This window comes from Carettochelys insculpta, chromosome 21 (assembly GCF_033958435.1).
Source record: "Carettochelys insculpta isolate YL-2023 chromosome 21, ASM3395843v1, whole genome shotgun sequence".
In the NCBI taxonomy this organism is placed as follows: Eukaryota; Metazoa; Chordata; order Testudines; family Carettochelyidae; genus Carettochelys; species Carettochelys insculpta.
The window spans coordinates 11,032,203-11,160,854 of NC_134157.1; the positions used below are offsets into that span (position 1 = coordinate 11,032,203).

General features: G+C 55.0%; 3 protein-coding genes across 3 annotated transcripts; 1 reads left to right on the top strand and 2 right to left on the bottom strand.

The window, feature by feature from the left end:
- Positions 1-9,733: 9,733 nt before the first annotated feature.
- Positions 9,734-82,879, top strand: ENG (endoglin). Its single transcript, XM_075015809.1, has 15 exons — positions 9,734-10,122; positions 31,259-31,413; positions 50,000-50,131; positions 55,695-55,866; positions 56,647-56,812; positions 58,297-58,435; positions 59,589-59,763; positions 64,307-64,443; positions 65,159-65,302; positions 66,669-66,707; positions 68,514-68,627; positions 75,856-76,110; positions 76,848-76,911; positions 80,297-80,398; positions 81,130-82,879. Exons 1-15 carry the CDS (start codon positions 10,065-10,067, stop codon positions 81,246-81,248), a joined length of 1,971 nt encoding a protein of 656 aa, XP_074871910.1. The 5' UTR covers positions 9,734-10,064; the 3' UTR covers positions 81,249-82,879.
- Positions 82,880-87,255: 4,376 nt separating this feature from the next.
- FPGS (folylpolyglutamate synthase) lies at positions 87,256-98,849 on the bottom strand. Its single transcript, XM_075015808.1, has 15 exons — positions 98,707-98,849; positions 95,505-95,633; positions 95,248-95,301; positions 94,966-95,030; positions 94,777-94,891; positions 94,313-94,390; positions 93,658-93,719; positions 93,254-93,356; positions 92,888-92,965; positions 92,318-92,465; positions 90,469-90,570; positions 89,768-89,918; positions 89,315-89,390; positions 88,613-88,679; positions 87,256-88,024 (listed from the first exon to the last, which is right to left on the bottom strand). Exons 1-15 carry the CDS (start codon positions 98,818-98,820, stop codon positions 87,588-87,590), a joined length of 1,779 nt encoding a protein of 592 aa, XP_074871909.1. The 5' UTR covers positions 98,821-98,849; the 3' UTR covers positions 87,256-87,587.
- A 2,491-nt stretch (positions 98,850-101,340) lies between these two features.
- CDK9 (cyclin dependent kinase 9) lies at positions 101,341-108,690 on the bottom strand. The gene is made up of 7 exons (XM_075015250.1): positions 108,545-108,690; positions 107,602-107,683; positions 106,762-106,852; positions 105,289-105,455; positions 104,334-104,505; positions 104,011-104,159; positions 101,341-102,565 (listed from the first exon to the last, which is right to left on the bottom strand). Exons 1-7 carry the CDS (start codon positions 108,634-108,636, stop codon positions 102,200-102,202), a joined length of 1,119 nt encoding a protein of 372 aa, XP_074871351.1. The 5' UTR covers positions 108,637-108,690; the 3' UTR covers positions 101,341-102,199.
- Positions 108,691-128,652: the final 19,962 nt, after the last annotated feature.

The window sequence follows — 128,652 nt, forward strand, 5'->3', positions numbered from 1 at the left end:
ATCTGGAGTTTATGAACTGGCTGTATCCTTAAGCCTCCTGGTTGTGTTGTCTGCTCACCCTCCTCACGCTATGCGGAGGCGGGAGCTGGGTGTCAGTCCTCAATGGCCAACTAGTTCATAGACAACCAGCATCTAGCTAGATCTGCCCCCAGGCTGAGCAAAGGAGTCACTGACTCCTGGAGGAGCCCGGTTCTCTCCCCTGGTCAGCAGAGGCTGCGGGCTGAAGGAATGGAGCGGCCCCAGGACGGGGCAGGGGTGTGAAACACAGGGCCTAGGTAGGGCCGGGCTGCGGGGGCACAGGCCGGTAGCTGGTCCTGTCTCCTTTAGAAGCCCAGGGCCTGGGTGGGTCAGTGTCTGAGGCACAGGTCGCTTGGGGCAGGAGAGAGGAACAAAAGTATCAGGCTTGTGGAGGGAGAAGGGACTTTTTGACTGCGGGACTGGCCAAGGAAGCTGGCTGCAAGAGGCCATGGCTTGGAGGAGCAGCCAGGAGGTGGAGGGCTGTGGCCCAGCAGAGATGATGCAGAAGCTGAAGGCTGTGTAAGCGGTGAGGACCTGGGGCAGGCTGCTGCCAGCAGGTGCTTTGTATTTTGCTTGGATTTGTGTCTCTCTCCTGCTGGCTGGTTGGCGCCGGAATTGTCCCTCTCTCAGAGCCAGGGCATGAGGTGCTGCACCTGGTCCCTGGAGCAGTAGAGTGTTTGCCTGAGTGCCCCCAGGTAAGAGCTCTGGGGCGGGGCTCTTGTCCAGCTGGGGGCTGGGGAGCCGCCCTCCTCTGAGGGCCCAGGCAGGTGCACAGTGGGATCTGCGCAGTCAGAAGGGCCTGGGAGAGCAGAATCCGAACTCCGAGCTTGGCTTGGAGGCCCCCACCCAGCCACCTGGTGAGTGAGCAGGGCTGTGGCCCCGCACGCGGCTAGCAGTGAGAAGGGGCTAGCGTCGGGGGAGGACGCCGCTGACAGGCTGGCTCCCCGAGGCTCACCTCAGACTGGGGTGCAGCTCTGCTTGGCTTTTGGAAGGAGGGTGCGTGACAGCCTGGTACCAATGGGATGGGAGCCCTGAGGGCCCAGCACTTTATAGGCGTAGATCTAGCTGGACAAGGAGCCTGCTCCTCCCTCCTTCCCATGGCCTAGTGCTTTGCAGGTGTTCGTTTGGCCGGAACCAGGCCCAAGAGGTTTGTGCTGCTTGTCACAGCCCTCCTAAGAGATCCTGAGCTCTGCCCTGGTCATGTCATGGCAGCACGGCCTCGCCACCTGGGGAGTCCTGAATTCCAGTCCTGGCTCAGGTGCTGCTGCCTTTTGTGGCCTTGGCCTGCTTCACTGCCTCAGTTTCCCCAGTGTGTAAAATGGGGTCATGCTGCACTTCCTCCTGGAGAGCTGGGGACAGTGCGCTGTTCCTGTAGGTGGGACAGGTGCCAGGTTAGGGGAAGGACAAACAACCCCTACCCAGGTTGCATTGGAAGAGGTAAAACCAGCACTAGTGCTTGCAGCATTGCAGGGGATGGCCTTGGAGCCAGCATGCTGGGGAAGGAGGAATGGCCTCTCTTCCTTAGGGCTGGGCTAAGCTAGGAGCCAGAGGCTGCCCAGGCAAGGAGCCGCCCTTTGATTTCTTTCAATGAACTCTCCATCCGTCTCTGGCTAGGGCTTGTTTGTCCTTCTCCTAACCTGGCAGCAAAGCGAACAGGAAGGAGAAGCCTCTGCAAAGCCCAAACAATGGGGCCGTCTTGGAGCCTGCGGAAATTGGAGTGCCTAGAGAGTTGCTGGAAAACAAAAGCAAAATGTATCCAGGAAATTGTTGATATGGGGCCGCTGCAGAGTGGGAGATCAGAGAGCGCTGGAGCGGAGACAGGGCCAGGGCCAGGGCTGTGGATGCTGGACGCAGAGGCGAGGCGTAACTATTGCCAGCCCCGGTGGTGAGCCTGGCTCTCCCTGGCTTCACCTGTTGCTGGGCAGCTCAGAGACCCTGCCCTGGGAAGCATGGCTGGGGACTCAGAATTCCCTGGTCAGACAAGCCCTGGCCTCCCCCCACCATAGCACAGTGCCCAGGGCTGAGTGCTCGTGTCCCCGCGGTCCCTGTACTCAGCTGAGAGGTGGCCTGTGCTCTTCAGGTCAGGCCTTTAAGGCCCTTAGGCACCTAAACTTGCAGACCGGGAGCTCGTGGGATTTCCAAACCCTCCTCGGAACTCACTCACTCTCTGACCCCACCCCCAGTTCCTTCCCCCGGGCTCAACCCTCCCCCTCCTTTCAGCACCAGCACCATGGACCTTCCCAGGATCTGCTCTCGCCTCCTGCACTGCCCACCATGGTGAATGTCCCCATTGCCCCTTCTGCAGTTGCCCAGCTGCGGTGTCTCCCTGTCCACAGACGCCTCCGCTTGTCTGCAAATCAGCCCTGGTGCCGGGAGCCGGGGTAGGTGCACTGCCGTTTCCAGCCCCCAGCGAGGGTCCCTGAGTAGGGGGAGAAGCTGTGCGTGAGGGAGGTGGGGAATCTCCTGCTGGGGGTTACAGGCATCACTTCCTCCCCGCAGCAGAGCTCCGCGCTTCCTCGCAGCCTGGCTCTGCGGCACCCTGGGAAGCGTGGAAGCGTATCGCTGAGTTGCTCCATCGATTCAGAGAGCTCCAGACCCCACGTGAGGCACAGCTGGGGAAACTGAGGCACAGCGACGCGCAGACTAGGCGTTCCCCCAGGGTGTGCAGCGAGGTGTACCCCCGGGCTGGGTGAAACGCCACCCGCTCTCTGCTGCTGTATCTGGCGTGAAAAGAGGGTTATACCGTACCGGCTTTGTAGTGGCACCTGTTGCTGTTGTGGGCCTGTCCAGGAGATGGCAGTGCGCCGTCACAGGCACGACAGCCCTCTCTGGCGTCTCTCTAGATGGAAGGATAGTTCCAGGTTGAAAACAATGGACGATGGCTTGGGGGAAGGTGCCCACCTGTGTTACTGTACAGCTCTCCAGCAGGCAGGTAACCCCCTGGAGCAGCCATGGAGGGGACTGGCTGACACACAATGCTGGGCGTACCTGTCTCCTGCAAGCACAGCCTGGATCAAGAATACAGGGTCACCAGACTGGGTCCATCCTGCAGCCTGTCTCTGGCAGTGCCCAGCGCAGGTGTATCAGAGGACAATGCAGGAAACCATACAGCAGGCAGGTGTGGGCTAAGCTGAACGCAGGAAGGTCTCCTGATCCCTATGAGTTGGCATTTGGTGTGAGCCCTGAAGCAGTAACATCTAAAGTTCCCTGTGCGAGTGGAGAAAAGCAAAGAGTTTGGCCTTGTTATTGGGCATGATCTCTACCAACGGAAGTGCCGTGGGGAGTACATGGAACTGAGCAGATTTAGAAGAACTGGTTAAAATGTAGAAACCTGGAGAAATTCAGAGATTCACCAGGGCCCAACCGGTGAGCCCGCTCTGCGACCAGGGCGCAAGTGACAGAATTAGGCCATCTGGCTGCCCTTGTAAATCAGGCACTGCCATATTGGAGGGGCTGATTCCCTTGAGCATTGACAAAGCAGTGTTTTCTCCAGGCTTTCTGCCGCTGCCAGTGGCCATGCAAAGCTCAAGGCCAAGGAGAGTCAGTCCTCGACCTGCAGGCACCGAGCGCAGGTTCAGCCTCCTTTAACTGGCCTGCTAGCCTTGCAAGCCCGAGGCGCTCTTGTGCGTTGGAATGCTGTTTGCGTGTGCCTGAGGAGGCAGCACACAGATGTGTGTCTGTGTGTGATGAATCATTCTCTAGATGCTTGTGTGCGGTGTCGCACACAGTGTGTCCCCCCCAGGTGTGACACAATGACTTTTTGGTATCACTTGTATGCTGAATAGTGAAAACTGGGAGCACTTTTCCCTTTGCCAACCCTTCACACCACAGAGCCCCAGTCGTTCACACAAAGGCACAATTGAACCTGGAGGAGACTGACAGCTGCCGCCCACGCAGCCCATTGAGAACTTCATTAAAAATTAGTTCGCTTCTACAGTTGTCATTGACACAATATTGAGCAGAGCTCGACTGCCCGGAACGACTTTCACGTCAAACAATCTATTCCCACTGGAAGTCTTGTGCAGCGAAGACAAGGAGAAGGCAGGTGCTGTTAATTCGTTCACAGCAACATCCTGGATTCTGTCTTTAGTGTGTTGGAGTGAGGGCTGGCTCTGTACAGGAGTAACGGGGTAGGATCAGGCCCACTGACAGAGGAGGGCAAAGGGAGTAATTCCATCGGGGCCTGGAGGATTTAAGGGGGCCCGATGCTGCCACTGCCTGGGTCCTTTTAAACAGCGCAGCTGTAGCAGTGTGATAGTGACCAAGGGGAGCCTGGGATCTGCACAGCTGCAGAGCAGGAGGGGGACCAGAGGTTATAACCATGTAAGCAGGGAGGAGAGAATGGGGCTGGGAACAGAGTGCAGAGCCAGGCTGGGAAGAGAAAGAGGAACCGAGCTGTAAGGCAGTACTGGCGCTGGGACGGCCGGGGGGGCGGACTGAGCAGGGCAGAGGGACCAGGCTGCAAAGGGAAAAGAGCAGAGGGGTGGGGACAGAGGTAGGCAGGCATGGCTGGGAGAAAGGAGCCACGGGGGGCACAGGACCACTGGGGGGCAAAGGTGGGCAGGGAGGCAGAGCGGGGAAGGAGCTGGGCACAGGACCCCTAAGGGGAGAGCTGGCCAAGGGTGACTGGGGTGGCTGAGCTCCATGCAAGTGGGGATGGGGTTGTGGTGGCCCAGGGGGTCCTCTGTCGGAAGGGTGGTACGCAGAGTTTCTCTGGGCTTGTGACGCTGTCCCAGGGAGGGGACAGGGGACCCACAGCCTGGGCTGTCCTAGGGCCTGGAATTCCTGTCCTAGGGCCTGGGTAGGATTCTCTGGCCCGCCGTGTGCAGGAGCTCAGAAAAGAGGGTCATAATGGATTCTTCTCACTTAAAAATGTGCAGAGCCTGCTGAAGTCAGAGGCAAAGCGAGCTGCAGACAGCAAGGCCAGCCACGCAGCAAAGACGCCCTCAGCAGCTCCCTGGGGTAGGAACAGCCTCTTCCACACAGCTCAGGCATTTTTGCCACCCTTTCAGGCAGCACCATTGACTGCCCATCAGGAAGCCCCGGTGGGCTGGCATAGCCCAGTAGGTCACCGGCGCAGCTAAGGTTAGACTGCAGGGTAACCCTGAGGCCCAGTGTCTCCAGACCACCCTGCCATCGTGCCTGGGAAATTCAGCAAAAGTTCAGGCGCAGGAACAAACATCATGAGGCAGCAGTGGAGCTGGGGCTGGGATGGGCCAGCCCTTCTTGTGCAAAAATGAATGCGCTCGGCTGTCGGTGTAATTACATCAGTCAGTGAGATGGGGATGCGAGCGGAGCTGGGCAGGTTTACACCTGCAGGTTCTGGGCACACTTCTCCTCTCTCGCACTCTGGCATTTCTCCTGAAGTCCAATACAATTGCCATTTAGGAGTAACTCTGGCGCAGATGGGGGAGACTGGAGTAAAAGTGGTGAGATAGGAGAGTTGATTCTTCTTCCTCCTGGGGGGCAAAGCTTCATCAGAGAAGAAGGAGGCTGGCTCAGCTGTTTGGGAGCTAGCCTGGGACTCAGGATGTGATAAATTCTTTGTTCTCCTACCAACTTCTTGTGTGACATTGGGCAAGACTTAGATGCTCTGTGCCTCAGTTTCCCCATCTGTAAAGTGGGGATAACAGTGTTGCCCTGCCTGATGTAGGTGTGAGGATAACGACCTTAAAGCTTGTGGGGTGTTCTGTTGTGATCGTAGCGGGGCCATAGAAGTGCAATCAATGACTAGAGTCTCAAGCGACTGGCCGATGGTAGCATGAGGCAGGCGTGCTGGGAAGAGGCTGATCTTTGTTGCTGCGCTCAGACACAGGGCAGAGGGCTGTGGCTGGGGCCCAGAGGGGAGGCGAGAGAGATGGTGGCAAAGGGCCATGGGAGCGAAGAGGCACACGGCCAGGTCCAGGAGAGGGAGCGTCTCCCAGACAGCCGGGACCTGCCCTGCCCTCCCAAGGAACATAAATAGGGCAGCGAAGGACGCAGGAGTTTCCTCACTCCAGCATAAGTGTCACCACAGCCACAGGCGCCAGTGCAGTGCTGGGGGTGGGCGCTCTAGCAATCAAAGTGGCTGCGCCGAATCAGGAACAAACCCCAATTTATTTGGGGGCACAAGCCGCCAGGCCCAGCCCCCAACCTCTCTCTGCTCCCTGCCCTCTCCAGGGGAGGAACCGCCCATGGGACAAGCCAGCGCTGAGTCCAAGCCTATAAAGAAGGTGTCAGTGATGGACATGTAGAGCAGAGACCTCATCTGGGGCAAGTGAAGTCTCTGCTGTACAGCCCCAGCTGGAATCCAGCTGGCCTTTAGCTCCTGTGGTAGAACGCAGGGCTTCAGACCCTGTGCTTGCAGGTTCTGTCCCTGGTGCTGGCATCCCAGGTCTGTCGGCGTTACAGACAAATGGTGCAGGGTGGCATTTCCATCCACCAGGCCTGCGTCCCCCACCCTGACTGCAGCTCTGGGCTTTTTGCCTGTCCTACAGTTGAGGTCCAGCCCAACCTGTAATCAGGGTAAGGTGAGCGGGGCACTCTCCAGGGGACAAAGGGATGGTGACGAATTCGTGAGTGCAGACGCAAATGGCTCTCGGGGTCTCAGCTAGATAAGGCCAAAGCCAGCAGAGATTGGGTAATGCCTGGGGCCGGCTGTGACTTCCACCGCCTGCAGAAGAAGAGGGCTGTTCCAAGTGCGTCTCTGCTAAGCCTTTGATCCTCCCGAGGTGAAAGATCACTGGGAAGGCATCTCTTCAGAACGCTGTCAGCTCGCCCCCGCCCAGGGCTGTGCAGCCTGGAGAGAGACACACTCTGAGTCCAAACCAGACACGTAACACACCGGATGAGGGGGCCAGACTGGAAGCTGAGCAGGCGTCTGCTGGAGGAAGCCTCATGGATGGGCGTCGCAGAAGGCCTGTGTTGCAAGGGAGGGATGGGACGGAAGAGGACGGTGGTCCATGCAGAGGCGATGGGCATCCACATTTGCAGTTAGGTGAGGAATCAGAAGCCCAGGGACTCTCCCGATCCCAGCGTGTGTTTTGCTGGCTGACTCGTTGGCTGTGTTCATTCTGTGTTGACTTACTCCAGCTGGACGCATTCTGCTGCTAGCGCGACTCGCTCTCTGGCTGTCTCCCCGCTCTGGCTGCGTCCGTGCCAGCTGCTCTGTCTTCTGAGGTCTCGAGACGCCACTTCCCAGCCCAGAACTTACACAAATACTTGCGCCATTGAGCAGCGGCTGATGCACGGAAGCGTAGAGGTGAACTTCTGCGCTGGCTCTCAACCCCCTGCCAGCTGCTTAGCCCAAAGCATTGCAGGGCACCGTCCGAGCCTGGGATGTCAGCTCCTATCTTCAGCTGACAGCTGGGGGAGGGAAATTAGAAATGAACCCACCCGAACATCCCAGCCGACGTTCCCAACAGTGGAGGGTGACTACTGGGGGCACAGGACGACGCACCTCAACAGGCCCTGAGGGGCTGAAAGTACTGAGGATTGGGCCCCTTTTGCATTGGGCACCCAAAGTTACAAATTCCTTTTGGGAGCCGGGGGCCCCCCTTCCCAGAGCCACCCCCCCACTCCCTGGCTTTCCTTGGGGTGTGTGAAAGCCACATCCCAGATCTACAGCTCTCCTCTCGGCTGGAGGGGCCAGGGCAGGCCTCCGAGCTGGTGTGAGGGCCCAAATGTGGGCACTGGATGTCTGCTTGAGAAAGGGGCCCCTGGTAACTGCCCACTCTGAGGTGGGTGGCCAGTGAGTGGGCGAGGCAGCAGGGAACGCCTCAGGAAAGCAGCCTACCGGCGTCTGTGGGCCATAGGGGAAGAGGGCAGAGGAGCAAGGTAGGACATGGCACCTCCTGACAGGGGCAAGATGGCAGCGGGAAGGGCAGAGGAGTGGCTGAGGGGCTGCCGGAGGGACTCTGGAGCATGGCGCAGCTGAGGGTGCCCAGGCACTGCCAGAGCAGCCTGGCACTAGCTGAGCTTGGCAGCACGCTCACCTGGCCCCAATAGAGCCCCAACCCAGCACAGCCTCCTCCTCCTCATCCAAACCAGGGGATTCCTGTGGACTCCGTGGTAAGCCCTTCCATGGCACTAGCCACACTTCCTGTAGGTGGGATTCTTATGCTGGCTTCGGCTGGGACTTACTGAAGCTGGGGGACTAGGATCAAGTGGGGTGGGGTGGGCTGGGGTGGGGTTGGCTCTCCCTGCTCCTGGTGGGCTCCCAGCCAGGGGTGCCTAGCCCAGGGGCACATACAGAGCCTGCCAATGAGCAATTACAGAAATACTTCTCTGTGTAAGGGCTGGAACAACACTCTGCTGGGATGGGCCTGGCCGGGGAGTGAACCTCAGTCAGAAATAGGGAGACCTCCCCCAGCTGCTACGGGACGTTGGCATCTGAGGTCATGAAGACCTATTGTAGGTAGGTCCTTAGTGACCCTTTCACTATAGAACAAGCCACTCTCTTGCTCTCCTGAATGGCCAAGGGACTAAGGCCTCGCCTGGGCTTGGGCCTGTCCCCCAGGCTGGGTGCATCCCCATTGTATGATGCTGTAGTCTAGCTGGGACCTGAGTGGCATTCCCTAGGCAGGTGAAGGCCTTGGCTGTGTCCAGGCACAGACCACCACATGGAGCCTGTTGGCACTAGGGCTGAAGCCTGGTTGTAACTGGGACCCCTGCCTTGGCCAGCAAGTGTAGCATGGACACATGGAGCGGGTCCATCAGCCACACACCAGGGCAAACACAGAGGCCTGTCAGGCTGGGCTGAGGGGGCTGGAGGAGCTGTGGCTACCCCAGAGGAAAATCCCTTCTCAGTTGTTACTGCTTTACCTGGGAAGCTTCCTCCCCTCTCCGGGGTTCCTGGGCTAGCCTGACATGGAGGCGGCCATTGGCGAAGCTGCAATGTCTGTGTCTCCTGACCCAACAACGCAGTGCCCCATGTTCTTGAGTTTGGGCCTGCCCTCCCCATTTGGCTCTTAGCTGGCTCATCAAACTCCTACTGGCACCCCTGAAATGACCCTGGAAGCCCCTGCAAAATGCTCGCTTGTCCACCTCCATCCCGCCCTCTCAAAGCACTCTAGGTTCACCAGGGCAGCCACTCAGCACCCCGAGATTAGCAGCCCCATTTGAGAGGGAAACCCAGGCACAGAGCAGGGAATTGACTTGCCCCCAGCAGGGCTGTGGCAGAGCTGGGCATAGACTCCAAGACCAGTGTGTTAACTGGTAGACCACACTGCCTCCTGGGAACCCTAAAGGGAGGACTCTGTACATGGGACTCGCGAGCAGGGCGGTGGCCACACAAACGCTGCAGCTGCACTGAGACAGTGACACCAACGCACCTCTGTCTCTGTGCAGCATGTGGCCGGGAAGCCAGAAGTCACTCCCTGGCGTGGCCCATGCAGATGTTCCTCGGGATGCAGCTGTGCCGGGGGATAGTGTCGGTTGTGGGCTTGGCTGAGGGCAGACAAACCGGAAATGCAGACCCCCACAGCCACCTCCAGATGTGCTGGGAGCACCGGCCCGGCTGTGCTGCTCCCTGCAGAGAGAAGCAAAACCTCCCTTGCGCTCCCTCTGTCTTGAGCCACAGCTCCCTTGGTGCTGTCAGAGCACGACCTCCAGCCGAGGCTCCAGGCCTCTGAATGCGGCATTTCCTCTTTCCATTTGGCAGGCGATCGCTTGGCAGACCCTCCTCCGAAGGGAGTTAATTTCCTGCCGCACCAGGTCATCAGGGCTGGGTTGAGTCAGTGCTGCACATTCAGGCATTGCGAGCCCTGTGCAGCACACCCACTCGGCAGAGTAGCCTGGGTTCAGCAAGCTGCAGCCACCTCACCGGCTCACGACGACCTGGTCTGTACGGCTGCTGCCTCCCCTTCTTGTTCGCCGCGAGCGCTGAATCTTCCCGAGGCTGGAGTGGAGACGTTTCCTCTTCCAACGTCGTTTTCTCCTCAGTCCCACAGCGAAGCCGTGCAGCCCGTCGGGTGTCCCTGGGGCCAGGCCCTGGCCTCTGGACACGGGCTAAGAAGAGCCAGGCGGCTGAGGAGAGAGGCCGGTCAGGGACTCAGCATTCCCCCGCCATGGAAGCTGGGCTGTTCCTAGCAGTGCTGCTGCTCTCGTGCACACCATCACACACAAGTGAGTGACTTCCCCTTGCTTGTGCTCTGGCTGCGGGGTGGCTGGCGGATGAGGTTGATTTAATCTGCATTCTCCTGCTCTGCCTTAACTCCTTCTCCCGCTAGACCCGAAGCCAGCGCAGCCAAGTTCCCTGTTTTTCTGTGCTACCCTCAGCCCAGGGCACTTCCATGTGCACTGGTGAGTTAGACCCAGGGCTTGTGCCGCTCTGCCCCCAGCGACCACAGCCAGCGTCTGGTCTTGCGCCCAGTGGGAACTCATTGCCTGTCACAGGCTCATCTTGCTGTCTGTGAAAAGCCAGTGGTGAAAGTGAGCCCCTGCTTTGCTTTCACTTTTCCCTGCACCCAGGAACATCCCAACACTCTGGTTAGCTCCGTCACAGCCTGTCATTCCCTTGGTCAGCCCAGGAACACTCACCCGGCATCCTCTGCTGTCAGCTGTCAATCAGCTGAATTCCCGCGGCTCGGGATGTGCGGGGGCTGCTGGATCCTAGGGGCCTGGGACTGGGGCAGCTGGTTTCTCAGGGGGGCTGTGACCTACTGGGCAGGTGGGCGGGCACACACTGGGACCAAGACTGTAGCGCGAGGTCTCTCGCCTGTTGCTGTTTGAGCCAGGTCCTGCAAAGTGCTGAGCTTTTCTTGTCGTGCCCTCAGCTCCATTAGCTCCAGCGGGAGTCAAGGCAATCTGCAACCCATGGGATCAGGCTTCCTGGGTCTCATGCAGACCCATGGAACTCAACCAGAGCCTGTCTGTTGGCATCAGTGGAGGTTGGATTGGGTCCATAGTTAGCAAGTAAGAAAGCAGATGGCAGGAGAAGAGCAAAGGGAAGGAAACACTGTCCCTCGGGCCTAGGGTGGGGAGTGTTTTGTAGCTTCCCAGTGACCCACCCAGTAAATCTCAGCTCTAGGAAGCCTCATAGGACTGGACAATACCAACGTTGTGCAAGGCCAGTTGAACAGCTGTTTGGATCTTCCGTGGCTATGCCAGGCATCAGACTGCTGTTTGGGGGCTCCTACCTCATTCCAGTGTTGAGCTGGGGATAACAGACATGATGCTTGGTGCTGCGAGATGCAGAGTGGGTAGATCCTCAGCTGATGAGCTTTAATGCACTGTGTGGACGGGAGGCCAATCTGGTCCCTTAGGTTTGGTGTAAAACAGCTTTTGATTCCGCATTCAAATCGAACTGGTGTGGCTGCAGCCAAAATGCTGAGAGCTGGAGTTTCACAGCGGCAGTAGCTTGAGACGTGGCTGGGATTTAGAAAGAAAAAGCCCCGTGCAGACTTGACATTAGAAGAGAGCAGAACCAGATGTGTTTGTTTCGCTTTGGACTGCGGAGGTCCCAGGCAGAGCAGGGAAAAGGGGAAATGAAAATAACATACGAGCCTTTGAAAAGTGGGAATGATAGAAATAGGAAATTTGGCCCAATACCATGGACTGGGCTAAACCCTCTCTCTGCAATAATGTCCTCTGGAGAAGGGAATTGCTTGGGAAATTCCCCAGTTGCATTTATTTTATTCACCCTCCTGCAAGAATTGAGGCCAAAGAGTAAAGCAACATGAGGAGGGAAAAGTTGGATTCCAGATGAGCAAGCGAGAAAGGATGTGAGCAAATGAGCAGAACTGCAAGACCAAGAACGAAAGAGAAAAGAAGGGCAGAGAGCGGGAGCCGGTAGCGGTTAGCAGAGATGGAATGTAACTCTTGCCTGGGAAGGGAAGGATGGGCCTGTGTGCATATCTAATAGGCAGGGTGGCTTTGGAGTAGGGACATGCGGTGAAAAGCCTCACTGAGTGCACACTGGCTCACAATGCTCTCCGTTCTCATGCACGTAGCCAGGCCAGCATTAGGCCATATCCCTGTTCCATGTGTTAGGCTTGGCCACAGGGATCTGCTGGGGAGATCATGGGTGTGGGAGTCACCTGGTTAGGATATCCCGGGGCACAAGCCAAACCGGTGAGGAGCTGCCCCCACCCGACTTGCAACCTGGGGTGCCTCTCAGTGCTTTGCTGCTGCAGCCCCCAAAGGGCATGAGGAGCAGCCCCAAAGTGTCTGCATATAGCCACAGGCCTGGTCCAGCAGCTGAGACCCCAACACTGGTTTGGATTGTGCCATGGGACTCCAGCAGCCTGTCAGCAGTGCACCAGCCATGCTCTGGCTCCCTCCAGCCTTGGTTACTAAAGGCAGGGAGACCCCAGTACATGCCCAGGCCCGACTCTTCTCCAAAGAGTTTGTACTCTGCACTGTCCAGCCCCCTGCCAGACAGTCCAGATGTGTTAGGTCCCTTGGCCCTCCAAGGGAGCAGCGCACACTGGCTTGCTGCTTGAAATGGAGTTACACCCCAGGCCCGAGTGCTGCATTAGGTTTGAATAGAGAATAACGAAAGTTTAGTGAAGTACAAGGACTTAGTATTTAAGTGGGAACAAGTCAGAAACAGATACAACAGAAATAAAGGTAAAGACACTTCCTAAAACTAAATGTAACAAACAGATGTGGTTCCAGGTGAAATTCTTACCCGCGCTTTCCAGTAGCATTGTTGACTGAATTCTCAGCTCAGGATCTGCTCCCAAACGACTCTTGTCTTCTTAGACTAGACAGGTGGGTATGGAGGGAGACTCTGGAGTGTTTGGCCCCTGGTCTTTTATAGTTCCATCACTTTTTGCAAAGAATTTTCCTGAGCTTTTCCCCTAGTTAAAGTTGTTTCCAGCTGGGAGCAAGGGCATCTGGTGGTAGAGAGAGGCTCCCTGCTGTCTCCAGACTGCCTGTGCCTACGAGATTAGAAAAGATTTGAGATTCCCCCTCTACTCAGCACTTGTGAGGCCACATCTGGAGTATTGCATCCAGTTCTGGGCCCCCCAGTATAGAAAGGATGTGGATGCATTGGAGAGGGTCTGGCAGAGGGCAACGAAAATGATTAAGGGGCTGGAACACATGATCTGTGAGGAGAGGCTGAGGGATTGGGGGTTATTTAGTTTGCAGAAGAGAAGAGCGAGGGGCGATTTGGTAGCAGCCTTCAACTTCCTGAAGGGGGGCTCTAAAGAGGATGGAGAGAGGCTGTTCTCAGTATGAGAGATGGCAGAACAAGGAGCAACGGCCTCAAGTTGCAGAGGGAGAGGTGTAGGTTGGATATTAGGAAAAACTATTTCACCAGGAGGGTGGTGAAGGACTGGAATGTGTTACCAAGAGAGGTGGTAGAATCTCCATCCCTCGTGGTTTTTAAGTTCTGGCTTGACAAAGGCCTGGCTGGGATGATCTAGGTGGGGTTGATCCTGCTTTAGGCAGGAGGCTGGACTAGATGACCTCCCGAGGTCTGCCAGCCCTAGAATTCTATGATTCCTTTAACTGGTGGATTCTGAAATGCATTTTCTGTCATCCTCCCCACTTCCCACACTTGCTGTCTGAAGATTCTGTACAGCTTAGATGCAAACTGAGGTGAACACACATCTCTTTGTGGAAGCCAGGCCTGCACAACCAGTTCTCCTCAGGGCTGTGCAGGTCTGAACATATGCCTTCAGCATCACACAGGGCCGGTCAGAACTTTACACCTAAGGTTTCTATGGGCACTGTAGGTGTTACTGGCCAGCGAGTTACTAGTTTTTAATGTTACCTTCCAAAATGTATTTTGTACAAAAGCTGTTCCAGTTGCGGCAGGGTGTGAGTGCTGGCGTGTGTTGGCTCCCTGTCGATATGGATGGTTTTTAAACACTGGCACCCCAAGGCCTTGGCCCATAAAACCAGGGAGGCTGGTAGGCATGGAATCATCTTCCGGGGTATCTCCTGCAGTTTTCTCAGGAGCTAACTGTAAGATTCCCACTCAGCAGGGGCCTGGGACAAGGATGGAATTCCCCAGGTCATCTTAATGTATTTTTGCCAAGTGCAAGCATTCAGAAATCACACTTCAAACCCCACCAAGCATCAGAGCAGCTTACAAGTCACAAGCTATTAGAAAATGTGTAAATATTTGGCGGGGGGAGGCCATTGCCTTTTTGTGTCTGAGCTTTCTGGCTACAGCTTCAAGCCACATTTTCAAACTTTTCTGTGCAACCAGCCCTTTAATAAATTGTAGCTCAGATATTCACCTAATCACATGATTCCAGAAGCTGGGTCTTTAAGATACCCCCCTCCAGATATCCCAGGACTTGTGCTAAAGCCACAAGCTTTGACTGCACTGTAATGAACAGGGCTGGAAGAGCAGTGTGGAATCTCGGGAGCTGGGAAGCACACTCCTCTGCAGAACAGCAGTGGTGGATGTATGGAGACACAGGGCAACTTCCAGAGGATGGGAGAGGCTGCATCCTGAGATCGTGCATCACTAAGGGAAGGTACATCCCTTGTGCTTGTGTGGTGCCTAGAGGTGGGGAACGACTGAGCTGTTGTGGGCACTGAGCTCAACACAGTGAGGAGATCTAGTTTAAAAGATGTTTCATGGAGGATGCCCGTGTGGCTGGATAATCTGGTTCAAATGGGACTGGACTGTGGGCAGACAGCCGTACTGAGCCAAGTCCATCCCTGGTGGAACCCTATGACTTACACATGGGGTTAATTTGGCTCAGTGTCCTTAGTAAAACCCCTGAGGGGTCTTGTCCTCTTGACTAGCCCCCTGAGGCTCATCCCTTTCATCCCTCCATTGATGTTCCACACAGCAGCCACCAGGACCTCCCTTTGAGCCCTTCAGCATTCGTGAGGGGGAATCTGTGCTGCATGACAGGCAGAGAAGAGCACACTGGCTCGGTGACTGGTGGCTCTGAGCTGCTGCTATTGAATTGGCCCCAGAACAGGGTGTGTTTCTCATTGTCCCCATCATGGCTGGCACTTTGAATGGCGGTAATGGGGCCAGCGAGCCAAGTAAAACACTGCTAGACCCTATCTCTGCAATTCAGAGAGACAGAAAAATTTTCCTGATTCCAGTTTCCGTGGAGTCAGTCGGTAGCTGGCACCACCTAAGTGCGCAAGCCCCCCCATCCAGAAAAGAAATCACTTGAGAATCTCTTTTTTGAGGGTGCTCCAAACTCCTTCCCCCAAGGAGCCAGTAAACAGAGAAGGAATGAGAGCATCCCCCAGCGAACCATGCAGGTACCTGTGAGCTCTCTGGTAATGTGTCTGTAGCCAGGCATGTAGTTTTAAGCCCCTGTAGAAAACAAAGGCTTAACCAGTATTTGTTAACAAAATTTAAAAAAAAAAAACACTTTTATTATTAAAACGAGGTTATTTTTGCAAGCATGGTAAATGGCTTGGTGTTAAAAATCCACGAATTAAATCAAAACACAGGGATTCTTCCCTTGATCAGATTCTTGGTTACAGAAGATAACAAAAAGAACAATTAACCAGCTCAGACATAATTTCCAAAACCTCAATAACTAAAACAATAAACCTTACACAACTACCTAAGCTTTTTCCTACTCACACATTCTGACAAGCCCAGTGGCTCTGTTTTGCAAGAGCTCATTTCTCCCCTCTGCTCCTGGAGAAGATCCCCATTTTTCTGTCTTTAACAAAGGAGCTGCTGCTGTGATTCAGTTTCAGGTTAGGATTTTTCTGTTACCTCCTGTTGGCTCTTGGCCACATTTCCCCAACCGCTCTCCAGAAGAGGCAGGTTAGCTTAGAGGCAGGTAGCTTAACCCTTTCCTACCTCTCCTGGTGAGTTTAGGGTTCCCCTTGCAGTTTCCATTCATAACACCTCTGGAAAGCATGAGGAATTTGACACCAACCCTTCTGAGTGATCAAATCAGCCCAGGAGGAGGAACTATTTCACTGTATACAGGTAGAGGGGAGCCAGGCCTGGCACTACACACTGGGTGATCCAATGGCCTCTTCTGCCCTTATAAGCTATGACCCAGCTAGTAACAGCCACACAATGTGTGGCAGATGGTGCAGTCTTGTGCAATGTCCTTGGGACCCATATTATATCACATTTGTATGCCACTGGGGGGTGGGCTACACTGGCTTCTCCAAGAACCACAAATAGAGGGAGCTGCAGGTTGTAACATCTGCAGAGAGCATAGATTGACTCCAGTGGGATTGTCCAGATGCCCTCTGACAAAGCCAGGCCATTTGGCTAAAGAACTGGGTTTGCACAGGTTCAGGCCTTCTTTTTGATCTGGCAATTGGACAGGACCATGCGTCCAAGGCCCCAGCCCTGGCAGAAGAGTTGGAAAGATTTTGGCTTGCTAGGGTCTGTAATAAGGAGGTTTCTGGGGAGGACTGCTGCGAGTGTCAATTCAAAGCAAATTGCTTTGAGACAGTGTCAGTGATACTCATTTATTTTCCTTTAGCCAGCGCACCGACATTCAGAATGGGCAAGCAAATGGGAATTTCCTGTCCCATGTTGCAGCCCACAGGGCTGTTCCCAGACACCTGCCTGGCAACTAGGGTAGGTCCCTCCATGGCCGAATCATTACCTGTAATGGACACAGGAACATGTTCTTCATTGTCACAGTTCTCCACGCGGGTAGCAGGTATGGTATAGGTTGCTGACTCATGCTCCACTAACCTTCCCTTCCAAACTGTTAATCAGACAAAGCCATCAGCCCACAAGGCTGCTGGGCACCTCTAAACTTTCTTTGCCTTCCTCTCCCTCATCCCAGCACCCAGGGCTGTTTACAGACAAATACAGGAGAGTGGAGTGCCTTCCTTCACAGACAGACTGCCACTCCCCGCTGTCCTCCACACGCTGTGCCTGATCACACTGAACTACTTTCAACATGCCCCTACCAGCTTCATGAGCCAACAATCCATCATTCACAAAATCTTTACCCTTTTCCTCAGTTAGGGCTTCAACTGCTCCTTAATCTGCTCCTTACACGCTTTTTCCTGGCCCATGAGTTCTCCCTGGCCGTGTCTACACTATCCAAAAACTTCGAAATGGCCAGGCAAATGACCGTTTCGAAGTTTACTAATGAAGCGCTGAAATACATATTCAGCGCCTCATTAGCATGTGGGCGGCTGCGGCACTTCAAAATTGACGCGGCTCGCCACCACGCGGGTCGTCCAGATGGGGCTCCTTTTCGAAAGGACCCCGGCTACTTCGAAATCCTCTTATTCCTATGAGCAGATGGGAATAAAGGGACATTGAAGTAGCCAGGGTCCTTTCGAAAAGGAGCCCCGTCTGGATAAGCCGCGCGGCGGCGAGCCGCATCAATTTCGAAGTGCCGTGGCCGCCTGCATGCTAATGAGGTGCTGAATATGTATTTCAGCACTTCATTAGTAAACTTCGAAATGGCCGTTTGCATGGCCATTTTGAAGTTTTTGGCTAGTGTAGACGTAGCCGCTGTGTTTGATCTGATTCCAGATTCGCTTTTGAGATGTTGGACAGACATTCAGAACCCTCATTTACAGGTACACTGGCCGCACAGACAGCTGTCCTCAGACAGCTGTTTGGAGAAACCCTCCCCTCAGTCATTGCAGAAGTGGTTTATACAAACAGCTGCTCAGAGCCATACATTGCTCCTCACTCCTCCACACACATATACGTCCCCGTTATTTACAGAGAACACGGAAGAATTACGTTCATATCCGTTTAGGGGCTGTGTTATGACATTAACCCAATTAAACATATCTGCCCTGTTCCAAATTGAAGTAACTGTTGTAATTGAAGTCCAAACTGTTGTAAATTGGACTTCTGTAGTTTTCAGTTTCTGCTGTTTTTCCCTTGCTTTTGCGATGTGGAGCTGAAATTTGGCCACTTTCTGCAGCAGCCAGTCGTTCCATTCCTCTTGCCTGGGTTTCTTTCTCTCTTTTAGCAGCCTCTTACTGTCTTTTGGCAGCTTCTTTCTTCAATTCAGTTGTGCTTTGCTTTTCCATTAAGCAAATGTCTGCAATGTTCTGTTCATACTCAACAAAGCAACAGAAGCAGTCCTGTAGAATCTTAAAGACTAACAATGTTATTTATTAGGTGACAAGCTTTTGTGGGGCAGACCCACGTCTTCAGCGCTGGAGAATCCTGATAACTGAGAGGACGGTTGCGTCAACACTTGCACTCCTCTTTCGAAAGAGAAATGCAAATGAGGGAAAACGAAATGTAAATGAGGCACTGATTTACATGTCTTATGCTTCATTTGCATAATCTCTTTTTGGAAGAGATTCTTCTGAAAGAAAAAAGCAGTGTAAACAGGGCTCGTTCGAAAATAAACCCCATCTTCAAAAGAACCGGTCTTCCTGAAACAAAATAGGAAGAAGGGTTCTTTTGAAGAAGGGGTTTACTTTCGAATGAGCCCCATCTACACTACTTTTTTTTCTTTTCAAAAGCATGTCTTCTGAAAAGAGATTATGCAAATGAAGTGTGAGATGTGTAAATCAGTGCCTCATTTGCATTTCCTATTTCCCTTATTTGCATTCCTCTTTCGAAAGAGCAGTGCAAGTGTAGACACGGTCGAAGAGAATTTAAAAGAAAGATCGAAAAATAAAAGAAAGAAAAACTGATGTATCAGCTAGATAGGGCAGAAGGAGGGTGGGGTAGGGTGAAGGAAAAAGCCTCTGCAAGTGTCTGTAGGTTAAGTTGGATGCTTAATAGACACTTGCAGAGACTTTGTTTAGTTCCCCTTTCTTCCCCGGCCTCCTTCTGCTTCTATCTCGCTGATTCATCCATTTTTATTTCTTTTTTTTTTTTTCTCCTATCTTTCTTTTAAATTCTCTTCTCTGGACATGAGCAACGAGCTCCGTTCCGGATTAGTTGCTTTCTTTGGGAAGCTGATTCCTTGTGTTGACCACAAAGTTTTCAGGGACTTTTTGCCATACTCTTCCTATTATTGCTGACTCATTGTAACTGCTCTTTACCCAACAAAACTCTCAGTTCCAAAACTCCAATTTTGAATAGCGTGGGGTTCTGAGGGAAAGCTCAATGGAGCTGCTTCTGTGGCCCTAGCTGGACAATGTCACTGCAAGAACAGGTTTCTGGGGAACACTGCTGAGTGTCAGTTGAAGGGGAATTAGAGACAGAGCAACTTACAGCCCGAGCCTGGGGTCCTTCACTATAAGGCACAAAACCAGTCACTTCCGCTCACCACACTAGCTAACAAGTCACATAAGCAAGTCCCTCAGCCACCCCAGTTCTCCTGTGTTGCCACCAGGGCCACCTATCTCCAGAGGAGAGGTTATGAAAACCAGTCTCACCCCCTAAAAAAGGTTCTTCTGATCCCAAAGGCCCAGCCACATTCCTAGGTCAATTTATAACTCAGCGCTTACCACAAAAGCCATTGCCTATATTGTAGAATCTAAAATCTAAAGGATTATTCATAAAAGCAAAGGAAGAAACAGGCCTGGCTTTAGGCCAAGGTGAACAAGGCAGTAATCTTGGGCCCTGTGCCTTCATGGGCCTGCACTCCAACTGAGAGTAGCCTCCACCAGCTTGGCCCTCCTTTCAGCTTTGGGCCCTTCCTACAAGAAAGAAAGCAAGAAAGAAAAGTGTTAAAATGGTTAAAAGAATCACACATATAGCCCTCGTTGCAAAGTTACCGGTTCAGGCTTACAGCACAGATGGAATAAACTCCTGGCTTAAATCAGGTCTCAGACATACATCTGCAGCTGGGATGGGTCCTAAGAGGGAAGACTGAACAAAAAGGGGGTCGTTTAACCTGGAAAAGAGAAGATTGAGAGGGGACAGGATAACAGCTTTCAAATACCTAAAAGGGTTCTCCATCACTGGAGAGGGGAAAGTGCAGGTTACGGAAACACCTGCCGGTGGTGGTCTAGAAGGTACTCAGTCCTGCCATGAGTGCAGGTTGCTGGACTCAGTGACTCCTCGAGATTCCTTCCAGTTGTAGTATTTTATGATTCCTAACAATCCAGCCACATTTTCCATTGGGAAGGGTATTTGTCACTGCCTTACGGACTGACTAAGCATTGTTGCCTGCTGTGAAGCTGCTGTTGTGTCCACCGCAGAGGTGGCTGTGTTTCAGTGACTGCGGAGGTGAGCCCCGTGTATCCTTTATGCACAAGCTATGGGGAAAGGCATTGTGTGAATGGATAATTGGGATCCAATGCCTGAGTCCCCTCAGCGGAGCCCCGCCTTCCCCTGTCTTCAGCCATCCTGTGTGCGCGTCCCACCCAGCCCCCTTGCCTCCCCTCTGCTAGGAGCTGGCACCCCTCTGCATCGCTGGCCATTTACTGGCATCGTGCGCCAGCTCACAGAAGGGATTGAATGGGATGGCTGTGTCCCGGTGTGCTGATCTCACCCAGCCATTGCTGCACCCAGACGCACGAAGGGCATCAAAGCGGGAGGAGCTGTGTGATGACTGTGCTGCCATTTGTGAAATTCGGTTGTCCAAGGAGTCCTCTCATGCCTGGATTTACCTGGTTCTGCCGGGAATGGCAGCTGGGTACCTCCCACTGCCCTTGTGTCCTCATGCGAGCAGTGGAGAAGAGCTCAGGAAATGGCTCCGCTCTTTTGACAAGGGCTAGGAGCCTGGCCAGCATGAGCCACAGTGAATCACCAGATTCCCGCTCCCTGCAACAGGACAAAGGTTTGGCGCCAGTTCCTGTCTCCCGCATCTCACTTCCCTCCGCATGTGGGGGCAGGAGCAAGGCAGCTGTAAGACGCTGACCGTCCCTGTGATAGTTCTGAGCCAGCTGCAAAAGTCCCCATTGTCTCCCTTAAACCGCCAGGCCTGTCAGGAGGCTCTGGAGCCCCCAGGCAGATGGGTGATCTCACTTGTTGCGTGGAGGACAGAACAGGCAAGTAAATGTCGCGAGACGTAAAAAGAAGAAGGGCTTATTCCCTTTGTTTAGTCCTGGACACAGGCTGGTGCTCTCCTCACGTGTGGGGAACAGTTTCTCTAGCCAAGGCCGGGAGAAGGAAAGGGTCTGAGACAACTCTAACCGACCTGAGGAGTGAATTTCCATCCCTGCAGCAGGCAGAGGCTGTGCTTAGTTAACCTGGTAAAATGCCTTTCTGGGCTGATGTGTTGCCATGCCGCCTGAGAGGCAGATTTCTATGAGGGTCCATTGTGGGGCTGGCTAGCCTGCCTTGGTGCTGAGCAGCAGCGCTGTGAAGCTTGCAGCTGCCTTGTACCTAGTGAAATGTCCTCCCAGTAGAAATGCCGGGTAGGGCTGCGTGCTCCACTGGTCACAGCAGAGAGCCCTGGAGTCTCATTCTAGTCTCACAGAGCCACTGCATGACCTGAACGTGTTCATTTCACCCCCTGTGAGCTGGGCACGATCAGCTCTGAGAAGCACAGGGACCCGACCTCTCTTTGCCATCTCTGCAGACACAGCCGCCCAGGGGCCAGTTAGGCCAGCGGTGGTGTTGGGTTTTGTGAGGTGGGTTCTTGGGCCCTGGCTCCTGACTGGGAGCCACCACCTCAATGCACGTGTGCCAAGCCAAGATGCTTCTCTGGACACCACTTGACACAAGAAGTGACAGGCTCCACATCCTGTTGTCAACCCCTTACTCCATTCAGTGCTCCCTGGACTGTGGGTCTTACTATGGCTGTATGGGAGTTCTCCCCCCGCCCAGCTCCCATGCATAGGGCTTCCTCCAGGCACCCTATCATGGCACCCCAGGCAGGGGCTGTGCCATTGTTCTGCACTTGTTTGGTTAGCGTCTGCTTGATCTGCTTACGGAAAACAGGGCCCCACTCCCCACACCCCTCCCTAGCTCCCTGGTCTCCTCTAAGCTGGGGTGTGGGGAGGGGTGAGAGGGAAGGAGTTTGAACAGGTTTTTTTTTTCCCCCGGAGCACAAAAATAAACTCTCTTATCTGATGGCCCCGGGGCCCTGCAGGCTGGGCCCAGCTGAGCTTTGTTATCTGATCATTACATAATGGTGGAGCCAGGCTGCCGTCCCCCCCCTCGCAGAATACCAGCGGGCTGGGCAGGGAGGTGAGGAGCCAGCCGTGTTTACGCGACGGGCATGGGGCGTAGCTAAGCCTGAGTGCAACGCTGCCAGCCCCGAGCCGTCCACAGGGAGAGGCACTCACGCCACTCTTGGCACAGGATGAAGCCTGTTCGGGCAGTGCCTGCAAACGATGCCGAGGTTTTTCCCTTCTCAGCCCAGCACCTGCACCGCAGGGGAGGCAGGGACAGTGGAGAGACAGGCTGATTTGGGGTCCCCTCTGAGCTGGGGCCAGGGATAGGCCGACCATCCGTCCCCTATTGGGCAGGACGGTCCCGTATGTGGGATGCCAAAAAGGCGTCCCAACTTTTTTTTTAAAAGGGATGAATTGTGCCATATTTACCCCATTCCCCCCCGCCCCCGATCCTTGGGGGTGCCACCGGCAGCTGCCCCTTCCCTAGGGAGCTCCGGCAGCTGCCTTCTCCTTCCCGGCTCCCTGGGGGCTTGAAGGAGCTGCCCCTCCCCCCATATCTCCCTGTCCCGTATTTGGGACAGGGAGATATGGTCGCCCTGGCCAGGGGAGAAGCCAGGAGTCAGTTGAGGGCCCTTGATAAAGAGGGTGGCGTGTAGCAAAGTGAGGGTGTTGGCCAGGGAAGAGGCAGGGCCACGGAGGGTGACTAACAGGAGCTATGAAGGCATAGGCTGCCTGCAGGGGCAGCAGGCGGGCGGGGTGAGATGGGGCCATTAGACGCCTGAGGCATCAGACAATGGGGCCTCCGGAGTGCGGGTGGGTTGGGTGCTCTCTGGAGCGGAGTGGGGCAGTCGTGGGGGGCTGTCCTGCTGGAGCGGGAGGGAGAGGTGAGTGAGGATTGCAGGGGCAGGTGTTTGGCTGTCTGCGCTGAGGAGCGGGTGGGAGCAGGAGAGCGGCGGAGGTGGCAGTGGGGGCGCTGAGTGACATGAATGGAGGGAGTTGTGTGCTGGGCAAAGGGGACCTGTGGTGGGCAGGAGGCTATGACCTGGTGGGGCAGAGGCGGCCTCGGCCTCTTTTCCTGCCTGGACAAATGAAACGCGCGTGCCAGCCCCAGTGGCCGGCTCCTCCCAGCCAGCGCGCCCCTGCGGTCCCTCTGTGCGGGGAAGGCTTTGCAGCCAGGCCAGACGGCTGGGTGCTCTCCATAAGCCGCCGGTGCCGCTCATGGAAACAGTCTCCCAGCAGCGCCCCGTCGCCGCGCAGATCTAATCTCGCCCTTTTGTGTTCTGCTGCCAGAAACCTCTCGGCGTGAGGCGGAATCGGGGCCGGAACAGTCTGAACAGATCCGGGCTGTCTGCAGCGTTCCGAGCAGCCGCAGGAGCCTGTGTCTGGTCCCGGCTGAATTGCCCCAGCCTGGCTGCTGGGGGTAGGGCAGGAGGGGAAGAATGACGCTGCCTGTGGAGTCTAGATAAGCCTCTGTTTATCTTCCTCCTGATGCTGCTGACTGCGTGGCTGGTCTAGGGTGGCGTGTAGAGGAAGTGCAGGACAATAGGTGGATAGTGGACGCCACGTCATGGACACGGCCTGAGCCGTGACCTTAGAGCAAGGGTTGCTGTGGAATCTGCCCTTGGTTGACTTCTCTTCTCCCCCCCCCACTCACTCCCCCACCCGCCGCCTCGTCTCTCCCCGCCTCCTCCCCAGCAAATTCATCTTTTCAGCCGTCGCCCGGCAAAAGTGAGAGCCGCGGCCTCATCTTCTGCAGACTGGGAGCCGGAAAGGGCTTTGATGCTGACAGAACCCAGTGGCAGGGCTTGAAAAGTTGCTACCCGATGAAGATTTCCTTGACATGGGTGTGGTGTTGTGGGCCGGAGTGGCGGGAGCTGAGCCATCACTTTTGCGGAGCGTGTAGTTGTGATTTAAAAGTGTGTGCCGGTGCTCATTGTGGATTTGCACAGGATGTTTCCTGGCTCCTGAAGAAAGCCGTCCGTAGGCGAACAGAGTACAAAGGGGCACAGGGCTACAGACAGCTCAGCTCCTCTGCCAGCTCTTCCAACAGCTGAGGGAAACTGCCAAGAAGCCCATCTATTTTCACTGCAGCTATTCAAACCCTGTGAGCAAGCAAGAAAATGGGGCTGGGGGTGGCATGGGAAGCCTAAGGCCAGAAGGGACCTTTGTGATTATCTCACCTGAGCTCTTGCCCACAGCGCAAGCCAGAGAGCAGCTACACTCACACTGTAGCCCACAAGCCACAACGGGGTCTCAAACACGTCTCCGTGCGGCACATGACATAAGCACACCGGCCGATTTCATTGTGCTCCAGCCCCAGTCATTCACCAGTCAGGATCCTGGTACTGTTCTTAACTGATGAAGTAATTAACTTGCCCTAAGTTATTAACTTATTGGCTGTGCGAATTAGATAGATAGACAGACAGACAGACAGGGTGTATGGGGATAGACAGACAGCTAAGAATGTATGTAGCTAGCTAGAGGATAAACATTTCCCGTCATACTATTTAGCCGTGAGTGGCACTGCAGCAAATGAAGCAGTGCATTCACACTACTGGGTTGTTGTTTTGGGTAATGTTGGATGCGCATTTGGCCCTTGATGCCTTGGAGGTCTGAGTGTTCCCCAGGAAATCCCATTGGTGCTGCGTATCTGATGATCTGGGGGAGCTCTGGGCAGAAGCTGCAGCCAGTGCCAGGGCTGAGGACCACTCAACAAAGCAGAGACTGGGGGAAGGGCTGGGCAGCGGGGAGCCACCTGGAAGGACAAAGTGTGGCCCGTGTTGGTAACCGGGAAGCTGTGCGGTGCTGCCCCGGGGCTCATGCCTGTCCTGAACGTGGTGAGGGAACAGGCAGCCTGAGCAGGGACCTCCAGCCCTGAGTGCTGCTTGTTGAGTGCATTGCATTGGGCATGTTCCCCTCAGCCTGACTGTCTGACATGGGCTGAGCCTGGGGGATAGGGCTGAGGCAGCGACCGGCTCTCGTGGGCACTGAGTGTGCCAGTCCTTCAGTGCCTTTGCAGAGCTCAGCCTTGGGCTTCCCGGTACGTTTTCCTCCTGTTACAGCCAGTCCGGGATCCCCATGGCTGGGTCTAGCAGCTCCCCACCCTGCTCCAGGGTAGGTGCTTCAGTCCTCTGAGGCTCCTGTATGTGGGATCTCTATGGTTAGAGCCAAGGACTCTATGAGCGGCCCCGAGATGGGGGGAAGCAGGCCAGGCCCAGAGCCCCCCTCTTCCCAGGAGTTGGGCCAAGGTTCCTCTCCCAAGTCCAGCCCAGCCCAGCCCAGCCAGGTTGCTGCCTAGTGCCCTCTGTTTGCAAGCCAGGGAATGTCAGCCAGGGTCAAAGGCCTTCTGTGCATCCACCCGTGCCCCAGCAGCAGCGTTCCCTGGCGCCCAGCAGGAAGTTAGGGGCCGGGAGCAACCCCAGCACCGCGGCCAGAAGAGCTGAGGTGGGAGCTGAGGGCAGGGAGCTGCCAGGGCAAGCAGCAGGGGTCAGCACCCTAACCTTTGTCCCCACCCAGCCTGGAACAGAGACCAACCAGGGGCAAGTCCTGGACCACGGCCAGCCCTGAGTCCCTGCAGCTCCTTCCGTGCTGCAGGTCCAATTCTGGGGCTCTGAGCACTGCTGTGCCTTATGAAAATGGGCCTGTGTGTTCCTCCGATATGCAACTGTAGGGACTGCATGTGCACAGCCTGCACCCTGACCCTGCAGCGTCCCTGCGCCTTCTCCTCGTATGTAATTTCCTCCTCTCCCTCCCCCCTCGCCGTCCTCTAATGTGGCGCTGCTGCCGCTTGCCTGTAAATTCCCATTCCCGTTTCTCTGCCCTTCCATTTCCCGTCGCTCACTGGAGCTGTAGATAGCGTCGTCCAGTCATCCACCCGTCTCCCTCTCCAACGTCAGGGCGTCTGGACAACCCAGGCCGAGCATCCGGCCCAGCCCCGCTGCCTCCAGACACCTCAGCTTGCAGGCACTTGTCTGGAGCCACTGGTAAGCGGCAGTCCCCAGAGGGAAGTGATGAAAATCCTTTCAGTGGCCCAGCCATCTCCAACAAAAACATTACCCGGAGGGGGCAGCCAGGCCAAGGTGCGGGACCCTGATTCACACCCTTGGCTTCACACACATTCTCCCTTGCTCTGTGTATTGGACTCAGGAGGTTTGTTGAAGGAGGGACCATCTGATAATACAGCTTCCTTTAGGGACGTTCGCTACTGGCACCTTAATGAAATCTGTGTTACATTAAGATGCTGTTTTAAAACATCTGTAGCCACTTAAGGCTTCACAACTTTTGCAGTGCTGACTGCCGGGGACACTAGGAACCTAACAGAAGCAGTGGGAAAATCAGATCTTGCTCGAATAGTCTAGAACTATTTGCCAAAGGAGAATCACCACCAGCTGTTATCAGTATAAGGCCTCTGACACAGAGTTGAGAACAGCTGAGTGATTCCTCTTCTATCTGTTGAAAGCTGTCCTAGTGTGTCAAAAGCCCTATGCTGCTGGCAGCTAATGGAGAGTCTACTTTGGCACAGAGGCCAAGATTATCGGAGCACGATCTGATGTCCTGGGTGCTTCTATTGAGTGTGTGAGATGAGGTGCCTCACCATGTCCCCACGCGCTTCTCAGGTCTAGCAGGAGGAAATTTTTCCAAGGTTAATGCAAAATAGCCTCAAGCCCCCATATTTATGTCTTTTTTGTTTTCAGCCACATTGTTACGTTTTCATTTTCTTGAGGTTTGGCCAGGTCTAGTGTTTGCTTCTGCCAAAGAGAGCCAGGGGTCCATATTCTGATAGCCTTATTCACACCGTGCCGCATCTTATTAACACTGTGAGGAAGGATAAAAGTACCATGCAGCAGATATTGGCACTAAGACTGATAGCAGAGAAAGCTCGATGAAAGAACAAGAACATCCACAGTTGCTTTGTTGATTTTCAGAAGGCATTTGACAGTATAGGTCAGAAAGTGGCTTGGGCAGTATTGGAGTCATACGGAGTGGATAGGAGACTGTTATGGTTGTTGAAGGATATCAGCGAGAATGTGGAGGCAGCGGCAAGAAAGTACAGAGAATTGGGAAGTTAATTTAGAACGAGTAGAGATATGAGACAAGGAGAGCTGATGTCACCAAGTGTCTTCATTGTGCATCTAGAGATAGCGATGGACAAGATCATGGAAGAGGTAGAAGTGATATCGGTACGCAGGATGAGAATTAACAACTTGACGTTCATGGATGATATAGTTATCATTGAAGAAGAAGGGAAGCTAGCGAGAACGGTGCAGGTGCTGAGGAAGTGAAGCCATACGTTCTGATTATGAACATTGATAAAATGAAGACGGGTATCTGGAGATAAGGAAATAGGAAGGAAGATCAGTATAGACGGGATCGAACTAGGGAACGTAGAGAAGTTCATGTATCTGGGGAGCAACATGACATATGATCTAGACTGTAAGAAGGAAATAGTGACTAGAATAGTGAAAGCAAGAGTGAGTTTGAAGGTGATGGATAAGAGCTGGAAAAGCAAAGTGATTAACTTAGGAATGACACTGAGTGTCTTGAAAACGTGTGTATTCAGCAGCATGTTGTACGGATGTGAGACAAGGTGATAATGAGAGAGTCAAAGAGAACGACATTGGCCTTTGAGAAGAGTTGTTATAGAAAGATCCTGAGAGTAGGATGGATGCAGAAGGTCACCAGTGAAGAATTATATAGGAAGATACAGCCGAAAGAGAACCTATTGCGGAAGGTTCTACAGCGCAAGTTACAGCTATTTGGACAGATCTGCAGAATGAACAACGAGGGAAAAGTCAAGACCCTGGTATTCGGCAGAATGAACGGGTCAAATAGGAGAGGCAGACCCCACAGAGAATGGGAGATGATGTAGACTGGTGCGGAGCTGGTCTACAGAAACTAAACCACTCCGCACCGGGCAGGGAAAGGTGGAAGGAAATAGCGAAGGATGCATTGGACGCCAGCGGGCGCTGAGCCCACAGTTGATGATGATGATGATGATGATGATAAGCATCTTACTCCTTTAAAAGTACCATTGCCTTCAAGGGGACAATTCCCCAGATAGCTGCATTGCAGTCAGTGGGAGTCAGATCCGCTTGCATTCCAGTATTTGCTGTTTAGGAGGTAGTTGTTTTTTCGCATTGCATGTTGTTATTGTCCCCTCAGTGCAATGTTGCATGTCCTAGTCTTCAGATGACTTAAATAACAGCTTCTGATCTTTCCGATTTCCTCTTGCCGTGCTGCGGCCTGGTGGGGGGGTTGTACGTGGCCAGGGGAGGAGGGTAACTTCTTGTGTTCAATTGTTTGTGAAAGGTAGAACGTGATTTTGTCAAGGACTGGTAGCTGCAGGGACATAGCATTTTCCATACCGGATCAGAGCTTTATTAAGTTCAATCTCCTGCCTTGGGCAGTGGCCAATATATGACACTTCAGAGGAAGTTTTAAAAAGACCCAACAGAGAGCACTTGGCGTGTTGCGAAATGCTGTGTGTTTAGGTGGGAGGGCACCGGGCTGGGATTCCTGACCTCGGTGATAATTGACTGCTCGTGTCCTGACGCATGGCAGTGTGTGAGTTACATGTGTTTCCCTGTGCTCTGGCAGGCTGAGATCTCATGGTCAGTTTGGTAGGGCTGGGCCTGAGCTGCAATATTTCACTTTGAATAAGGTGTGGGATTTCAACCCCCAGTGCACGGGAGCGTTTAATGGTGGAAGATTTGGGGCTGAGTAGGCATGTGGGATGCTGTGTGTGGGTCTGGGAGCAGTGGGTCAAAGCCCACACAAAATGAAAGCCCCCTCATAGCTAAGGGGGACGAACAACTAATCACAGACCACAAGTGAGTATGTGGGGCAACAAATTTAAAAACAGGAGCAGGCATGAGGTCAGAGATTAAAAACCAGGGAGCCAAATGTGGATGTCAAGTGAAAAGTCCAGGACAGAGCCTGCTGTCCTTCCAAGGTGCTTGCTGCTGGCTTGCTTCAGGTTCTGTGGCACAATGGGGAGTGGGTGGAACTGCTAGTGAAAGAACGAGAGTACATTATCCAAAGGGTGAGCATTCAAGTCCCCCCAGAGTCATATTTTAGGAGTTAGACTAGGTGAGTGTTGTGCTCCATTCTAACACAGTGATTGTAGGACAAGGCATTGGGCTGGGATTCAGGAGACCTGGGCTTTGTTCCTGACTCCACCACACACCTACGGGGTGACCTTGGGCAAGTCACTTCATCTTTGTTTCCCCCTTACACTTGTCTACTTGGATTGCAAACTCTTCAGGGCCAGGCTCGTCTCGGGTTACGTGCTTGCGCAGTTTCTTGCACAACATTTTCCATCTTGGCTTGGGACCTCTCGGTGCTACATTTATATAAAGTGCAGCATCACATACATCAGGAGATCATTTGCGCAATTATGCTGGTGGAACCCACTCTTCAATGTATTGTCCAGTCCTGCCCTGGGGCTGGGATATGACGGTAAAACTGCTAAAGGAGTTTCTCCTTCAGCTCAGGTGGTAGCAGTTTGCACCATTCGTGGTGGGAATCCAAGGTCTTGTCTGTGCCTAGGATGACCTGGGATGGCTGTTGTTACACATGCATCGGGCAAAAAGAGCATAATCTTAGCACGGACTTCCCTGTCTGTCAGAGCAGTGCTTTTGTTTTGCTTCTGCTTTTCCTGAGAGCAAGGCTCAGAGTTGGCCTTCATAGACCCTAGTCAAAGTCTGTGGAGCTCCACAGTGGATGGAGAGTGGCCTGCAAATATGTAGTATAGGCCATAGTTAAAGATTAAAAAACCCTCCATGAGCAAGTTGATCCAGCTGCAAAGACAGCAGGACTCCATCTCCGGAGAGAGGATGTGTTCATGATGAGCTGGTGCTTCCTTGTCTCTTAGCCGGAACGCTGGAAGAATCCCCTTTGGTTAGTTTTTTAAAGTGCCGTGACAGCTGATTGAGGAAATGTCCTTTTCACGAACCTACCAACGATTCAAGTGATTTTCTCCATCTCTCTGTCTTCGCTTCCTTAATTCTTCCCATATTTGTGGCCTCTACAACAAACCCTTGGCGCTAAGAGATCTGCCAAAGCAAACTTTGAACCTTATAGAATCATAGACTCCTAGGGCTCGAAGGTACCTTAGGAGGCCAGCTAGTCCAGCCCCCTGCTTAAAGCAGGATCAACCCCCACTAAATCATCCCAGCCAGGACTTTGTTAACCTGGGGAACTTCAAAACTTCTAGGGATGGAGATTCCACCACCTCTCTTGGTAACACATTCCAGTGCTTCGCCACTCTCCTGGTGAAATAGTTTTTCCTAGTATCTAACCTACACCCTCCCCTCTGTAACTTCAGACCATTGCTTTTTGTCCTGCCATCCGTCACTACTAAGAACAACTTCTCTCCATCCTCTGTAGAGCTCCCATTCAGGAAATTGAAGGCTGCTATAAAACCGCCCCTCACTCTTCTCTTTTGCAAACTCAATAAGCCCAAATCCCTCAGCCTCTCCTCATGGGTCAGGTGCTCCAGCCCCCTAATAATTTTCTTTGCCCTCTGCTGAACCCGATCCAATGCGTCCACATCCTTTCTGTACTCGAGGACGCAGAACTGGACGCAATACTCCAGATGGGAATGAGAGGAGAATAATAACTTCTCTAGATCTGCTGGCAATGCTTCTCCCAATGCACCCCAATATGTCATTAGCCTTTTTGGCTACAAGGGCACACTGCTGACTCATAGCCAGCCTGTCATCCACTGTAATCCCCAGGTCCTTTTCTGCTGCTCTGCTACTTAGCCAGTCAGTTCCCAGCCTGTAACAACGTTTGAGATTCTTCCATCCCAACTGCAGGACTCTGCACTTCTCCTTTGTTGAACTTCACCAGATTTCTTTTGGCCCAATCCTCCTGTTTATCTAGGTCACTTTGGACCCCATCCCTACCTTCCAACCTGTCCCCCTAACTTAGTGTCATCCGCAAATGATTCCCTGACTCCTTCTCTTCTCTGGCCACTCTGTGCTCCTGCTTCCCTCCTGATAGCCCACACTCCTTTCTATTCTCTCACCCTCCTCTGCTCCTTGCCCCCCGGAGCTCCCCTCCTCCCTGGGTGTGTCTACACGACTCAGCATTTAGCAGCCTGGCTCTGTGGTGCCGGCCTTGTTGCTAAAAGTCAGCTTGTGTGAATGCTGTGGGGGAGCACTTTTTCGGACAAAATCCTTCCATCCCCTGGGGGGGGTTGTTTTCTCAGGAGGAGGGTGCCCCTGTGACAAAGCCACATTCACACTTCCACTTGCTGCGGCAAACCTTTATCCTTCTGTTATTTTTGTACCGTGTCCGTCAAAGACCAAAGCATTGTCGCTCCGGTGCCAGGGCCAAGGTACTGGTGTCTCTTCTGCAGGTCTGGAGCGACATGACTGACGCTGAGTTGCTTCCCCTCTAGGTCCCATGATGAGTGCTGGTGATTGCACCCATCTGCCGTCCTCGCGGGACATGGTGTCTTACCTGACAGGCAAAGCCCTGAGCGGCTGCGTGAGCCGCAGCAGCATGGCAGGACAGCGAGAAATCCATGTTCTCCAGCTGAAAATGAAGGAGCAGGTTAGTCACTGTGGGGCAGGGAGGGTGGAGGAGAGGGGCTTTCACTGCCTGTGGCATATGGCTCCATAGGCGGAGGCTTGGGGGTCAGGGAGAACATTGTTCCCACAAATGCAAATCTTGCACAGACAGGCAGCCGGAGAGCGCAGTGTAAGTAGTTCTGCTTTCTGCAGAGGAGGCTGGAGAGATGCTGCTTAGCCCCGGGGCAGGGAGTCAGGATTTTGTTTATAAACAGTGAACAGGCAGTCCTGTAGAACCAAAGGGCGTTTCTGCATGGCAAGGTTATTGCGAAATAATGTTGTGAGCGTCGACACAGCGCAGCTGCTATTTCAGAATCATTTCTCCAAAGTTCGAATTTGGTCCACCTCACTGCACAAGGAATAGCGCCTGTTTTGAAACAGGTATTTCAGATAGGGGCTGTGTGGACAGGGAATAGGGGTTATTCCATAGACTCATAGAATCATAAAATTCTATAGCTGGAAGGGACCCCAGGAGGTCATCTAGTCCAGCCCCCTGCTTCAAGCAGGATCAACCCCCACTACGTCATCCCAGCCAGGACCTTGTCCAGCCAGGACTTAAAAACTTCGAATTAAATTTCAAAACAAGCAATTCTGGAAGAGCTTGTGTAGACGTAGGATTTCAGATTAGAGCCCATAGAAGAAGTGCTTCCAGAATAGTCTCCGTTGTGTGTGGATACACTGTTTTGGAATACGTTTTGCTTATTTTAGGGCTTCCCTGTAGTTTAGATGTGTTATTCAGGAACAGCCTATTTCAGAATAATAACCCTGGAATAAGCTCTCCCAGAATAACTCTGTTGTGTCGACATGCCTGTAACAAATGTATTAGCTTTCATGGGTAAAACTCACTTCTACAGATGAAAATTTTCACCCACAAATGCTGATTGCTCACTAAATGTGTGTGTCTTTGAGGTGCCACAGACTTCTTGTTGTTTTTGAAGATACAGACTAACACAGCTACCTCTCTGCTACTAAATTTGTGTGTCTTTAAGGTGCTACAGGGCAGCTTGTTCTTTGTGAAGTGCTATCCCTCTGAGACTGTTTATCAACAGTGATTAACAGGTGATTGAGATAAGAAAGGGCTGTTAAGATGTTTCCTAATCTTAAGCATCTCTTCCAACCAAGCAGGCCCACCAAGGAGGGCAGGGGTAGGAGGGGCAAAGGGGGCAGTTACACAGGGTTGTGACGTTTCAAAGGGGCCCAGAGCTCCAGCCACCACTACTGCTACTTCAGCAGAGGTGGCGGCTGGAGCTCTGGTCCCCTTTGAAGCCCCTCGGCCGTGCAGCTCTGCGTGGCTCTGAAGGGGGAGTAGGCCCAGCATCCATGCAGGTCTGTGTAGCGCTACATCTGACTGCCCTAGGGCCTGCCCCTTCTTCCCTCAGCCCCGCCCCTCTCAAGGTCATGGGGCTGGGACCCCCTCCCACCTTGCTCCGAAGCCTGCAGAGACTCTCAGCTCTGCTGGCAACATGTGAGTAGCCAACAGGATTGATTTTTCGACAGTTGTTTCAACTGTTGTGTTAAAGTTAGGGTATGTCTGCCACGGCACAGCTTGTAATGACAGGGCTGTGTCGAAACCGCCTTGTCGCTCGGGTGACCGTCCGTCCCACATTCGGTGAGACAGTCCCATAGTTGGGATGCCAAAAAGGCATCCTGCCTTGACTCGTGGTCCCGTATTTGCCACTGCCCTCCTGCCTTGGGGAAGCAGGGGGAGCGTGGGCAGCTGCTGCTTCCCCACGGCTCCCCAGGAGGCTGGCAGCTGTGGCTTTCCCAGGGCTCCAAATGATCACCAGCAGCTGCCACCTCCTTCCTGGCTCCCTGAGGCTTAGCCGAGCCGCCCCTCCCCACATACCTCCCTGTCCCACGTTCGGGACAGGGAGATATGGGCGCCCTGCTTATCACTAAAAGTCAGGGGGTTTCGCTCAGTGGGCCGCGAGCGCTCCTGTAGACAAACCTGTGTTCGCACTTGCCACCACCAAACAGAACAACAAATGCTTTGTCACTCAGTTGCCAGTGGAGATAAAGCCTTACTCAGATCTAATATCTTACTCGGATCTTGCGTTGAGCCAGGAACTGATTTTTTAGACAAAGGAAAGGCAGTTGATCTAATCTGCCTGGATCTCAGAACAGCACTGGATATAGAGCCACGTGGGAAATTATTAGCTAAACTGGAGATGAGGGGGATTAATACGAGAACGTAAAGTGTGGCTCTGGAACCAGTTAAAGGAAACAACACTACAGCAGGTCATACCAGAGGAGTAGACTGTCAGGCTAGAGCAGGGATTCCCAACCTGTGGGTTGGGACCCAAACGTGGGTCCCCATTAGATTTTCTAAGGGTCGCCGGCTGGGCTGCTTCGAGCCACATGTGGCTCTTTAAAGAGCCATTTGCAGCTCCCGCCACTGCCACCATTCCCTGCCCTGCGGTGCTGAAATGGACCTCAGTCTCATTGGTTTAACAACTGGCAGGGGGGGATCCAGCCATTAAACCAATTAAACTAAGTCCAATTTCAGTGCCACAGGGCACATGGAAGAAGGGAGTAGGAGGGCTGGGACGGAGCTGTGCAAAGGAGGAGGCGGCGGCCCGGTGAAGGAGCAGCCACAGCAGTGCGTGGAGCCCGTGTGAGGTAGGTGTGGTGGGCGTTTTGGGGCTGAGAGGGATTTAAGCTACGGGGCAAGGGTGGCATTTTTCCCTTGGGAGAACCTCCCCCTCCCCCTCCCCCGTTTTGAATTGCCTTGGGTCACAAAGCCTTACTGAATTGTCAAAAGGGGTCCCTGCCTTGGAAAGTCTGGGAACTGCTGGGCTAGAGGGAGCTTACGAGTGAAGTTCCTCGGGGAGCCCTCTTGGGACTAGTCTGATTTCACAGTTAGATTTATGACTTTGGCACAAAGAGGGGGTGTGCACTAATAATATTAACTGATGACACAAAATTGGAACTTCCCCCACACCCACTGGAAGCGGCTAGCAGGGGCAGAATGGGCCAGGGGCGGGGCATGGGCAGGGAAGCAAGGAAGGGGCGGGGCTTGGGCAGGTAGCTGGTGGGGCAGGAGCATGTGGCCGCTGCCCCTCTGGAATCCCTGCACCAGTTGCCTCTGCAGGTATCTGCTGGGTGGATCTTGCTCATGTGCTCAGGGGCTAACTGATCATCAGGGTCAGGAAGGAATTGGGGTTTTTTTGCCTTCCTCTGCAGTGTGGAGCGCAGGTCACTTGCTGGTTGAAATGAGCATCAAAGGTGAATTCTCTATAACTTGACGGCTTTAAATCATGATTTGAGGACTCCAGTAACTCAGCCTGAAGTGAGGGCTCTGTTACAGGAGCGTTACAGGTTCTGTGTCCTGCCATGGACAGGAAGTCAGGCTAGAGGATTGCGCTTTTCCCTTCTGACTCCAAGTAGCTGAGTAAGAATCTGCGAGACGATGTGGGACCCAAACAGAGCCCCTTAATGAAGTGACTTCCCACAGGATGTCAGAACACGTTCATATTCCAGCTGAGTGGGTCTGATAGTTATTTAATTTTCTTCTTGGCAGAGGAATTAGGTCCAGTGCTCCTGCCAGGTAGTTCTGAATTATTGTCTGCAAAGCCATTAGAGTTTTCAAGTGCCAGAGCAGCTCTGGAATCGCAGTTACTGTTGCTCCCTCCTCCTGAATCTGAAATGGTGCCACTGTGTGCAGGCAAGAAATCCGCCCCCCGCAGCCCCCTTGGTCTGATTGGAGCCCCCCCACTCCAATATAGAAATCAAACTACGCCTATGCAAATGGCTTCTGGACCCGGGGAAAATCTGCCCCAGCGCAGAGGTGTGGTATGGCCATTTGGAAAAGGATCCTTTATATATAGTGGCCAATAGGGTGGGAAATTCATGCTTTGGGCTACCAGGCGGTCGCCTGAACTTGGTTGCCTGGTTGATAGGGGGAGCAACGCTGGGAAGGTAATTGTGTGTGGTTACGCCACCACCAGAGAGGTAGTGAAGGGGCTGTGTGGTGGTGTATGAGGTACAGGGTGTGACAGCTGTACGGGGCAAGAGGCAATCTAAAGAAGGACATCTGTGTCACTGCTGCGGCATTGGCGGTAGAGAGCTGTGACTTAAGCTCAAGGAAGTCCCTCAGTGAACTCTCAAAAAACAAGCCCCTTAAAGGCTACTAATAAACTAAAAACTTCAAATAGGCGTCACAAAACATCTGGTTTGCTGTTATTTATTGAGGACCGGATCCTCTTCACATGCATTGCGGCTCTGGAACTGCTGCGATTTTTACGGAATTTGGAAAAAATGGCGTTTCTTGCTCTTTTGGTTGCCAGCCCCAGCTCTAAGCCACCCGGCTGCAGGTCAGCTGGGTCTCCTTCCCCAGCTGTAACTTGTTTGACTGAGCCGCTTTCCCCCTGGCTCTCTGTAGGGTGGGATCTCCTGTGTGCACGCTGCTCATGCTTTGTGCACCTCCGTGGCATGCTTCCCTAGCTGGGGCCCTTTGCCTGCACTGGACATCAGGACCGGGAAAACACATAAACCTCTAGGGCAGCACTTTAACCTCCCTGGGCATCCAATAAGGCATTTCAATGTAGCCGTTCTTCTACAAAAAAGTGTTACCACAAAATTACAGAGGGAGACATCTGAACTGGAATGTGTTTGCAAACTGGGTGCATTTAACCTGGGTCTGAAAGAGATCTTAACTGTCTTAGAACTTACAAGGGCGATTTCCCCAACTTTGATAGTCACAGGAATTCGACAAATCCTACTTAATTTGTTTCATCTACTGGTCCCACTAGGCAGGGGTCAGCAATCCCGGGCAGAGGTGTCAGGAGTGGCACGCGAGCCGATTTTCATTGACACATGAGGCAGGAGCTCAACCCCACCTCTCCTCTCCCAGGCCGCCTGTGGATTAACACAACACCAGCTAATGCTACCAACTTCCATCTAAACGGGCAAAGCTCGGCATCCTCACTTATTTATTAACGCAGCTGTTGTAAGTGGGACTGTTCGTGACTTTAAAAAGTGTCACAGGCACTCAGACTGCACATAGAGGACAAAAAGTCAAATTTCGGCACTCCGCCTTGGAAAGGTTGCTGACCTCTGTACTAGGGACAGGAAACCTCTTTTTATTCCTTCCTCCTCCCCCTCAGCCCCCCATATACATCCTGGATTCTATTTTTCTACTCCTTTCATCTGAGGAAGTGGGGTTTGACCCAGGGTTCAGCAACCAAAATAGCAAGAAGAGCAATTTTTTCCAGTTCGGTAAAAAGCTGAATAAGTCAAGAGCCTCAATGCATCCGAATATGAAATGGTCCTTAACAACTAACGTCAAACCATACCTTTTTGTAACCCCTATTTTAATACCAGCACTCACACCATGATCTGTAATGTGATACATGTTTACTACAGGACGTTCACAAACTTTTTACATATTCTATTTCCTCACACTTTACGTGTGCGTTTGTACCACTGTCCCTCTGACTTACACTCCCGAACCTTCTCTCTCTCTGGAGGATGCTAGGGGAGTTATCCAATGTTTTGAGATCATATGTTGTTTGCTATTTAGATATGAGTTGTTCATTTTTGGGCTTTTAGACATTCACCATTTAGCGGAAATAATCAGGAGGGTTTTGGTTTGGTTTTGGGTATTTTTTTTTGTTTGTCTGTTTGGGTTTTTTGTTTTTGTTTTGCTTTGCAACTATAGCATTGAGAGCCCCATAGAAGTCCTTAAAGAGCCGCGTGTTGTTCCAGTCACAGGTTGCAGACCCCTAGTCTGACCCATGAAAGCTCATGACCTAATAAGTTTGTTACTCTCTAAGGTGCTACAGGATTGCTTGTTATCATCAAAATTAGTCAGATCTAATACACCAGGACCCAGCTAAATTACGAGTTGAGGAAGGGTGTCAGAGAGGAGCCCTGGGAGCTGAAGTTGACTCTGCTGACTGGTACAGCAGCAGTATTGCAAGTTTTCATCACAAGCTGCCCTGTGAATACACCTCAGCTGGCACGGTGCCATCTGGGAGCAAAAGGGAGTTCATGCCTCAATCTGTCCCTGCCTTCTTTGCTGCACACAGCTGCCTAGAGAGGACGAAAGGGTGCAAATTCTGATAGTGGATTCTGAGCTCAAGGCTGAAATGCTCCGCATGTAGCACTCCATAGCTGGAAATCCACATGTACGTTCTCAAGGACATAGTCCTCTCTGTTTTCTGTAGTGTATGCAGGCAGCTGACATGAAATTGACAAGCGCATCAAAGAGCATGAATCTTGTGAATTCCACTTTACTTCCTGCACATGAACGCAGAGCCAGGTGCACAGCTGAAAAGGAGAGGAAAGGGTTATGTATAAGGGCTCTCCGGTCCCCCATGTCTATATAGAAAACACAAGCTGGACATACTTTTAGCTTGTCAACCTCAACTATTTCCCTGTACACGAAGGAGGACAATGGGTGGTGGAGTTTCATTTGGGAGCTAGAACTTTTTTTGAATTGTTCTGAAACTTATACTAAGTTGTTCTGAGTGTCTGAAATCTTTCTCCCATTTAACTGAAGGCGCTGTTTATTCCCCCCGAGGGGGGTTTCATTTTTAAAAAGATGATTTTCTAGCTAACTGGAACCTTGAGCTATATAAAGGTTATGAATAGTGACAGAGAGATAGCTGTGCTAGTCTATATACTATCAAAACAAAAAAGCAGTGCAGTAACTTTAAAGTGCTATTGGACCGGTTTTTTGTTTTGATTAAGATTACGGTTTGAAATTAATGACAAGGGAACAACATTTACAAAACAAATGTCAGGCAGCAGCTCAGATTCTGAGGTGTGGCAAAGCCAATTGGAGCTGGAATTGCTCTGTTCTAAATTTAGAAATCATGTGCCTAAATTTGCCAGAGTGCTTCCTCATTTTGGATGACGCCACTTTTGCGTGCCCAACCGGAGATACCTTCCAGGGGCCTGATTTTCAGAAGTGCAAAGCCCAGACCCTCTAAAAAGCAGGACCCTGGAAGATTTTGTAAATGGAGCACTTAAAATCACAAGTAACTTTTAGAAATGTGGGCCTGATTTTTTGTTTTTTTGAGCGAGTTCTACGTATGACATCTATTTCCTATATTCGCTTTAAATCCACGACTAAAGGCCTGCGATTTCAGCTGTGGGATCCTGAATTTAGTTATCTAAATCCTGTAATGGCCTCTTTCCAATGCTGGTTAGCACCTACGACAGCTACTGAAGTCCAGGGAGATTCAATGGGTGTAAAACCAGTGTGAGAGAGGAAAGAGGTCGGCTGTCAGGGTTATGCAGAATATTCACTGCCTGATGATGAAATATTTGTTGCTTATCTTCAACACTTTCGCTACTAAAAAACCAAACAAGCTGTCCTGTAGCACTTTAAAGACTAACAAAATAATGTATTAGGTGATGAGCTTTCGTGGGACAGACCCACTTCTTCAGATCTAATAAATCTAACACCTAATACATTATTTTGTTAGTCTTTAAAGTGCTACTTAACTGCTTTTTTGTTTTGTGAAGATACAGACTAACACGGCCACCCCTCTGTGACTTTCACTACTGTGGGTCTGAAGCAATGTTTGCACCACATCCATGCAATAAGGACCTTTAACTGGAGTGAAAAGGCAGTTGTTGATCCTACAGTGTCAGGGGAATTTTATAGCAAGTCACTATCATGCTGTGCAACCCTAGGTGTCAGGATTTTATTCATGCCAGTAATGTTCCCCGAGAGAGACTGGAGCACAAAGCCAATGAGAGAAAGAGCAACGGACCTGTGTGAACCATTTGAATTTTGGCTTAAAATTCACCACTGCCTGGCAGTACTCTCACTCCAGCTGCTCTCCAAGATCATATCCACAGGCATTGGATTTGAAAGTTAGACAAGGGGAGAAACTTGCCCTTTCAGATGCTTGCAAAATGCATCCCCTCACCTGCTCCAGCCATGGGACAATGTTCACTCACAAAGAGCAGGGATGAGTTTTCCTACTATTCTGTAGACCAGTGGTTCCGAAACTTTTCAGCATCACGGCCCCCCTTTTGATTTTTGAGAAACCCTCATGCCCCCCACACCACTTCTTTACCATCATCCAACCCCCCTTCTCAAAAAAAATCAATTCATAATTTAAAATAAACACAAGATCTTGAGCTAAAAACGTCACTTAAAGTAGATATAAGCACAAATAGTTTTTCTGGGCCCCTTGCGGTTGCCTGGTACAGCCCCAGCTGGCCAGATGCCTGAGCCCTGTGCCAGCTACCGGAGCTGCCCGTGCCAGCTGCCCACCTGCCCGCGCCCTGCACTTCCAGAACTGACCATCTGAGCCACACACTGTGGGGGCCAACTGCCCACCCACCTGCCAGCCACCCAAGCCCCACACTGCTGGAGACAACCACCTGCCCTCCCGCCAGCTACCCCAGCTGCCTGCCCGAACCCCACACTGCCAGGATGAGCCGCCCACCCACCAGCCACTCAAGTCTTGCGCTGCCAGAGCCAGCTGCCAGCCAGAGTCCCACAAGCCCTGCGAGCCACCTGACCGAGCTCCGCGAGCACCTGCTAAAGGCCTTCCCCTTCCCCAAAGCGAGAAGCCACCAGCCCCCTGCTCCTACCCCATCTCCATCCCCTTCCCCTGAGCCAGGCATCCCTAGCCCCCCATCTAACCCCACCCCCCTCCTGTCCCCCTCTTCCGCCTCCCACACTCATCTTTGCAGGAGGCAGCTAGCTCCATGTGGGTCTTCACTGGCTGTCTGTTGTTTATAGTGGCTGCACCAGGTCGCCAATGTAAAATAACAGGGGCTGAGAGCCGGAAACAAAGTCCAGATCTTTCTCGGGGTGCAGGGAGCCTTGGCCCCCTCCCCCGGAATTTCTCCATGCTCCTCCCCAGTTTGGGAAACCATGCTATATAGACCATTGATTCTCCCCGGGGGGTCCGTGTGGGTATTGCAGGGGATCTGCAAAAAAAATAAAACATAAATCAAAATGACCACAGAATATAAATTTTAATTAAGTTGCAAAGTTGCAATCTATTATTATTTTTAAATTAAAGATCTTCCAATAATGTCGTTAGTCGCTGTCCGAAAATCTATGACGCAATTTCCTTTTTCATTGAATGAAGTGGCTAAAATTGGCTTTGATGGGGGTCTGCGAATGGCTTGGGGGAAGGGTTGGGAGTCTGCGCTAGTGAACCACTGCATGTGTGAAGAAACCATTGGTCCCAAATTGCAGGTGACAGGGTGCCGGGCAGTCTGTTCCTGATCCACTGGCTCTCCCTGACAAAAGAGATGGAAGCAGTGGCAGACCCGCAAAACAGGTGATGTCTTCCCCCATGTAGCTGGGAACTCGTAAGTCCTGGCTGGCTCTGTTGACGATTGCCTACTTCTGCTTTGTCAGGGCAGGGCTGGAAGACAGAGTCTGTCGCTTGTAGACCTGGAAGAGTTTCTAGAATTGTGGTGGCAGCGAAATCTCTCAGGATCTATAGTACAAGATCACTGGAGGTTTAAGAGACTTGGAGTTGCCACAAACTTTTCAGAGCCTTCTTTCTGACCCGTTTTTCTCTCCTAATTTTCTACCCAGAACAGATTCTTTCTAGCAGCGTCACCTCATCTGTTCCCACTTCTGCACCTGTTCATGTATCATGTGCATGGACTTTGTCTGAGTTAGGCGGTAATTTCCCTTTTCATGGTGTGTTGAGAAGGGCTCTTTGTGCTACCAGTGCTCGCTAAATAATCTGTTTATTTTTCCTAAACAGTTTCACTTAAATACTGTTAAAATATGACTGTTCTAGCTGCACAACAGTTAGAGTGCATGGCTGTGTTAGATTAGGAAACCGTAGCCAGGGAGCCCAAAAGTGAAGTCTGTCAGAGAGAGAGCATGGTGTGTGACTCCTTCCTCACTGGAGAACACAACAGTGTTTTGATCTGTATGTTTATACAGCAGCTGCCTCCGTGGCGGTCTGATCCGTGCTGGACTGCTGGTTGCTACAGTAATCCAAACAATAAACAGTAACAATAACAACGGCGGCTGTCTCCACATACCGACAGAGCTTGAAAATTCCAGAGAACAAAGAGCATCCCAGCTTCACAGCTCTGTGTAAACAATGCAAAGCGCCAAGAGAAGGCGAGGGCCCAGGATTTTTCTGTTTCCTCTTTACCTCTGTGTCCAAGGACTGGGCACGATATGTACATTTTTTATTGTATCCAGAGCTGAGCTTTGCTCTTCCACTCTTGCTGTGGGACTGCATCACCCAGTTGTGGCTGCTGAACCAGGTCTTCTGATCAAGCCAATGCAGCCATGTCATTTGATACTCGCTGAGGCGCTTGCCTACTGATTTTAATTATTATTTTGGGGTGCGGCGCAGCGTTCCCTTTAATTGCTTCCATCCACAAGTGGCAGAAATTTTGTTATGTGCACCAAGACATGTGGATGTGTGTCACCAGTAGAAACACATGCTGTGGGTGCTCAGCCAATCAGCTGGGCGGCATTTGAAGCTCTCCTGGATGGCTGGCTACGCGTGCGGCTTACAGCGAGCGCTGGGCCAGAGGCTGTTTGGGCTCTGGGCCCTGAGAAGAATCAAACAGTGCAGCCGGGAAACTGGTGTGAACATAATGGGCTGGCCAAGGCAGTTTTATTTTCATCAGCTTTCACCATAGTGGAAAGGCTGAACCCAGCAGTGCCCAAGCTATAGAGAACTCTGCATTGAGGCTGTGGCACTTTCTGGGACGCAAGCGGTTGTCTGATCGCCTGCCCTGCAACCTTGGGTGCCTTTGCTGTTGATGTCGCATCTGGGGCCATCAACAGGGGGAGGCAATGGGGGGGCTGCCCCGGGGCCTGGCAGTTTGAAAGGTCTCGGGTCTGCTGTCACTGCTATCTCGGCAGTGGCAGCAGCCAGAGCCTCTGGCCCTTTAAATTGCTATCAGACCCCCTGGCAACATGTGCCTGTGGCCCTGAAGGGCTGGCTAGACCCCAGTCCTGCCTCTTCTGCTCCCAGCTTTGGCTGCTCACAACCTGCTTGCAGGACAGATCCAGAACTGTCTGTACTGGACAGGACGGGTTCACCACTCTGACCCCAGCAGTCCATCTACAGCCCTACTCTGGCATCCACCAGCCTTGGTTACTACCTGCAAGGTGGCTCCAACACACTCCCAGTCCTGGATTTCCCCCAAAATGTCTGTGCTACGATGTTCCACTCTCTGCCCAGTTAAGAACATCCACACTGGGTCAGACCAAAGGTCCATCCAGCCCAGCAGCCTGTCTGCCGACAGTGGCCCATGCGGGGTGCCCCAGAGGGGGTGGACTGAAGACAACGATCAAGTGATTTGTCTCCTGCCCGCCATCGCCAGCCTCTGACAATCAGAGGCCAGGGACACCATCCCTACCCTTGGCTAATAGCCTTTTATGGACCTAACCTCCATGAATTTATCTAGCTCTTCCTTAAATTCTGTTACAGACCTAACCTTCACAGTCTCCTCTGGCAAGGAGTTCCACAGGTTAACCATGCGCTGAGTGAAGAACTTCCTTTTATGAGTTTTAAACCTGCTACCCATTAATTTCATTTGGTGTCCTCTAGTTCTTGTATTATGGGCACAAATAAATAACTTCTCTTTATTCACCCTCTCCACACCTGTCATAATTGTATATACGTCTATCATGTCCCCCCTCAGCCTCCTCTTTTCTAAACTGAAAAGTCCCAATCTTTTTAGCCTCTCCTCATACGGGACCTGTTCCAAGTCCCTACTCATTTTAGTTGCCCTTTGCAGAACCTTTTCCAGTGGCAGGATATCTCTTTTTAGGTGAGGAGACCACATCTGTACACAGTATTCAAGAGGTGGGTGTTCCATAGATTTATATAAGGGCAGTAAGATACTCCTTGTTTATTTTCTACCCCTTTTTTAATAATACCCACCATCCTATTTGCCTTTTTGACCACTTCTGCACACTGCATGGATGTTTTCAAGGAACTATTCATGTTAACTCCAAGATCTCTTTCCTGATTAGTTATAGCTAAATTAGCCCCCATCATATTCTAAGTATAGTTGGGGTCATTTTCTCCAATGTGCATGACCTTACACTTATCCACATTAAATTTCATTTGCCATTTTGTTGCCCAATCACTCAGTTTAGTGAGATCTTTTTGAACTTCTTCACAGCCTGCCTTTATCTTGACTATCTCAAACAGTTTAGTGTCATCTGCAAAAAGATATTCTTCCGCTGCCCCTTAAAGGAGTCAAGATTCAACAGTTGGTTCTTTTCTGTGGAGCTACAAACCAGCTCAGTTTAAACACTAGAGGGATCAGAGATTAAAAATAAAACATGTTTATTAACAGCAGCAGGTCAGCTTTTAAGTGAGTTCAAGAGAGCAAATCAGAGACAGCTACCAGCAAACAAAGACTGAAGACACATCTAAAACTCTTAAACTCATTCCAGCAAGTCTGGGTGCCAGGCTTTGTTCAGGATGTTCTGTCTCTCGCCCACAGGCTTTCAGCGAGCCGGTGACTGACCCTCCCTGTGGTCAGGATCTCTTCCCGAGGCCCAGGGGGTATGGGTGCCTTTGTATTCCTGGGTGCAAGAGAGCCATTGGCATTCTCTGATGCTGTCCGGACTAGCCCAGTGAACTTGTGCAATGGATTAATCTGCAGCATGGATTCCTCAGAGGAACGGGGCTGCAGTGAGGGGGGGTGACGTTGAGTCTGGTGGAGAAGGAGGCTCCATGCCCTTCTGTCCCCCACTTGCGCTTTTCAAATCAGAAAGGGTTTTGTTGCCTACCTGCTCCTCCCCCTACTGACTTGAGGACCTTGGTTACTACTTATATGTAAAGTGACAGAAACACACATTTTTGTCACGTAGGATGGGCAGTTCAACAGCTGTTGTCTACAGTTTATCTACAGGGGCTCTTGAGTGACAAAGATTTTGTCCTTCACAGGTGCTTAAACCCCAAAGAACAAAAGCTTTGCATAGCGCGTACTAGGTAATGTCTACACTAGAGCATGAAGTCGATTTTAAGGGCGTGAGGTTGATTTTATAATGTACCTGTCTTTACTGCAAATATCAGTAGGTCGATTTCAAGGGGTCCTAAAGTCAACTTTTCTACTCCAGCTTTTTCATGAGAAGTAATGTCAAATTTGAATGTACAAGATCGACGTAATGCTAGTAAAGACACAGTGTGATTTAACTCGATTTTATTGGCCTCCAGAAATATCCCACAATGCCCCCAATCTGCCCATCGCTTTCACCTTTACTGCTCTCCAGGCAAGCAGGAAACAGGAAGCAGAAATCAGCCTGGGCTCTCCAGCTGCCCTCTATACCAAGCAGCTGCTGGACTCTCTGGCTTGACACCCCACCTCCCGCACCATGTGGCTGCCAGGCTCTCCAGCTGCCCTCTGCACCAGGCAGGTGCTGGGCTCTCTGGCTCCCCACCACATGGCTACCAGGCTGTCCAGCTCAACCCCTGCCACCACCACGTGGTTGCAGGGTCAAAATTAAATGTGTCAAAATACCACTATCACAATGAAGCATTTCACGAGTACCAAAAACAACTTTTCAATAGCTCCAGATTGCAACTTTTCAGATTTTTATTTCTGCATTTTGCATTTCTCAGGACTGGCTGCTAGCCTTGCAACGGCGCGTGCCAGAGACAAGCTATGGGAAAGGGGCGTGAAAATGCATGTGGCAGTTTGTTTTCAATGGGAGCGAGGGCAGTGCATGCTGGAGTGATGACGTCTGACATCCACAACCACGTGTGATGCATTGTTTTCCCATAACACACTGGCACAGACACCCAGAAAGCAATGGGGGTGCAGGAACTGTGGGATAGGCACCCATAATGCACTGCTGGCACAGTTGAACTTAACAAAGGTATTGTGGGCCCCCTATGTCGACTTTCTAAATGTGTGCGGGCACTCGCCATGGACTTAGGAAAATCTAGTGGTATAAAGTCAACTTTAATAAAGTTGACATTACTTCCCAGTGTGGACACAGCCCTAGTGTAAACAGTGATCTTCCCCAAGAGTGCGCTTCTGCTGACAAAGCACATGCTGTTCCTAGGGATGGAAGAACAGTGTTTAATACTGCCTGGGGTTTAGTCACGCAGCTGTGTAGTGCAGACATACCCTGAGGCAGGGCTGTCTGCTTTTAAACAGGTGCTTATAACAGGGTAAGTCATAACAGTGCATGGTAACTGGTAACTGCTGCTTCCTGTGTTGTGTCACCGCTCAGAAAGCGATGCCGGAGTGTCCTCTCCGGGGCGCAGGCCTGGGCAGGTAAGTTTGAAGAACCAGCTGATGCCCAGCAGCAGGTTCCCCCTCTCCATGCCACTGATATAATCCAAAGGAAAGGCGAAAGCCACTACAGCTTGGCACCAATGTTGTCGCAGGAGCTGCCAGAGTGAGATTGAGCACAACCTCAAACTGCCTTTGGGGCTCCATCTCTGGAGTTTTCCTCGGGGTTTACTCCTGAAGCCTTTCCCATGACTAGGTATCGCCACAAGGCAGCGGAGGTTTTAAATCAGAGTTTCCTTCTCCTAGGTGGGTGGCCTTCCCCATCTAACAAGCCCCATCTGCCTGAAGCAGCTGGTTTTAAGGCGCCAGTGACCTGCCTTCGCCCCTTCTCCTGTCAGTGCAAACAGTTTCACCGGACCTAGAAAATAAGCCACCCGTGAAAGCCAGGAGCTGGACTTTGGTTGTCAGAGGCTATTAGAGATGCATGCTATGGGAGCATTTTATAGATAGTGGGAGCTTATCCCTGCTACCACCCCTGGCTATGACAGCCCTTGAAACCAGAAAATACACCCCACACAGGCATGAACTCATGATCCCTGGTTTACAGGGTCAGTGTGCTAACTGCTGAGCTATGGAGCCACATGGTGCAGGTGGTGTTGCTATATACATCTCACTGTCATATTATGGACTAGCACAGGGTTCATTTTTAGATGATACCACAGAAGCATATTTTGTACAAATATCAGAGGTGCAGTCGCGTTAGTCTGTATCTTCAAAAACAACAAGAAGTCCTGTGTCACTGTATGAACTAACAGGCATTTTGGAGCATAAGCTTTCGTGGGCAAAGACCTGCTTCGTCAGATGCATGAATGGGTGTTCCGGAGGAGAGTCTAAAGTTATAGGCTTATGAAAAGGAGAGAGTCCCAGTCAAGAGGAGGGCCAGAGCTGACAAGGTCAGTTCAGTCCTGGAGGATGTGGCCTATTACAAACAGCTAATGTGGAGGTGTGAATATCAAAAGAGGAGAAACTGCTTTCGTAATTGGCCAGCCACTCCCAGTCTCTGTTCAGTCCTTGGTTGATGGTGTCAAATTTGCAAATGAATTGCAGCTCTGCAGTTCTCTTTGGAGTCTGTGGTTGAAGTTTTTTTGTTGCTGGACGGCTACTTTTAAATCTGTTACTGAGTGTCCAGGCAGACCGAAGTTTCTTTTACAGGTTTTTGTATGTTCCCTTTCCTGGTATCTGATTTATGTCTGTTTATTCTTTTTTGTAGAGACTGTCCAGTTTGGTCAATGTATATTGCCGTGGGGCTTTGCATATATTATATATGCCATCATGTGCCAGCAATGCCCCACAGCAATATACATTGGCCTAACTAGACAGTCTACATAAAAGAAGAAATGGACACATATCAGACAGCAGGAATGGTAACATACAAGAACCTGTAGGAGATCACCTCAGTCTCTCTGAACACTCAGTAATGGATGCTACTGCCACGGGACATTTTTTACAAAGATTATCATGTGCATATGGGCACAGATACAGGGACGCTTTCCAGCACAGGCCGCTGGATGTAGGCAGCACTTAGATCCTATAACCTTCAGTTTATGCATTCCCACCTCATCTTACGGATGGGACAACCGTCTTAGACTAGCACAGAACCATCAAACTTTCCATCTATTCCAAGAGAGCAGCCTGAACCAACAGCTGGCCCTTGTGCTGCCCCAAGTGGTGTGGTTGGGCTTCTCTCCACAGGAACAGCTGTGACTCAGGGACAGCATTTGGGTGCACTCAGACAATGTCTCCTTGGCCTGTTGGAGGCCACGTCCGTCGCCTGGCTGCGAAGGTGGGGACGAGATGGCGGGAGACCTGGTTGTGAGTCTGTGTTGTATTGTGTAAATAAATGGCATGGATTTCCCCCCCCTTCACACACACACTGTTTCTCTGAAAAGGAGATGGGGGGAGCCAGCCATTGATGTCACATCTGTGGCATTCACGGTAGCTGGCTCCAAGCCCTAACAGAGTGGAGGGGGCCCAGGCGTTGAGACTAGGCTCCACTTATAGAAGAATTACTGGAAGCCAGTTTCTATAAGCAGAGCTCCTTGGAAAAGGCAGCAGTTGGGTCAAATAAAACCTCCTGCCACTCTGGAGGAGAGAAACAATGGCCCCTGGAAAAAAACAGGTGGTAAAAATAGAAGCAAGGCCCTCCCCATCACAGGGCCAAGGGGGACCAACCAGCTGGGTCCTGTGGCCACCCACCCCAAAATATTTACTGAACACCTCGTGCCGTCGCCTCAGGCCTGGACTTGTAATAGATGTGAGTTTTCTTGAGAAGCTGGTGTAGACTTTTTGGCCGTTTATTTCCAGTAGCTCCTGATAAGAACATCTGGGTGTGTATGAATGCGGGAACCGAGCTGCCAACAATCCTGTATGACAAGAGACGTCTCGTATCTAAACAGAAAATTGCCTGATTTTGAATGGTACGCCTGGTATCCTGTCTTTCAACCGAGTACAGATATTCTCATTATGCACCACCCGGTGTATTATTCGCTTGCCATCCAGTGATGCAGTGTTTGTCACAGCCGCCAATGCCGTAGCGCAGAACCAGTACCAGGATTTACTGAGCCAGTGTGTCTGCTGCACAGAGGTTCCCCAGCTCTGGGGTGAGCTCTCCCTGGAGCAGCGGGATAAGGTTATCAGGGAGCAAGACGACCTGAGTGGCCCACGCTGAAAGGCAGGTGTCAGGAGGGGCTTTGTCTGGCAGAGGTAGCGGACAGGGCTCTGTGCAGGTGCTCACAGCTGCCGGGACCTGACTCCCTGCGTGTCTCCCTCACCCACTGCTGCAGCCGCCACCAGCCAGCCGCTATGCTCCTTTGCTGGGCATGTTGGCTGAGACTCTTTGAGAGGGAGGCTGTGCCTTGGAGTACTGACCTGCCCCCACCTCCCCTCTCCCCCGCATTGCTAGGCAGAGCTCGTTCCTGGGCCTGGCCTGTCAGTGCAGATCCAGGACACAGTCCCATCCAGTCGCCTTGCCGCACACAGCCAGCGTGGGGGAAGCAGGTGGAGTCAGCGGAAGGCCCTGGCTGGCGAGGGCTGGTACTCACGGGTGCGCCTCTCCACTCCCCTCCCGAATCTGGCCCTTCAGTGCTGCCCTGTTTAATTCCAGAGCTGGTTCCAGCATCCCCGGCTGCCTGGTGCCTGCAGGGTGCAGAAGGTTTCCTACCCTGCCATCTGGTTAGTAATCGCCACCCGCTGTGGAAGTGGGCACCCCACCGCTGGCCCCATGCTGACTGGGTTCTCACGCCCCTGGGGGTGCTAAGAAAACAGGCCCCTACTTTTGAAAGACATTGCTGGCCACTCTAGGTGGGGCGTTCTGCCCTAGATCACAAAGCCGGCAGCCCAGCCTTGCCAGAGCAGGGGCAGTGTGAGGGGAAAGGAGAGTTGTGGGGGTGGGGTGGGGGTTGCAATGTCATGCAGATGCCCCTGAGGCTGGGAGAAGGGCAGAGAATCTGTGACCCTGGGAAGCTTTTACGTAGAAGCCTATGGCGCCTATGGAGGCAAGGTATTGTTAAGGTCCCCTGCGGGCCCCCACCTTCTGCACTCAGAGTGGCGATCAGCTCATGCCACTCCACAGCTGCCTCTCAGCTACCTTCTAGCTGTGGTGGGGAAGAGGCCAGGCCTGCACAGCTCTTTCCACTCTCTCCTGCTCTTAACAAGCCCTGCTGAGGTCGCATCTTCTCCGTTGCTTCACACATGCAGGGGCGCTCTAAGTCCCAACAGGGTTCTGCTGACGCTATTAATAGAAGGAGGCTGGGCTCTTTGCAGGGCAGGGTAAAGGGACAGGTGGGGGGGCGTTGCACGGAACCACATCTGCTCTGAGGGCTGAGGGGGAAGGGCATAAACCAGATGTGAGCATCCTCAGCAGCCCTCAGCCGAGTCCAGTTCAAAACAGCACATTGCAGCACAGGGAGTGGGTCGTACATGCATCAGCTGAGCATAGGCAGGCAGGGTCTCTTTCTCCCCTCTGACAATCCCAGAGGGCAGAGGTGGTTCCTTCCCTCCCCGTCGATGGAGCGGCCCCTCCCTGCCTGAACCAGCACAACTGCCGGGGGGGGGCCCAACCCTCAGGCAGAACCGCACAGAGCTGGTCACTCTTGCGCATGGAGACTTTTGATTTTTTTCTTGTTGCGTTGAGCTTTGGAGCAGAACAGCAGCAGCAGCATCCAATGCTGGAGAGCCCCGGTGTGCCCGGTCCATGTGCTCTCGGGGATGTGGCCCACCGAGATGTGGCTGTGAGGTTTTTCTCCTCTACTCCCTCCCATCACATCAGGCCCAGCTCAGTTCCTGCCAGGGGACCACCTGGCTACAGTGAGCACGAGTGACACTTTCTCTATTCTTTTCCCCCCATGAAGACCCTCCAGCTGAGCGTCTCCTCATCGGAAAGGACCACCCCCCAGAAGCGGCCGGTGCTGTTTGTGCTGTTCTGCGACAAGCCCTGTATAGTGAAAGTTCATTCGGAGGAGCTCACGGTGGACTTTGCCTTGGTGAGTATCGCAGCTGGAAACACCGCAGCAGTGTTGAGCAGAACTCTGAAATGCTCCTGGCAGTCAGAGGTGAGGTGGACGCGTCCCAGCTCCCGTGTGCTTGTTCAGGACTTTTACAAACCACTCCCTGGGGTGGGGGGGGGTCCAAGGTTCTCCGGGCTCGGCTGGGCCACACAGAGAATTTTCGGACACTGAGTAAAATCTGATTGAGGCTTTGGTGGCTGTGCTGAAGCAAAGCGGGAGGAGACAGCGTGGAACCATAGGGGGAGGAGGCAGCATGGTTTCCACACTCAGCTCCTGAGGGTGAGTTCAGGGTTTCCCCACAAAATTACATCAGGCGCAGCATCAAGATACCACTGTGTATGGCTGGGTGGGTGGGAGGCTCCTCCTTAGATTTTGCCCAGTGATCCCTCCCTGTAAGCGGAGCGCTTGGGCAATCGTCCAGGAGAGATTCAGGAGCCACTCAGTTGATTAGCAGAGCGCCCGCAGCCACCCACAGGGGGCAGTGTGTGTGTCTGTTGGTGGTGCACAGCCTTGTATGCCTCGGTGCACATAATAAAATTTATTCTTCCCATGGATGGAAAAAAATCAAAGGGAACAATGTTCTTTTCGCTGGGTCAGGGTGGAGTTGGAGGAAATGCAGACCATGATGGGGGACGTGGAGGTCCTGAAGTCTATAAGGTCTGGCACACCATGATTAGAGAGCAGCTCTGTCCATCTTTATTATTGTTTTCTATGAGCGTCGTCTAGTAGCCCCAGCTGAGCTCAGGGCCCCATGGTACTAGGTGCTGTACACGCACGGAGCAAGAGACCACCTTGCCCTGCAGAACAGGCAGTTGGAATATGCAGGACAGGATGAGAGGAAAGTGACTTGCCCAACCTTATGCACAATCAAAGTGTCAGGACCAGATTGAAGAGTCAGGTCTCCTTGTTCCCAGTTCAGTGCCCTGCACGGTGGAATGTGCTGCCTTCCGGCCTCCTCCAGGGATAGGGCTGTAAAGCTGTGAAAAAATGGGGACCTTTTGGGCTCCCTACAGGAGAGTGACAGCTGCCCCACCTGAGAAGAGAAGCAGACTTGACTGTCACCTATTCAGCCAGCTCGGTGGAGGACAGTGCATTCAAAGCAAGAAAGCTCCAACCTTCTCCTTCGTGTCTGACTAGAAGCAGGCTGGAGGAGCAGCTTTAAGTGCAGCACTGATTTCCCAAATGAGATCCGGGTGCATGGGGGGAATGTGTAGCTGGGATCTTGGCACTGCTGTGTCCCTGGAATAGATACATCCTCCGCAGTCCCCCACAACATGGCCAGGAGGCTGGCTGGTGCTGTTCTCCTGAGTTTTACACATAGGGAACTGAGGCACTGAGAGACTAAGTGACTTTCCCAAGGCCACACAGGAAGTCTGTGGCAGAGCTGGGACCTGACATCTGATCTGCTGAGTCCCAGGCTGGCATTCTAACAGCTATTCTTCCAAATGTCTGTCCCTACCAGGCCAGTCATGCACACAGACAGCGTCTGAGTGTTTTGCTGTTTTAGGGCAGCTGGCAGAACCAGCCCCCACCTCAGCCTTGCCCAGGGATCACTGACCAGCTCTGTGTCACAATGCCCCCACCTTGAAAATGGGGGACTGGTACTCTTTGCCCTGTCTCACAGGGGCCACATGCCTCATTATTCATCCATTTCCGTAACGCATGTTGTTCCCATCAGGTGCCTGAGGCAGCGGAGTGTCATTAGAAGAGCAGGCAGCAGAGCAGAGGATGTATCTATTCCAGGGACACAGCAGTGCCAAGACCTATGAGGACAGGCTGAGGGATTTGGGCTTGTTTAGTTTACAGAAGAGACAACTTAGGGGTGATTTAATAGCAGCCTTCAACTTCCAGAAGGGGAGCTCTAAAAAGGAGGGTGAGAAACTGTTCTCAGTGGTGTCAGATGGCAGAACAAGGAGTAATGGTCAGAAGTTGAAGAGGGAGAGGTGTAGGTTAGATATTAGGAAAAACTACTTCACTAGGCAGGTTGTGAAGCACTGGAATGCGTTGCCTAGAGAGGTGGTGGGTTCTCCATCCCTCAAGGTGTTTAAGTCCCGGCTGGACAAGGTTCTGGCTGGGATGATTTTGTGGAGGTTGATCCTGCTTGAAGCAGGGGGCTGGACTAGCTGACCTCCTGGCATCCCTTCCAGCCCTATGATTCTGTAATACTCTAGAGTTGCCAAACCTCCAGGATTGGCCTGGAGTCTTCCAGAATGAGCAGATAACAGCCAGTGATTATCATTATTAAGCTATTCTAAGAAACCGCCCTTCTGGCATGTGGGGTGGGGGGAAATCCCCCAGAATAGCTCAGTCAGAGTTGGCAACCCTAATCTACTCACCAAACAATACTACCCCATGGCACGGTAAGAGTCAATAGCACGTTGTTGCCATTAATACAGGCTGGTGCCAGGACTCCCCAGACCACTCCCCACAACTATCTGGCTTTGCTTTCCCTGGGTCCCTGAGTAAATCTCCACCAACTCCCCTTGCTCAGGGAGAAACGACAGCTGGGGACAATGAGTCCCTTCTAGGGAGGGACGTGTTATTGAAACAACAGGGCTGTGTGCGGGTAGAAGAGGGAGGGGAGGAGAGTTTAAAAGAAGGGGAGAGGGAAACGGCTCTGTCTAGTCTGGGCTCTCGTGCAGTCTTTCTGGCTCCCATGTCCTGTTGTTTGCCTGGGTCTGTCTGTCATTTTTTTCTTGTGCGAATGAGAAGCCAACAGCTGGCAGCATCTGGGAGAGCAGCTCAGCCCCTCTGGTGAGGCTGAGCAATGGGCCCCACGGAAGGGGGAGTTCTTGGCCACTTAGCAGCTGCCGCATCTGGAAGAAATCCTCCAAATTCCACAGCAAGCCCCCCCAGGACCCATTAGTACTGATAACAAACAGCAAGGGCTGGAGATGGCGTGTCAGCCCCCTTGGAAACATGTGCGCCGCCTCCCAGTGACTGAGGAAACAGCCCAGCGGAGAAGCCAGTCCTGCACCCCTGCTCCCCCACATGCAGAGGTGCTATGAAGGCCCTGGGAGCACGTGGGCCTGGGACCGCGGACTGGAAGGAACACTGAGCTTGGGGGGGGGGGGGGGTCAAGACAGGGCTTTCACGGGTCAGAGCTGGCAGCTAGGTGGGGAGAGGCCATGAGGGGGGTGCCACAGGCAGTGGGGACAGTCTGAGGTGACGGGTGTGCTGCAGGGAGCAGCGGGATGCCAGGCTCACCTGGGGCCAGGAAAGGAAGGGGGAAAGCAGTGTTCTCCCATGGGCCGTATTTCTGCCAACACAGCCCCTGGGATTAGGCCCTCAGCAGGGTCAGAGGCAAAAATGTCAGCTGCATCTCTGCCACGGGGACAAAGGGCCAGCCCGGCTCCCCAGCGTCAGGCAGGCACACGGAGCGGCTGCAGCCGGGGCCTTGGGGAGGTGATGGAGCAGCCCACTCCGATGGGAAACCCCCGGGTGCCACCAGCTCCTCTGCAACAGCCCGAGCTCACTCCAGGGCTCAGCCCCACGCGTTAGAGGGGCCTCGTCTCGCCGTGGAGTGGCCCACGCTGCCCCAGGCTGGTGCCTGGGCCGTTGACAGGCAGGGCTGTCAGGCGCTCTGCCCTGAGAGGATGAGCTCTGGGTGGCTGCTCAGTGCTCGTGTGGGGAAGGGTAGCACCTCCCAGCCCATCCCTGCTGCTCCTCTCTGCCCCACTTCAGCCCTTGCGGGTGGGCTCTTTGCAGGCACACAGAGGGAGGGACCCTATGGGGGCACAGTGGCCAGGCACCTTGCAAGCAGCAGGCTCTGGCTTAGGCTGGAGAGAGGAGAAACCCAGCTGGTCCTGCCCCTCTGCTAGTCCTCCGGCAGCCCTGAGCGTTCACACACATCATGGCTTCTGCGCCACTGCCTGTCTGTGCCATGCTGGCCACCTCCCAGGACGAGGGCAAGGACCCAAGCACCCCCCACCCCAGGGGGGAATGCATCTCCCCCCAGACTGCCCCACCGCAGCCTTTATCCCACTGCCTCCTGCAGCACGCCCCTGCCACAGACTGCACACCCCCCCCAGCCTGTATCTTATAGTGTGCCCCTCCCCCCCAGACAGCCCCCCCCACCTGTCTCCTGCAGCACCCAGCCCCTAGTCTGTATCCCACAGTGCCCCTCCCCCAGACTGCCCCCAGTCTGTATCCCACAGCGCCCCTCCCCCAAACTGCCCCCCCCCGGCCTGTATCCAATAGTGTACCCCTCCCCCAGACTGCCCCCCTGGCCTGTATCCCACAGCGCCCCCCTCCCCCAGACTGCCCCCAGTCTGTATCCCACAGTGCCCCTCCCCCAGACTGCCCCCAGTCTGTATCACACAGCACCCCTCCCCCAAACTGTCCCCTGGCCTGTATCCAATAGTGCGCCCCTCCCCCAGACTGCCTCCAGTCTGTATCCCACAGCACCCCCTCCCCCAGACTGCCCCCCCCAGCCTGTATCCCACAGCACCCCTCCCCCAGCCCGCCCCCCCCCAGCCTGTATCCCATGGCGCCCTTCCCCCAGACTTCCCTCCCACCTGTATCCCACTGCATGCCCCTCCCCTGACTGCCCCCCACCCCCGGCCTGTATCCCACTATCTCCCATTGCGCACCTCCTCCCTTCAGTTTTAGGCCCTGTACCCCATGCCCGGGTCCTGCTGCCTCCAGCATCGGGCCCCCCCCCGCCTCCCCGGGGCTCAGGCACCGGCTTTGCCCTGGCTGACTTTCCCTTCTGGCCACGGATCTGAGCAGAGCGACAGTCTGCGCAGCGAGTGACGCAGCAAACTTGACAAAGCTCCCATTTCCTCTGCCGGCTTGGAGGAAGGTCAGGGATGGGCTTTGGCTCCAGCGAGCTCTGCCGAGGCTGGGAGCTTTGTTTGCAAAATACACCCTCCTTCCTATTTGTGGCTAATAATAACCCAGCCTGACAATGGCAGAGGCAGGGGCAGGGGCCAAAGTCCTAGCAGATCGAAGGGGGCACCGCTCCTGCCAGCAGCCCCTCCACGCTCCCCCTCGCACTGCCCTGGGGGAAGTGAGGGGTCAGCCCAGCTCTGGCTCACACTTCCTGGCCCCTTCCCCGGCATTCACTCACCGGGGCTGGTGCTGGCCCCGCTGCACATTCCTGGAAAATCCCCAATCCTGTGCCAGCTGATTCAGCTGCCGCGTGGGGCCAGCAGAGCCCGAGAACAGCCAGGCTGCCTGTGCAGTACCGGCCGAGATTCGGTGTCCAAGGAGAGACCCCACGGGGCTCTAATCACCCTTGTGAGATCTGGGCTTCCAGAGCAGTGATACCAGGGCCTTCCCTAGCTGTGTGCCGGCCCTTTGCTAAAGCAGCCAAGGAAGTGGCAGAGTCTAAGTTTCCAGTTGCCTGGTCACCCTTGTGCCTGATTTCCAGAGATGGGAGCGTTCCCAGGTGCCCTGGGACCAATAGGATGTTTGGAGCTCTCCTGATACTTGCTGGGTTATGGGACTCTGGTGTGGCCCTCAATGGGGAGCCCCGTCCGCAGACCTGGGGGGCAGAGGGAGCGTTTCCAGTCTCTTGCTGATTTGTTTGTTCCAGAACAACAACAGCCAGATCTACAGACTCACAGGCAACGGGTCAGCCTTCAACGAAGGGGCTAACTATGCAGGTGACAAGCCACTCGTGCAAGAGGTGAAAGACCGTTATAGGAGCATCACTTCCTTCACGGAGCTGGAAAACCCCCATCACATCCGCTTCCAAGTGGGCGAAGGTGAGTCCTGGGAGCACGCGAGGCCGGGAGCAAGCATCCACAGAGAGGCGATGCGCTATCGGCACTCAGAGGTTCACCGGTGCCCACATTCACTCTCACACGAGCAGAGTCTGTGGCCTCTTTCAGGGAGCTCCTGACTCCCACCCTCCTTGGCGGGCCGGCCCTCGAGTTTGGGTGTAAAAAGAAACCGGTTTTAGAGTGAAAATCTGCATTGTCCGAAGACAGGTCTCAACTCAGGATTGAAGGGTTAATCAAGACGTGGCAAGTGGTGGAGGGTTGTTAATGCTGCGGACTTCCACACAGCAGTGGCCTGTCGATATCAGCTGGCATCTCAGCCGTGTCAACGCCCTTGTGGGCGGGCGTTGGTGCTGATCACCAGGAGCAGGAGCTGGTTTGGAGCGAGTCAAGCAGAGGCTGAGGGGAAAGGGGAGGAAGGAGATTCTCTAGCTGACACACCTCCCTACTAAACTGCTGCTAAACATCTCAGTGTCATGTGTCAAACCAACTTCTTTGACTCTTGTGGAAGGCAACGGGCCAAATTCAGCCCTGATTGAAGAGGTTGCACCTCCCCCAGGAATCAGCAGGAGCTGTATCCGTTTCTTCCAGGGCTCTGTGTGTTGCAGCTTGGGGGCCCTACATCAAAAGTCCCCAGTGTTGTTCTGTCTACCCATACCCTGGTCTGGAGAGCAGGCCTCTGCGAGGTGGGGAAGGGAAGTTGCTGCTGCTCAGCAGAGCGTCCCACCCTACAGAAGGCAGCTGATTTTTTCTGCTCTCTCCCAGATGCCAGCAGCCCAGAGGACTGCATCGTCCAGCCTGGCTTCAACGCCCAGCGGTACCTGCAGACCGAGTTCTTAGTCCAAAAGGCTAAACACTGCAGGAGACCTCGTGCACAGATGTTGAAGGAGGCTCACATCTTACGTGTGCAGCAGGGCCCAGAGGAGACCAGGTAACTGGCGTCCTTCCAGCCCTGATGTCCTGTGAGGAGAGCGGGGCAGGCAGGCCTGTTGATGCGGGGGGAAAGGGGCCATTGCTCCATGGCCTCGTATTTCAAAGGGGCCCAGAGCTCCAGCTGCCACCACTGCGAGTTTGACTCTGGGCCCCTTTGAAGTGCCCTGCAGCTCTTCTGCACATGGTTCGGGGGGGGCCAGTGCCACAGCCCAGGTAGCAGGAAGGGCTGACTGCCCTAAGCCCCACCCCTTCTGGGGGAGCAGAGCCAGGCCCCCTCTACCTTGCCCCAAGACTGTGGTGGGTGTTAGTCTCGCTGGGGGCTGGTCCTTTTCTGTCCCGGGCCGTCCCGTCAGCATACCCCTGAGTCTGGCTGCAAGCACTTGGCTCTTGCCTAGTTTGGGGGGATGCCTCTTAAAGAAGCAGCCCCTGGAGTTGGGCCAACAACCGCAGTGCAGGTTAGCTAAGATCACTGCACTGCTGGGGGTGCATACAGTGGGTCTTCCTTTAGGAAGGGAGCCCCCCCACAAGTGCTGGCGGGGCCCAGCAGTGTGGCCGAGAGTGCACCCCCCATGCTCTGTCTGGGGAGGAAGTTGTGCTGGTGGCAGGGTGGGTGGTGCAGCTCAAGGCAGGATTGGGGTCTGTGAGTTATAATACTGGATGGAGATATACACCTCATAGAGCTGGAAGGGACCTTGGAAGGTCATTGTGTCCAGTTTGGGGGGATGTCCCTTAGAAAAGCAGCCCCTGGAGTTGAGTCCAGTCCCCTGCCCTCTTGGCAAGGCCAAGCATTGCCCCGACAGGCTTTTTTTGCTTCTGTTTGCCCTAGACCCCTAAATGACCTCCTTGAGGCATGAACTCTCAACCCTGGTTTTAACAGGCCAATGACGAAAGCACTGAGCTAGTCCCCCCCCCCCACGGGGAGTGCTGGGGAGGGACCTGTGGGTGTTGTGTCAGAGGAAGCAGGAGGGTGATTTGGAGGAGGGTTGTGGTTCCCTTTGCCTGTTGGCAAGAGCCCAGCAGTAGTAAGAATAATTACAAGGGTCTCTCCTTGGCATGGGTGGCTGGGCAGAGTTGTTGATGGAGGGGGACAGCCCCCATTTAAATGGGGACTTGCCTAGGAAGACGGTGGAGTGAGAGGTCTATGGGGCTGGGAAAGGTGTGCAGGGTCTTGAAACCCACCCCGTCCATCCAGTCTCCAGTGAGAGCGTGTTCCTCTCTGGCTGGGCCCAGGGGTGTGTGACGAACAGAAAAAGAGAACCCCACGTGCGTTTTTTAGCGGGGGCAAGATCTGGGGACTGGCCTCTTGGGGTGTGAGAAGCGCTGAAGCTGGTGGAGGCTTCATTAGCAGAAGAGGCCTGGCTTTGGAGGCCTTGTCCAGGCTGGGATGGCTGGCTTCATGCAGCTGAGAAAGTGGGTTCACTGTGGCCAGAGGGAGGCCCTTGGCTCATGAGCTCATTGGTTATTCTGGGGTTTACATTGTAGCTCTCAGTCCGTGGAGGTGAAGGTGAATGTGGTCTGTTCTGAAGCAAAGCCACTGCAGGACCTGCAATTACTGCTGATCCTCCCAAGTAAAGACAACATGACCTGGGACATCGATGTGCGAGGCATTATGAGCATCTTGGTAAGGCTGGAGAGAAATCCTGGTAGAGAGGTCAGATTTCTGTGATGCCCCTTAGCTCGAAATGTTTACAGAGCGGCCACCGAGAGCTGCCAACTTTCCCAACCAGGTGGGCCAAGTGCCTTTTGTGGCAGCGATGTCTGGAAAACGTGAATCACCTCATCTGAAAATCAGCCACTTTGAGGGTGGAACACCAGCAATACTGCAGAACAAGACCGAATGGGTAGCAAAGAGTTCTGTGTCCCACTCCAACAGCTGGAGGAGATACACATCACATGGAACTGGAAGGCACCTGGGGAGGTCATGGAGTCCAGTCCCCTGCTCTCTTGGCAGGACCAAGCACCATCCCTCTTTTTTTAATCTATTGGCTCCAGATCCCTACATGGCCTTCTCCAGGATTGAACTCACAGCCTTGGGTTTAGCAGGCTAACACTCAAAACACCAAACTATCCCTCCCCCTTAAGGAGGGATGTAACTGTGTGAAAATTCGCCCAGGATCTTTAATGGCTACACGTGGTCAGCACAGAGGTTAAAGTTAGAAGGAGTGCAAGGAACACGTGTTCCCCTCCTCTCCCTTAGTCGGGCTCCCCATCTCTGGCTAATGCATGGAGAGAGCCCCCCACCCTCCTGTTTTGATCTGTTTTAACCACTAGCGCTACCTATTGAATCCCAAGCGCTATTTCCTGCTGGCTGTCCTGGAGCACTCCCCAGCTGTCGCTTTCCAAGTACCAGCCCAGCGTATTGCAGCTTCCCTGGGTCCTGATGGGATCCTGGCACCAGAACAGATGGGCTTGTCCTGCTGACTCCTCAGATGGGTAGTGGGGAGAACTGGGGACCTGTTCGCCCAAAGCTTTAGGTTTGCTAAGGGGGCTTCATGAGGTCTCAAGGGCAGCGCCAGGTCCGCACCGGGAACATCTGGGCTCCTGCAGGCTTGGTCCCTAGGCTGGCCAGGGCTAGAGAGGCTGGAGAGGATGCACTTGGTTTTGCCCTCATTGAACCTGCCTGCAAAGTGGCTGGCGCTACCGTCAGATCTGCAGTTGCTCGTGGAACACAGAGGAGGTTGCTAGCAGCCACCATCAGCCTCCAGCTTATCCGTTCCTGCCTTATCCATCTCTCTGCTTCCTAATTCTCTCTCCTCCCTCTTCTCCTCCCACAGACGCCTGGGTCATACCGGCTCACCACATTCCCCTCTGCGAAAATAAATGGCACGGCCATCCCTGACAACGAGAAGGATCTGATTGACTTAGCCCACCAAAAGGGCTATGGTGACATAACTTCATATATGGACATCCCATCTGCAACCAATGTGACCCTTGACCTGCACAGATGTGGTAAGCCTACATTAAACACTGCCTGGTGCCAGCCACTTGACTCAGTTGTGAGCCAGGTTCTGTAGTTATGTGTGCACTGCAAGGAAACGCCCCGGGCTGGCCCATATCCGCTGGCTTGGGGTTGTTTATGGTAATGCAGCCTTTCCTCCTCAGCCTGTACTGCATCTAAGCAGTCCTATAGTGGGGGCCCACGTGGGCCAGACACGGGCAATTAAATTGCAGTGTGGATATACCCCAGAGGCCCCACAGAAAGAACTGTCATGTGGCTGCAGGAGCTGGAAATGGGCTGCAGTGCTTCCACTCCAATAGTCACTGGCTCACTAGTCACTGAGAGAGGTTGTCCTCTACTTGGTAAGCCTCCACCCAGAGCCCTGTGAACAACTGCCCCCACCAGAATTCACACATATTTTTTCCCTTACTGGCAGCCTGGAATCATAGAATCCCAGGGCTGGAAGGGACCGTAGGAGGTCAGTTCGTCTAGCCCCCTGCCTAAAGCTGGATCAACCCCACCTAAATCATCCCAGCCAGCACTGTGTCAAGTCGGGACTTACAAACCTCTAGGCATGGAGATTCCACCCCCTCTCTTGGTAACGCATTCCAGTGCTTCCCCAACCTCCTAGTGAAATATCCAACCTACACCTACCGCTCTGTAACTTGAAAACCATTCTCCTTGTTCTGCTGTCTGTCACTCCTGAGAACAGCCTCTCTCCATCCTCTTTAGAGCCTCCCCTTCAGGAAGTTGAAGGCTGCTATCAAATCCCACCTCACTCTTCTCTTCTGCAAACTAAATAAACTCAAATCCCTCACCCTCTCCTCATAGTTCATGTGTTCCAGCCCCCTAATCATTTGTGTTGCCCTCCACTGAACCATCTCCAACGTGTCCACATCCTTTCTATACTGCAGGGTTCAGAACTGGATGCAGTACTCCAGATGTGGCGTCACCAGTGCCAAATAGAGGGGAATAATAGCTTCTCTAGATCAGCTGGCAATGCTCCTCCCAGTGCACCCCAATATGCCATTAGCCTTCTTGGCTACAAGGGCACACTATTGACTCATATCCAGCCTCTCATCCACTGTAATCCCCAGGTCCTTTTCTGCTGCTCTGCTACTTAGCCAGTCAGTCCCCAGCCTGTAACAACGCTTGGGATTCTTCAATCCCAACTGCAGGACTCTGCTCTTGTCCTTGTTGAACCTCATCAGATTTCTTTTGGTCCAATCCTCCAATTTATCTAGGTCACTCTGGACCCTCTCTCTACCCCCCAACATATCTACCTTTATCTACCTCTATCTTAGTGTCATCTGCAAATTTGCTGAGGGTTCAATCCATCTCCTCCTCCAGGTCATTAATAAAGGTATTGAACAACGCTGGCCCCAGAACCAGTTCTTGGCACACTCCACTTGTAACCAACCACCAACCAGCAATTGAGCCATTGACCACTCCCCGCTGGGCCCAACCATCTAGCCAGCTTTCTATCCACCTTGCAGTCCATGTATCCAATCCATACTTCCATAACTAATGGGCAAGAATGTTGGGTTAGACTGTATCAAAAGCTTTGCTAAAGTCAAGGTATATCACATCCATTGACTTAGTCGTGTCCACAGAGCCAGTTATGTCGTCATAGAAGCTCATCTGATTGGTCAGGCACAGGTTGCCCTTGGTGAATCCATGTTGACTACTCTTAATCACTTTCCCTTCTTCTAAGTGCTTCAAAATGGATTCTTTGAGGATCCCCTCCACAATTTTTCCAAGGATTGAGGTAAGGCTGACTGGTCTATAGTTCCCTGGATTATCCTTCTTCCTTTTTTTAAAGATGGGCCCTACATTTGCCTTCTTCCAGTCACCCTCTCCCGATCTCCGTGAGTTTTCAAAGAGAATCGCCAAAGGCTCTTTGATGACATCTGCCAATTCCCTCAGTACCTTGGATGCACTAAAACCAGACCCGTGGATGTGTGTGCATCTAGCTTTTTCTAAATAGCTCCTAACCTGTTCTTTCCTCTCCAAGGACTGCCCACCTCCTTCCCATACTGCATTGCCTAGTGCTGTAGTTTGGGAGCTGACCTTGTCCATGAAGATTGAGGCAAAAAACGCACTGAGTACTTCAGCATTTCCTGCATCGTCCATCACCAGGTTACCTCCCTCAGCCAGTGATGGCCCCACTCCCTCCCTGATAACCCTCTTATTGTTAACATGCTTTAGAAACTCTTCTTGTTACCCTTCGCATTCCTTGCTAGTTGCAGTTCCAATGGTGCTTTTGCTTTCCTGATTACTCCCCAGCATTCTCCAGCTTTATATTTATACTCCTCCTTATTCATCTGTCCAAGTTTCCTCTTCTTGTACACATCCCTTTTGAGTTTAAGCTCACCAAGGATTTCCCTGGTAAGCCAAGCTGGTTGCCAGACACTTATGTTTTTCTTACTGCACATCTGGATGGTTTGCCCCTGTGCCTTCAATAAGACTTGTTTAAAATAGTGCCAGTTCTCCTGAACTCCTTTCCTCTTGATATCAGTTTCCCTGGCAATCCTGCCCATCAGTTCTCTGAGGGAGTTGAAGTCTGCTCTTCCGAAATCCAGAGTCTACGTTTTACTGCTCACCTTTCTTTCTTTTGTCAGAATCCTGAAATCTACCATCTCATGATCGCTGCAGCCCAGGTTGCCACCCACTTCTATTTCTCCTACTAGTTCTTCCTTGTTTGTGAGCAGCAGGTCAAGCTTGCATGGCCCCTGGTTGGTTCCTTCAGCATTTGGTACCAGAAGGTTATCCCCAACGTTCTCCAAAAACTTCCTGGATTGTCTGTGTGCTGCTGTATGGGTTTCCCCCACAGATGTGCCCTGGATTGGCTGGGCCCCACCTCTACCATGAGATTTCTCTCTCCAGCTCAGGGCCAAGACCCTTGTAACCTACACACATTTTTTATCTCTTCCACACTTCAGGGACACACACACCTTTACCCAATTCCTAGGGCTCAAAACATAACCCTGTTCATTTAAATGCCTACTCTCACCCAATTCCTTGAGCTCGGGGCACAGTTCCCTGCGGGTCTGCAGGATCTGTGCCACTGAAAAGCCTTACACAGTGCTATCCTTATTCTCTGTGTATTGATTACCAAGCAAGCAGAGTAGGTGCTAAGCACTCGGTGTCGTACTCACCAGTCATGATAAAGGCAGGCAGACCTCCCCTACTGAACAGACAAAGCCAGTCTCTCTGGATGCTGGTTGCAGGGGCATGCAGAGGAATTCTGGCAGCTCTGGTCTTAGACTGTGTCTTGGGGTTGAGACCTTCTTCCAGGGCTACTTCCTTCTTCTTGCCTTTCTTTTCCTGTCCCCTCTGCCCTTCCGTCCAGCTTTTCCCTCTTACACCCCAGTTTAAGTAGTGGAACTTGAGTCCTGCTTAGCTCAACCTTGACCTAGTATTTTAGTATAATTTTACTAATCAGTCATAACCTACTGTAACAGAATTACCTAACCAATCACACCCCACCACCTTAATTTATTTACACCTAGCAAAACTAATTAGACAGCAGACAGAAACCCTTACAAACCAGACAGAAACCCGGCAGACAAACAGTAGGAAAGGGAGGCTAATCATCATAGAATGAGGAGTCCACAGCCTCAGGTATTGATAAGTAATTTGTTTACCCATCTTGGGTGCATCTTCCGGAAGCGGCAAAGTAATGAGCCGTTTGGAAAATGCTAATAAGGTGCAGATGTAAATTTCCCATGCCTCATTAGCATAATGGCATGTGGTTCGGAGTCTGGAAGTTCTTCCAGACTCTAAAATACATGTGCAGACACACGGCCCGCGGGGATCTTCCGAAAGGAAAATTTTGAGGAAGAGGGGAATTCCGGAAGGAGAGTTTCCTTCTGGAAGATCCTCACAGACCACGCTTCTACACATGTATTTTCGAGTCCGGAAGAGCTTCTTCCAGATTCTGAACCATGTGCTCATATGCTAATGAGGTGTGGGAAATTTACATCCATGCCTCATTAGCATCTTCCGGCCAGCTCATTAGCATGCTGCTTCCGAAAGAAGCGGTATGTGAAGACACAGCCCTTGAGATCTGCTTCCTTTATTTGGTGGCAGTGGGTGGCATTAGGATATGGTCTTCTTCTAACAGCCTGGTGTTACACTGGTGTAATGAAATTCAGCTGGAATGTGTGCATGTTACTTCTAGCCTTACAGTGGTTGCTGCTCATTCTGGCTGCAGGAGAGGGCCTTAAGCTGCTCAGTATGGTTATAGAAAAACCATATTTGTTATACTTTCACACATTGATGGGGCAGCGTTCAGGAAGTTGGCCCTGCTACTGCCTGCGCTGTACCTGTTGTGAACATCAAGCAACTGTCTCCCTCCAGAGCTCACCTTTACCTAGCACTAGATCACTGGGTTTTATCCTCCGCCTGCACTGCAAGGGTTACTCTTGAGTTTGCAAGGACATCCTCCCCGTGAGTTCATCCTCGTAGAGCCCAACCACCCCTCTCTGGGCTACCGAAGGAACTGAGCTGTTCCAGCCCCTGCCCAACGCTTCCTGATTATGATTTCTACAGCCTCAGAAGTGACGACTCTGCCACCGACATCACCCACCGTGAACGTCGATATCACTCACCAATATTTCAGCCTGACCCCAGTCTGGAAGTGCACGGACGACACCATCGAGCTCTCTGTGTCGAAGATGTCCTTAAAGGTGAGCGGCGGCGCTGTGGAACGTGGGTTTCCCGAGCACGGGATGGAAGTGTGGGAGCAGAACTAGGTGCTTCAGGGAGGGGGCTCAGTGTCGTGCAGAGCTGGGCTCTTGGTTTCTTCCTGTCACCAACACGTGGGCGCTGGCGGGGTCAGAGGGGTCTTTTTTACTCTGCCCCTCTGCCAGGGCTGGCCAACCAGTTAGGGACTTAGAGCCACAGGTAAAGTGCAAAGAGCCACGTGGGCCGAGTGCAGAGAGCCGCGTATTATGGATTTATTGTTATATCAATAGGTAGACAGCTAAAAATAAATGTATCCTATGCGGCTCAGTGCCGCCCCCCAGAACCAAGCAGTGCCAGCTCCCTGCTCTAACCCACCCCCCCTCCCGCACAGCCAGGCATCCCCCAGGCTCCCCTGCTCAGACTCGGTGCTGGCAGCTCACCAGCTCTGCCACCACCGCCGTGCGCTCCTCCCGCCCAGCGGTAGGGCCTGTGCACAGAGCAGCGGATGGCCCTTCCGGCGCGCAGCTCCGAGCAGGAGCCACATTTAATTGCTCAAAGAGCTGCATGTGGCTTAGAGCTGCGGGGGGGCCACGCTGCCCAGTGGACTGAGGGGAAAAGCAGCGGAGGGCCCAACGTGTTTTCCGCAAGCAGGGGTTCTAGGGGGAATCCGGGATTCTGCCTATGGCAGGTGCTGGAGGCCTTGGTATCGTTCTCTAGCCTTTGAAGCAGCACATCACGGACATCACATTGCAAGACCCCCGTTGCAAAGCCGAACAAAACGCAACGTACTTTGTGCTGAAACGGTACTTGGGAGACTGCCACACCACCCTGGAGAACGGAGGCCTCCACGCCACAAATAAGGTCAGCGATCAGCCAGAACAGGGCTCGTGTCTATGCTCGGAGCCCTGTGAATGGCTCAGTGTTACTCTCCGCCAGCGTTCCCGCTCATTTTTCCATCCATGTGCAGAATAAATTTTGTTCTGTGCACCAAGGCATGCAGGGATGTGCACCACCCACAGACATACATGCATGTGCGGCCAGCTGCGGGCGCTCTGCTAATCAGCTGGGTGGCATTTGAATCTCTCCTGGGCAGTCGCCCATGTGCTCAGCTTAGAGGAAACACTGCTGTCTGCCCCAGTGCGCTGATTTCTGCCTATTGCTCGGGGATCTTGTCTTCCCCCTCCGCCCCGCCGCCATCCCTTGGTGCGAAGATTCCTGCTACACAGCATTGTCCTCATTTGGGTCAGAGATTCAGGTACATGTCCCTGAGCTTGTCACCTTCATGCGGCAAGGGAAGGGCCTGGCGTATCTCACAGAAGCTGGGGGGGGGGGGGGGGGGCGTGCTTAGAACCCATCCTTGCTCCCAGCAAAGGAAGGTTTGGCCATTGCCTGCAGTGGGAGGGAACTCGGGCTCTTAGCCACTGGACTTCTAGCTGGTAATTCCAGACCCCACTTCCAATGCTCTGTTAGCCTGATTTTTCAGACCAGCTGTGCAGCCATTACACTAAGGTCAGGCACTGGCTGCTGTGGGGACGGGGAGGGCTGCTCGGCCCTTTTGCAAATGGAATGGATCCAAACTTTCCTGTTCGTTAACACACGTGCATCAGGAATGCCACGATGTCTGAAGCTGGCAAACCCCTAGTGCCGTGAGGAATTGCCAGGGAGTGTCCATTAGTGCCAGTTGCAGATAATTAAAGGCTGTTCTTGGCTGATACCCTGGGCCAACAGCCATTGCATCTGGTAAGCAACTAAACTAGACTCAGTTGGTTCCAAAACTGCCCATGTGCTGGACACCACTCCTAGGCAATGGCAGTAGGGGACTGAGCCTCCGGCTGCTCATGGTTCCAACAGGCCTGGGAACCCAAGCCTTGCCAACAGGGTGCCCTGCAGTCGCTAGAGCCTGATTCGGTGCGGTACGGAGAATCCTCAGCAGCCCATTAGCTTTGTTGGAGGGCGAAGCTGCTCAAGGCCTTGCGAAAGCAAACCGCCCTGTCGTTAATACGGAGGGGGTGAGCGGAGACTGCGGGGCCCAGCGTGTGAAGCTGCATGTCGGACCCAGTGGCGAGAAACTACACCGTCTTCTGGACTTTTCACCCGTCTCTCCCCGCGAAGTCCTGGCAGGCTCCGACGGACGCCACACACGGCTCTTGGGGCCCCAGGAGCTGGACCGCTGCATCTGTTGTGTGAGCAGAGTCTCATGTTCTCTCCCTGCTCTTTGTGTTCCCAGCTGATCCTGACACGGGCGGCGCCTCTGCAGATGGTTGAGGTAGGAGGAGTTGTTTGGCTTTTAATCCCCAAGTCGCCAAGGTATTTCAGAGAGGAGACCCGGGGTGGCCAGCGGGCGTCCCAGCCTGTGATTTGAGAGGCTTCTTTTCATTCACGCTTTGCTCCTCCCCACTGCCCTAGGGAAATCTGGGTGCCTAGGAACCAGCCTTCCTTCCCCTGCCCTGCTAGGGTATTCACAGCAGAACCCTGGAGGGGAAGGGAACCCATTTGCCCCCAGTTCAGCAAGACGCGCCTGAATGGACAGAGTTCGAGTGGTAGAGAGCAGAGCGCATCCTAGACCTTCCGCCCAGGGGCTGTAGGGGCAACTACAGGATTCCTGCCATGCTGGGGACTGACTGGTGAGAGAGGCCAGCAAGTGCCCCTTCCAGCTACCCACCAGGACTGCTGGGAGGGGTGTCCAGGCTAGTGCTGAAGCCCCTGAACTGAATCCAGCCAATGTCCCAATCTTGGGGTCCCTGGACACGCTCAGAGCACAAGTCTGCTGTGTGGTGGCCCCCTCTGAGGGCTGGAACCTGCTGTCCAGCTGCCTCACGCCTCCGGGCACAGCCCTGACCCTGGGAGTTAAACACACCCTGCTCCAGAACTCCACCCTGCAGGTGTGAGCTGAGTGGTTCACAGTCTCTCTCTCTCTCTCTCGCTGAGGGCCAGGCGGTTGTTGTGACACAGTCAACACACACAGAGTACAACATCCATATGTGCAAATCACAGGCACATGCAAAACAGCTAAATGCCGTGTCTCGCCCGAGCCCAGCCTGCTCCTGGGTGCTTTGAGGAGTGTCTGTGTTCTGGCAGGCCAGGGCCACCACCCCTCGTCTACATCCCGACCCTCACCTTAATCTGCTGCCTCTCCCAGTCACGGCCCATTCCCCTCCTATGCGGCACCTGCTGCTTTGGTTCACTTCCTGGTAACATCTGTTCCTCTCACCCGAGGAGGGGGCATTGTCTCCCACCTAGACCAAACCCATGGGCCCCAGATGTTTGACTTTGCCAGGTGAGGGTTGCGGTTTGATCCCTCGCCTAGCAGAGACATGACCCCCCCACCCCCGTGAATTCCCGGGATCGCCCCCGCGGGGGCCATCCGCCAGGCAGGAAAGCCGTCACAGTTCACAAGTGGTGCGGACAAGACCGCCAGATTGTAATCACTCACTGGCTCACAAGCCAGCAATCCAGAAACGTGTGGCTGGCTGCCACCAGCCCCAGCTCCCCGCTGGGTGCCAGGTTGGCCCTGCCCCAGGGTTCCTCAGAAGTGACACGAGGAGAGAGTGGAAATGTCTCTTGCGAGCCCCGTGGTGCCCATAGGAAGTGACAGGAGCCCCACTCCTCAAGTTGCTGGCCAGGACAAACCAGTGAGGAACATGCTGTCGGGACCAGACCCCCACTGCTTTACTGTCACAGCTCTGACTGTGGAGGGGCTTCCTCCAGATTATACTGAGCCCAACACCGACTAAGCACTGCACAAACTGCCCTATGCAGCCGCTGGCACTTGAATTGCCAGGGGAGGTCAGAGGTGAGACTCGGAGCCAGCCGCTGCCTGAGTGTCTGGCCTGGCTGGTCTGGGTGCGTGGGGAGCAGTAAGGCATCTGACGCTATAGACGCCATCTCTGAGGCATTCCTAAGGCCGACGTGCTGGTGCCAGGAGCTTAGATTCCTATAGCGATGCTCAGGATCCATCAGAGCAAATCCCACTACACCAGGATGATCCAGCACCCGCAACTCCCAGCAGCGTGGGGGAAGCCTGGCAGAGCGACAGCAGCCTGGCACTGAACCCTGTGTCCTTCACTCGTAGGTGTCGTTCACTTGCAAACTGCCCCAGGAGCTCCAGCTGCAGCTTTACCAGACCCAGGACTTCAAGTGGCCCCCTACCCCCATGCTGCAAGTCAACAAATCTGCTTATGTCCAGGTACTGGGCGTCAATCCTGCCCACTCTGGGCCCAGCTGGCACCAGGCTTGGCCAGGTTGAGTTCGCGGGGCCCTGCAGGGCGCTAGAAGCCTCCACATCTCTTGGAGAGTGGCTTTGCCCAGCCCGGCCCTGGGCCTCGGTTTGTTTGTTCCCTGCTGTGTCCGTAGAGTGGGCAATGCCTTGGGAATGGGGACTTAGTGCTGTGGTGCTTTAGCCCTAGAAAGCTGATGGGAAACCCTGGGGGTTTGACTAGAATCAATTTGTGCACCCCCTGGAACAAGCCCCTGGCTCAGCAGGGTTTGGCTGAGGGGCCAGACTGTTACCACGGGAGGCCACCCCCAGGGTTACACTCATACGCGTTTTATTAAATGCCACCATTGGATTAAAGGAAAAGGGGAACTAGCTTTCAGGCTCACCCACACGTGCTCCTACCAGCACGCATGCACTTAAGCAGGTGAGGACAGCGGAGGAAGCCAAGGCATAGCAGAGCCCCTGTCTGCCTGCATTCACAAATCCAGGGCAGGGAGCAGATCGTACGTCGCCCCCTTGTCACCTTGCTCCCTTGTCCGCTGCAGTACTCAGGAGCAGTCAGTACCATCCATCCTGGGGAGAGCGGGAGGGACCCAGGGTCAGGGCCTCCTTCTGCCTCCCCGGCCAGCCAAGATGAACTCCTACAGCATAGTGATGGCAAGGAATGCACCGATAGCTTTGTGCCCGTCTTTGTATACGTTCCAGTCCAACAGCCCTCGCTCCGTCCCACTGCCCCAGGATGCTGTGTGAGCATGAGTCATCACCACTGTCCCTGTGGTGCTCCCAGCATGTGCCCGGCTTTATGCTACTCCCCTGAGTGGGCTGTATGGGAAGGGGATGGCCGTGCCTTGGAAGTGAGGCTCGTGCCGAGGATTGCATAGGAACATGGGTCTGTTCCTGGGCCCGTCTGACGGGTCCCAAATTCCCTCTCCATGCCAATGCTTCCTCCTTGCCCCCCACCCCCAGTGTACGCAGTACCTTCCAGCCAGGGCTAACCCTGCATGCCAGCTGCGTCAGGCTCTGGTTTCCTACAGACAAGCAAGAGCGCGGGACAGCCGCTCAGGGCGTCGCCCTGCTCTAGTCAGCCGCACTTCAGTCTGCGGTGGGAGCACCGCGCTGGCTGACTCCTGTCAGCCCAGCTCAAAGAGCAGTGCAGCCACAGCAGCACGCGCCTCAACGCAGGCTAGTAACAAGCGTACATGCCCTGGTGTTCTTGCACAGCCCTTGCCGAAGCCTACACGGGGGCAGCTACGCCGAGGCTTTTAGCAGCAGTAGCTTAGGCGTGTCTGCAGTCAGCCCTTGGCTCACCGGGTAGCTGTTCCCCCAGGGAGCATGTGCGGCAGAGTCAGATTGGGTCAGACTGGGCCATAGAATGACCCCAGTCATACTGTGCCCGTAGGCACGTACATTGGTAGCTACAGCAAGCTAGCAAAGGATTTAGCACACTCCTGCCTTGCATGCAGGGAACAGGACGAGCTGGTATATCACGGTCCCTTCCAGTTTTACTTCTGTGAAAAGCAGGTCTCTGATGGCTCAGGTCAAAGGGTTACGAGATTATTTTGTTGGAGTAAAGCTGCAACCTTATCACTTAGCAAGCTGGAAGGTGTCTGCAGGCTCCGCTGGCCGCAAACACAGCCGCTTGGCTTGGCAGCTCTCTCGTTTCCAAACCCCGTCTGTAAGCAATGGCTCCCCAGTGATGGGCGCCAATAGTACAACAGGGCCTTCCGCCCAGGGAAAGTAAATAACTCACTTTGCGTCAGTGCGTGGCAGAACAGCGGCTGGGAACTTGTTCTCAGAGTCCAGAGGGGTTGGGCTGCCCCTTTTCGCCCCCTTCCTCCCATCCACTAATCAAGTTTCGGGGTCTGTGTCTCTCAGGGCTAATCGCTGTTCCCAAACATCATGGTTTCCTGCTCACACTCTGTAGGCTCAGGAAGTAGGGCCCTAGCTTTCCTGACGGGTTATCAGTGATACAAAGGTCTATCCTCAGAACCGATCTGTGCAAACTCCACCGGCCACATGGCTGTCATGAGCATAGCCCACAGCCCAGGGAGTAGTGGCAGTCACTGGATCCAGCCCTTAGAGCCTGGCGCTGTCTGTGCGGGGGATCAGCACCAGACAAACCACAGCTGCTCATGGAACACAATATGTTGGCCCGGACCAGCGTGAACAGGGCATTATTATGGTCTGAAGCCATGTTAGAACCCCAAGAGTAAGGCAGTGGACCAAGTGGGCAGGCAAGAAACATCTCGGCACCCAACAAAGCCTTAAATCTCCAGTGGTGATGCTTGTATCACAGAAGCAAAAATCTGTGACCCTGAGAACCCCACACACACAGCCTCTTCCTTGAGCACATGGGCTGAGCTAGAGCAACCCGTTGTGCTGTGGAGATCAGGTGGCCGCTGTAAATTCCATGGCCAGTAAATACCCAAGGCCTGGTGTCCATAGCATGGTCGTGGCTAAGGCCTCCAGCGGCTGGCACACTCCTCTGTGCTCTTTGTTTTCCCTTGTACGCACAGGGACTACCCCCAGCCTCATTTGGCAGATCCCCTAATGCTCACATGGGGACTGAGCTTGGGGGGCAGTGAAGGTTTATTCTGCTTCTGCCCTTCTTCCAATCCCTCCCTTCAATGCTACCATCTCGTCCAAATGCCTGTGTGTTGTGCAGCCCTATTGATCCCAGGCAGGGTTTGCCGCACTATCACCCTGGTGGACGTGACTCTGGGTGTGTATTGGGAGCAATAACTCCAAACTCACCTGGCCAAATGAAAAGCAAAGAGAACTGTGGGAAAGCTTAGCAGACAGGTGTGGAGGAGCACATGGTTCCTACAGAGACATCCCTTAGGGGAGGATCTAGTAATGGAGATTCTCTGAGTCCTATCGAGGAGGTGGAAAGTGATAAGATATGGGTAGGATCTGATCAGAAACAGTCCAGTGAAAAAGAGCCCCACTCAGTTGCCTCATGCAATGGCAGACAGCTAAAACATGACAAGTTTTTAAAGCACTTATATACCCGTGCTAGACGGCTAAATAATAAGATGGGTGCAGTAGAGTGTCAGATTAAATGAGGATACTGATTTAATGGGCATCATAGAAACTTGGTGAAATGAGGATAATCAATCGGCCACAGTAATGCCAGGGTGCAAAATATATTGAAAGGGCAGAATAGGTTGTGCTGGGGGGGCGGTAGTGACAGTGAAAGAAAGTGTAGAATCAAATAAAGTAAAAATCTGAAATAAACCAAACTACCATAGATTGTCTATGGATATTAATTACATGTGCTAATAATAAGGATATAACATTAGGGATATATTCCTGACCAGAATGGTGATAGGAACTGTGAAATGCTCAGGCAGATTTGAGAAGCTAATAAGATTAAAAAGTCAATAATAATGAGGGATTTCTGCTACCCCCTTTTGACTGGGTACTTACCACCTGAGGATGGGATGCAGAGTTGAAATTGACCTTACATGACCGGTTCTTGGAACAGCTAGTTCTGGAACCCACAAGAGGAGAGGCAAGTCATGATTTAGTCCTAAGTGGAGCACAGGATCTGGTCTAAAAGGTGAATATAACTGGACTGCTTGTTAATAGTGATAACATAATTAAATTTAACATCAGTGTAGCAGGAAAATCACCACAGCAGCCCAACGCTGTACCACTTAATTTCAGAAAGGGGACTACACAAAAATGAGGTTAGTTAAACGGAAATTAAAAAGTACAGTGCCAAAAGTGAGTACTCTGTAAGCTACACTGAAAATTTTGAAAGACACCATAATAGAGGCTCAACTTGAAAAGTATACCCCATGTTGAAAAACACAAGAGGTGAACCAAAGAAGTGTCACCATGGCAACTAAGGTAAAAGGGCATCCTTTAAAAAGTAGACATTAAATCCAAGGCTACATCTACACGTGCACGCTACATCGAAATAGGCTATTTCGAGGAATAACGTCTACACATCCTCCACGGCTGGCAACGTCGACGTTCAACTTTGATGTTGGGCAGCACCACATTGAAATAGGCGCTGCGAGGGAACGTCTACACACCAAAGTAGCACACATCGAAATAAGGGTGCCAGGAACAGCTGCAGACAGGGTCACAGGGCGGACTCAACAGCAAGCCGCTCCCTTAAAGGGCCCCTCCCAGACACAGTTGCACTAAACAACACAAAATCCACAGAGCTGACAACTAGCTGCAGACCCTGTGCATGCAGCATGGATCCCCAGCTGCCGCAGCAGCAGCCAGAAGCCCTGGGCTAAGGGCTGCTGCACACAGTGACCATAGAGCCCCGCAGGGGCTGGAGAGAGAGCGTCTCTCAACCCCTCAGCTGATGGCCGCCATGGCGGACCTCGCTATTTTGATGTTGCGGGACGCGGATTGGCTACACGTGCCCTACTTCGACGTTCAACTTCGAAGTAGGGCGCTATTCCCATCCCCTCCTGGGGTTAGCGACTTCGACGTCTCGCCGCCTAACGTCGATTTCAACTTTGAAATAGCGCCCAACACGTGTAGCCGTGACGGGCGCTATTTCGAAGTTGGCGCCGCTACTCCGAAGTAACGTGCACGTGTAGACGCGGCTCTAGTGAGGAAAATAGAAAGGTGCATAAACTCTGGCAAATGAAGTGTACAAGTATAATTAGGAAGGCCAAAAAGAATGTGAAGAACAGCTAGGCAAAGACTCACAAAGTACTAAGGAAGAAAAGGTTAAGTAAACCAGAGACAGGAAGCCTGCTAAACAACCAATGGGGCCACAGGGTGACTGAAATGCTAAAGGAGCACACAGAGATGATAAGGCCATCGTGGAGAAATTAAATGAATCCTTTGCCTTAGTCTTCAAGTCTGAGGATATGAGGGAGATTCCCAAACCTGAGCCATTCTTTTTAGTTAAAAAAATCTGAGGAACTCTTCCAGATTGAGGTGTCATCAGAGGACATTTTGGGACAGTTTGATAAACTAAACAGTAATAAGTCACCAGGACCAAGAGTTCTGAAGGAATTCAAGTGTCAATTTGCAGAATTACTAACTGTGGTCTGTACCTAGCAGTTAATCAGCTTCTGTGCCAAACGACTGGAAGATAATATGACACCAGTTTTTAAAAAGGGCTCAAGAAATTATCCTGAAAATTACAGGCCAGTAAGTCTAACATCAGTTCTGGGCAACCTGATTGTCAGACATGTAGACAAACACAATTTGTTGGGGAAGAGTCTTTTGTAAAAGGAAGTCATGCCTTTACAGCAATCTACTACAAGTCTTTGAAGAGGCCAAGCGGGATCCAATGGATATAGCGTACGTGGATTTTTAGAAAGCCTTTGACAAGGTCTTGCACCAATGGGTCTTAAGCAAAGTAAGCTGCCGTGGGATAAGAGGGATGGTCCAGTCATGGATTAGTAGCTGGAAACAAAGGGTAGGAATAAATGATCAGCTTTCAGAATGGAGAGAGGTAAATAGTGATGGTCCCCAGGGGGTCTGTAGCAGAACCAGTCCCATTCAACATGTTCATAAATGATCTAGAAAAAAAATAAACAGGAAGGTGGCAAATTTTGCACATGATACACAACTACTCAAGACAGTTAAATCCCAGGCAGGCTGCAAAGGATCGCTCAAAACTGGCAACAAAATGGCAGATGAAATTTAAGGTTGACAAATGCAAACATACGCACATTGGAAAACCTAATCCCAACAATACAGCTAAAACAATGGGTCTGAATTGGCTGTTATCACTCAAAGAAGAGCTCTTTGAGTCATTGTGCATAGTTCTCTGAAAACATTCAATCAATGTGCAGCAGCAGCAGCCAACATAAAACAAAACCAAACCAAAAATGTTGAGACTTATTAAGAAAGGGCTCGCGACAGAGAATGTCTTATTACCTCTCTATAAAATCCCTGGTATGCCCACAGCTTGAATAACGTTGGCAGACGTGGTCACCCCAGCTCCAAAAAGCTCTGTTGGAATTGAACTAAGGTCCAGAAAAGGCCAACAGTTATGATTAAGGGTATGGAAGGGCTGCCATATAAGTAGAGATTAACGACTGGGACTTTTCAGCTTGGACAACAGGAGTATGACTGAGGGCTGTCAAATCACAGCTGGTGTAGAGAACATAGCTGAGGAAGTTCTACGTACGTCCCAGAACACGAGCCCGAGGGAGTCCCAGATGAAACAAATAGGCAGCAGGTTTAAAACAAAAGTCGGTATTTCCCCACAAAATGCACAGCCAGCCTGGGGAACTCTGCCAGAGGGTGCTGGGAAGGCCAAGACCATAACAGGGTTCAAAAAGAACTAGATACATTCAGGCAGGATAAGTCCATCAATGGATATTAGCAGGGAAGCTGACAGTTTTCACAGCCCCTAGGCAAGGTGGGGGCAGGTAGCTCCATGCCTTGGAAGGGGTGGGGCCTCAGGCCGAAAGGGCGGGGCCAGAAGCAGCCAGTCCTTAACCCTGACTGGACCGTGGTGCTGTCCCTTTCTCAGCCCTCAGCTGTGTGGAGCAGCGCCCTGTCATTCCATCAGCAATTTAAAGGGCCCAGGGCTCCGGACACTGCCCCCAGCACAGCAGCAGTGGTGGCAGCTGGGAGTCGTAGCCCATTTAGAAACTCTGGGGGTGGGGGCAACTGCATCAGCAGGCTGGCTGTTGGCCAGGATGGGCAGGGAGGGTGGCTCTGTCTGCTGGGAATGGGCAACAGAGGGTGGGTAAGCTGACGACTCCCTGTTCACATCACTTGCTCTGGAGCACCTGGCATTGGCCACTGTGGGCAGACAGGGCACCGGGCGAGCTGGCCCTTTGGCCTGGCCCAGTGTGGCCGTTTTGAGTGCCCATGGGCTAGACAGTTGTGTTATGCTGGGTGCGAGGTGGGCACTGCAGCAGGAGCCGGGGGGAAGGATCGCGGTCCACGCCACTGTCTGAAACCATCCTCAGGCTCTGCCACACCAGCTGTGTCTGAACACAGTTCAGGCAGCCGATTCTGATCCCAGCAGAGACACAACGTCACAGCAGCCGGAGCCGCCCTCGCCCAGGCCTGCATGTGACTCTACTCACCCTGGGGGGAGCTGGAACATGGGGATCAGGGCTGGCTTCCCCTCCCAGCCCTCGCCCCGTGTTCGGCAGAGCCTTTGGCTTCCTTCCCTCCAGCCCAGATAAGGAGCTGAGTTACAGCCCCTGAGACCTGCTAACCAGCCTCTTGCTCCCCGGCTGCCCCTCTGCAGGTCTCGCTTCGGCCAGCGGAGTCCCAGAAGCAGCTGACGCTGAAGGAGTGTTCTCTGCAGACGGCTGCCAACAAGCCTGGGCAGCTGCTGTTCCGGCCTAACGCAGCAAACGGGCAACAAGTGACCATCCGCAAGCCAACAAAGGCCACCCTGGGCCGGGAGCTCCATCAGTTCAGCATTGTCTACAACCCGGCTGGGGTGGGGCCCGTCCCTCCTTGCGCCACCTTGGTGTGCACAATCAGCACGTCTCCCAACGTGAGTGTGGGGGCTGCCAGCTCCTTCGTGGGCACCCTCCAGCGGCCTTGCGGCCAAAACCCTTTGCCCATCAGCCAGGCGAGGAGGCTGTTCCCACTGCCTTCGCTGGGCCGTGGGGGTGTGGGAAGGGGCTGGAGGCTGAGATGAGAAGTTCCAGGACTCCATTCCCATGTCCTGCCATCATGTGCCTGGGACCACACAACACATGCAGGCTGTGTCAAGGGCTAACAGGCGCATTGCACCACCCTGCCAAGCCCAGAGGATTACGCGGAGTGGCAGTGCACCCACTTGCCCTGGTCCCTACTACTGCCACAGCCTTGCCACAGGGCACGAGCCAGGTGTGAAGTTGCCACTCGGCTCCCAAGCGCTGTGGAGCCGTGGCCAGGGAGGGATCCTGGAAATTGCACTGTGTGCCTACGGCCCAAGAACCCCAATGTACTTTACAAACAGGAACAAACCCGGCTGCACGCCCGTCCTGGGGATCAGTACCCTCATTTAGAGGAAGAAACTGAGCCCCCGAGGAGGGGAACGAACCCCCTGCCCCCGGCTCTCAGGCTGTGACAAAGATCAGGTCTCTTGCCACCCTGTCCTGCCCCTTTGCCACCAGGACGCGGAGGGGTGCTCATTCCTGCTGCTGCAGCCTTGGGATCACCTGCTTGGGAACCGGTGGGGCTCTCTTGCTGGGCACACCAGCGAGGTGCTCATCTCCTCTTCAACCCCCCTTCTCAAAATCACAGGGCAGCACCATCGAAGAAGTATCGCTGGAGGTGAAGCTGCAGGAGGCCCACCCTCCGTCGCCGAGTGAGTGTGCAGTCTCCCTGGCGCGTCCCCTTGGGTCAGAGCTGAGCGCTGCACCTGCGCGCTGCCCCAGGGCTGGATCGGCCCAGAGCCCAGCCTGCACATCTGTTGAAGTGTCTCTGGTGGGAGGTGCATGAGCGTAGGTGTGGCCAGGAGCAGCGCGCGGCCTAGAGTCCTTGCTGAGGTTCAGGGCAACCAAGACACTTCTGGCGGGATTAGCACCTTGCTGAGGACGGGCTCAGTGTGTCGGGGGTGGGGGGGCAGGGGATGACCAGACAGGAGAGATGTTGGCACCTGAGCGGGAACAGGAGCAATCGCCAGTGGGACGCCTTATAACGGGGAAGTGATGCCCAGGCTGGGCTAGCAGGGCCCAGGCTCAGCATGTTCCTCACAACCGGGGAGGCACTTGAATGACTGGGAGACCTGGCAGGTCAGGCTTTGGAACTGCAGGGGCAGGAGGTCACCACTCAGAGAACCGGCCGTCTCCAGCAAGTGAGATGTCTTCATCGTGACTGGGGGTAGGGGGAGCAGAGCCGGTCTGGGCTGGAGCCCAAGACTTAGCACAGGCTTATCCCAGCGCTGTCCCGCTGGCGCTCTTATCAAATTTCTGGCAGTTTCATCACCATCATTTATCCTTGAGCCGCATTCCTGGCTGTGGCTGTTGTGAACCTCGTGTGTTGTTCATCTCCCCAGCGGGTTGCGGCTGGGCCAGGCCCTGACCTACAGGAAGTGACGGTGCACCACTTGTCAATGCAGATGACAGGCTGCCTGGGGAAAGGGAAGGGAAATAAAGTTTGATATGAGCCAGAGCCCATGTAAGCGGCCTTGGAATGATAGGAAGCAGCCAGACGTGGGGAGAAGCCCAGTGACATTGGATGCAGTAGCCTTGACTTCCGGTCCCAAACTTGTGCGGCTTTGTCACGTTGCTGGTAAACAGCAGCCACATCCCTCCCCAGAGGTAGCTGCACCGCACTGAGCTGACCAAAATAATTAGGGGGCTGGAGCACATGACTTACGAAGAAAGGTTGAGGGAATTGGGACTGTTTAGTCTGCAGAAGAGAAGACTATGGGGGGACTTGCTAACAGCCGTCAGCTTACTGAAGGGAGGCTGCAAAGAGGCTGGAGAGAGGCTGTTCACAGTGGTCACGGAGGCAGAACACGAAACAATGGTCTAAGGTTGCAGTTGGGACGGTCCGAGTTGAACAGTAGGAAAAATTTCTTCACTAGGAGGGTGGTGAAGCACTGGAATGGTCTCCCCAGGGGAGCGGTGGCGTCTCCATCCCTGGAGGTGTTTAAGTCTCTCCTCAACAAAGCCCTGGCGGGGCTGAGCTGATGGGTTTGGTCCTGCTTAGGGCAGGGGCTGGACCCGATGGCTTTTTAGGTCTCTTCCAGCGCTAGTGTTCTGTGATTCTCTGATATGAAGCTAGACTGTAAAGTGTCTCTGGGTGGTTCTAAACCAAGGATGCCACTTGGATGTAGAAGAATTAGCGGTCCAGTTTGGGGGTTGCCATTAGCATCGCCCTAAAGAGGTGGTGGACTCTCCCTCGCTTGAGGTTTTTAAGTCCCAGCTTGACAAAGCCCTGGCTGGGATGATTTGGTTGGGGTTGGTCCTGCTTTAGGCAAGGGGCTGGACACGATGACTTCCTGAGGTCCCTTCCAGCCCTTCTGTGACACCCCCAAACTTCTCCAATCCCAGCAGGCCCAGCCAAGAACCCCGAGTGGGTTATTTTTCCAATCTGACTTGGGGCGGGGGGGCTGGCTCAGGGTTTTGATGCGTTGCAGTTGGTGACACTGCCCAGAGCGGTGCGTGAGGGAAGCCTGATGGCGAGCTCGCTGGGGCAGGAACCATGCTTGCGTGTGAACAGCACCTGGCACAGGACAGGTGCTCCTGAAAGAGCCTGATGTGGGGATGCTGATGGACAGGGGATTTCTGGCCTCAGCTCCCTCGCCGGGCCAGTCTCCTCTGGCTGGATCCTCCAAGCAGCTGCGACAGCCACGTCCTGTTGCCCGCAGTTGTTTTGGCAGGCACCCGGGGAGTGTGGCCGTTTTCCTGCCCCGCTGAACCCGTGCCAGGCAGGAATGACTCTTCATCCCCAATCAAGAATGGATGACTTCCTGCTTTCCTCCCACCTGGGTCCCCTCTTCCTGCCTCTGTTTGCTCAGCTCCCCCCAGACGGCCGCCCAACAACACAGGGAAAAGCTTTTGACCAGCCTGGAATTCGCGCTGCTCATCACACGCTCCAAGACATCTCACGTCCCCAGGCAAACGGGTTAACAAACTCCCGGTGGCTGAGAGTAGCTGGACTCAGTACAGGGCACTGCTCCCTCTAGTCGCGGGACTCAGCGGCTCCAAGGAGTCCAGGAGCCGTTAGCAAACCAGGCTCGCTGCCATTCAGCCTGCCCCCGTCCACCTCAGGCTGCTTGGCTGGCCCAGCTGCCTCAGCAAGGAGGGGCGTCCAGTGCAGAGCCTGCAGCAAGCACGGAATACATACACCCTAGCGAGGGCTCGTGCCTTCCCTGGCTGAGCACTGCTGCCAGTGCCGACACGGCTGGTTTCCAAGGCCCTCGTGAGGCCGTGCCCCCAGGCATGGCTGTGGGATGCTGCGATGCTGGAATTGCCATCGCTGGAGATGTGACTTTGAAATCCTGAATGCCTCTGCCCCTGAACAAGCCCAAAGCGTTACCCCCCCCCACCCCTGCCCCCAGACACGGGGAAAGCTTCCATGTGGTTTCACCGCCAGGCATTCCTCATTAACCCGCCCGCCAAAAATCCACCGGCCGTGTCGCTCTTCCTGGCTGCTGCCAAATACCTGCCATGCCCACACCTAGAGGTGGCTGCATTTCGCTGTGGCTCGGAGGTAGTCCGCTGAGCATGTACTGGGACAAATGGCCAAGCAGGCCCAGGCCAGCATGTGGGACAGTCAGGTGGGTGCACAGGTGTTGGGGAGAAGGCCACTGAACCGCCAGCTCCTCACTCTCTCTGTCGCCCGTTGACTAGTACAGGTCATTGGCAGGCTTTGAGCCTATGTTCCCAGTAGTCTGCACGCTTAGGTAGCTGCCCATCCACTGGCCTGTCAGCCAGGTCCCCCAGCAGGGATAAGCCCTGCCCTGGTCATCGCTTGGGCCTTTGGTTCCCCCTAGGCTTTCTACTTGGCTAGCTCCTGAGCCTGCATGGAAGCGAAGGGGGGGCTCTGTGGCTGGGGCCGCTCCTGCTGGCCTGGCACAAGTGGCGGGGGGAGGGATTGAGCAGAGAAGGCACCGTGTGTATTAACCTGGCTGGAGCAGGGAGGGGGCGGTGGGGGCGTCCCGTGTGGCAGAGCAACAGCAGGGCTGGCCCCTGGCCAGGGAATGCGCTGACTGCTGTCAATCTCCTCTCTCCTTGCCTCAGCCACAGGCCTAGGGATTGAAGCAGTCGTGGGCATCACCTTCGCGGCGTTCTTAATCGGCACCCTCCTCACGGCGGCACTCTGGTGCATTTACAGCCACACGCGTGAGTATCTGCGCCACTGCCCTGCTCGCGCGGGTCGTGGCCCCCCCCGGTCCCAGTGCCGTGGTGCTGGGCTGAGCCTCAGGCTGCAGGGAGCTCGGCTGAGAGTGACACCGGCGGAGCCCCCCGAGGCCTCGTTGGCCTGTGCTGGGCCAGGTCTGCTGTGGCTGAGCTGGTGCACGGCGAGCAATGCTCAGGGCCACAGCCCCAGCCCCAGCCCACAACCAGGGAAAAGGCTGGCCTGGTGCTACAGGCCCCTTGCCAGAGGCCTCCTGCTGGGAGCGACAGGCAGCATCTCGTCTCTGCAGGGAGGCCCCTGCACGCGTGCGCTCGCCCGTGTCCCACGCTGCTCAGGGAGCCGAGCCCCCGTTCCCAAGGGCTGGTGCACTTGGGCCATGGTTGCCTCCCACTGGATGCTTGGCCACACGGCGCTCCAGTCTCAATAGAGCCCTGCCAGCCAGCCCAGACAGCCGCTCCCCTTAGCGCCTTCCCGAACTGGCGGGCCAGGCCCGGCGGCTGGGGGACCGGCTGATTGGTTTAGCTGTAGCCACGCCCACCATTTCCGTCCGATGCCGGGACGCGCATGGGCCAGGTGGCGGCTCAGTTCCAAGGGCCGCGATTGGGCGCCCTTGTCATCACCCAATTAGCTGCATGCAGCCCCCTGAGCCTGGCCTGGGGACACCCCTGCCCACCTAACTGGCTCTGTTTTTTTTCTGACATGCAACGTCCTCCAGGGCCCCTGGCCCAAATGCAGCCGGTCTCCACCACCGTCCCTGCCTCCGAGAGCAGCAGCACCAATCACAGCATCGGCAGCACCCAGAGCACCCCCTGCTCCACCAGCAGCACGGCCTAGGCCGCAGGCACCCCCCGGCCCCGCCTGCAGGGAGCCAAGGGCTGCCAGGCAGCTGCCACCATGGACTTCATCAGCGCCGCAGCCAGCTCAGCTCCCTGGCCCTGGGACAGCGGTGGGGGGAAGCCAGCAGGGCTTCATGCACTCGCCGTGCAGGCCGGGCGCACGCGCAGGCCACCAGCTCCCCCAGAAGGGTCGAGCCGCGTGCCGAGGAACCAGGCCTGAGGCCGAGCAGCCAGCGCAGAGGGAGAGCCGGCTGCCCAGGGAGGGTTTCGTTTCTAGGCCAGTCCCACATTGCCCAGCAGCCGGAGCACCCAAACCCCCTGCCCCCACCTGCAGCTGTTCTGCAGCAGCCTGAGGTGGGGGGGGGCATCCGGCCCTGGCCCCCACCCCCCAGCCTGCCCCACTTTGGAGAAGGGACGAAGCCCAACTGGGGTGTAAGGACTGACTTGCTCTCTCCGGGGCCCCTAGCCAAGGAGCCAGCCCAGCTTGCGCAGCTACTGCCCCAGTGCCCAGCCTCGAGAGGAAAGGCCCCCCGAGCCCTGCAGCCATCCTGGGCCCCACTGCAGCATTACAGCCTGTCTGCGCCCACTGATGGGGTCTCACCAAGGCAGCTCTTAGCGCTGGTCCTCGGCGCCCCCCCAGTGCCTCACCCCCCCAGTGCTCAGCCCAGGGGCTCCAACCCCAGCTGCTTGTACCCAGTCCCAGAGGCACATGCCCCCATCCGCCTGCATCGGTTACCAAATGCTGGCACAGCCCCACTGGGCTCCCAGCTCACAGAGGCACGGGGGGGGGGCGGGACAGCTGGGTGACTGCTTCAGCCAGGCACAGGGCGGGCTGCTCCTCGCCAGGCTAGCCAGAGGGGCCAGACAGGATTTTCCTGGTGATGTGGTGCCTGGCACCCAGGCCAGCACCTCCTCAGGGAGCCGCACCTCCAGCTCTAAGCAGCTGAGGGGGGAAATGCTGCCCTGCCGGAGCAAAGCCAAGGCACCCGCACAGCAAAACGGAGGCACCAATGCCCACCAGGCTGGGATTTGCTCCCCCGCCCCCATGATTGGGGCAGGCAGGACAAGTGCGGGCCCAGCTGGGCTGCAGCACAGGGCTCAGGCCAGGCAGGCATGACCCCCCAGCGGTCCTGGCTGAACCCTCCTGCAGGCACAGCGGAGGAGGTGGGGCGGGGGGGCTGGGCTGCCTTCAGCCTGCAGGCAGAGGCGGGTACATGCGGGCAGGGGCCCTAGGCACAGCCCAAGGCAGTGCTGCAGGAACCCGGGGCCTGTGGAGCAAAGCTGCTGGGAGATGCGCAAACTGAGATCACTAACCTCAGCCCCCCCAGGACAGCCCATTCCAGCCCCAGGCTGGCTGGGCTCAACCCCTCCCCACCCTCAGCCAAGTACCGCAGCTTCAGGGGCTGAGTGTAATTAGTCATGTGTGACCCCCCCCCTCCCCCCATAGCGCTGAGCGGCACGGGGCTCTCGGCTGAGGGTCCGGCTCCTCCGGCTGAGACGCCTGCAGACTCAGACCCCGTCTGACATGCGCTGGGCCCCAGCCCCAGCCCCCCCGGCCTTGGGCTGTAAATATCTGTACTGACCTGTAACCGCGCTCATGTATAAATATGAATAAATATAAATACAGTCCTGGGTTGGCTGGAGCCTGGGGGGGATGAGTCCAGCACCACCCCCCCAACCCCCCCAGCACTGGCCCTGGCTGAACCCTACCAAGCCAGGCCCCCAGCAGCACTGGCTCTTGCTTTTGCAGTGTATATGCAGCTCTTCAAATGTGGGAGACAGCCACCGTGGGCCACCTGCCCCCACAGCCACTAGCCTGACCCCAAGTGCACCACCTTGGCCCAACCCCTTGGCCAGCAAAGCTCCCCCCACATCTGCAGTGCTTGGCACTAGAGTATCACCCATGGTGCCCCAGGGCCTGCTAGGCTCAGCCCAGCACCACCCTGCACAAGTGGCAGATGGAGCCGGTGGCTCCCACGGCTCTGGGGTTGCCCTAGAGATCCCAGCAGAGGGACAAGGCCCTTGTCAGCCAGCAGGAGTGGATGGGCAGAAAGGGCTCAGCTGCCCCAGCCAAGGCCAGCGCCTGCTCTGCGCCCCAGCCTGGGGCTGGTGATGCACTAGTGCTGTACATCAGTCACTCCAGCTTGCAAAAGCCTGGGCTCAGCCCCGCTCCCTGCCCCAGGCCCAAGCCCTGCTCTGAGCCAGCCTCCCACTCCTAGACCAAGCTGCCACTTGCGCTGCCGGTGCTGGGTGCAGGGGCAGCAACATGCCTGAGAGCTACGCTGGAGGCAGCAGCTCCCTGCACCCGTGTGCTCCAGCTTTTCCCTGGGCACCTGGCCCAGCCCTGCTGCACAGAAGGGCCCAGGCAGGCTGGTCACAGTGAGTTAGCCTGGCTTAAGTGCCCCAGCCTGGGGGTGGCTGGGTAATGGCAGCAGCCCCGTGTGTCCATCTCCCCCCCCCCCGGCCACAGCCCGGTGCTGCAGTCAGCGAGCCCAGGGTGACACCACAGATGTTACTTGGGCCCTTGTGCCACAGCAGCCTGGCCAGCAGGCAGAAGGGAGCAGGACCAGCCCTATGCTCACCAGCTGCACCCCCCTCCGGGCCTGTGGAAGGGGAACTACGTGGAGAATAGGGACAGGAGCCAGGGCTGAGCACTGCTTGGCTAAGCCCTGCAGGAAACACCTGTGCGCAGCCGGCCAGCCACTGGGCAAACACCTGGCTGAGGCCCTGGGTACTTGGAGCAGGACCCAGCTGCGGTGCCCTTGGCAGTGCTGCCAGCCTGCCTAGGGTTCCAGGGGCCCAGGCCCCATGGTGAATGTAGTGACACGGCTGCAGCACAACCACCTGCCCCATGCAGCCTGGCTGAGACACAGCTGGGCTCTTGCTACCCAGCTGCCCCGATTAGATCCTTCACGCCATATCCAGCCAGGCCTCCTTCCTGCAGCCCTGGCCCCCACCCTTTGCAGGGGCCGCCCCCACACCCTTCCCAGCACACACCCGCCTGGGACCAGCAGCAGAGCAGCTGCACGCTCCCCTGGCCACGGAAATCTCCCCTCAGAGTGCAGAGCAGGGCACCAGCCTTAAAACCCAGAGCTGGGGGCGAGCCAGCTGTCTGCTCCAGCCCAGAGCAGAGTAACCAGCAGGTGGACCCTACCTAGGACTCACACACAAAGACTTCCATTGGCCAAGCATTAACTACTGCTCACCTGTTGTGCAGGGCAGGCGCCAGGCCTGGTGTATCTTGGGCAACCCAGATGAGGTCCACCCGTTGAAATGGACGAGCCCTGGTGGGGTCTTCCCTGGGCACAGTGGGTAGTTTTCCTACCTCTAGCAAGGCTATGGGATTACGGGCGTCACAGCTCCCAGCCTGACCCCACGCAGGAAGCAGAAGACGCCGTATAACACTACAGTGAGCGGGATGTTTATTATTTACAGCGAGAGGGCAAAGGAGCAGCCGCTCAGGGCACACTAGCACCATTGTTTCACTTTCCAAACTATAATCTCCTAGAAGCAATCAGGACATTTAACCGCTTCTTTAATCTACAGAACATGTAATAAAACCCCCCAATTGTGAGTTAAGTTATTTGAGTCCAAGTAACATTTCACCTCTCAGCAGCGTCAGAGGTGGGACACGGGTGCGACTTCCACCCTTCCCTCCCGGGTCGGAGCCCAGATTCTGCAGGGCGCAAGAGCAGCCACGAGCCAGGCTAAGTGGAGCCAGCAACTGTAAGCTTCAAGAGCAGGGAAGCCAGAGCAGAGCTCCACTGCCCTGCCCCACGGCCAGGCAGGCCTGACTTCGCTGTAACTGGTGCTTGGGTGAGCTCAGGTCTGTGGCCCCACGCTGCAGTTACACGTCCCACTTGCTGGGCAGGTGGACCCCTCTCCCTGAAGCCTAGCTATGCAAATACAGCTGCCATCCCATATCAGGGCCCTTTCGCTATTGCCCAAGCACAAGGGCACCCAGCCCTGGTTAGCACAACACAGAGCACTGGCCGTCCAGCACAGCAGGCCAGTCAAGGCAAACGTAGGCAGCCCGGCCCCAGCTGGCCCCTGGGAACACTTGCTGGTTCACTCCGGGCTTGTGTGTGACCCCCTTCTGAGGGACAGGCCCCATGCTCCAGGTGATTCTCTGTATAACAGCAGGGCCCAGAGCTGCTCTGTGGCAGGGCCCCAGCTGTCTCACCCCACCTCTGTTGTCAGGCCCCAGCCCCCACTCGTCAGTAGTTTGTTCCTAGACCAAGAGGATCTGCGAGGAGGTATGTGGATCAGGCAGCAGCAGCATTATTCTGGCACCCAGACCCCCCCCTGCAGAGCGGCTGGACCCACAGGCCGCTGGGTTTGACAATAAGGGGCCGTACTAGGCCCCGAGCTTACAGCAGTTTAAGATTTACCCAGGTCAGCCACTGAATCCACCGTGACACACAGGGGATGGGTTAGAGCATCAGCCACACGGACCCAGAGATACAGCTGACTCAGACCAGGGCTGCCGTCAGCATACCCCAAAAAAGGCACAGGGTGCGGGGAGGGGTGGGAGGCGAAACACTTGCCAGGGCAGGGAGGGCCGGGCCCATTGTGCCGCCATCCCTGGCTCATGGGCAGAGGTCCCCACACAGCCTCTGAAGGTGCTCTGGAAATAAGCAGTGAGGCAAATGCCAGGCCCAGCCAGCAGGGGGCAGCACACAGTGCCCCGCACTGCTCAGGCTCAGCCAGCAGGGGGCAGCGCACCCTACCTCACATCACCTGGGCAGGGAGGAATTACCTTCAGACCCTGGAGCATGGGCCAGGACTCTGCCCCTGTGTGACCCCAGTATTACAGGCAGGGCCTGGCTGGGGGCAGTGCAGCCTGGCAGGGCCCCTTCTTTGACTTGCCCCTGCTGGGAATGGCACTGACTTGCCGGGACACTCTGGGCTCGGCCCAGAAGACACAGCCCCCGCTGGGTTCTGGAGCAGGGGCGGGCTAGCTCGCTGCCTGGCCTGAGGCAAGTCTGCAGGGATCTGAGCACAGTGCATCCCCAGCCAACAGCAAGAGACGCTGGCTAAGTGTGACCACACCAGGCAGCTCCCGGCCCTGCACCTGGAGCTGTTCCCATATTCCTCACGCCACAGGGACAGGGCAGCTCTAGCCCCGTGCTCCCTGCAGTCCCTGGGCCTCCATAACGTGGGCAGATGGACCCACTGCCCGGGGTGGCCTGGGAGATGCTCATGGCACTAGGGCATCAAAGCCACGATAGCGCAGTGCCCCTCACTCCCCTGGGCTGCGTCACACACCTAGCACCACCGGCTGGGCGAGAGTTCAGCTGGCAGCTCCGCGCCTGGCGCACGACTCCGAACACCCGGCTCACGGGCAGCTCCAGCGGGACCCCAAGCCAGACACACCCCGTACGAAGGGCCTCCAGCGAGCGTCAGCCAGAGCCAGTTCTCCTTACAGGGAGCAGCACAGGGCTCCCCCACGGCGCGCACAGCCCTAGGGAAGGGTCTGACGTAGCCAGGCTCAAATCCAGCCCCGGATCATGCAGCCCTCGGCTGTGCAGCTCAGCGGCACAGACCCCGAGGAGGAGAAAAAGGCACAGGGGTGGGGAAAGGAGTCCCCGGGGGAGGCAGGGGGCTGTCATTCTGTAAGGCGGCTGGCGCAGCTCCCAGCAATGGCCACACAGCAGCCCAGGGAGGCCGACACCCATAGGGGCACCTGCACCGGATGCGCCCGCCGCCCTCTGAACAGGGAAAGGCCTCACCCCGGCAGAGGACCAGTGCTCAAAACCTGCACCCTGTCCTCTGCCACCGCAGGGCCCAGAGCGCTGAGGCAGGCAGGACACAGCACCATGGCAGAGGCCAGGAATCCTGCCCCAGCCCGAGCTCCCCTCCACTTCTGCTTGGGCAGGGCGAGGGGAGTTCCCAGGGGGCAGTGCCATGGAAGATCAAGTCAACATACAGTGCAGCCAGTCCTTACCCCAGGCCCTGCAATCCTGCCGCTGCTGCAGAGGGCCTGGCCAGAAGGGCAGAGCCCCAACCCTGGCACTAACGAACGGCTCCTGCTCCGCGGGGCTGGCAAGAGGCTGCAGGCGAGTGCTGGTGCCAGGGTTACGCATGACACAGCCACAAAGGGCTCAGCATGAGATGCCAGGGCATGGACCCTGGCTGCTCCAAGCCCAGTCCTAAGGGCTGTGCGCCTGCCACAGGCTCAGCATGAGAATCCCAGCAGCACGTGCAGTGTCCAGCACCCAGGCCAGCAGCCGCCCTGCTCAGGGGGCCGTGAGCTCTGGGAACAGCTGGTAAAAGTGCCTGGGAACATTCAAGTAAACAACGAAAGTGGCAGGCGGGCCCCACCCACCGGCCCCCGCTACTGCGAGAGCGATTGGTCGAGCAGCTTCAAGACCCCGCCCACCAAGTGCAGGCTCCCCGTCACCAGCACACGGATGGTGGCTGCTTCCTTGAGCAGGACGGCGCCGCTGCTGGCCACGGGGTGTAGGTGGAGCCCCTTCGTGGCGGGCGCCTGGAAGTGCGGGTCCCGGCCCTGGGTGACCCACTGCAGGGCGTGCGAGATGCAAGGGAACACCAGGGAGTTGGAGTTGAGGGGGCGCTCGGTGGAGGGCACGAAGAGCAGGGGGCCGCGCAGAGGCTCCGGCTTCAGCAGGCCACCCACCCCGTCCACCTGCAGAGGGGTCGACAGCCACAGGTCCTGCCCCCCCTTCTCCGCCATCAGCCTGTTCCACGTTTTCTGGTTCTCCAGGCAGCGGGTCAGCACATTCTCCAGCGTGACGTTGAAGTTCTGCTGGTCTGCAAGGGAGAGAACAAGATGGTCTCATGGTGGCCTCGTAACCGCTCCCCTCTGCCTGTCCCCATGGCCTCCCCTTCTGTGGGCAGACAGAGCCCCCGGCCGATGCCCCCCACGCCCCACAAGCCGGCAAAGTCAGCCCTCCAGAGGAGGGGACTCCTGGAACAGGTCTACACAGCAGGGCTGAGAAGCCAGCAGAGGAATCCGTGACCCCAGCCCTGGCTTTGCGGGGCCATGAGACTGGCCCAAGGGCTAGCCCCACCCAGAAGGCTGGTGTGTGGGGCAGCTTGTCCAGCCCCACCGCCTGCGGGAGCAGCACATGCATTCCCAGTTACTCCGGCCAAGAGATCTGACCAGTGCCGGACGCAGGGCACAAATCCGACAGATGGCAACTGCAGGCAGAGACGTCCAGCAAGGAGGTTTCCGGGGCAACCTGTTCCCAGCCCCAGCCTCGAGCCAACCTAGGCCCTTGGGGCAGGAATAGTCCTGCAGAGAGATCCCCCGATGGCGGGCAGGGCAGGATCCAAGCTGGGTAGGGTATTCCTGCCTGGGCCGGCTCCCCACAGAGCTTCACCTGCCGTGGCACTGACCTGCGTTCCCCACCGCAGACACCTCCGTGAAGTTGGGGCAGAAGACGGCGTAGTCAAACTGGCAAGGCTGGGCACAAGAGAGAGCGTCAGCCCAGTGATCCACACCAGGCTCGGGACCGGGGGACAAGGCGCTTCAGCCACTCAGCGGGGGGCCAATCCAGGCCAACGACTGCCCCCAGCCGCCTGGCTGGGAGCCCAGCGCTCCCCAGGGAAGGGCTGCTCCCGATGGAGATGGAACAGGCGCTGAGGGGCGGCCGGGGGCCACGAGTGGGCGCTAGCCCCACCTGCTGGCACCTGCTGGTGCGTGGCAAAGTCAGAGGCAAAGGCTGACCCCGACCAGCCGGGCGGGCGTAGGGCTGGGGTCAGACACCACTGCTGTGGGAGCCCCCAAAGCTGCCCCCACCCAGCCGGGCCAGGCCACAAGGCTTGGAACCTGCCCAGCATGGCTGAGACACCTGCCAGCGCCCGGCGTCGCCCCAGGGCAGGGACGAGGCGCTGAGGGGAACGACTGAGCCGAGGGTCGGGGCAGGGCTGGGAACAGAACCCAGGAGTCCGGGCTGGAGCTGGCAGCCTCAGAGGCCGGCATGTCCCTGTAACGCCCGCCCCAGCATACACACGTTTGCTGCGCTCCCCTCCCAAGGGCCATCAGCCCCTCCCTCCCTCACCGACCCCCCCACCCTGGCTGGGCCCAGACAGGCTCACCAGCAGCAGCTTGAGCAGAGCAGCCGTGTCCCGGTCTCCGGTGGCGTTGAAGAGAAGCACCCGGACCTCGGAGCCGCTGCCGACCAGAAGAGACCAGCCCGGTCAGTGGGGGGCTCTCGCTCCCAGCCCCACTCGCTGCTACCGCCTGACGGGGCCCAGCAGCCCAGCAACCCCAACCTGCGGCCTGACCCCCTGTCCTCCCCCACCCACCCTGGCGCCAGGCAGTTACCGAGACAGAAGCTCCACCCTCCATACGCCCCAACACCCCCTGCAGCGCAGGGCCCCTCTCCCCGCCCCCGCCGGGCCACAGGCCTTCACTCCCACCCCCCAGGCCGGCTCCGGGAAAGCCCCAGGCCAGCCTGCTCCCTCCAGCTGCCCTGGGCGGGGCTGGGGCCGGGGCCAAGCCGGTGACAGCAGAGCAGCGCCAACGCCTCCCCGGCCCAGCCTCCTTACTCCACGGGCTTCTCCTCGTTGAGGGCTGCCTGGCGGAACCAGCGCACGCAGGCCTGCACGCTGCTGGTGGTGTGAGCCCCGTCGATGTACCACGTCACCGTGCCGTGCCGCAGCACCTGCGTGCGACCCAGCCACTCCGTGTCCCGCAGCCCTGCGAGGAGAGAGGGGCCATCAGAAGGGCCGGCCCCCGGCCCAGCTGAATTACGCAGCACGAGGGGAGCAGGCACCGGGGGCGGTGGCGTCTAAGGACAGGCCGGGGGCCCAGCTGACAGCACTGCAGCCCGGCCAGCACAGAGCTACGTTAACCCGCCCGGAGCTCTTCCTCCGACGAGGCCGTCCAGGGCGTTTCACAGGGGAGACGCCTTCCTCTTGCGCCACTGCCGAGCTCCCCCACGTCCTGCGCTGCACCAGCCCAGCCCACCTCCCCCATTCTAGTCCTGGCTGCTGGGGCAAGGAGCCTGGCAGTGACCCACTGCACCCCCGGCCATGGGCAGCCCCCCGCAGTGGAGTGGCCCTGAGCCAGCACGCTGCAGGGGAGACACCCAGCGTGGGCAGGGCAGGGCAGGGGCTGCACCATCACCGTCAGCACTTGCAGGCGCCTGGGGGTTAAAACTGCGGCATAGGAAGAGCTGCAGGGCAGCGAGGGGCAGCCTGGGAGCCCCACGTGACAGGCAGATGCACTGGAGCAGCAGTGTCCTCACCCTGCACCATAGAGCCACTGGGCCTGAATGTGGGCGCCAGGGGCACAGGTCTCTTGTCTGAAAGCTCCGTGCTGGGCTGCAAGGCCTTCAGCTCCTCAGCACCTGCAAGGAGACGGAAGCACGGCTGAGTCACCCTTCGAGAAGCCCCCACGGCCACCCCAGCACTCGCCCTTCCCCCCACCGCCGGGAGCCACCCGGGGCCCACGCCCCAGAAACCAGAGGCGGAGGCGACTGAAAGCTGAAACCACCAAGTGGAAACCCTCAGTCCAAATCCTCCCTCTTAATCCTTCTACCTCGTCAAATCCTAGGGCTGGAAGCGACCTCAGGAGGTCACGTCCACCCCCTGCTGACAGCAGGACCAGCCCCAACTAAATCATCCCAGCCAGGGCTCTGTCCAGCTGGGACTTAACAGACCTCTAGGGAAGCAAACAACCTCTGCCCTAGATAACCCATTCCAGAGCCTCACCACTCTCCAAGTGAGAAAATTTGCCTCAATATCCAAACCACACCGGCCCCTCCACAAGAAGCTACATTCTCACAGATTTACAGCTGAAGGACCATCCACACTTGACTTGGCCCCTCTCTTTGCTCCCCAGGAGAGGACCCGTTACTCACACGCCTTTCTTTTAGCAGGGATGCGGATTAGTGTTTTCAGACTCTGGTTAACTCTGCATTCCTCGTGGCTTAGAAAACGGTGGCTACCCGATTGCTTATGGACCAGAGAGAGCAGAACCTCCCAGTTACAAACCCCCCAGGAACGGACGCTGCTCCTAAATCTGAAATTTTTGTATGTGAACAAAACACGAGGGTTGTTCTTCCAAAAGCTCACAGCTGAGCCCTGACTTAATGCAGCTCAGAAAGGGCCATTCTCCAGTCATCGACACTTAACACGGTTCTGTTCCCTCTTTGCCTTTCACTGTTGACTGCTGCCTGGCTGTGGACTGCGGGGGCCAACTGAGGAGTGTGGCTCACGGGTGGGTTTGAAGCTGGGAGGTTCCAGTGTAGTTAACTGTGCTCAGCCCTGGAACCCAGCTGCACTTGGCTGGTAACTTGAATTTCAGGACATGCAAAACAGCCTAGAAAATTTATTCTTAAACAAAAATCACCTTAAATGTTTTGGATGCAAAAATCTGAGTGGTTTTCCATGAGCTGGAGAGCGAGTTTCCAAGATGGACAGAGTCATAAATATTCATAATTTGAGAACGGGGCCAGTCAGAGCCCAGACTGGGAGAAGCTATAAAAGAAGGGGTCCGGGACCTTGCAGTGGGCTCTGCTGAGACGCTGTGAAGCTACACAGTGTGGTCTCCTGGAGGCAGAACTGGGTCCCAGCCCCTCTGACGACTTTGCCACTCTCTTGTCCCAGCAGCACAGCCCTGCCCTCCCCAGCCCCGAACACAGCCCGGCACCCAAGAGGGGAAGGAGTTTAGGCCTTAGCGTATTTTGTATTAAATTCACATTTTGTTTTAAACCGAAACCCCTCAGATGAAATACAACGGAAGTTATCCCCGGACTGGCCACCCCTTCCCGCAGAGCTCCCCCTGCTCCCAGCAGGTCAAGGGTGCAGAGCGGCTCCCCCAGCCCCAGTCTCCCACCAAGTGCCAACGGGCTCCCAGCCCAAGCTCCTCAGGTTGCTTGGGAAACACCCCAGGGGCATCTCCAGGGGCCAGGCAGGCGGGGAGCTCTGGCCAGCAGCGCCAGGCTGGGCACAAGCAGTAGCACAGACAGCCCAGTCACAGCTCCCCCTGGACCCCGGGAGAAATGCCCAATGCAGGGCAGGGCAACGGGGGGAGGGTGACGCCAGCCCCTCCCACACTGCCCCTTCGCCCCACCGCTGGGGCGTGCTCCTTACCCCGGTAGCCCTGCTGCTGCAGCCAGGCCCGCGAGAGCTGCAGGGCCAGAGCGGCGTTGGGCCGCTGGTGCTCCCCGGCCAGCCCCAGCCGAAGGGCCTTGTCGTCCTCTTCGAAGGCGTCCAGGTCGGGGCACAGGTACAGCGAGCACTGCACAGGGGAGGGGGCAGGGGGTGAGCAGAGCCCCCAGCTGGGTTCTGCCGACCTGCACACCAGGCCGTGGCAGCAGTGCCTGGAGCCACCCCGCCCAGGGTCTTCCCAGGGGGCCGTTGTACTGCCACGCGTGGACAGGCCCCCATGGGGCGCCAGCACCAGCAGCGCCCACGTCTGGCTGGGGCAGAGGAGAAACGCGGGTGCCCCTGGGCCACCCTGCAAAGGGTCCTGAATGGGCAGGACCACTGGAGCTCGACCCTCCGCAGCTGGAGGGGAGTTGGCGAGATAAGGGCCCCTGTCAGAGCCATGTGGGTGCAGCAGGGGGACTTGCATCCTCCGACCCAGGCCCAGGGACAGCAGCAAGGTGGCCTCAGGAGGGACGGGGGCCCAGGGATGGTGTGTGCACCACAAGAACTCACTGGGCTCTGCCTGGCTCGCTCCCTCAGCACCTCCAGGGGCCGCTCCGGCTGCAGCACCGTGAACGCCGGCACACCAGGCTGAAAGCAATCCAGACAGGCCCTAGCTCAACAGCTGCGCTGGGCCAGGGCTCCCCATCCCCATGTGGGCCTGGTCTCCAGCAAAGGGCTGCAGGTCTGGGGCAGAGAAGTCCCTAAGGGACCTCACTCAGGTGCCCCGCAGCCTGTGCTCTCTGGCTTGGGGCCAGCCTCCCGGGGCAGGGGTACAGGGGCCGGAGGCAGCTGCCTTCCCACCGGTGCTGAGAGCTCCAGCAGGGGGAGCCAAGGTCCTGCTGACCCAGCACTGCCTAGACACCCCCCCACCCCTACCTTGAAGATGCCCCCCTTCTGCCAGGCGATTTTCTCAATGGTGTCCCCCAGGATGCTGGTGTGGTCGATCCCCAGCGAGGAGACCCCGCACACGACCGGCTTCCTGGAGACAGAGAGAAAGTGAGAGCCCAGCCATGGGCCGGCTCTGCTGCCAGCAAAGCGCCCAGACCCCAGGGCCCCTGCCAGCTCGCCCCAGGGCCCAGAGCCTTTTCCTGCCCAGGCACAGCTAGACCAGCATCCCTCCGGAACGGGCCAGGCACCCCACAGTCACTAGCCAGCGGGGGGTCAGCAGCTGACCCAACCCCCTGCCGGGCCCAGGCTCTGGGACAGCCAGCGGCCCCAACAGGCTAGTATCACGCAGAGGCAGGTGCCTCGGCCCCGCACCAGGCCTGGCCTGCTCCTACCTGATGATGTTGGTGCAGTCGTAGGCACCCCCAATGCCAACCTCCACCACAGCCAAGTCCACCTGGAGAGGACACAAGAGCCTGGTAAGGGGTCCCCCTGGCATCCATGCCCAGTACCGCCCTACGGCACTGCCCTGAGCAGGGGCAGGGGGCTCAGCACCCCACGCAGGGTACCTCCTGCTCCCTGCAGCCTTCAGAACTCGCTGGGCAGGGACAGACCCTGACCCAGCCTGGCAGAGGAACGTCCCTGGCACGCATGGGTGCCCAGAGAGCTGCCCATGCCAGCCTGCAGCAGGCACGTGTCCACGAGGGAACATGAACCCAGGGCCCTCACACACAGAGGCCTCTGCCTGTGGAAGCCAGGGGAGAAGCTCCACCCCCTCGCAGCAGCATTACCCCACAGGCTGCAACCCCACGGGGGCTGTCGCCCGCACGAGCAGCCACACGTGGGCAGCTGCCAGGACTTTGCCCCCGGGCAGCACTAGGCCAGCAAGAGAACAAGGCTCCTGCCCCATCCCTGCAGCAGACGACTGGCTGAACCGGGGCCTGGGCATGAGGAGGCCCAGGGCTGCAGCGACCAGACCCTCAGCTCCCGCTGGCGCCCGTGCAGGGGGGAGCTCAGCCCATCGGGGCGCTGAGCAGGGCAGCGCCGTACCTTCTCCTGCAGGAAGACGTGGAAGGCCATGATGGTGAGGAAGCGGAAGTAGGCGGGCATGCTGGCGTGGCCGGGGTCCTGCACGACAGGCGTTACCTGAGGGGACTCGGGGCAGCTGCTCTACCCCAGCCCCACCGCAAAGTTACAGCCACACAAGCAGCCAGGGCCTGAGCCCCCTCCTGGTGCTGGGAGGCTCTGGCCCATCCCCCCAGGGCCCGGCTCACCCGAGCGCCGTACGGAAATGGCTGATTTCACCACATGCTGGGGAAAGAGACAGGCCCAAAGGCGCCCAGCGAGGCAGAGCAGGAGACGAGGGGGCTCTGCTCTAAACTCAGCCGGTCCCTGGCCGGAGCCAGCCTGGGGCAGGGATCTGACTCTGCCTGGCCCCCGGCATGGGTACAGGAACAGGCGCTCCACTGGCCCAGCGCAGCCGCCGCCCCTGCCCCGAGCTCCCCAGCACACACCTTGGTCCCCTCCAGCCGGTTGTACACCTGCCAGAAGTACTTGCTGAAGAGCTCCTTGCTGATCGGCTGCCCATTGATGCGGATCCTCTCGCGCACCTGGACCAGGTGGGGTGAGCTGTGGGGAGGGGAGAACAGAGAGTCAGCACCTGGGACAGCTCCCTCCATGCCCCCCTCCCCCCGCCTGCCTACCTGTAGAAGCCGGTCTTCAGGCCATAGCTGCGGAGGATGCGCTCCGTGAAGGCGCACGTCGAGCCCTGCGGAAGACGTGGGCGGCGTCAGCCGTGGAGCCAGCCTGCCCCCTGTCCCTCCCCAGCAAAGAGACCCCCTGGATTGCCCTCCGGCCCACAGCACGGCTCTCCTCCACCCCCAGCACCCCTGCCCTGGGCACCCCACCACCCATCACACGGCCCTCTACTTCCCAGCCCTTCCCCGAGCCCCATCCCCGCCAGCGCCCCGCCCTGCCCCGCTCACCTTGCCCTTTGTCCCCGTTACGTGGATAATGTTCAGTTGATCCAGGTCTTCGACCTGCCAGGCAGAAGTTAACAAACCCATGAGGGGGCCCAGGGTTGGGGAGAGGCCCCCTCCTATCGCTGCGCTAGCCTGGCCGGGGGGGGTCCACCCATCCTACCGAGAGAGGCCAGTGCAGCCTGGGACACCCGCTCCAGCTGTCCACCGCCCCCGGCCCTGGCTGGGAGGGCTCTGATCAGCGGGGAAGTGGCAGCTCTCACCTTTAACCCACTGCGCTCCAAGAAGCCTTTCATAGCCTCCAGCTGCACCTGGGGGTCTCCTCGCTCCCGCTTCACCTGCTCCAGGTAGCTGGCGTTGGTCTGGAGGGTGTTCAGGGTCCGGATGGCATCCTGCAAGGAGACAAGAGGTGAGGCCCGGGCAGCTCTCCGCCTGCACCGAGAGCCAACGCTCCGGGCCCCAGGTGCGCCAGAACAGGGCCCCTGCTCACTCCTGGCCCTATGCACCCAGCTGAGGGGCTCCCAGGCAGCCTGAGCCAGCACTCCCGCCCAGCACAGGGCTACCAGCCATCGCTCTTCCGGGGAGGACTGTGGAACCGCCAAGGCTGAAGCTCTCGGCAGCTGCCTCCTAAACCCTGTGCCACCCACCAACTCCACGTCCAGGGCCCCCCAAGTGGGGGGAAGGAGTTTCTTAGCCATCCCCCTGTGCCAAGAACCTCGCCCACCCTGCACTAAGGGCCGGGCTGACACGTAACAAAGGGAAGGCAAAGAAGCACCAGGATCTCACCCTCCCCCTACCAGGCAGGCACCAATCCGTGGCCATGCCCCCTGCTTACGCCCCAGCCAGAGCAAGCAAAGGTCGTGCTCGGGGGCCCGGAGGGGACACACCACGCGGGGCCATGTGCTACACCACCGTATACTCACGCACTGGAGGGCAAAACACAGCAGCCACGTCAGACCCAGCCGTGAGCTCCATCTGCTCCCCAGCTGCCTTCAGCACAGCTGGACTTGCACATGGCTGGTCTGTCCTGCCCCGTTCTCATTGTGGGCCTGTCCCAGGTACAGCGCTTGGAGCAAGGGGAACGGAAATCCAGTGCCTGCTAGCTACGTGACTTGCCGCGCATTGCCCTCCTCTCCTGCCGGTCTGCTCAGCCCAGACCCGGCAGGGAGACGTGATTGGTAACCCCTTAGCAATGCCCGAGAGGAAGGAGCACGAAGTTGGGGGGCACGAGCAACCTCCCGGGGGAGAAGCCCAGAGAGTGAGGATCAGCAGGAATTCAGAAAGCCACAGGCAGTTGCTGGAGGAGGCTGGAGGCGCACGAGACCAGCTCAGATAACCCTTGCAAGGCACAGGGCGTCAGGACAGAGCGTAGGTCGATCACAAGACGCGACTCGGCCATGCAGGCAGGAGTGCTGGTGTCAGAGAGCCCCGGGGCGCCTTGGGTTGGTTCCAAGGGCAGAATAATCCACCTCCAGTCTGCACCAAGCCCAATGCGCTTTACCCCTTTCCAGCATTAACAGCACTTGTACAGCAGGAGCACCCAACAGCCCAGGGTCCTGCTGGGTCAGACACGGCACGTGTGAGAGACCCTCTGCACCAAAGAGTCTACGAGCTAAACAGAGACAGGCTGGGGGCAAGAAGGGAAACCGAGGCAGAGAGAGTGTTCTGGCAGCCAGCAGCAGAATGGGGGTTAGAACCCAGGGCTCCCCACTTCCCCCACAGTGCCCCAGTCACAGGCCCTAGCAGAGTGCTTGCAGGGTGTATTCTCACCCACATCCATCATAGCATTGGCTGTGTCGAGGGGTTTTAAGGTCCTGATTTTCCAAGGCTCAGAATAGCCTCTTTAAATGCTGATTAATACATTTCCCAGGGCTGGCTTTAGTTCCAACCAGCCACACACAGAGCGGCGATTTATTGGGGTTTCTTAGAAGCACTTCTGGGGATAGATGGCAGGGCTGGCAGGGGCCGGACTGTAACCAGATACACGCCCCACAAATTCCCTCTATAAAAAGCACTAGCCACGCTCCTGCAGATGCATGTGGCTATTTATACTGGGTGGGACACTGTATCTCCTGGGGATTCCTGGGCGCAAAGGCACTGGACACACATTCTACTTTTCACCTTCTCGCCCAAGGCACAGATGGACAGAATCAGGCCATCCCCACACTGCTCCAGAAGGCTCCCCCATCACACAAGGCTCCCTTCCCCTACAGGGCCGGCAAGCCAGCCCACTGCCTATGGTTCACCGAAGCACTTCCCAGCTCACACAGATTATTCGGCACTATCATAACACAAGAGACTCCTGTGATAAACCAGCGTGCTAGGTGCTGTACGAACACTTAATGAAGAGAAAGTTTCTTGATCAGGGACAGAACCGATTTACATATATTGAAAGGCCATTCTCTTGGAGAACACACGCAAACATACATCCCGAGATCTTCAAGTTACACACAAAGCTCTTTGACTGAGCGATGTTCTGAGCGAGCAATTTTCAAGCAACATGCATTGAAAATTGGATTTTTAATCGCCCTGAACAAACTTACGTCAGTGACAACCACCTTCTAAATTCAGACTCACATGTAAGCTATTGTGATGAGAAAAGGGTTTATTTTATTTGTACAGAAGTGACTTCATTTCATTTGAGAAAATGCAGAAAGTGCAGTCTGAGAATGACTAAGGCCACTGGGCAACAGCAGCATGGCAAGAGAGATGACGGGAAAGAGATGCTGAGCAGTGTGGTCACTCCATGGGAAGTTAGGAGGGCAGGAAGCCAGGGAGCAGTCAGCAGCAGCATTTAGGTAAGCTTTGCTATGGAGCCTTACTGGAAAGGGAACTAATTTGAAACCCAGGAAACCCTCCGCAACGTCTGTATGAAGCGCACCAGAGAAAATAAAAATCAGCTCGGGCAGAGCGAGGGAGTCACCCACTGAGGTCTGGGCCAGCGCGACTGCTCAGCCTCAGGGCTGTGCCCAGGGCCAAATCCGCAAGTCACACACAGGTTGTGGTGTTAGTCTGTATTCCAGCAAAACAAACCGGCAGGCGTGGCGCACTTTAAAGGCTAAGGGAATAATTCATTAGGGGATGAGCTTCCCTGGGACAGACCCACTAAGAGGGTCCGTCTCACAAAAGCTCATCCCCTAATACATTATTCTGTTAGTCTTTAAAGTGCGCCACGCCTGCTAACGAGCACCAAAGCCACCCGCCAGCGCAGCGCCCCTCTTCCCATGTCCCCGATAACCCCAAATCCCCCCACGTGGCGGTACCGCCCAAAGCTCCCCCCAGCCTGCTCCACACACACTATGATGGGCCCATACCCCTCCCCCTGCTGCAGCCCCCCAGCCCAACTCGGACAGGGGCCCCGGCACACGCTGCCCCAAAGCCACCCCCGGCCCATCCCTCCGGCCCCAGCTCCCCACCCACGGGCCGCCCCACGTGTCCGGCTGATGTAACCCGCCGGGCCCCTACCTGATACTCCATCCTGGGCACGCGGGCCGGCCTGGTGCTGAAGCAGCGCTGCCCGCCGGCCGCCGCCACCAGCCGCAGCGCGCAGCGCAGCACGAGGAGCCCGCGAAAGCCCATCCCGCCTCCCACTGACAGGCGGCCGGGCCACCGACCCGCGCCGCAGCCCTCCCACGTGGGCGTCCGCCCCGCCCCCGGAGCCGCCTCCCACGAGCCCTGCGCAGGCGCGCCGCCATTTTTGTGAGGGGCACGACAGAAACAGGAGCAGACGGGCCGCCATCATTGTGAGGGGCAACAGTCTCTTAAAAGGGCAACACTCTGCCGCTCAGTGATTATGGCTACCGCGTTACAGCAACTATAGAGGGGACCCACAACATTGACCTCATAGCAGACTTCCTCCCTGCACACGCTGTGCTTCACCAAGAGCTACACACACTGAGCAATTCCCTCCCTCCCTCCTCGCTGGCAGGCCACCCCCCCCTTAGAGACGTGTCATTCTCCAGGATTTCTCCAATACAGAACCCTGGTTCCCACAGCATCTACAGAGCAACAGCCCCCAGCAAAAGCCTGGTCCCACACCCTCCCTGCTGCTGAGCTAAAAAGACCTGCAGGGCCTGTAGACAGCCTACACCGCCAGCCTGCCCAGGGCACTCTGTTGGAGTTAAGGGCAGCTCGCCCAACTGGGGAGCACAAAGTCCAAGCAAGCAGGTTAGCTCAATAAAAGCTGTTTTCATTACAAAAGGGGATGTCACGGCAGTGGCAAACTGCGCAAACAACAGGCCCACTGGCGCAAATGCTCAACTACAGGCAGGGTAGTTTGAGCGCCGAACACAGGGCCCCCGAAAATCCACAACCTTCGTTCAACCAAGAAGTGGAGCGTAACCAAGCGTGCCTCCGTGTTCTCCTTCATGCGCAAATGCACGGGCAAGATGTGCATTCCGGCCCTGGAACGGACATGGCTGAGGTCTAGTCTAAAAGGATTTAGGTGAGGACTAAAACAAGCTTTAAAGCTTGCTGCTACAGGCCCAAGCAAGCTCCACTCCTTAGCAGGTTCCAACAAAGGCCTCCCTCTTACCCTCTTACCATTCCCACTCTGCTGTTTATACAGCTTTAGCAGTGGTGTTATACTTATACACTTAGCACCCTCAAATTTCAAAACAAAAATGAAATTACCATCTCAATTCTTCGCATGTAGGAGCAGCTCCACCACCTTCAGCACATCCAGCAAGCTATTGCAGCTCTGGCAAGGACCAGTTTTTAGTACAGGAACCATATGTTCTCATTCAGGATTATCATCTACTGCCCATACCAGGGTAGTGACTAGCAGCCCCAGTCACAGACCAGACACTGTACGAACACCCAAAATAGTCCTTGCCCCAAAACGCCTCAGTAGAAACATGCATAGGAAGAGCAGGACTCACCACTCTAAGGTGGCTATCTTCTAAGAGTACAGCACTGCTCTTGAGAGAAAGGAATCAGCAGTTCTTGCTCATGTGTTGAGGCAGGATCTAGTTTGTTGACACCATTTTGCATTATCTTTGTCATGGTGGATTTAACACTGGTTTCTAGATCCAAACTATTTTTAACAAAGAGAGAGTTGAGCATGCTGCCTGTCTACAGCAGCATCTGTTCTTACTCAAAAAGAAGAAATCCCCACCACTTAAGCAAAAAAACCCCACAAACTACTTTCTTCAATGTAAGGACATGCAACTCCAGTCAAGCCACTAAAGGAGACATCACTGCCTTAATTACAGGTGCCTGAACTGTTACCTACTTGCTCTGAGTTGCAATTCCACAGCATTCTCTCCACTTTCCGCATTTGCTCAAAAATTCATCGGGGCATAGAAATTATTTTAAAAAATGAAATGTATGTTTTACAACTGGCAAGGGACACCAGTTGCCTGCAGCTGCATAAATTCATGCTCCTTTCACACAAAAAGCTGCCCAAATCTGCCCATTAGATTCCAAAACCTATCCCAGAGAAGAGCTTTACCTTATACATGTCCTTTATCATCCTTACTTTCTGCTCTGAAGTGAGTTTGATCTCCACTGCCTGCTGTTTACAGACCTCTCACCGACTGTCCAGTGCTGCTACTTGTCTAGTTGAAGGACAAAGGTTATCAGCAGCATTCTGCAAACAGTACTCTCATTTCAAAGGCTCAGGGTTTTTCTGGTTTGCCAGCACCACAAAGCAGCTGCACCTTCTCAAATAAATTCACAAGAGCTGCTGAACCACTCTGGGTTCAATAAGGTCTGTTGGCAGGAAAAGGTATATATGCGGTACACATTGCCAACATTAAGTGCAGTCCATTGAACACGCATTGCATTTCCTCTCTGCGCTGGGAAAAAGTTATTGCTCTTAATCTAGACCCACTTGAGCAAACCCAGGCAAAGCAACAGACACAGGAATGCTTGTGAGAATACAGCCAAGTGTCTGAGCTGGTTTTCATGGTAGTAACAGCTCAACAGAGCAGCAATGCTCAACATTATGGTCAGCACCCACGGGAGTTGGACAGAATCTGCCATCCCCCAGTCACATCCACAGATTTCAAGCAGAATGTGTTCAACTGCCTTCAAGATCTTTCCTGGTGCTGATGCCGTACTGGTGAGTGAGTCAGAGGAATACACAGCAGACAAGGGTCTAAGAAAGGGAACTTTAATTGCACTTTACAACCAAAAGCCGCGGTACGCTGAAGAGCAAGCATCAGGAGATTTTCTTGAAACCAGCGACTCCTGGTCAGAGCAACAGGGACGAGCAGCCTCACTCCCCGAATAGTCACAGAGACTCTGTTTCCCAGAGGCTCCGCCTCTCTCTCCACCAGAAGGACTTGCTGCAATCCTGAACACAAGGCGAGGTAGTTCTCAAACCTGGAGGTATTTTGTCTGAACCAATCACACTGGCTCCACGCAAAGCTCAGTGGCAGTTGGCAAGGCTACACTCGCCCTACACACAAGGGAGCGTCCCTGCAGAAGGAAGGACCACATTGGGAATTGCAGTGACACAAGAGCAATTCAGACAGGATCTAAGGAGATTTCCAAGACGGCCCCATCTATGCTGTTGGGTGCAGCAGCAATCCCCAAATTCAGGAGTCATCCCATCCTCTCCTCCAGAGCTGTAAAGCTCCAGCAGTGACAAAACCTTCTCCAGTGGTGGTCCCCTAGCAGAAATGACCCATTAGATCCAGCTACTGGGAAAAAGATGCTACTTCTTGGGCTGAGGCAGAAATTCTGTGCCAGACAGGCTAAGAGATGATCTCAGGCCTTAGCAAACAGCTCCCAGGGACAGCTAGGTTTGTAAACTCCTTATCTTTATGCACATGACTGGTCCAGAAAGATTGTCCATCCCAAAATCTCAGGCCAGGGCCTGCAACCTTTTTTTCCCATCAGAGCTGCTGCTACAAGAGACTGCACAACCTCAGGGTACTTCACCTCAGTATCAGAGCCATTTAAAGACAAAGAAAACTCAGCCTACTCCCTACTCCATTTTTGGGGCCCTTAGTCAAAACACTCTGTCAAACTCGGTCTGATTGGTTGCGGCCGGATTCCTGCCCTGATTGGCTGGCTGCTGTGGCATGTGTCCGCCTCTTCTCCTGGGTGGAGCCAGGTATTCAAACATTGATTGATTGTGAGTGGAGAGCATGTTCTTGAGATCAGAGGGCATCGGATCTGACCAAAAGAAGTCGTGATTCAGGGCGTCATCACTGTCTATTCTTTGGGTAGGATCCAGAACAAGCAGTTTGTCTATAAGATCCAGAGCATATGGATCTTTGACATAGGCTTTCAGGCGATCTTTAACCTTGCGCTTTTGGCCCTTGGGCAGGTCCATTTTCTGGTAGAGCTCATACTTATCCACATTCGGCCAAACCTAGGGTGCATAGAAGGGAGATGAACCTTAGTGAGAGGACAGTCAAGCCATTTTACACACACTGTTGATAGCCTTACTTAATCCCACATGCAAGCTGCATTCAGCTGTAGCGGAGAAACAAACTAAGCAGTTATTTCACCATTCACCCCTTAGGATCTCACGATAACCACTAGGGATTTTACTCATGCAGTCCAACGCAAAATGCATTAATGTGCTTGGGAGATGTGCAGCAATATAAAACCCTAAGTCAGATAATGCACTTGGAGACACAGAGAGAAAAGAAATCAGAGAGAGAAATCTACTTGTGTCCCTTTACGCTCGTATGATACCCTAATGCTCAAAGGCCTCAGATAGCAGCTGTACAGTAACATGGACTAGTCAAGTATGAGAATGCACAAAAGCAAAAGCCTACCAAATAGGTGCTGTGTCAATTTAAGCTTTCATCCCAGCAGAGCTCAGAGTTCTCTGCCAACACACCCTCTCCTTCCCCATCAGTCCAGCTCTGGGTGGAAAATGGCAAGTGTTTATTTCAAAGGGGTGTTACATTCACCTACACACAAGTCAAGGTCACAGGCTGATGGCCTGGAGCTCAGCATCCTATTTATCCACATCACACATATAGTCAGGCAGCAGCAGTGTAAAGCTATCTACCACACCCTCCTGTGCCACAACCCTGGCCTGAAGGAACCGGCTCTAGGAGGTCAAACGCAATGACTGATTCCAGACACTGGCCTCTCTCCTGAGAAACCAGAGCCAAACATGGTGGTGTTCTGAGGAAGACTGGATAACCAGCAACAACGGCCCCAGGGCCCAAATTCGTTTCACACAGACCTCTCAATAGCCGCAAGATGGCGGCAAATCAATCAGCGTGATGGGTGCCAGGTACCAGACAGATTCAGACCCAGCACTTAGAAGTGGAAGCGCCCTCTCCCTTCCTCCCTACTAGTGAAGTAACAGGTCATGACCAACCCCCATATTATTTACATGGTCGCTAGCTAGGACTGCGCTGTGGCCAAAGCACAGCACTGGAAGCTGAGAGAGGTGGGTTCAATCCTCTGGTCTCTCACTGCCTTGTTGAGAGACCCTGAGTCAACAACTTCAGCTCAGTGTCTCAGTTTCCCCCGCTGTACAAGAGGGACGACACTCACCTCAGGGGGAGCAAGGCCAAAGTCGTTATCTCTCTCTGGTGGATGTGCAGGCACAGGCCAGTGTAACGTTCTGGATAGTCAACATGCCTGGTACCTCACAAGGCACACCTTGGGCACCCCTCTGCCCATGCTTAGGGCATAAGGGGCATCCCTTTAAGGCGAGATAGTTAAATTACTTGCTCAAGGTCCCCCAGCAGCAGGACATCATCTCAGGACTCCGGGCTTCCAAGGCCAGCTCTGTAACGTGCCACTGCCGTTTCCCATAGGTGCTGCATTGCCCTGCGTCAGGGCTCTTACCTCTGGGGTGATGGAGCCACAGAGCTGGCTGATGAGAGTGAGCTGGTGCTGCTCCGTGTTCCCCTGCATGATGGGGCTGCGAGTCCACATCTCTGCCATGATGCAGCCTGCACCCCAGAGATCAATGGGGGGGCCATAATCCCGTTCCCCTAAAGAGAGCGACACCAGGTTAGACAAACAGCCTCTGATAGCAACATGCTCCTCAAAGAGCTTTGCACGGCCCCGACTGAGAGAACAAACAGAAAAGGGGACAGGGGAATGAAAAGCCAGAGGGTGGGAGAATTCACTGCGCCATTTCTCCTGCAGCCAAATCTCCCACTTACCTAAGAGGAGCTCCGGAGGCCGATACCACAGAGTCACCACCCGGTTGGTGTAGCGGTTGGGCTGACTGTTTTTGGCCAGGCTGAAGGCTCGAGCCAAGCCAAAGTCTGCCAGTTTCAGGACCCCATCTCGGGTGATCAGTACGTTGGCCGCTTTCATATCCCGGTGCAAGATCTGTGTGAAGAAGGTAACTGAAAGTGAAGACGCTAAGTCATCAGCTGCTGGGTCCAGGTATCTCCGCCTTCGAGATCCCCAGCAGCAGGAAGGTGAATGGGGCACAAATCGGACCCCAGGAAAGAAACCTTAGAAAGTCTAGGATCGGACCTGGGTGCATGCCTCAGAAAACAAACCCACTGGGAACATGGAGCTGGCTGGAAGGGGCAGTTACGCCTAGAACTGGTGGAAGATATTGCAGCCACACTCCTGCCGTTCACAGGACAGACAGAACACAGGCAGCAGCGTGACAAATATGCCCGTATCAGCTACCGTGCCTCACTCCTGACCTCGGGAACAAGGGCAAATTGAGATTACACAGTCCAGCCAGGCTTGGCCCCTCAGGTTAGCAGTCACAGCACAGCTATGCACTAGATCCCGGGCTTAGAACACAGGCCACTTTCATTTGGTTTTCAGGTGCAGTGCTTCTCTGGCCACACTACACTCCAGCACTACAAACACCATGGCAGGCTGGGAAGACTTGGTAGAGATCCTTCAGAGCGTCAGCCTAATCTTTGGCAAATATAGCCTATGTTTTTATTTGGCTACTACTGCCTCTGCTAAAGCCACTCGCTCCCCACAAGCCTCCAAGCATCAAACGCTGAGGCTGAGAACAATAGTCACTGACTCACTGCTGAGCCACCCTGAAAAATACAAGTCAGTATCTTAGAAGAGCGCACACAAGGTCATTGCAATCCCAGCCCTCAAGCCGTGGGGTAAGAGAATAGAGGTCCTGGCCTTTACCTTATTCCTGTGGATGTAGTAAAGGCCATTCAGCAGCATCTGCATCACTTTCTTGATCTCCGACAGCGTGAACTTCACATGGGCGTTGCTGAGGAGGCCGGCGAGGTCATGCTCACAGAAATCAAACACCAGGTAGATGCTGCCCTTGCAGCGATTGTATGGGGAGGCTACAAGAAAAGCGACGCATGATTGTTTAGGAGGTCTGTCGACTCTAACTGTTCTCCCACCCATGCGGATTGCTAGCTCTCCCTTTGACGAGCTCGAGCACCTTGCTAGGAGGACTCGAGGCAGCCTGGGTTCAAGTACCATTCAACTCAATGGTTCAATATTACCACAAGACTTAAAAACAGAAGACAACGTAACTGTGTTAAGGTCACATAACCAAGCAATGGAGTGAAGGCAAACACACAACTACAACCTCGCCAGCCTCTTCCATCACAACCTTCTGTAGTTTTCAGTTACACAGTCACAGCAATAGTGAGAAAAGGGGGCTTCCTTGGCCACCTAAATACCCATAAAACTATCCAACGGAGAAGTGGGGGGAATGGAAGAGATATTACAGCAGTGAAGAACAAGGCATGTGTACATAACAGAAGGCATATGGTCTCTCTCTGGTCACCTGTGTTCAAAAACAATGAATTCAGCTTGCTTTGAGTGGGCCACCTATCTCGTGAGAGGACATGTTTGCATTAGCAAAACAAAGCTGAGCTGGAACGACAGCTCTCTATACACACATCTGGGGATAAACACCAAGGAGGGAGAACTATTGACCAGAGCTAAAGAACAGTGTTGGAACCATCACAAATGGGAATAAATTGGCCAAAAGTAAATTCAGGGTGGAGATTAGAAGGTCTGTAAACCATCAGAGGACTAAGGCTCTGGCATGGACTCTCAACAATGGTGTTTTGCCCTCACTGCTAATCTGGCTGTGAGGTGGAGCTTTATAAGGTTACAAGCAAGATTAGATGACAACGCTGCCTGTGATAACAGGAGACTAGACTTGATAACCCAGAAGGATCCTACCAGTCATGTTCTTACTTTCTTTAAGATTTGGTTAGTATGCCAGGAAGCACCTCCAGAACGAAGCCCAGGACAGTGGAAAACAGAGGACTGAGCAAAACAAAAGGAATCTTCTATTGCTCCAGTGGTGCAAAGTTCTACGCAGCCTTCAACAATATTATTCGCTTCCAGGGGCCTACATACTACTGCTGTACAAACACCAAGGCACACTCGCTGTCCCAAAGAGACAATGCTCGCAATGCAGGAGCACAAAATGGCCTTCAAGTGACTACACTATGGAACCAGAAGGCTTTTAAATGCATTTACAAAGGGTTTTCAGGCAGGCAGAACACTGAGCAAATCAGGAGAATGCATATTGGGCAAGTGCTTCTCACTGAAATGAAAATAAACCATATACTAGAGATCAGCTGATGTGAGTGAACAGAATGCAAATGAAGAACTAAGGCATGTTACCTTTGGTCCTGCAGATTTCTATGAGGTTCACCACATTTTCATGCTTCAGCAGCTGAAGGATTTTGATCTCACGCAGGGCCGTGATGGGGAACTAACAAGGAGACAGAGAACCACAAGCTAGAATTGCAAGAGAACATCCCAATCTAGTCTACAACAGGAGGAGGAGATAGTTGCTCAAAAGAGAGTTATTTAAGCAGAAATAAGCGTGGAAGCCAAGGTCAGCGCATAGGCTAAAATCAGTACTGTGCAGTTCCAGATTTATTCACTGTGACTTCCAATTCACTCAGTTTTTCAACTTTTAGCACCCAGTAACTTAACTGATTTAGTTCAATGTCCAGAACATCATACAAGATCAGGTCCTAAGGCTGCAGCACTAAAGACTCAGAAAACAAGAAAAGAGAGACGTGGAAGAGAATCCAGCGCATTGTTTCTTCTTGAAAGATGACCAGCAAAAGCAGTACTGATGTTTGTCATCAGAACATGGACACATTTGTCGTCATGTGATAACAATTAGAATGCAGCTCCCCATCCCTATGTATGAACTCTACCATGGTAACAGCAATACAATCTTGAGCTCAAGAGATGTGACTCAGACACACAACAATATGAAAAGGTGTTTCTTGGGGCTTTTTTTAAAGCCAGGTTACTTTCCTGATACATAGAGTAGCACAACTCTGTCTAAAGGCAAACTGTTTTTACTGCAGTAGGTCCTGCAAAGTTACACACAAAATGAATTTCCTTATCTCAGGCAACAATTCAGGGTTTGTCTACTAACAACATACGCCCAGCTCTCAGCCAGCCCCCCAATACACACTGGAGACACATGTCCATCCATCTTACCCCCTCCTTCTCATTTTCCATCAACACTTTCTTCAAAGCCACCTTCTTGCCGGTTTGTCGATGTTTTGCTTTGAACACTTCCCTGTGGGGAGGATGGAAATACATGTGCATTCCTAGAAGAGTTCACGTATCCAAGTGGAGCAGGCGCAGCCAGGTGAGACCAAGCACAACATTTCTATGCTTCCACATGGGTTAGATTCTCTGCCTAACCCAGATCTTTCCCTTTCGTGCCAAGAAACTCCTTCACAAACTCCTATGGAAGAAGCTCCCAGATTCCACGGCATGTGAGAGAATGGCAATGGGCCTGGGGCTCTCGCCGACCCCATAAGACTAACAGGGGTAGGACTTGTAGATATCAAGAGGTGGCAAGAAGGGGCATCTCAGATCCTGGAGGCATTCAGGAGAGAGTCTCTCTAATCCCAAGGGATTTGGTGACAGGTGAGGAGGGAGAGAAGAGTCTTTCTTCCTTAGATCCCAAGACACTGGGGGAGGGACAGCTCAGTGGTTTGAGCATTGGCCTGCTAAACCCAGCGCTGTGAGCTCATTCCTTGAAGGAGCCATTTAGGGATCTGGGGCAAACATATGGGGGGAAAAAAAAATCTGTCAGGGACGGTGATAAGTCCTGCACCCCCCCTGCCCCGAGGAGAGCAGACCCGGGCGCTGAGGGGAAAGGAAGCAGGGTAGGGGGGAAGGGAAAACCCAGGCGCTGGGGGCAAAGGGAAGGGGTGGGGGAAGTTCCCCAAGGAGGGAAGACCCGGGCGCTGGGGGGAAAGGGAAGGGTGGGGGGAGGGGAGCTCCCCGAGGAGGGAAGACCCGGGGCTGGGGGGAAGGGGAGTCCCCCGAGGAGGGAAGACCCGGGGCTGGGGGGAAGGAAGACCCGGGGCTGGGGGGAAGGGGAGTCCCCCGAGGAGGGAAGACCCGGGGCTGGGGGGGCGCCTCTCACCCGAACGTGCCCTGCCCGATCTTCGCCAGCTTCTCGTACTTGGACACCTCGTCGCAGAACGGGCACTCCACCGTGTCGTACTGCTTGGCCATGCCGGGCCGCGGGCCCCACCCCCGAGGCTCGGTCCCTGCGACGACGGCAGCGGCGTTTGCCCGCGTCACATACCGGGAATTTCCGGTCCCGCACGCCAGGCCCCGCCCCTTCCTGTGTCGTGCCGCCGCCTGGGAGGCGTAGTTCTGGAGCGGCGGGGAAAGGCCACGTGGGTGGCTCGTAGACTGGTCCCCCTCTTCTCTGCGGCCCGCAGTGCCAAATCCCCCGTGAGGGACCCCCATCTAGGGACTTCGGGGGGCATCGCGGCACCTCCGCTGAGGCCGGGCCCTGTGAGCCCTGAGCTGCCCTGTTCTTCCACTCCTGCCCGGGTGGGGGTGCCCCAAGGCATTGGAAGTTTTTCTAGAGAGGGGGAGTTGCTGAGACCCGTTGAACCAAACTGGAACCCCCTCCGAGCCGGGGGTGCTGGCACCCCTATTTCCAGCAGCTGTGCTTTGCACGGTGGGATGCTGCAAGCCACTGAGGGAAACTGTCAGTCCTGCATATGCTTCAAGATGGGGGTGCAGCAGCAACCCCCATTCCAGCATCTGTACAGGCACAGACGCCTCAGGGAGCTTGTGCTAGACCATCACCTGCACCAAAAAAGCATGCTATTGACATAGAGCCCCCTAAAAGCCACATGGAGAAGGAGAACCACCCCTTGCAAGTCTATTAGAGAGCAGACCTCACTATGTTGATCTACTCATCTGAGGTAAGGTAACTTCGGTGGCAATATTTACATCTAACAAAGGGGAGTGGGAACAGACCCTCCCTCCCTAGTGACAAGCACTATCTCCCAACCAAGACAGGCAGAAAGATACCGCAGCAAATGGAGCTGGGGAGGACATTCAGAGAGCCCAAGTCAAGGCTGTAGCCAGCAGATGCCATGGGCTGTCTCCAAACTACATTCCTTCATGGCAGGGATTCCCAAGCTTTATATAGTTGGAACCTGTTTTTTTCCCCCAGTACCTTTTTTGGCAGCCTAAAACTATAAGTGCACATAAAAAATGAATTAAAAAATCAGTTTTCACTTTTTATTCACAATAGTACATAATACAAATCTTGATATAAAATACTTAAGTTCTTAACTTATTACCTTAATTATGTGGGAAACGACAAAACATACCAAATTAACAGGATTGTGAGATAATCTCTCTCTTTTCTAAAGACTGGTACTGGGCCATGGGACCACACTTTGGGAAATGCTGCCTCATGGCATTGACACAGCAATGCCCCCATGGGGGACCTGGTGCCTTGCAAGTCGAGTAGCAGGGAGGAACTCCAACAGTGGGCCTGAGATATCCTCATCCTAGAGCCCAGGGAGTATGAGGAGATAATCATCATCCTCACTGCTGTCATTCTCATGACAATTATGCCCACTGAAGTCATTTTCATCCCTCCTCCTCCTCCAACCAGCACAGGGTGGACAGGTGGGAAAAAAAAAAAAAGCCACCCATGAAGAGCCCCAGCCCACCCCCAACAGCCAGAGGTTTCTGTGCCCTCCCACCACAGGGCCACAGCCTCTTCCACACAGGGTCTTTTACACCTTTCCCTGGGCCTCGGCACCCGCCTCCCCCCCATCTCTTTGCCCTACAATCCTCATCAGTCCCATATCCATGAGCCCCCCCTCCCCGCGCAGGCGCTGGAACTAGGGGCGCCCAGGGATGCTGCAGCACCCGCCGCCTTGACGTGGTTTCCCACCCCGGTTCTGCAGCTCGCACCTCCCCCGCTCCAGAAGTTGCTCCAGCCCCGCCCGCCCGCACCACTACCCCCTCGCCCCCAGCCCGCCGCGTCCGGCCCACCAGCGCTCAGCTCCCACTCCAAAAATTGTTCCAACCCCCGTCCCGTCCGCCTCGGACACCTGCCGCGCCGCACTCACAGCGCACCTGCTCCCTCGCACCTAGGCCAGGCCACAGCTGGCGCGTAGCCGACGCATTTAAAGGCCGCGGCGCGGCTGGGGGGCGGGGTCAGGCGCGGTGGAGCTGGGCTCGCATTGGCTCTTTTATAGGACACGTGATTCTTCCGGTCCAATCCAGACTCCGCAAGCGCCCACGCCCCTTTGTGATGTCAGCAGCCGCCCACAGTCAGGGGCGGGGCTGGAGGCAGAGGCGTTGCGGAAGGGCGGGGGCGGTGATGGGGGCTCTGGGTGACCGTATCTCCCTGTCCCCAATAGGCTCCTCCAAGCCGGGCGCTGGGAAGGAGGCGGCAGCGCCCCGCGATCCGCGGGGAAGCAGCAGCCGCCTGCCCGCACCGGGAGCCCTGGGGAGGGCAGGGGGCGGCGGCCGTCCACACTCCCCCGGGCTCCGGGAAGTGACTCCCACCTGTGGCGGAAAAGGTGGGCGGGGGGGGCCCAATAAGGGAGATACCCATTTCACAGAACTGGAAGGGACCTGGGGAGGTCATGGACTCCAGTCCCTGCCCTCTTGGCAGACCCGAGCACCATCACCCCTCCCCCGCCTTTTTTTTTTAATCTATTTGCCCCGGATCCCTAAACGGCCCCCCAAGGAGTGCGCTCACACCCCTGGGTTTCGCAGGCCAATGCTCAAACCACCGAGCTGGACAGTTTGACCCTTTTAATAAATAACCCGGGATGCCTTTTTGGCACCCCAAATACGGGACCGTCCCGCCTACTACGGGGTGGATGGTCACCCACGCAGCCCCCACCTTCTCAGCGCCTTCCCTGCCGTGGGGGATCTGATACCGACACCTCCATCTTCCTACCATGCCTGCCCCATGCCCCAGTTATTCACAGCTCAGCAGCGGCTCCAGCTGCCAGCAATATCGCTCAGTGGTGCTGCGGGCTAGGAGCAGAATGCCAGCAGGGGGGGCTTTGAGACAAGCCAATGGTTTTAGCAATGAGGCGAGCTACGAGAGAGATTCAGCACTCTCAAGCCTCGGCAAAGCCAAGATTTCGGGCAACAGCACTGGGCCTGCAGAGAGAGCAGACCTCTGATAGTCTTGTCAGTACAGAGGGGTGCCCCTGATCTTGCTACCAGGAAAGGAGAGGGACGAGATCTTTGGAGGGGTTAGGACAAGCAATAGGGTGTTTGGCCTGACATTGCCACTGACTGCTGATGGGGCCTCAGGTAAGTCATTTATCCTCTGAGCCTCAGTTCTATGCTTAAGATAAAAAGAGAAGCCTAGAGGACCAGTGTCAAAATCCTATTCCACTGGCAGTGAAAGACACGATTCATTTATAGGCCAGTGGTAGGAGAACCAGGAATAAGGGGCCATGAGCATGGCCCCTTAGAGAGAGCAGAGCACATGGACGAGCTGTCATAGAATGTTGCTGTTTTGCCCTGGCTGGCATGGGCTATCCTGGCTACTCTCTGAGTCCTCGCATACGACAGCCAACATATCCCCAAGCTGCTGTCCGAGCCCTTAGACATTAGGAGGTTCTACAGCTATTCTCTGATCTGCTGGAGGTTGTGTCAGAGATTTTCCTGCATGCCTCTGGGGCCAGATTCTCACAGTCATCTGGAGAAGTGGATCTTACCCATGAAAGCATGTGACATAATAAATCTGTTAGTCTCTAACACGCTACAGGACTACTTGTTATTTGTGTTGCTCTATTGATTTCATGGACCTACGTCAGCTACATCATCTGAAGAGCTGTCCTCTACAGCAGAGATGCACAAAGGGCAGGGCATGAAATTTGGGAAGAGACGGTGCAGCACAATCAGCTGCTGGGTCTCAGGCTCATCCCTCTCATCAAAAAAGTTGAACTACGTTACTGTGTTATGCCTGCGTGTTCACATTTATATACTGATTAATGAAGTTTTTACATTCTACGTACTTATTTTCTTACCTAGGCCAAGGATTGTTTTTTATAGATGAGCATAACCAACATTGCTGTCAGTCTGGATTACATTAGACAGGTTGGAGGGACCCTGATAATTTCAGGGATGAAAAGTAAGGACTGACGTAAAAAGTTTGCTCACCCCACCCTACCATTTTGTTGGCTTGCTTGTTCAGGGCCAGTAGACTAGATGGCTTACAGATGGGGCAGCGTGCTTATTTCCTACCCTCTAGGGGTGGCTTGAGCTGAAGCAGAAACAGTTTTAGTCCTGTTCAAGGCACTGCAAGAGGATACCTACAGCTCTAAGCAGCAGCAGCACTTGTACCAATAAATCAGGTCCTGCCAGTGCAGGCGAGCCTAATATTCATTGATATCAGACACACTGGTCTGCAGAACGATTTCCAAGCTGGCCCAGAGGTTTGCCCAGCAGTGCTCCTGGGAGCTGTTGTTAACGGAGAAGACAGTTAGCTTTTCCTAGATGAAGGTGGCTCATCCTCTCTCCACCCCATCCCATGAGGGAGTCCTGGAATACATAATCCCAGGAGAATTCTGAGTGGATTCCAACATCCCCCTGTATTTGCTATTACCTCTTCCCAAAGCCTGTGGTTCTGCCCAGCCTTCCATCACCATCCTTTCCCCAGGGCTTGCCTGACCCTTCAGCAGGCTGACTGTGATGTAGTTTCCCTGACTGAGTGTTCCTTCTCATTCTGGACCCTAGCTGCTGCTATTTCCAGTGTCCAAGGCAGGCACCACCCATCTTTCATCTGGTGAGCTGCAGACCTGTGGAGCCATCTGTATTAGGGATGGAGAGAAGTCTGCGGTTCCCTCTACACTGCAGCATGACTTTGCATCCTTTGAAGCAGCCTTACCAGTTGCACCATGGCCCCTGGCCTGGGAGGGGAGCAGTCAGTATCCAGGGTTGTACAGCTCTCCCACCAGATCAAGCCACCCTCCCGAGCAAGCCAGGCATTAGGAACAGGGGGTGACTTATAAGTAGCAGCAGGTCTGCAGAGCCTCTTGACAGCGCTAGGGAATAAAATAACTTTCCACTTTCCTTGAGGAAACTCCCACTCAGGTCAGTTCACATGCCCTGCAGAATTAGCCACTCCGGTCTCCTCTTCCTGTCAAAGATCAACATGAGCAATGCACATTGCAGGGAACCGTCCTGCGCTGGCCCAGGGGAAGGGACGAGCTCTGACCTCGTTCTTACGACGCTGTGATCCTTACTCTCTCTGCTGAGGAACAACTTTCCTGCAATAAACAAAGAATTCACATTGCTATGCTGAGCAGAAATGTTCGTGCTTCTGCGCAAGCCCTCCTGCTCCTCTGCCCCCTGGGCTGGCTCCTCCTTGTGGGAGGATTTGCAAATGCCCCAGTGGTGCAGAATCCCTTCTCATCTCCAGGCTGGGCAGTGGGGAAATCATCAATGTGGTTGAGGAAGTGCGGTGTAGTGGGAAGAGCAGGAACCCCCGTAGTGGTGCCGCTATTGAGCCTTTGTATAACTTAGAGGGAAACTTTCAAAAGTGGCCTTGGGGTCTGTGTGCCTGGCTGGAGAGACTCCTGCCTGGGTTTTGGAGGTGCTGAGCACCCCCAGCTCCAGCCCAGTAGGAGCCAGGTGTGCTCAGCTCCTCCTAAAATCAACACTAACTTGTCTACTGGCGGACAGCCAACAGTCAAAGATCTTCTCCATACCCACTTAGCAGCCGCTCTGCCCAACGTAGGTCCCCTGAGCACCTTCCCGTCCTCCTCAGGTGGGAGAAGAACACTGCCCTGCCTTCGCCGGGTGCTTGGAGATCCAGGAGTCAACGAGGAGCAGCTAGAGCATGGCAGGATCAGTGTGTGGGTGCAACAGAGAGAGCCCAGTGAAGGAAAACCAGTGACTGGCACCCCCTTGTGCCCCAGGCCTCTTGTTTGGCCTAGCAGTTTGCTCCCCAGAACCGTCCCGTATCTCTGCAGAGACAACGAGCTCTGCCAACAAAGCGCAACAAGTCGCTCTCCTGAGCCAGGCAGTCCTTTGTTTCTGAACAATAGCCGGGGGGGGGGGGGGAATGCCGTGTGCCAGCTCCCCGTCATACGCACATGAGCCCCTGTCAGTGACTCACCTCGCCTGGCCGTTTTTGTGTCATCGATGCCCAAGGGCGGGCGCACACCTGGCCCTGAGATGCAGGCGGGAGCTCTGGGTGGTGGAGCTGCCACTCTCCATCCTGTGCATCGTTTCCCTGCACCAGGGGCCAGTGAGTGGATTTCTTCCCCTGCCTCTGGGGCCTTTGGCAGGAAGAGCTACAATAAACAGGAGCCGAGTGAGCTCATCTTGTGGGGGAGGCGACTCCTTAGATGCACGTCCAGAAACAGCGAGAGGAAAATGTAACAACCTGCTGCGACTGTAGCACTGGGCAGAAGCACCAGGATGCCTGGGCTGGGCTCGGATGTTTGTTTAACCAGACAGCCGGGCCAGCTGGGCACAAGCGGTGACTCCCTGCATGGGGAACGCCCCCACGACCTGGCACAGGAGAACCACGCCAGTTGGCACAAGGCCCTCACGGCCACAGTGTGAGCCCAGGTCTAACGCAAGAGCTGTGAAGGGTCACGTTCAGGCATCTGACCAGTGTGCCCTGTAAGCTGTGTACTGTGGCAGCCACCCAGGGAGAGATTCAGGTGCAGCCCAGCTGATCAGCAGAGCACCCACAGGGGATAACATGTATTTATTGGTGGTGCACATCCACATAGGCCTGGGCACACATAACAAAATTTATTCTGCGCATGTGCCTGATTATCCGTTGGGTCACAGACTGTCCAGTTTGTCCAATCTACCTGGCAGAGGCACGTTGCTGGCACATACCACATCAGTGGATGTGAAGGTGTATAAGCCTGTGACAGTGTGGTCAATGTAGTTAGGCCCCATGATGGTGTTGCTTGTATAGCTACGTGGACAGGTTTGGCAATGGGGTTTGTTGCCAGGATTGCTTCCCAGGTAAGCGTTTCTGTGCTGTGTTGTGTGGCTGTAGGTGAGTATTTGCTTCAGGTGGAGGGGCTGCCTGTCGGCAAGGACCGATCTGTCTCCCAAGCCCTGTAAGCATGAGGGGTTGTTTTCCAGGATAGGTTTTCGATTGTCAATGATACATTGGAGGGGTTTAAGCTGGGGGCTGTAGCTGACGACAGGTGCGGTTCTTTTATTTTCCTTGTTGGGCCTGCCCAAAGTAGGTGACCGCTGGGTTCTCGTCTGGCTCCGTCAATCTGGTTTTTCACTTCCCCAGGTGGATACTTTAGTTTTAAGAATGCTTCATAAAGATCTTGTAGGTGTTGGTCTTCCTCAATGATATTGGAGCAGATGAGCTTGTATCTCAGGGCTTGGCTGTAGACAGTGGACTATGTGATATGTCCAGGATGGAAGCTACAAGTATGTAGGTAAGAATAGTGGTCAGTAGGTTTCTGGTAGAGGGTGGTGCTTACGTGACCAGCGTTTATTTGTACTGTAGTGTCCAGGAAAAGGATCTCTTATGTGGACTGGTCCAGATGAAGGTTGATAGTGGGGTGGAAACTGTTGAAGTCCCTGGAATTCTTCAAAGGCCTCCTTCCCATGGTCCATATGATGAAGATGTCATCAATGCATTGCAGGCAGAGCAGGGGCACTGGGGGACGGCAGCTGAGGAAATGTTGTTCTAGGTCATCTAGGAAAATCTTGGCACACTGCGGGGCCATGCTGGTGCCCATAGCAGTGCTGCTGACCTGCCAGTATAAATTTGCTCCAAAGCAGAAATGGGGCTGGGTGAGGATAAAGTCTCATGGTTCAGCCGCAGGGTGTGCCGTGGCACCATCGGGGATATTGTTCCTGGCAGCTTGTACTCCATCCTTGGGATGCTGATGTTTGATGTTGAGTGCCTCTCCAACCATGGTGGCTAGGATGCTCTTTTTCACTGTAGCTTCCTCAGGCAGTCAGTCGTGTCTCAAAGACAGCTAGGAGTGTTGGTAGCATTGGGTCTGAGGAGAGGCCAGCCCTCAGGTGCTGGTGTCTGAGAAGATTACAGATTTACGGATCTTGAGCAGCAGACAGAATATCCCCAGTTACTGCTGTGATGGTGTCATCTGCAGCTCCGCCTAGCCCAGCCATGGATCCCTGCCGGCCAGGCCCTTCTCCAGGTGCTGAGCTCTGCTCTGGGTGGATAGCCCAGCCCACAACAGCTGTTTTGCCCTCCCCTGTCTGTAACACATTCCCAGGCTTTGGCATGGGGACTTAGCCCTGCCCCTCTCTGACCCAGCGTGGGAAACTACGGATCAGGTTACAGGCCCTTCCAATCCCAGCCAACCCCCCTGCTCCTCTGCAGCTGTGTGTGCCTGCCAGGCCTGGCCCCAGGGGCCAGGAGTGCACCCGCCACTTTTCCAGCAAGCAGAGTGGGAGCTGGAAGGGCTGGGGCGTCCCCAGTTTCCTTCAGAGCCTGGGGAGCCTGCGCCGCCCTCAGGGCAGAGTGGGTGACTATGGCATGGGGGAGGTGAGGGGTAGAACCAGCCCTGGGCACGTGGTACCACCTCTTGGCACGCTCAGTAGCAACCGCTCTCCAGCAATGGTAATGCTGCCCTGCCCCTGCCCAGCCCACAGGGCACGAGGGGCCTCACGTGACAAGAAAAGCTGGAGGCTGGTTCCCTGGACACTGGCCTTCCCCTCCTTCCCTAGCCAGGGTGTCCTCTGGGAACTCTTTGGCCCCCAATGTCCAGAGGAGTTCGGCAATCCTGCCCCACGGCACACATAGCCATAGCCCCCTAGAAAGCCTCCCTCCTGCCCCAGGCCCAGCAATGCTCTGGGGTTAAGCCTGGCTCTGAGCCAGCCAGCACAGGCAGGGATCACAGGGAGCTGGGCCCTTTGGACAAGAAGGGGCTGGTCTCCCTTTCCCCATTCCAATGCCGCACTGTGCCTCCGGCTTTTCCAGGGCTCCTGCTCTGTGGGGTGGGTATAAAGCAGGCTGTGCGCTGCACTGCCAGCTCACGTTCCTCGCGGTGCCCTCTGCAGGGCGGCTGTGCTGCAGCCACAGGCTGGCGACCCAGCCGTGGGGCACACAGCCACCATGTGGCCTCTGGAGGGGGCCCCTCTGATTACAGACCGTTGGACCAACCTTCACTTCAACCAGGGAGGCCACTCATGTGACACCCGATTACATTTGGGTGCCCTGAGATCCAGCTGTGAGACGGCATCTCCTGGGGCTGTAACCAGCCTCAACAGGTCACACCTCCTCATGTGATAGCACCTCACTGCCTGAACTATCAGAGTGAGGTCGGATTCACTGCCTGGCGCCGCTAACTACGGCCCTTCAGGTGGACCCACGCAAGCCGCTCCAGTGCGGTGGCCTGGGTCTCATTACAGGGAGAACGTAGCTCTTTGTGTGTTTGCATGCGCACACACATGCGTACACACATGCACACACACACACGCGCACACACGCACACACACGCACACACACACTCACGAGGCGGCTTTTGTTTGCTGATCATTCCTTGCTAATCATGGCAACAGAACATCTTCTGTAACCCATCAGCCCCTTGATGCATCTGGCCCAGTTTCCTGCCTCTAACACTGGCCACTGTTTAAAACAAAAACGCAGTCCAGTAGCACTTTAAAGACGAACAAAACAATTTATTAGGTGATGAGCTTTCGTGGGACAGACCCACTTCTTCAGCCCGTAGCCAGACCAGAACAGACTCAATATTTAAGGCCCAGAGAACCAAAACAGCAATCAAAGTTGAAAAATCAGAGAGCAGATCTGCTCACCTTGATCATTTTTTTTCTGATTTGTCAACTTTGATTGCTGTTTTGGTTCTCTGGGCCTTAAATATTGAGTCTGGTCTGGTCTGGCTACGGGCTGAAGAAGTGGGTCTGTCCCACGAAAGCTCATCACCTAATAAATTATTTTGTTAGTCTTTAAAGCGCTACTTGACTGCTTTTTTGTTTTGATAGTACGTAGACTAACTCGGCTCCTTCTCTGTTACTGGCCACTGTTTATGCAGCTAAAAAATACTATTAATCATTAACATCTGGACTGTTTGTTGATTGGATGTAGTTTTGGTGATTAACCAGTTACCCTTTCCCAGGTATTTTACATCTGACACCTGTTACCACCAGTGACTGACTGGTGGCAGTCAGGGGTCACTCCAGTGTAAAGGAGCAGGGAGTGTGTCCCATTGGCTGCAAGGTGCAATCAGTAGGAAAGCTTGTAAAAGCACTTAGGGACGCATTGAGGATGTGTGTTTTTATTGCACTGTCATTATCAGCCTTGTCACCCCTGTGGTGTTTCACAATCAGACCACAATGACAGGCCCAGATGGCCTAATTGCTGGGCTGGACAACCTTAACCTGACCAGTAGGAACACCAGCGCAGAACCGCTTCCTCCAGGAAGCGAGATCAACCTCCCCTCCTCTGCCATGCAGAGCCAAGCCCAGTGGGGCTGGGCTCAGGCCTGGCCTAGAAGGAGCTGTGAGGATTGCCCCGTGTCCAGCGTCACTAACCAGACAACACATTCGCTCAGTGGAAACCTCTCTTGTGAGCTGGTGGATGGAGCAAAGGAGGGTAGTGGACCAGGTTCCCTGTGAGCTGCGTGCTTGAGATTCAGGTGCTGCCCAGCTGATTACAGAGGTGGGCAGCAGCGTGTGTTTCTATTGGTGGTGCACATTGGCACATGCCTTGGTGCACATAAAAATTATTTTGTCCATGGATGGAAAAAAACGAGAGGGACCCCTGCTAGCAGATCCTGCACCCTCCCTGCTAAGCAGGAGGCAGGCCAGCGAGCTGGATGCTGGAGAGCAGGGGAGGTGCTGCTTTGCAGAGCCAGAACTGAGGGAGGGGGCTAAAACTGGGGTTCTCACTGGTGGTTCTCCCCCTCTCCCACCTCACCCTGGAAGCTTCCATTCCTTCCCAGTGCAAAAGCAGATATTAACAGTCAATGGTTGGGCCTGTTCTTCCAAAGCATGCAGGCCCCTGGTCGTGCTCGGCTGCTAGCAGAACACCCAGAAAGAAAAGCCCCTGCGGTTGAGTGGCAGGCAGGCCAGCAGGGCTGCTGGGGACAGCAGAGGGTGGCAGCGGGGGAGGCAGCGGGGTGCTGAGCAGCAAAGGCATGTTTTAAAGATAGAGGAAATGCTGAGTGAAAGAGCGAGGGGGGCGGGGGAAGAGGAAGGGAGGGGAGGGCTCAAGGAAAGTTTATAAACTTCGCCCTTGTGCAGTTCAGTGGCTCCATCAGCAGCTGAGAATGGCGGAGAGCCAGAAGCGAGGGGTCTTCAAAAAATTCAGTAAGTAGCTCGAGGGGATGTGCGGCCGGGCGGGCTCTTGTTCCCACCCCCGGCTGAGCTGGGCAGCCTGAGCTGCAAAGCACGGCCAGGCAGAATGGAGGGGCTGGGGTTGTGAGGATGCGCGTGAGACTTGGGTGCCTGCAATGCCTCTTCGCCATGGGGCTGTGCAGTGCTCCTGGGGGAGGCGGCCCTGGGCTGCCCCCGCCCTACGCTCTGGGGGCTCGCGGCTGCCGGGTGCTTGCTGCCCTCTTGGATGCTCGTGGGCGGATTCAGAAGCTGCTGGGTTTGCTTTCATGGGGCTAGCGGGTTTCTGGTCCCACCTCTCACGGGCTGCGGTACCTCAAGTAATCCAGTTTCTCGGCCCCGAGCTGAACTGGGCTGTTGAGCTGGGACCAGTCTGGTTTAATCCGGTGTAAAACTGGGTGCCAAGAGGAACACAGGACGGGCGTCTCTCTTAACCCCCCTCTGAGCCCCACCCTGAGTCCTCTGCCTGGATGGAGCACACAGAACACACCAGGCAGCGTGTGGTACCCCAGCCATGGTGGGACTGTGTGGAACAATGGAGAGACTCCAGATGGACCTGGGGGTGTCTTCCCCAGGGCGGGAGGAAACCCTGGCCTCACTGCAGTGGGAGTCTTCCCACTGACTTCCCTGGGCTGGGCTCTCACCTGCTGTGTGCACAGGGATAAGAAGTGCTTTGGAGATGGCACCAGAAAACACTCCCCAGCAGCAGCTGTGGGTTGAACTCTGCTCTTTCTCAAAGACCTGGGGCTTTCCCCAAAGGCCTTCAAGGCAGCTACCCAGCACAATTTCATTTTCTGCCCCCTCACACTTCCTTCCCAGCAAGCCTCCCGCACCTGTAACTTGGCCCGTGAGGAGGAGGCTAGAATTTAAATTTGCTTTGCTTACTCCCTCTCCTCATGCTCGATGCCCACCCCGAGACTTTGAAAAGCGGTGTCTTCCCGCTACAGGATCACTCAGTGCGTTGCAGACATGAACCAAACCTGCCTCACAGCAGCCCTGGGTAGTAAAGTTCATCCCTGATTTAGACATGGGGGAAACTGAGGCACGGTGGCATGAAGTGATGCCTCTGGCAGAGTTGCATTTACCACTCGATCATCCAGGGGGGGACAGCAGTTTTGGGATGACCCCTCTCAACAAGTCTATCAATTCCCTTTCAATAGGATCCCCTTCTGCTCCCCAACAGAGGAGAAGGATGGTCTGGAGGTTAAAGCGCAAGAGAGCTAGGTTCCACTCTCCACTCTGCTACTGACTTCTTGCATGACCCTAAGGAAGTCACGTGGGGGAGAGCTCCAAAGACCCAAATGATAGTCAGCCACCCCGCTCCCTGCCACTCACCGCCGTCCCCTTTATCTCCTAGGCTTCAGCTGTTCAGACTGGACCATCTCACTAGCTGTTTGTCCAGCCCGAGCACAAATGAGTAAAACCCTTGAACGAGGTGTGAAATTCAGACCTGGGAGTCAGGTTGTGCCACTGATTTAGTGCCTGACCTTGAGCACATCACTTCTTCCATTTGTCACCGAGTTTTCCTGCCTGGGGTTTGTGAGGCTTGTTTGCAAATTGCTTGGCGAGCCTGTGACAAATGATGCTAAGAACGGCAAAGCTTTGCATTATGACGCTGCAGCCAGGGTGCCACAGACTCTTGAGACCAGAAGGGACCGTTGGAACAAGACTCATCTCCTGCCAACCTGACCTAGAGACTTCCCACGAGGGATTCCTGCCCTGCGCCCTGGCCCCCAAACCCAGTCACAGCACAGCCCTAAGCTCACGCTGCCCTGGGACAGCCCTGCAGCTTTCTGGAAAGGGAAACAGCACTTTCAGCAGGCTGCCTACCCCTAGTAGCGGCTACCAGAGTTGCTAATGGCCCAGGCAGCTGTGCCCTGGCTCTCCCACCTGGTCCAACCCTGGCACTGGCTGAGGGGGGTGGTGCTAACCCTGTGCTGCAGGAGCTACCGGAGCAGAGCAGGGGGGTGAAAGGCGAGCCCTTCCTGTCCGGGTTAGAAATACGACTCGGGTTAACGCTCTGCACTCAGCCTCGCAGGTGGCAGCTGAGAGATGAAAACAGAGCTCGAGAGGCTCTCGGGGCTCACTCGCTTAGGAAGTGGGCAGATGGTATGTTTCCCGCGGTCTGCCTCTCGCTGACACAGGCTGAGCTACTCGCTCGGGAGCGCAGAAGGGCCCTGAGCTCATCTGGAGTTAGTGTAGATACGGGAACCCACACAGCAGCCCAGCCCCACACGTACCCTCCTGCACAGGCCTGGTCACATGGTCCCATCCCTGCAGGAACCTGGCCCCACATGTACCCACATGGTCACATGGTCCTGTCCCTGTAGGAACCTGGCCCCACACGTTCCCACATGCACACAGGGTCACATGGTCCTGTCCCTGTAGGAACCTGTGTGCATGTGGGTACGTGTGGGGTCACAGTCACATGGTCCCATCCCTGCAGAAACCTGACCCCACACGTACCCACATACACACATGGTCACATGGTCCCGTCCCTGCAGGAACCTCACCCCACACATACCCACATGCACACACGGTCACATGGTCCCGTCCTGCAGGAACCTGGCCCCACACATGCTCACACCCACACAGACATGCACAAAAGCACATGGCCTTCCCCACTGACACACACACACGCTGTCACATGTACACAGCACAGTCTTGCTCACACAGATATCCAGTTGTGGTGCACCATGCGCCATCGAGACACACCCAGACTCTCCTCCCCCTTCAGGAATATATGAGCACTCACGGGCACCCGCTGCCACAGACCCCTAGGGCTCAGATCATCAGGCCTCACTGGGGGTCACAGAGGTTTGTCTCAGGTTCCACCTGGCGGCACGTGCAGGCAGCGGGATCCTGGAGCAGTGTGGTGCTGTCCTCTCTGGAAGCCGAGCGCATCACGAGGCTGTTCACTGCCTGAGTCACCCTCTGACTGAAATAATAACTTAGGGACAGGGTGGCTGACATGCACACAAGTGTAAAATGCTACCGGATGAGAGCAGTTACTTTTAGCACTTGGAAGGAGATAACAGGGGTGGCCAAACTTTTGGTATCAGGGGTCACATGGCAATTTTTTTACATGTTCCAGGGCCTGAACACAAAATAGCACCAAACTGACCCCCCCATCCCCAGGCTTAACCCCTCTCAGCCCCAAACCCTCCCCCCATCTCCAGGCTTAACCCCTCTCAGCCCCGAACACGCCCCGCATCCCCAGGATTAACCTCTCTCAAATGATGAGCTCCGCTTGCTGCTGCTGCTGCTCCTCTGTGGCTGCCACCTCCCTCCCCACCTCAGTGTGGCTGTGCGGCTCCATCAGGGCAGACTCTGCTATGCCTCCCTGCAGCTCTCCTCACTTCCGCCACCTGCAGTGCGGGTGGCTTCCTGCTCCACCACACTGAAATAATGGAACTAAATGTAATTGAGGGATCCTCCCTGCCACCCTTTAAACCAATTCAATTTAATTCCATTATTTCAGCTGCTGCAGGGCAAGGAGCTGCAAGTGGCTCCTTAAAGAGCCGCATGTGGCTCCGGAGCTGCAGGTTGCCAAATTCTGCCTGACTACGCCCTGCCCTGCACACTCACTTTGGGTAAAATGGTGCCGCTGCTGCAGGAAAAGGCTTCATGGCCTAGATTCTGGCCCGCAGGCCACGTGTTGGCCACCCCAGGTTAACCCATCGCTAGCATCTCCTTGTGGCCAAGGATGGTGTAGCAGCTCTTCCCTGTTGGGCACCTCGTGCAGATAGATGATCACTCCAACACTATGGTGGTCTGCATCTCCCAGGGACTTAGGTCACTTTAAAGTAAGTCTCTCCCTGTCTGGGACACCAAGAAAGAGAAGAACGGGAATTAACACAAATCATTTCTCCCAAAGTGGGGCAAAGGCTCTCTTCCATCAGAGCAGGCTCACTGGGCTATAGCCCTATTGGAGCTCCCAGATAACAGGGGGGCCCCTGTGGGCTTGGAATACCCAATCGCAGGTGCCTGCTGTGAATGGGCAGACTAATGACACAGACAGAGAGTCAGGCCCTTGGCAGAGCCCTGATCCTGCCCCCAACCACACAGGTGTCATGTCACTGGTGTGGATGGGTGCTGCCTGAAGTCACAGAGGCCAGCATCAGGGTCCTAGGACATACGAGGTGTGGGCGAGTCCCAGCATTCTGCCACTGACGCCCCCAACATCTCTGCTGGAGCCGGTCCAGCCCCTCCCACAGAAGATGCATCCGCTTATGGGCTGCATCTCCCCACCCAGCCTCTGCTCTAACTGACGCACAGGCTCTGAGCTGAGCAGTTCCTTCACGTGCTAGATCATTACACACTGAGCAGAGCATGCACAAAAACCACAGTGGTGCAAAGCCACCATCAGACCCACAACTGTTCTCACCGGGGGCAGAATCGACCCTGCTGAGAAAGCCAAACGGGGGGAAGGGCGGGGTTCTGCCAGCAGACACAAGAGGCTGTTCTCTCCAGGCTACCATCTCTCCTGGCTTGCTTCTGGCCTTTTAGCCAGGAGCAAAGGGAGCGAAGCCTCAGGCACAGAAAGGGGACGGGGGAGGCATATCATCAGTTTGCTCGGCTGCCAGACAAATGCAGCCTCTTCCCCTGCAGCTGTCAGGGTTTTGCTGAGGGTGGGAACCTGAGCGGAAGGGTGGGAGCAGGGCTGCCCGGTGCCTGTTCACATTCCTCTGGCTGGCTGGGAACCGTTTTCCACCTTGTTGCCTGCTCTGGGCACAGACCCGGGAGTGCTCTCTGGGGAGCAAGGAAAAAGGTCAGATTTAGAGCCAACTCCTGGGAGGCTGAGAAGAAACCAGCTCTGAGTTTGGCCCTCAAAACCCCATTGAGCTAACAGCAGGGAACAGAGCAGGAAGAAATGGAGATTGGTTTGTTGCTGGGTCCCCCTCTCTTCAGAGCCCTTCATCCTCTGTGTCAGGGCTCCCTTGCCCCTCACCGGAGCTGAGTAGGGCTCTCACCAGACCCCTGCATGTTTCCATCAGGTTTTGTTCTCCTCAAGGCCCAGAAGAACATGGCCCTCGAGCCCAATGTCCTGGAGTGTGGGGGTCACTAGGCCCTGCATCCCCATCCATGGCCAGAGGGGAGTCTCAGCCAGCAGGTAGAACAGAAGGTTGATTAGGTGACAGATACAGCGTCCGCACAGAAGTGGTCGGCACAATCCATCTGGGAGAGAGGAGTTCCGGGGGGGGGGCGCGGTCCCTGAGCCTGGGCCCCAGCCCTTTTCCTCCCCAGGCACCAGAGTCTGCCCCACTCCCAGCTGGCCAGGTCTCTCTCTCTCTCTCACACACACACACACACACACAGGTTACAAAGGCCATCAACCACTGAGTTCCCATAGAAACTATCACACTAGAAACTCCCATCTCCCACGACGGGCATGTCTAGACTACATGGGTCGACCTTCCAGAGGAGAAGATCTGGAGGAGACGCATGAAATCAAACCACCTGGGGCCAGCAGTCGACCCCTGTGTCCTCGATATTGTGAGCCATACGGGAGGTCAGCTGGAGAGTTTCTCCCGTTGACCTCCCTCTGTGAAGATGACCAGGTAAATCGATTGCAGATAAGTTGACTCTAGGTGCACAATGGCCATAGCGAGAATTGCATATCTGCAATCGACTTCCGTACCTAGTATAGACCAAGTGGTGCAGTGCCTAGAGAAACTGGGGCACGCACCCGCGATCACAACAGGGCAGCAGGGAACACACACAATGTAACAAGGGGAATAAAATCCCCACAATTCCCACACTGTCACGCCCGCAAACAACAGAGAGGCCCAAATTCCCCAGTAATGCTGAGCTGCAACCAGCCCCGGCCTTGCATCCAGCGGACGCAGCCTGGCAGCAAGCCGCCCCATCGTGGTGGTTCCCCTGGGCAGGATCAGGAAACATATTGGCCAGATTAGCCCTTACCAACAGCATCCACCCTGCAGCAGCGTCTGAGAGCTGGCAGGCTGCGGTACCACTTCCCGGCTAGAGCCCTGAGTTGGATTTCCTCGACAACGGGACACTGGGCTTGTTTCTTTGACTGGCTGTCTAGAATCTGGAGATCTCTTATTCCTCCCCATTGCCCCAGTGGGATTCTGTGGGGCCAGATTTCTCGCCCCCCACCGCCCCACCTTGCCCCTTGTGCTGTCAACATGTTCGTGAAACCCAGTCACTCCCCTTATGAACCAGTCAAGTGCTATTGGGCAGTATCTTGCACATTTGTACATCTGAACAACCCTTAGCACTTACATAGAGCTTAGTATCCAGAGAGCTCAAAGTTAATTTCCAAGGAGGTCAATATCATGTGCCTATTTCACTGATGGAGAAACTGAGGCAGGAGGCAATGACGCCATTAGCCCAAGGCCACTCAGCCACAAGTGACCATCTCAGGAATGGAACTGCATTCTTCTGAGGCCCAGTCTGATGGCCAGCGTTCCCATTAATTTTTTCCCATCCACAGATGGAATAAATTTTGTTACATGCACTGAGGAAGGCGCAGATGTTCACCACTAAATAGAAACACAGGCTGCCCACAGTGGGTGGCTGTAGGCACTCTGCTAATAGCTGGGAGGCATTTGGCTCTCTCTTGGGCAGCCCCTGTAAGCTGAATGCTTGGGCAAACACAGCCCATGACTTAACCATTAGGCCATGCTACCTCAAGACACCCACAGGTGCTGGCAGGGGGCGTCAGGCTGGCTGGACCAGACTCTCCCAGTGCAACTCCACTGAGCTACCCCCAGGTGAGTGGGCTCAGCACCAGGCTGTACTTCCAGCCCCAGTGCCTTCATCCCAGCCTCCTGCCCAGAGCCAGCCCAGCCCTGTGCTTCCCTCCTCCCAGGGAGTAACCTCGCAGCACATTTCCTTGTTTCCTTTTCTCTTCCAGAGTTCTTCAAGTTCAAAGGCTTTGGGAGCCTGAGCAACATCCCTCGAGCCTTCACCCTGAGGCGAGTGTCTGTCGCCCCCAGCGTCCCGGACAGCCTGGGGACGGGGACCCTGCACCCCAACAGCTTCCTGGAGAGCCCACTGGAGAGCACCCAGGATGACCTGAACACCATGCCCAAGAGCCCGTCTCCCTACGCCAGGTCATCCGACATGTACAGCCACATGGGGACAATGCCCAGGGCCAACGCCAGCGGGGCGGGGAAACGGGTCAAGAGCTCCCAAAACTGCCGCGAGAGAGGAACCGCAGGTAGCGGAGCCCCTGGCACATCCCCATCAGCCACCCCAGAGTCCGTGGCTCCTGCTGGCCCTGCCCCGGCAGCAGAGGCTTCCCCAGCAGCTGGAGGAGATGAGACTTTGCCACCGAGTAACATCCCCAGCCTGGGTGAGTCAGTAACAACAGAGCCTAGTGGGGGATCTGACTCCCTGGGGAACAATCCACCGCCTGGACAGACATCGGGGTGCCTGGGAGAGGGACCCACTGCCAGCCCAGCCCAGGAACCTCTCCCAGCTCCTACAACTGGTTGTACCAAAGCGGAGCTGTTACAAGAGCCTGTCCATTTGGAGGGAAAAGAAGCAGTAGAGGAGCTGCCGCGTATCTCCCAGGAGAGCCCCTGCAGGAGGTAAGACACAGCTTGGGCATGCTCAGCTACTGCAGCGCACCCTGGTTCTGCTGCTGGATGAGGGCTCAGGCCCCAGCCCAGCAAAGCACCTGCATAGGTCTGAACTGAGCACATGCACAAAGTCAAGCATCTGCTGAATTGCTTGGCTGGATCAGGGCCAGAGCACTCAGCACCCTGCAGAATCGAGCCCCTCCAAGGCACCCCTTCCATCCCATTCTATTTAGGGATGGATTTGCTCCAGAGGTGGGGGCAATGCTGTATTCAGCCAGCTGGGGTGTGCTAAATATTTCCCTACTCCCACCACTCGCTTGCCTCTGTTACCCACAAGGAAACTGGGCCCATAGCAGCAAAGTGACTCACAGCAGCTGGCCTAGAACCCAGGAAGCAGGTCTCCTAGCCCTGGGGCCAGCCACTAGGCCACATTCCCCTCCGCAAACACCACAGGAAAAGTGGCTGCTTATTAGAACCTTTCGCGTCTGTGTCAGCTTTGTCAGAACAAATTTTCCTGTGGGGCTTCTAGTTTTCCCAGCTTCCGGCCCGGACGGAAACGTCTCAGGCAGGCTGATTTCCTCCGGCCTGCCCCTTGTCTGGGTCTCAGCTTAGTCTCCAGTTGGGACTTTGTTGGTTTGATGAGCCGCTAGAGAAATGCACCAGTTGGGGCTCGGGAAGCCGAATGTGGAGATCTCCATTGTGTAGCACCATCCCCTTCTTTCTCCCCCGGGAGGAGAGTGTCACTTTCACAGCGTGCCTGGTCTCAGGTTCAGCTGACCAGCTTGCGGGGGGGATGGGGGCAACCTGTGCAGCCGCTGGGGTTTCTCAGACTCCAGCTGCTTGCGACTGTCAGAAGACAGCGCTGTCCCTTGGCCTCAGCCCAGGGCCTCCTGGCTCCACCAGGACTGTCAGAGACCATGTCAAATTCATAGAGGAGGCCTCTGCTTGGGAACGCACTAGGAATTTGGGAGGGGATGTGCTGGGCGGCTGCTGGGAGCTCCAGCTGGCACTGGCTGGCCCTACCAGGCTTTGCGATGGCTGCAGGGAGTTCATCAGAATCTCCCTCAAAGCCCTAAGGGACAGTGACCCTCTGCCCTCCCCAGTCTCGGCCCCAGCTGGAAGCCTCCCTCACCTTTAACTCAGCCCAAAATTGCTGGGCTTAGCACTAGAGCCACACTACCAGGGCTGGCTGCACAGAGACCTGTCTGATCCCACTACACGCTTGTGAGCACACTCCTGGGCACGCACATGCCTATGAACTCACACCCGTGACCACACATGCACAAAACACACACGCCTGTGAACACAGAGCCTGCGTGCCTGAGCCAGGACCCTGCCCGCCTGCCTGGGCTCTGGCTGCTCCCTTGCAGGGAGG

Bases quoted from the DNA above. Each gene is read 5' to 3' on its own strand.
- ENG (XM_075015809.1), top strand. From the start codon at position 10,065: ATGGAAGCTGGGCTGTTCCTAGCAGTGCTGCTGCTCTCGTGCACACCA. The intron at 58,436-59,588 runs GTAAGGCTGGAG...CTCCTCCCACAG, and splicing joins GAGGCATTATGAGCATCTTG to ACGCCTGGGTCATACCGGCT. The intron at 76,912-80,296 runs GTGAGTGTGCAG...TCCTTGCCTCAG, and splicing joins GGCCCACCCTCCGTCGCCGA to CCACAGGCCTAGGGATTGAA.
- FPGS (XM_075015808.1), bottom strand. From the start codon at position 98,820: ATGGGCTTTCGCGGGCTCCTCGTGCTGCGCTGCGCGCTGCGGCTGGTG. The intron at 95,031-95,247 runs GTGAGCGGGGCA...CGTCTTCCGCAG, and splicing joins TAACGGGGACAAAGGGCAAG to GGCTCGACGTGCGCCTTCAC. The intron at 93,720-94,312 runs GTACGGCGCTGC...TGTCCTCTCCAG, and splicing joins ACGTCTTCCTGCAGGAGAAG to GTGGACTTGGCTGTGGTGGA.
- CDK9 (XM_075015250.1), bottom strand. From the start codon at position 108,636: ATGGCCAAGCAGTACGACACGGTGGAGTGCCCGTTCTGCGACGAGGTG. The intron at 105,456-106,761 runs GTAACATGCCTT...CTTTTCTTGTAG, and splicing joins AGAAATCTGCAGGACCAAAG to CCTCCCCATACAATCGCTGC. The intron at 104,160-104,333 runs GTAAGTGGGAGA...CGCTCTCTTTAG, and splicing joins GCCTCCGGAGCTCCTCTTAG to GGGAACGGGATTATGGCCCC.